This window comes from Parasteatoda tepidariorum, chromosome 4 (genome assembly GCF_982258835.1).
Source record: "Parasteatoda tepidariorum strain Cologne lab strain chromosome 4, Ptep-v5.0, whole genome shotgun sequence".
NCBI lineage: Eukaryota > Metazoa > Arthropoda > Arachnida > Araneae > Theridiidae > Parasteatoda > Parasteatoda tepidariorum.
In genome coordinates this window covers 120573226-120687861 of record NC_141758.1, presented here as the reverse complement: position 1 = coordinate 120687861, position 114636 = coordinate 120573226, and the positions used below count along the sequence as shown (strand labels likewise).

At 28.0% G+C, this 114636-nt stretch overlaps 1 protein-coding gene and 2 long non-coding RNA genes across 14 annotated transcripts; 1 reads left to right on the top strand and 2 right to left on the bottom strand.

The window, feature by feature from the left end:
* Positions 1-17298: 17298 nt before the first annotated feature.
* Positions 17299-52159, bottom strand: LOC122272501 (citron Rho-interacting kinase-like). Of its 7 annotated transcripts, XM_087161990.1 has the most exons (10): positions 52030-52150; positions 51470-51556; positions 49037-49245; positions 40332-40407; positions 38224-38340; positions 31733-32002; positions 29976-30141; positions 29218-29474; positions 26945-27050; positions 25447-25477 (listed from the first exon to the last, which is right to left on the bottom strand). In XM_087161990.1, exons 6-8 carry the CDS (start codon positions 31935-31937, stop codon positions 29225-29227), a joined length of 621 nt encoding a protein of 206 aa, XP_087018116.1. In that variant the 5' UTR covers positions 31938-32002; positions 38224-38340; positions 40332-40407; positions 49037-49245; positions 51470-51556; positions 52030-52150; the 3' UTR covers positions 25447-25477; positions 26945-27050; positions 29218-29224. The 7 variants fall into 7 exon arrangements, with proteins under 7 accessions (XP_087018122.1, XP_087018121.1, XP_087018116.1 ...); XM_087161991.1 differs by lacking the exon at positions 40332-40407; XM_087161992.1 differs by lacking the exons at positions 40332-40407; positions 49037-49245 and having other exon boundaries at positions 52030-52159.
* Positions 52160-57590: 5431 nt separating this feature from the next.
* LOC147812664 (uncharacterized) lies at positions 57591-65033 on the bottom strand. The gene is made up of 4 exons (XR_015433358.1): positions 64950-65033; positions 64275-64396; positions 63586-63771; positions 57591-59824 (listed from the first exon to the last, which is right to left on the bottom strand). It is a non-coding gene; the product is annotated as an uncharacterized LOC147812664 (long non-coding RNA).
* A 2656-nt stretch (positions 65034-67689) lies between these two features.
* LOC147812663 (uncharacterized) lies at positions 67690-90650 on the top strand. 6 transcript variants are annotated; one of them, XR_015433354.1, is made up of 6 exons: positions 67690-68051; positions 75394-75505; positions 80319-80454; positions 82866-82927; positions 84961-85044; positions 85906-88608. It is a non-coding gene; the product is annotated as an uncharacterized LOC147812663 (long non-coding RNA). The 6 variants fall into 6 exon arrangements; XR_015433352.1 differs by lacking the exon at positions 85906-88608 and adding an exon at positions 90483-90650 and having other exon boundaries at positions 67695-68051; XR_015433353.1 differs by lacking the exon at positions 85906-88608 and adding an exon at positions 88615-90476 and having other exon boundaries at positions 67695-68051.
* The last annotated feature ends 23986 nt before the right edge of the window (positions 90651-114636 follow it).

Sequence of the window (114636 nt, the reverse complement as noted above, 5' to 3'; positions counted from 1 at the left end):
AAAAATCCGACATAAGTTCCGTCCCGTTTGTAGTCAAATATAGCTTTGGAAATAAAGGAAAGGAGTGCTAGAAAATATATTAAATAGTTACTGCTAGTTTTTTCCAAGATAAGACGTTCTGAACGTCCACTCGCATTTCTTCAATCATTTTTGTAGCATCTACTGTACCACCTAAGACATTAAATTTCTGAGAGAATGAATATTTAAATAACACAAAAAGGGATGTATTGTAAAATTTAACAATCTTAATAATTAGTTGTTGTTTTAAATAAATTCCCTTTGTCATTCAATGGAAAAGAACAGCACCACAGAAATATTTTTGAATAATTTTGCTTTATTTAACTCTTAGAGGATTTAGTAATTATTAGAGACACTAAATAAGCACAGCCTCCAGTATATACTTTTGGAATCTTAATCAAAAGTAAGTAAATGCATATACATTATGGGTCTCAAGTTTATATTTAAGCAAAGAAAAAAAAAATATTATCAAAATTTGATAAATCACTCATAAGGAAGAACATATAAAACAGTTTGATTACTAGATGAAAACATTTTCTGGTAATTGCTTTAAGTTTCACAGCTTTCTCCTGCAAGCAGGTTTTGATGTTTTTGTTTGGTTTTCCTAAACAGTGATTCATAAAATTATTATATTTTTCTAAGATTAAATATTAACTTATACTTTTTTTAAAACGATTTAAAAAAAAATAGTTAAGACATAGATTACAGAATCCCCTAAATTCATGTCTTCATGATTTAAAATATTCTTGATGTTTAATAAATAGGGTTGAAAATATTTTTTTTCTGGTATAGGTAAATATTTAAGAAAGATTAAAACTTATGCAGAAAATGTCTTGGTTAGCATAAGGCACAACTAATTAAGAATATGTTTTCCAGGTGAAGAGTACAGTTAATATCATTGGAGTCAAACTTTGAATGTCCCAACAGAAAAAATTGTGCAGATTTCATAGAATATATTTTTTTTATAACTTTCAACTATGGAAATTCTTAATCTTAACTATAAAAAATGAATGCATCTTCAAAAATACATCTTATGTCAAATTTATAACTTAGTTAACGTTAATTATTTAGCATTGACGCAAAAATAAAAAATTAGAAGGACCACTAGAACACAGTCTTATAATGTTTTTTTTTTTTTTTTTGATCAGAACATTTTCATAAATGCTCTTAGTATTATCCTTAGTAAGTACCATTACTTTTGCTCATACTATATACTATATCTGAAGCAATTTCAAAGTTTGATCGATCTGAAGCAATTCAAATGAGAACAAATAAAAACAGATTTTTAATGCAAATTTATACAAATGTTTATTTTGAGTAAGTATTGATGATGGAAATTTTCCGGTTGCCTACTTCTGTGCTATTTTAGATTTATTTTATTGTTGGTTTACCAAGTTGCATTCAAAGGTAGCGCTTGGGTAACTACAGAGCCGTCCCGATACTCATTCCACCGGTTCTAGACTGCAACGGTATCACAGTGTACGAATATTCATTCTGAAGTCGAATCAAATCATTAGCAATAATGCCATTATTTAAATAAGTTTGGTTACAAATACTATTAGATAATTCACATTGAGTAGCAGCATTATTTAAGTGGTGGTTATTATTTCCGATCTATTTTTATGTCCAAGCTTATAAAAAAAATGCTTTTTGTATTGTTATTGACTTTTACTGTTTACAATATAAATTGCTCTACTGACTAATCTCAGTAATAAAACTTTCTAGAATATCAATATATATGTAATATGAAATAAAAATGTTTATAACATAATATAAATTTAAAATGTATATAATGTAATACGAAATAAAAAGGAAACGAAAATTTTTTAAGAGGAATTTAAAAAAAAAAAATTTAACAACAACTAATCAATCTTAATTTTCAAATACCAAATTTTTAAATCTTGATAATGAAAAGAAAATAATTAGATTGGACGTAGTAGCAAAATGCTTCAACTGGTTTAAAAAACAGCAAAATTAAATTTAACGAGTGTTGTTGATACAGTAAAAATAAAGAAGAAAAAAAAAGAAAACTTAATAGTGAATAACTTACTTCATAATTGCAAAAAAATTAATGCCAATTTAGAAAATGAGCGAATTTGCCTAATTGAGTTTATCATTTTAATTGGTGTGCAGCATTCGACATTATTTGAAGTAAATGGAAAATATTAGCTGGAGGCAGATTAATAAATTGACATGAAGTGGTTGAAAGTTTTCTTCCTCTTTTTGAAACACATATGTTGGAATTTTTATAGTAAATTTTGTTTATTGGCGGAAGTAACATTAAATCTACAGATTGTATTTAATTGTTCATTTACTAATAATTATAATACTTTTGTATATAATCCTGATTTTTAATTTTCACTGAATTAAATGATTATTCTGTTATGTTTTTAAATAAATTAGTGATGAAAATGATTGATATTTTAAATCCATTTTTATAAGGATTATTATTTAATTGTAAAAAGAAACCCTCAAAGGAAATGGTGGTATTTTGTGGTGCCGAATTCATACATATTGTTAATTTTGGGACCATTTGAATGGTTTTTGGAGTTATTCCAAGAAAAAAAAAGGTTTTTATGCTGCATAAAAGAAAGAGAAATATTGCAATTATTGTAACGTCTTTTTGATAAATTCTTTGTTCCTTAAAATATGTGGAGGGGTAATTGCAGTGTAGCAAATATGACTTCAATAGTTAATACTCAGGACACAGAATTGTTAATTTCACTTTTTGTGTAAATGTCTGGAGTTACACCGATGTTGAGTACTTGTAACTAATCACATGATTATGTCTAATTACGTGGTTGTGCATGGCGTGTTAACGTAGCACCTTGAGGGCATGTTTTTATTATCATGTTGAATCAACGTTTTAGATCAGATTTAGTAGGATATCTGCTAGCGATGTCAGGTGTGTTTCGCACCATGCATGCTGACCCATGGAGCACGTTACTTGCTAGCATCCAATTTTCAAATTTGTTCACATACCATCTTCCAGATAAGTTTTAATAAAATTGGCAGACTAGACCAATTTTAATGAAATTTGGCATGAGCATAGGTTATAATAATACAAAAAAATGATATAACAGTTATAATACACAATCATGATTGTGTGCAACGTTTGTGGCGTAACTACCACTATAAAATCAACCATCGATATTGGCATGTTTTTATCACGTCTGGGTCACCATTGAAGGGATTCAATCTTAAGACTCTGTCAACCTTCATATATCAAAAGGTACCTCTGGTGGAATCAAGTTAACATGTCTTATATACTAGTGAATTGGTATTTAATATTTGTAGTGGTAGTTAAGCTACATTCACTATAAGTCATAAGATATGGAATAATGCTTACATAATTAAACAAGAAATTGATTAATAGGGGGGGTATGGTCCTTATTGTACAGGCTAATGAAGTGATTTCATAGTAGAATTAAAATGGTTGAAGAATCTGTAGCACTTGAGCCCAATAGTTCATCAATACTGTTTTCAAGCTGTGAATGATGGTCGGAGGAAAGTTGCGAATTCCAAGAGCTTTAAGACCTCATTCATATAACCTACATGAATAAAAGTGCCTCGGTTGAATTCAAGTGGGCCATTTACATGATGTCTGCCTAGATCACGAAACCTCCGCTAAGTTGATGATTGATTTCTAAATTTTTTTAAAGCAGCTATCGGATTCCAACATATCTCTTAAAGAATGAAGAATTTAAACCAGGAACTCGCTATCTGCCAAGTAATATCCGAGAAAGTAATAAGGGAAGGCATTACGTTGAACTCCCGCTGATCACGAAATAGTGAACTTTAGAGTTGGGATTAGGTTTTGAATACTTTTGTTTACTTTTGGAGAGTGCAGCAGAGAGTGTTTATTCTAATAGAAGACGATACGAATCCTTACAGAGTTCATCTGGTCTACGATTCTCTTAAAATTAAGCAAGAAACTTTCACTGGATAAATTGTTCAGTCAGATCTCCAGATCTATGGAGCACATGTCTAGGACTTTCCGAAGGAGGAAATTAAACTCACATTTCCTCTCCGACAACCATTTAGGGCCTGAAAATTTCAAAGCTTATAACAATAATTATAATTATATTTACAATTGTGACCAATTTTTATAGAAAGTTCTATACTGCTTATTTACATTTTTGGAGTTGCAATGTTAAACAATTTCTATCTCTAAGAGTGAGTCATATCGTATCTTCACATATTTTTTTCCCTTGTTCGATTCTGCAATAAATAATTCATACCTTCCGATTCAAGCCAGTGTTTTACACAATTATGCTTGTAGATTACAACTATTGAATAGATATTTTATTGCATTACATTAACCTAAGTTCATATCCAATTTTATTAACATCAGTTCAATAATTTGTAAGATAATCGACTAAATATTGAAATTATTTTAATCTATTGTATTTCAGCGAATGAAAATTTAGTTGCATACAATTATAAAACTAGTTGATCTTAAGAAAGTTCTATATAAAACAACATTTTTATAAGAATTTATTATTTAATTTATAATGGTCGAATTTTTGTTAAAAAATAGTATGGTACATGAATGTTTATATTATTTTAAACTACGTATATATAAACAACATTAAGTCTTTTAGTTGAGAATTATAAAGAAAACAATTTTAATATTTATTCATAATTGGAACTAACCCATAAGCGTTAAAAAAAGAAAGAAACGCCGTTGTGGCCGATAACTTAAAAGAAGGTACTATAGTCCGTTCAACGAGAACTGAGAGTGAAAGTAAACAAAAGGGTTGCTGTTTGATCGCCAACGTTTGCCACTTTAACGGTTTCTTCGCTGAATGGGCGATTTCATTTGAATCGACAGAGCTTTCGCTTTTATAGAAAAACGAAAACGATATTTAGTTTTTGATACCTTAAAATTAAATAAGCAAGTGCAAAAGTAAAATATTTTCATGAAAATACGTTTCTAAGTGTTTCAGTAAACACATAATTTTATTTTAAGAATAGTTTTAATATATATTTCTTTAAGTTTTGATTAAATTAGTTTTAATATATTTTGCATAAATATCTATGAAAAACATAACTTTTATAATTCCATCGTAAAAGTCGTATAGAATTGAAAGTTATGTTAAAAAAATACTCTTTTATTTTCATAATTAAAATTTTTTTAAAAATTTATTAGAAGTTAAATAATATTTAAAATAGTTTTATGCTTCACCGATTGATTTAAAAATATATTAGAAGGAACTGCATTTATTTGTATTTTTAAATTGTTAATTATCTTTATTTTTCTAAGGGAAGTATATTACGAAAATAATTACACTAAAAGAAACTTGGAACTTTTTAGTATGTCTCACAAAATCTTTTGTTAAGAAAAATATACCCACTTAACCTATAAAAAAAAGCAGTTTGTAAACCTCGAATTCAATAGGTTTTTGAAAAAATAGAATCAAGTGTCAAAATTATTTAATTTTACGTAACATTTGAATTTCTGTACTTAATTAACAACTGTACCGATAACGAAAATAATTATATTAAACTACTCAGAAAAGAACAAAATTTTAAGAATTACTGTATTAATGATCAATTAATCATGGATAATAAGGAATAATTATATCATTAAAAAGTAAAAATGAATCTTCGTCGTTTAAATTGATATTTATTTTGAATGCACTTCCGTTTTGTAAATGTTCAATATTATTTCTTTCTCAGCTTTACTTATGTAAGATTTCTTCTGTCGTTTTTTAGGAGGACTTAAATCCATCGCTTTATTTTCCATATTACTCATGAAACACTTACAAAAAGACACCACGGCGAAACAAACAACCCTCTAAAAATAAGAGTTTTTGCTTGTCTGATAGGCGCTATTTGTCATTATTCCGGCGCCAAGTAGACAGCTGTATTGCGCCAAATAGCACGCCGCTTTGTTTACTTTCGCTATCAGTTCTTGTTGAACAGACTATAGCCTACACTGGGCTGTGTGACTAGCTATATTGATGATGAAATGAGCATGTCAAATATAGTTGAAATCAGTTTTTATGGAACAAAGTGTTTAGCATGCTTTGCAAATTAGCTATGGTGCATCTTTAAAGGATGTAAGGAAATTCATAGTCGATTTGAAATAATCGTAAAACCTATAGGAAGGCAATTTCGAAATATATTGTACTAAATATAAAAGAAAAATTATAGACCTATTTTATGTACCCTATTTTCTCATAAAAAATATATTTGATCAAAGAATTTCCAGTGCTCTTAAGAAAAATTGATCGAATGTTTTTTGAAAAAATTAGAGAGTCACTGTAAAAAAACTTTAAAAAAAAAAATGATTGAAAAAGAAAAAACTGATTGAAAAATAACTGAGTTCCGAATTTAGAAAAAAATTCTAATAGTGCTTTACGAAGATAACTTTTAAAATTACTGTATAGAAAATAGAAAGGATGAAAAATAATTTTTTTCTCTCACTTATTAAAGAAGGACCACCATCTTCTATCCCAAAATATGTAGAAGTTAATGGATCCAAAGTTATTAATAAACTCAGCTAGAAGTGACTGTGAAGGTTTTATTTTTTTTTATATATATTTTTTGTTTTAAAATTAAGTCCATTAGCGAGCAAAAAGGTAATAGGATTTTAATACCGAAAGAGAGGGATCATTAAATCTGTATCTCATAAAAATTGCTAACGCTTGAACTTTTTTCATTCCTTTTTTTTTAAATTTTTGTTTCAACTCCGGATATTCCTAGGATTTTTTTTTAAAGACACTACCTTCAAACCCATCAAAAATCACTTACAAAATGTGAGTTATAAATGATACAAGGTTGATTGAGCTTACAAAAGCACAACTGCTTTCTGAATTAAAGATTTTTATTGAACGTAGTCTTAATAAATGAATGACATTCAAGACGAAGGAAGATAAAATCATTATTAAAATTCAAATAGTGAAGAATAATGTAATAAAACAGAGTTTAATGGTTTCGCTTATCGATCTAAAAATTTGTGTGAAATCCCGTTAATTCTTATAGCCTGAAAAAAAGCGATATAAAAATTGGCCATTTTAACATTGTTGTACAAACAAGGTGCTCGGTAACCACCACTCTTAATATATAGTTTTCGAATCATTGTCAAAAATGAAGTAATAAAAACCTTCAGGTTTTCAAAGTAATGTTTCTAATGCCAAGTTTTGCATTATGCTGTATACTTACTTTAGGTTTATTTTGCAAACGAAATTATTAAACCTTAAATTAAGTCAGCGAAAGCATTATTGACAGTGATCAGTGAGCGGATGGGTGACCTCTTTAATCAACCTGCGAAGGTACCGAGTGTGCGTAGTATCGATCCTTCATGCGCTGATCATCTGGCTATAGGCAAGTTCATCGGATCATCCCTCAGCTGAGGATTAAAATTGTGATGGCAAGTCTTCGGATAATCCTCAGAGATGCTTCTGAGACCGTCGCCAAAGGTCCACTGGTGCAACTCTAATGCGACGCAAATAAAGTACTACTACTATGTGCTAAATTATGACTTAGTACTCAACAACGGACGATCGTCATACTCGCGCTATTATCAAACATTTGAAGAAATTTTATTTATCAGATACAAAGATAGTGAAGAGTGAGAAAGGAGAGAGTCCAGGAAAAATTGTGTCAGAGATAAAAAAATTAGAACAATTTAGAAACTTGGTTTATTTTTTGTAAATTTCATAAGCAATCAATAAAATTTCTGTTGTCATTCCCTGGGAAGGATAGCTACGAAGTCTTTTTCTTTTTATACCGCCAGATGGCGTTCTTTTTAAATTTGTATGTGTTTGTTTGCTTTTTGTTAATAAACTTTTACTTTCTGTCTGAATCTCGATCCACGGACTACAGTTGGCAGCTGTGGTTTTGAAAATTATGACGCAGTAAAAAGTTTCACTTAGTTTTGCCGTGATTTACATAGTTTGGATTCCAAAATCAAAATGAACAGGGATTTGCCGAGTATCCCACTGCTGAACAGTGAGAACTTTTATCAGTGGAGTGACTTTGTCAAGGCTTTGCTGACACTTAAGAAAATTGCTAATGTGCTAACTGAAGAAGTTGCGGGAACAATGGACATTAAACAATGATGACGCAGTTGCATGCATACAACTATCGCTTTCTGATGACCAAAGTCTTCAGTTCGCAAATGAAACTAATGCAAAAATTCTATGGGAAAAAATTCAAAGCACATTTACTGGTAAAACCGAAGATCGAAAAATCGATGCAAGTAACGAAATAAAAAATCTTGAAATGAAGGAAAATGAAAATGTGTCAGACTATATTGCAAGATCACGAGGACTTAAAACGAAATGTTCATCACTTGGACTGCAAATTTCTGAACGAGAACTTGTTTATTATACTGTTAGAGGATTAAGAGGAAAATTTGCAAAAATAAGAGAGATCTTGAAAACCCAACGCGAAAAACAAATGGAGGAAATTTTAGAAATACTGCGGGAAGAAGAAAACATCTTATCAAAATTAAGAAGTGATATTCCCAGACGAACAGAAGCATTCGGAGTAAAACATAAAAATGAAAATAGAAGCAGGAAGAAATGTTTCATCTGCCATAAAACGAATCACCTAGCTAAAGACTGCTATTTCCGAAACAAGAACGAGGGAAATTAAAACCAAACATCTCAAGAAAAAAGAACATTTTCGAACTATAAATCGGGCATGAACAAAATCAAAAACAATAACGCTCATTGTGCATTTGAAAATCAAGATAAACATTCTGGTGAAAATTTTGCACTTACCGCAGAACAAGAACAACACCAAATAAATTCTAGGGCTACCGGTAAAAACAAAACTGTTTTTATTTTGGATTCTGGTGCTACTTCACACATGGTAAAAGATTTAAACTTTTTTGAAAACTTAAATTATGTTAATGGGATAATACAATTAGCAGGTAAGAAGTCATATTTAATTTCAAAAGGAATCGGTATTGTAAAAGCTACAACAGCGGTTGATAATTGCAGTAAAAATCTAACAATATACGATGTAATATATGTACCAGACTTACGAAACAATTTAATTTCAGTATCTAAATTAATTGATAAAGGTTATAAAATAGAATCTAAAGGTAATAATATTTTGATTTTAACTAATGATAATCGCAGTGTTTTAAAAGCTGTAAAAGTTAACAATCGTTTTGAAATTTTAATGGAACCGTGTAGTAACATTTTCCCCTAAATTTTTTGATTATAATGATGTAAATAATTCTGAGTTAGAATGTAATGAAGTAAGTAATTTGGATACTTATAATATTTGGCATAAAAGACTATGTCATTTAAATCCACAATACATGGTTAAAATGCAAAATGCTCTTGGCATAAATTTTAAAGATTTTGAAAATTTTCATTGTGAATCTTGTGATATAAGTAAAGTAACTCATAAAAGTCATCCAACAATTAATATTGCACAAAGTAATTCTATATTAGAGTTAATTCATGCGGACCTAGCAGGCCCAATAAATTGTGATTCATTAGGAAATTCAAAATATTTTTTAGTACTAGTGGATGATTTTTCTGGGATGTACTTTTCTTATTTTTTGAAGCATAAAAATGATGTATTTGAAATATTTTGTATGTTTAAAGAAAGGTATGAAAATTTAATGAATAAGAAAATCAAAAGATTCAGAACAGATAACGGTCTAGAATTTGTTAACAACGAGATTGATAGTTTTTTAGAAAAATATGGGATCATACATGAAAAATCCTTCGTCAAATGGACGTGCTGAGCGAGCCATAAGAGTATTAGTAGAAAGGGCTAGAACATTATTATATGAAAGTGAATTACCATTAAAATTTTGGGCTGAGGCGATAAATTTCAGCACACACATTTCTAATCTTACACCGCGTATAAATAAACAGAATCTTCCGATTGAAATATGGTCAGGAAAAGAACCTAAACTTAACTACTTTCAAGTATTTGGATGCGTCGTTTATTTTCATATACCTAAACAATTCCGAAATAAATTTGATGTTCCGGGAAAACGTGGGATTTTCGTCGGTTATTCTAGAGAAAGACGCGCGTATAGAATATATGATGTCGATAAAAATATTGTAATTGAAGAGCAATCTGTTAAATTTAACGAATCATTAAGAGGAAGTAAATTTCTAACAAACAAAAATGAATGTAGCATATGGAACATTGAGGATTTGACCCAGTTTAATATATCTCTACCACAGATCGAAACTGAAACCCAAAACTCCCCTCCAACTGAATCAAGTAGTGAACATTCTTTTTCTCCTAAATCTTCTCAAGAAAGTGCTGATTCACAAAATGAAAATAATCAAAATACTCCTGCATTAAGACGTTCTGAAAGAATTAAAAATAAAATATCCGCAAACGCGAACTTAGCCTTGAAAGGATCATCTATTCCTCAAAATTATGACCAGGCGATAAATAGTAATAAATATTCCGAGTGGAAAACCGCAATGGAAAACGAACTTCTTTCGATGGAGAAACATCAGGTTTTTGAATTAATTGAGAGGCCTAAGAAGGAAAAAATAATAAAAAGTAAATGGGTGTATACAATTAAAAATGAGGATAATAACAAAATTTACAAAGCGCGACTGGTTGCAGCTGGGTTTAATCAAATTAAAAATGTTGATTATTCTGAATCATATTCACCTGTGGTAAATATTCAATCATTCAGGTTATTAATTGCTTTAGCAGCAAAATTGGATTTATTTGTTAAACTTTTTGATATTAAAACTGCATATTTATATGGTGATATTGATGAAACTCTGTATATGGAAATACCTCCAGGCTTTGAAGATAAATATGGTAAAAATAAAGTGTGTAAATTAAATAAAAGTATTTATGGTCTACCTTAATCTGGTAGAAATTGGCATATAAAGTTAAAAAATGAACTTAAAAAGATTGGTCTCACTCAACTTGCATCTGACAATTGCGTATTTACTAAAATTAATGATAATGATTTTTTCGCAATTTGTGTATATGTAGATGATTTTGCAATATTTTCTAATAATTCCAAATTATACAAGGAAATTATTTCAAAACTTAATCAAACATTTGAATTAAAAGAAACAACTAATGATTCAAAATTTTTAGGCATTGAGATTTCACAAAAAGAAAACGGAATTGGTCTATCTCAAACTCATTACATTGAAACTTTAATGAAAAAATATGGTTTGGAAAAATGTAAGAAAACAAATATTCTCATAACTAAAGGTGAAGATAGATGTTTTAATCCTACTGATGATTTAGTAGATCAAAGTGATTATCAGGAAATTGTCGGTGAACTTTTATATTTAGCAAATAGAACCCGACCATATATTGCTTTTGTAACTAGTTATTTATCACAATTTAATAAACGTCCTGAAAAAAGGCATTATGTTTTGGCCAAGAGAGTTTTGAAATATTTGAACGGTTCAAAAGATAGAGTCTTGTTTTATAGTAAAGAATTTGGTTTTTTAAGCTGTAGTGCGGATGCAAGTTGGGGCAATGCAGAAGGAGGAAAATCTTTTTCAGGTTGTGTAATTATGATAGGTAATTCTCTTATAACATGGAAAAGTAGAAAACAAAGATGTGTAGGACTATCAACATGTGAAGCTGAATTATTTGCTGCAGCTGACACAGCTCGAGAACTTACTTGGATAATAAATATGTTAAATGAACTGAACTGTAAAAAATTTATTGATGCTCCTGCTACTATGTTTTCTGATAGCCAAGCAGCTATTGACTGGTTGAATAATGGTAAATCTTCTAACAAAACCAGGCATGTAAACCTTAAATTTCATTTTGTGAGAGATATGATTAAAGATAAAATTTTAAAAACTGTTTATAAGAATACTAATGATAATATTTCTGATTTTTTAACTAAAGTTGTAACTTTTGAGAAGTTAATTTTCTCTTTGGAAAAAATAAGTTTACTTTGAAATTTATGTTAAGAGAATTAATATTTTTTATGTGTATATTGTTATAAAGTATTGTTATAAAGTTAAAAAGTAAAATCCTTCTCGCAGGGGGAGATTGTTGTCATTCCCTGGGAAGGATAGCTACGAAGTCTTTTTCTTTTTATACCGCCAGATGGCGTTCTTTTTAAATTTGTATGTGTTTGTTTGCTTTTTGATAATAAACTTTTAATAAACTTTTTTTTTTATAATAAACTCGATCCACGGACTAGAATTTCAAATACCAAATTTAAAACTGTAATTGAATTAATTATTCAAGAATAAAAGTTTCGTATTAAACATGCAATAATGTTTTCACTTACATTAGTAATTTTTTGTAGACATGTTGCTTGTATACTGCCACCTACTATGGACTTTCCAAACCTCAAAGCCCAGTTGTTCACTCTGAAAAATAAATAAAAGCATTCATTATTATTTTTTTTAAATACACACTTATTTATTTATAATTTTTGGAGCTTTATTATTATTGTTAGGAACACAAACTTCAGTTATCGAAAGTCATATTAACATCTGTCCATATTAACCTTAATCCTAAGTCCTATATTAAGTCCATATTATTCAGTCCATATTAACATCTATGAAGAATGTTTTATTCCCGTTTTTCAAAAAAAATGACGACTGGATTACCATCTGTGGAATTTCGAAGATTATTTAAAGTTTTGACAAGTCAACAAAATGGAAAAGCGGTCCTCCCCGAAAATTATTACGCATCGAAAATGGGCCAAGCTGTGGAAAAACAGTTCCAGTCGACGCTTAAAATTCGTTTTTACTTAGAATCAGCTTTTATTGACGTAAACAATTTAGCTTTACATATGTTTCTTTTCAATCGTTTTGTTGTTAAAATATTTCATATATATTCTTTTTCACACCAATATTACAAAGATTCTACCCCATTTTAAAAATTGAAAGTTGAAATTAGATTAATTAAGCATTTTATATTTCTTGCAACCATTTATGAATGTTTGGAAAAGTGCTTAAAATTAGATAATAGTAATTTTTAATGGTAATAAAAAATTTCAATACGCGAATTCATTAGTAAGTATAGTAAGCTTAGAGTTATATTCTTAGTAAATACAGGGTGTTCCGTTATGTCTGCCCTTAATATACATTTTCAGTAGTTTTATAAGAAAATATTTAAAAAAAATGTATGTTAGATGGAGGCATAAATTAATACTGTAAGTGAAGAAAACAAAAACAAGAACGCTTTCAAACTCTGACCAATCATTATTGAGCCAGGAAAGATCACAGGCATGTTCAAAACAATCAAAATCCTGATTATTTGTTTAGTGAGACTTGAAGCCTTCCACTTTTCTCGAAAAACCGTCTTTAAACTTCATCATCAAATAAACTGATTTGAGATGATTTTAATCCCTTCTTTGCTTTTGTTGACGACACATGCAATTGGTCAGTGATTAAAAATGTTTTTGATTTTTCTCTCTTAAATATTATTTTGTGATCTTTTTATGAAATGCACTGTTGTTTTACTTGATATTTTTAAAAGGATTTAAAAAATACACATTACGGGTGCTCATAGCGGAACACCATGTATTGACAATGTTAAAGGTGTAAGATTAAACTGTTGAATATAAAATATTCGAGTTGATAATGATGTTGATGTTATAAGTTTGTGTTCGTTAATTGATGTCCTCTTTTTAATCACCAAAGAACACAAAAAACTGTTCTTACGTAATAAACGTAATAAAATTCGTACTGTATTATACGTAATAAAATTCGTTTAGTGAAGGAACGTTTATGATTTATTCATGTGCAATATCCATAATGGTTTTCGTGTAGTTATGCTTAAATTTCTATAAATCATGTTTAAGTTGAATGACGCTATGTAATTTAATTTAGAAAATCAAAACGATGTTCTAAAATAAATCTAAAAAAAAATAAATAAATAAGAAGTCACTAAAGTACATTTGAGGTCGAGAGACCCATGTTTATTGAAAGAGACCTAAAAGGATTTTTCCAAGCATGACCACTTTTCAACAGCCTGTTTTACTTCTCACGATAAAACATTTTTTGAAAGTCTTGTAATAGGTAAATAATTTGCAAAACATTGATTTAACTTAATAAGAGTTAAGGCACAAATTCAGTAAATTTCATTAAAAAAATGTCAATTTGTTAAAAAAGTTAACATTTATCTGTTTTGTTAAAATTACATTCGTTTTTCCGTCAGGCATTTCGCGCTTAAAAGGACACCAATCTAAGGGAGAAATTTTTCATTGCAAATTCTCTTTCATCTCCATTACAAGTTTAAAAGAAAAAAAAGGGAGTTCAAGCAAACTTAGAGCAAGCCATGAAATGTCAATTGTTGATAAAAGAAGAAAAAAAATTAAAAATATCAAAAAGCAAACAAATTATTGGAACTTCTCCATTGCGTAATTCTAAGTTATCTTCTCATAACTTAATTTCATTTTGATAATTTAAAAACTTCTTTTTCAGTATTAGAAACTTAATGGCTTGCTCTAGGTTTGACTAAACTCACTTTTTCTATGCTTTTCTAAATTCTAAATTAGTTATAGAGATGAAAGAAAACTTGTGACGAAATGTTTCGTTCGTGGTAAGGCGAACTCTGAAGATTGTCAAAAAGAATTATTGTCTCTCAGATTATGATGAATATTCAATAGTAAAGGTTTGTTGTTTTAAAGCGGATAACGTTTCGAAAACAGCGAAATTCAATTTTAATTTTTCGAATAATTTAATTTACTATAAAAGGTGATAGATAAAAAATATGAAATGCGGATGTTGGCCAATTTTACTCGAATGCATTTATTTGTTTATTTTTTTTTAAAGAATTAATCGTTTAAAAAAACTGACCTGCTTCCTACCATAGCTTCTCAGATTAAAACTGCATTAAAATGTGTGGGTAAAACAATTCTCACTAATCAAAAGAAAATATCTATTATTTGGCTATTAATCAAAAATCGTGTCAAGGTGTAAAATGATATACAAATTAAAATGTTTTAGCGAAGGAAAAAAAAATAACGGATAATTTCAAAGTCAAATTCGAAATTCACGCATCGTAATATAGTTTCAAATTTTTTTTAAAAAAAAGCACGTGGAATTTCGTAGCCATTGAAATATAACCATTGAAAAGGCGATCGAGAAACGAAATGGTTTTACAATGGCTATATTTAAGAATATGTCAACAATTTTTTAAAATAATTATTTTTCTAAGAGAAAATCTAACAAAATAATAGGTACACAGAATAATAGGTGATAGTAAAATAAAAATTACAATAATATAAAATGCTTGTTTAAGAATTACTTAGTCTGAAGATAAAACATTTCCTTAAATTCTTCATAAAAAACCTATTTTCTAAAAACTAATTTATATGTATATTATATATATATATATATATATATATATATATATATATATATATATATATATATATATATATATATATATATATATATATATATACGACTAATTTACTGAGTCTATCTACAGCACCATTTGCATAAATCAAAATTTGTCTACAATCCAAATGTAATCAAGTAGAGACTATTATAAAAATAGGACTTATCCAGAATGTACAGCAAAATTTAAATTCACAAATTTAATTGATAATTTAAGGTAAATTAAATTTAAAAACAAGAAATGTAATGTATGTTTAAATTTATTTTAAAGCATGAAATTATACTTAAAAAAGATAGAATAATCTGTATGTCATGAACAGTTGAAAAGAAAGGGAGTAGTTGCTTCAAGTTGCATAGTTAAAACATAAAAAAAGGCTACACCACACAGCTAAAATATGCATGTCATTCCATTAAAGTATAATGCAGAGTATTTTATTACTTCTCAATTTTTATGCAATTCTCATACAAGAATTTCTGCAGAGTTTTTTTGCACACAAATTTATCCAGGGTGCATAGCCAAATCTTTGGATAAAAATAAGCACTTTTTAAAAACTTTTCAAGAACTTTACAAAAATTTTCAAGCACTTAAAAAATTCATATTCAATCAATGATATTATTGAAAAACAAGAACTTTTTATAAACAGTTTTAGCGTTAAAAGAAACCCAAAAAGAAACGGGCTAAAATCGAAACAATCAGTACTTTCCCACATCACGGAGTGAATTCAACTTGACCCTGAACTCAGAACAAAAGTACCTTTACCCCCTAAGTCAAAAAAAGTGTTAGAAGTAAAATGAAATAAACAAGAACAAAATTAAAACAAATTAAAAAGAAAAACATTTCATAAGGATCTGATATTCTCTATCCGAATTGGAGCACTCGGGTTTCGGTTTCAAGTGTGCGCGCATGCGTAAGTCATAACGTGGGTACAACATGAAGTCCGCGTGAATGATTACGTAGCAAACTCCCCATTTTTCGTGAAATGCATGGGATCCACCAGATATCACTGAAGGGGAAAAAAATTATTCGGAAAAATAAGCACTTTTTAAAAACACCAGCTGGAAAAAGCACCTTTAAAAGCTTTTAATAACGAAATCCCCAAAAAAGCACCTTTAAGTACTTTTTACAAACGCTACGCACCCTGTTATCACTTCATAGTTCTTTTGCAGACAAACTGCCACATATCTCTGCAGAATGTTTGGGTGAATATTAAAATGCTTCTGTAAAAAATTTACATTGCAGCAACTAAGTAATCAAAGTGCTGCATCTGCCACCTAACTTTTAGAGAACCACAGAAACATTAACTGAATTGGATGTTTTGGACAGTGTGAAAAATAAAAACAAAACAGCAATAAATTGTGAGGAAGACGAAGAAGATGAAGACAGACATGATGAAGAAATCACTAATCCTTCATATGATGAAATGTTAAAATTATTTTAAACATTTCAATAGTAGATAATAATTTACAAGATAAAGGTGTATCAATTTCTAATTTAATTATGCCTAGTGTTTATGAATTTAAAATTTGTGTTATGTTGTTCAAGTATTTCAAATGGTGATTTTCTATTTAACGAATTTTCCATATAAGGAACTATTTATCATGATTTAGCGACTTTGTTAAATAGAGGTTCGACTGTATTTTTAAAAACAAAACTTGCAAGAAGGTATTCCTCAACACAATTTTATAATACTGATATTAAAGTAATAATTCTAAGGTTTCAAAGTCATATTACAATGTTTGTTTGTTTGTTCTTCAGCGGTAAAAAAATTATGTGTCTTATTTACCAAAACTCCTTTTAGCTAGTAGTACATTGTTTGTGAAAGGTTAAAAACCACCTAAGAAGGATATACTGCAATAGAGAGATTTTACTGTGTTTGAAATAAAATAATTATTTACCTTTTTATTGCAAAATAATTTCATCACCACATCATACTGACAAATAATTACAGTTTGAGATGTAGTACAACAAATGAAGGGTCCATTTGTTACAGCATTTTCTTGAACAGCAAACAAATGGTAGTTCTTTATATTTGCCACAGACTTTAAAGTGGTGGGCTGATAGGAGGAAACAAATACCCGTGATTTCAGGCAATCTAGATCAACTGAACTCAATTCCCAATCCTCACCTATTGAATATATTAATTTACATTTTTCAGAAAATTTCAGGAAGTTATACAAACAGTTTTATAAAATATTGACACTATGAAATATTTAAAATAAAAAATTATGCAAACAAAGAATCCCAAATAATTTCATATCAATAATTTCTTAGGAAGAGGATTCTTACTATCTTTTTCAGTCAGATTTAACATCCCATATATTATTGGACATATTACACATAGTATAGCAAGAACATTTTTATATGTGGTTATTTCAAGCGAAACTTCTTAGGGGGGCATTTATCTAAGAATAAAAATGCAACACCATAGGCCACTTTTTATCCCCACTATTAAAGAGTAAAAAATAAAAACTAAAATAAAAAAATTTAAAAAAAAGAAGAACCCCGTGAAATGATGTGAAGAAGACACAAATCAAATTCAGCAATATATTTGTTTTGTAAGATGTTTTATATTATATGTCTAAGGATATACAAACTTAACATGATAGTATGTACAGTAAGTTACCAGTTTTTCATATTTCACTTGTGATACTTATCCATTGTGTTCAGATGCGTATCTATGGGAAGAAGCGCCTATGGCAAATCTCATACTGGCGCCCTTCCTAAAATATTAATATTCTTTTTTTTTTATCCAATACAAAATAAAAGCATTGTTTGAAGTATTTAACTCTTTTGACAATATCACAAAAAAATTGAATTGAATTTAAAAAAAAACAAAAAAAAAAAAAAACAATTGATAAATGAATAAATATTAAATATAACAATAAAATGATCTCTTTTTAATTGTCATGCATTCACGTGTATTCAAAATCCTCATCGGTAAGAAATTAAAATACCTTTTTTATCATATTTATAGAAGATTCTATTGCGTTTTTTCAATTGTCAATAAAAATTCTAAGAAGTTGTTTAATTAAGCACAATTATATTTTAAAGTTTTACAAATATAATTTGGTAACAAAATTACGTACACACAACAAATGTAGCTCTGAGTTAAAGAAGAACTATAACATAACCGGATGATTACCCAACAATTTTCAAAATTATTTTCAAAATTAAAACTGACGGAAATTGATTTTTTTTTAAATAATCACGCTTTGCTAACATCAAAACAATGAAATCATCGCGATATAATAAATTTATTAAAGATTACAATGTAAATAATTACGATTTGTTATGATAATTAAGAATAAAATAGCTGCAATCAAAAGATATATTTTGATTAGTTTATTTACTGTTCAAAAAAATAAAAAACCGATGCTCTTAATATAATTACGTTTTACAATCATTATATAATAACAGATAATAAGAAAAAATATACACACAATTACATACAAAACAAGACTTAATAGCGACAATTATGCATTTTTTATTGAGAAATAAATTAGGGGAAGTTGACGATTAGTTTTAAAAATATCTAGAAATAATTCTTTTGCTAACAGTAAAAAAAAGGCAAAAAGTAAAGAAATAGAGCAGAATACATTCTAGCATATTTAATTAAAAAAAAAACAAATTATGAAAAATTCTCTTCGCATCACAATGGAGCAAATTAAAAATAAAGCAAAATATTAAATAAATTTGAATTGTACATTTTTAGACGTTCAGTGCGCAAAAAAATAAATAAACGGATCATCCTGATAACTTTTGATCTAATGATCAGATCTTCACTTTCATCTCATCTCAATGGTTCAAGGGGTGACTTAAAATATGATAATTAATAGGTGCAGGTATGATATTTTAAGTTACGAAATCAGATACTAAAACGTACTTTCTCTGAAGTTTCTGTTTATACATGCCATTTTTTCGACGGATTTGGATTTCTGAATTCCAAAATTTAGGGGGTAATCGCAATCTTAGAAGTACCTAGAGATTTTCAAGCAAAGTGAAAAAAAATTTCTGCGCAATTATAAAGGTCGTTCATAATTGTGTAAATTAAGTTGTTTTTAAGGAAAAAGAAAAATATAAATCATTGAAATATTTGAGAAGATGACTTTTTGCATCTTTATGAAAATACATTATAAGAATGCTTAGCCTTCATAACTAAACAGGCTCTAGTTTTTCAATACATTAGATGCTTATTGTTTTTTTTTAAATATATTCTTAAAATAAAGATAATTATTTAATGAAAAAATATTATTGTGATTATCACTCTATTGATAACTTTTTTTTTCAAGTTACTAAACTGTTGTAATGATTGGGCTATAAACTACACATTATAACATTAATATTATTTTGCTACCATTTTACTTTGATTATAAGAAATAAATATAATATATAAATGGACGACACTTTATAAATGCATTTAAAAATAGTATACCAATTTTTTTCAAGCAATGTGGTATGGGGTGATATAAATGTAATGCAAGTGATATATATTGTAAAACACTTAAAAATTAAAATAATAGTATTTATATAAAATTAAAAAAGTAGTATTTATTTAATCTAGTTTCTTTTTTAAAAAAAAGGAAGAAAATGGCAATCTGAAAAAAAAAGAAAAAACATAGGAGAAAGATTTGCAAAATTTTGTGGCCGAGAAATAAGGAAGAAGTTGATTCAATTTCAAAGTGAAAGACAGTTAGATAAATATTAACTGAATATAATTTAAAAATTCAAAACAAACATGTCTTTAAAAATTAGAAGAAAAAATTTCAATTTGTAAGTAGAAGGATTATTGCAATTCACATATAAAGCATTAAAATATAATTAAAATTGTGAGTGAATATACTTCTGTAACTTAAAGTACAAAAAAAATAAAATGCCAACAACTGACGATATGCTTCCTAACCATTCAAAGGAAAAAAACACATGTTTTACACGTGGTTAAATTCAAAATTTATCTATTAATAAATAAAAAGAAAAGCTTGTTACTTTATGAATATTACTTACTTAATAAACACAAAATTATTTACCTATCGCAATAAATTTTCAGGAAATTTAAAAAATTATGTCCCCAATAACATTTGAAATTTTAACATTTATCTTTTTTTTATTACATATTAATTTCAATAATAAAGCATTAACGAATATTTAATTATGCAATATATAATTATTAATACCAAAAAAAAATCCTTGGGCATGTTAAATGTTTTTTCACATAAAACAGCAATAATAAAATCTAAAAAATATTACAAATTCTAATTTATAAAATTAAAAAGGGGGAGAGCCAAATGTCCCTCTCGATCTATATATATAGAGATGCCAACTTGCTCTGTTTAATGGGAAACTTTTTTCTAGTGGTAGCAAAATTTATGTTTTGTTTCTTTTTTATACAGATATACAATTATTTAATTATGAAATTTGATATAAAATTATTTTTTTTACGCCACTACGTATGTATAATTCGAAATTTCGTGTTAAACACAATTTAGTTCCAGTTATCTAGTGGTAAGCCTTTTAAATTTAACCAAAATTATCCAAACGTTTGCAAATTTTGGTCCTTAACTTTCCACCAGTTAATAAAATATTTCTGAAAAATCTTAGCAGTTGGCATCCCTTCACATAGACATCATTTCTAAAAAATATAACGAACGCCTATAACGCAAATTAATAATTTATGCATAATACATTTATTTAAATATTTAGGAAATGATTACTTATTACGATCAAGGAAAAAAATCTTACTACTTAAATAGTTGAATGAATTAAAACCTAACTGAACTGAATTAACCTAGCTGTAACCTATCAAATTAGATTATAAAATTCCAAAATAGACTATAAATATTTATTTTCTTGAATTAAATTTTGAAATAACAACTAGAACGAGCAGAATTTTTCATAGGAGCGTGAACACCTAACAACTTACAATTACGTCTGTCTTTATTTTTCAAAATAGAGGTGTGTATTCATTGTTAAATCCCTTCATTGGTTCAAATAAGTTGATGAGCAAGACAGATGCACCTCCCATTTTTAGTATTTCACACTTTTGTGGAGGTGATTCCCACCATGGATGACAAATATTTCCTGTTTTGGAAGGATTTACGCTAATTTACAGCAGGGGTTCTTTTTGAAATCTATTACAGATTCCGAAAACGTTTTTCAAAGAGATTTTAACCCCTGATGAAACTGGAGATTTACAAGCATGAGACACCCCATGGATTTTGCATTTCTCTGTCATCCTCTGGTCATCACCAAGGATCTATCTCTGCCTGAAGGGGTTCCCTGTTTAATTGCCTTTTTAGAAGGACTACAATCTTGTAATGTGATACGAAGAGGAGGAACAAATTCTTTTCTCTTTGCTTGTGGTAGTGGAAAAATAAAGAGAATAAAAATTTATTCAGGGATCATGGATTCACGGCATTCTGGTCTTTCTTTTAATCTTTTCTTGTTTAAGAATGGGGGACTTCTTCAAAAGAAAGAGTAAAGTTACAGTGGGATGCACTATGGGAGGTCTCACTTTCCTTTAGATAAGGAGAAAAAGTTTCTTTACATTTCTCACCCACTTTTGAACATCCTAAAATTCGTTCCTTCGCCTTTCATTTTCTTTTAGTCTCTTATATTTTTACTTAATTTTTTCATATAGATAAATATTTTAAATTTAAGGATTCAGCTTCTTTATTATAGTTTAGTTTTAACGTATGGTATTTTCAAATATACATGAATAATATCAAATAATCTAAGTCGAAAAGCATTTTTTTTAAGAATATTATTTTAAACTGAAATGAATATCAAAGTAAACTATTCTAAATAAAAATCAATAAATATTTTTAGGACTTCTTTTCTGTTCTTATTATTGAAAAGTACATGGTTTTAAATAAATGCGTTATGCATTGCTGAGGAAGAAGAAATTTGATATATCGATATATTTACTACTCAAAAGCTATAACATCATACATAGCACAGGCTATATAAACCTTTGAAATATGGCAAAACTTGCATTAATACATAATAATAATATACATTCTTAATGCTAGTACATATTCTGTACTTTCGTAATAGAAAATATTTTATTTAGTTAATTATTTTATTTTTATATATAACCATGATTTTTTGAGGCTATTTCAGTGTTTTTTTCCTTATGCAATATTACAGTTTAACTCTGAGTTAGATTTTTCTCGTTAAGCTGTTTCTTAGACTATTTGCGAATTTACCGTAAAATTAGTGTTCAATACAAATCAATATGATAGCATATTGTAAGTTCTAAAATAATGACACTATCCCTTATATACAAAACTCACTTTCTGTTGTTAATTTTCACAAACATGAAATTAAAGTGAAGCAGCATGTAACAGTTTAATTATAAATTAAGTTTATTATTAATTCAGAACTTTAAATTGTTTTACATTAAACACATTAAATGTATAGAATATTTTTGATTGATTATTATGAATAAAATAATAATGTAAAATAAAATAAACACTACGTTTTTCAAAGGAGTGGAAACAAACCGATTTTGACACAAAAAGCGAAATAGTTGGATTAATAATAATAATAAATGCGGTGGATAATAAGAAATCTTTTATTAATTCATGGAGAACTGTCTCAGGTTTCTCAACATTCTAGGAGACAGAAAAAAAGAGTTGTTTGTTATTTTTATTAACTACTATTTTCGTTTATATACTGAATTAACCTTTTTTATTCTCCATAAAAATTGGTTAAAGTTCGATATGTTATTTTTTTTTACGTGAATATTAACTTGACACCCATAGTGAAAATATTTTCAGTAAAAATTTAAAAAGCATATTCGAAAACATTACATAAGACACGGAAAGTTTGAAAATAAAATTAGGTTATATTTTATAGAATTGAAAAGGGGAGAAATAGCTTGTGGGTCAGGAAAATTTAAAAATGAAATACCAGGAATGTCGAAATTATTTTAATTTTCCTCTAAAATCTAAGAATATGTGATTAGTCTTAAAAAACATTCACAGAGTTAATTGAAAAATTTTGATTTCCACCAGATTCTCCGCAAAAAGTGTTAAATTTGGCAGTTATATATATTTATTTATTTTTGTAAACTTCACTTTAGTTTCCTTTAAGAGAAATATTTTTTTTATTTATATTGATCTTCTTAATTATATTTAAGGAGCATCCAAAAATATAAGTACTTAGGGCCTCTGAGGTTCTTAATCCGGCTCTGGTGATTACTTAAATTCTTTCTATTACAGCTTTGACTTGTTGTGAAGCAATTATAAGTTACATTTTCGGAATTTTAAATGCATTTGAAATTATATATTCGGGTAAAAGACTTTTAGTAAAAGGATTTTGATGAAAATTAAATGGGAATTATTTAGGAAATTTTCTAAAATTAAAAATATTTTAATTGGAATGTATCAAAAAGTTAGCAAAGAGAGTAATAATTATTAAAAATTAAGCATTGATTTTATAATTAAAATTTTGTTTTTGCCGAAATCGTCGTAAATATAATAGCAGAAAGGACAAAGATATTTTTTTCAGTTATTTATTTTAGTATTTATAGTGAATGTATTCATGAACATTAACAAATTACATTTAACCTGAATTGTTTGACACTAGTCACCTACTTTGTTTTGCGATATGCAGCTGCCTTTCATACTTCACTCCCCCAGTGACAAAAAGAGTCCCTCAAAAGACGATGTCTTCATTTCGAGCCCACATGAAATGGATAAATGTTGTATACTTTATTTTAATTGCCCCTCTAACTAACTAACTCTCTCTCTCTCTCTCTCTCTCTATATATATATATATATATATATATATATATATATATATATATATATATATATATATATATATATATATATATATATATATATAAATTTAAAAAAAACACTTAATAAAATTTTTCAGTAAAAAAATCGTTGATGCTGATCAATTTTGCGCCTTTTTGAAATAATGCGCCCATGGCATTCGCCATACTTGCCATACCCTAGATACGCCACTGATTGTGTTTCTTTTCAAAAATAGCAGAGTTAATCAGAATGACTTTCCTTTAAAGATAAAATATTTAAATACTTTGATTTCTTGATCCAAGAATAAGACACTAGCATTACTTAAAAAAAATTAAATAGAGTTCAAAAACTAGGAGGAAGAAATGATTATTAATTAAATTATATAAAAGTAAAAATTATACATGAAAGTAAATATAAAAGTGTTATGTAAGAGTAAAAAATTAAAAATTATAAAAAAGGTAATTTTTCTAATTTTTTTTTTTTTTTTTTTTTTGACCTAAAAGACTTGGTTAAGACTGCTTCCTAAACATAAATTAAAATAAAAGTATTTAAACAAAATATTATTTTACATTAACCATTTTCTCTTTTTATACTAAAATAAACTATTTTTGACTCACAGCTACAATTGAAATGGTTTGGAATTTATCCTTAGAGATCCAAAGACAACACTGGCATATGTTCTTACATAGCAGAGCAGATGGGGGTAATAATCACCCAGTCTTCATTTCAAACTTCCTACCTTTAAATACTAAGGAATAGTATATTAGAGTAAATTCTGAACCACAGAGAAATAATAGGAAGAGCAATTTTATCAAATATCTAAATTTTAGCACATACAATCCTTGGCCAAGTCAAGGAAAGTGAAGACTGGAAGCACCATGCACACTGGGTGTGACAAAACTAACTTGCGAAGTTATCGTAAGACTTTTACCATTTGATCTCAGCTTACATTAGAGAGTTAGTATTTTATGAAAATAATTATTCTAACAGAATAACAGCATTTCTAATTCTCATCCTCTTTTCCCTTTCTAATTTATATATTTTCATTTACAAAAATTCATTTTAACTGTGCTGCATAATTTGATTAAAAAATTATATTTACCATTTATAAGGAGTGCAACATTAATAATTTTTAGACTCATAATTTGAAAAACACGCATTATTCCATCAACTTTTTTAATGGATGAAGGAGACTCATCTTGCATATCTTTAAGAGCATATAATCCTTCTGTCGCACCCAACAGCATAACCTAATAAAAACATACTTATAATTATTGCAAAAGAAATTAAAAATGGTTCAAATTAACAACAGGTCTTATACTTACTTGTTCATCAAATATACTTGCACATAAAGGATCAATAGCTTTACAGTCTTTGAGACTTATAATTGTTTTTGTATCCAATCTCTTAAAAAATAAAAAGATAGAATTTGTTTAATGTTAAGCTTAAATATTTACTAATTAAATGAAAAACAATAAAAGTAAATAAATGAATATTAATAAATAAATTAAATAGGTGAGTAAATCAAATAATTAAATAAGTATAGCATTTACATAAAGAACTAGGTATACAGTTTTAGGAAATGGTAACATATTAAAAATTTAACTAATTTTTTACAGAAGCAGTGAAAATACTACAAATCATGAGTTACTCAACATACAGAAGAATCGCACAAGGACATTTCACTAAATGTAGATAAAATAAGTAATACAACAATCTATTAATTAGATAATTAAGCTTCATTGAATACAGCAAATACAAACAAAATAACAAAATATAATAGTCTTAATAAAACCATGAAACATTAAAATATATATATATATATATATACGCAGTCAAACCTCTAGATCTCGAGCTTGAAGGGAGAGGAAAAAAAATTCGAGATATCGAAAATCGCATGCTATCAATGGTAGAATAAAGAAAAATGCTCTTTACATACCTTATTTAATATTCCATATTTATTTTAAAAACACTTTTTACACTTTCATTTAAAAAAAAAAAATTCAATTGTTGTTTGTTTTAGAGATGTGAAAGAAAGTTTGTCTATAACATTTTCTAAGTGGACCATAATATTCGGCTGCCTCTCAATAAATCTCCTCACAGTATCTACTGCAGAAAGTGCTTGTTTGTTACTAACATTGAGCGGTAAATCTTAGATTCCCTCATCCTCTTCTTCTGATACCTCACAAGAAGCTTTTCTTTGTGCGATGATGTCATTGTCTTCCCACTGATCACACACTGTTACAGCATTATCTACGTTTACAAAGTCAGGAAATTCCATGTCATCAAGCTTCATGAGTCCGGTCAATCTGTTCCTATCATTTTCGGTGTGGTTTTCATTAGAATTAACGATATTGATTGTTTGACTGTTTTTGTGATCTTTAATGAGTTCAGACTTCTTGAAGCCATTCATTATCCTAGAGGAAGACACATCATTCCATGCCTTGTCAGCAATTCTTAATTTTTTTTTTTTTTTTTTTTTGGAATATTTTTTTAATTTTAGAAAAAGATCTACACTATTTATGGAAAAAAAATTCAAGTTATCGAGGGATTAGAAAAAAAAAATCATGAAACCAAGTTCTTTTTAACATTGAGTGTATAGGAAATTTGAAGGGAATTTTTTTTTCTCTTCGAGATATCAAAAAATTCGTGAAATCGAGGTTCAGGTTAGCGAGGTTCATCTGTTTATATACATATATATACTGATTTCTATACACTATCAGGATCAGTGAAGATTTAAATACTGGATTCTACAAAAGATTTTAAAACAGGCTTGAAATAGTGATTCCAATTTTAAAACTGTAACACACTTTATATATAGGTTAAACAGCTTAGGTGAAAGGATAAAGTTATGTACTTTTTACTTAACTTACTTTAAGACTACTGTCTACTTTTGAAAGGCTTATTTCAGCTGCTTTTTCCAAAACAGATACCCACATTTGCTTTTCATTGAAGTTATATGTCATGATATACAAGATCCTAAAATGAACAAGCAATAAAAATAAGAACAAGGAAATGATTTTTAAAAAAAGCGAGAAAGAAAGAGATAATACATTAGATTAAATTACTAACATTGGAAACGTTAAAGCAATACATGCTAAATTGAATGCAAAAAATAATTTTAACAAAAAAATTGAGCAGCACATAAAATTTGTATAGAATTTAACAATGAAGTTTAATAGACATAACATTATTAGAAGCATGTTACTTGACTAATCGAAATAACTTTAACTTTTTAAATACCGAGCCCTCCAAACCACAACATGCCCAGAATACCGCAAACACCCGAAGTAGGAAAACAAGTAGCAAAAATTTCCTACCACCAGTTTTACTCTGGAATGACTGATCAACTCTTTATTCACCTGTGGAAATATCCCCAAAATAGGAGTTCAAAGGGAAGAAAGACATAATTTGAAGCAAGAATATCGATAAAGTGAAGAGATTTATAAAATGTTAATAAATGCAACCTTCTTTTTTTTTTTAAATTTTATTATTTATATTAAAACATAAGTATGTAATTCCATGTAATCCAGTTATACAAAATCTAAATTAAGCATTTAAATTGATAATAATATTCTCGCACAAATAAAATCCTTTTTTTTTCGTTGCAAAACAAAAACTAATATAATTCAATAACTTAAATGATTGAAAAATAAATTTTAAATTTCTTAGAAACCAACATTTAAAATTAACATCAGTCATTAAGGAGAAATTAATTTGGTGATAGTACTAAATATTATTCAACCTAAATGTGTGTCTTATTTTATATCAATTTACAATATGAAATAAGAGAAACTTTTCTTATTATTTAACAAGGCTCTGAAACCATTAAAAATATTATCCCCAGAAACTATAATTCCTCCTCAAGGTATAAAAAATATTTTTTGCTCTAGCCAGTATTAAATTCATTTCAATGAAGTTTTCATTTGTAAATTATATTCCTTCAAGTGCTGTACCATAAAAGAGTTTGTAAACTTGTGCATAAAAATTAAAAAAATGTTGAAGAACTATTTTAACAATAATATTTTAAGTACAATATTTCTATATCATTTTAAAAAATCGAAAAGTTCAATTTTTTTTCAAATAAATTATCTTATCTAGAAACTATTTTTTAATGTGAATTTCAGTTCGGTGTATCGGAAAAAATTTTTAAGTTTGAAAATTAAAAAGTATAATAATTAATAAAATTATTTGTTATAAGGTTCATGTAGATAATCTAAATTGCTTAACTAATTTTTAATTATTTGAAAGTAAACGACTCGAAATAGATGCCAAATTTTGTATATGTCTTTCCATAATTCATATAAAAATATTTTGAAGCATCCATTTCTTCGTTTTTGAAACATCCATTATTGCTGTAATTTTTCCACATGTCCTCTTCATATGAGTATTTGATAATTTTTCTCAAGAATTTTTAAAATATTGTCGTTAAAAATAAAAATGCATAAATATGTGTAATTAAGTAAATTGATCTAAAAAAATTATATTCATAATAAAAACAATAAAACTGCTTTTGAATTTCTATAAATAATTGCTATAGTAAAAGTAAGTTTATGTGCAATTTAATAAGAATCTAATAATTGGAAAATTATCATAAATTGAAAAAGTGGATTGAAAGCAAACAAAATAAATGTTCAACTATATAACAATATCTTCAAAGCTTAGCATATATATATATATATATATATATATATATATATACAAGGTCTAAATTTTTATTTCATAACTATTAATTTTTCTTAATTTCATTTTTAAAAATTTTAATGACTATATTTAATAATCTACATTTAACTACTATATTTAATGCATAATTTTTTAACCTCCGACCCCTTCGTTAATCAGCCAGACAGCTATTCTTTACCTAGGCTAGGGAACACAATTACTTCCTATTTCAACAATGCCTTCTAGGCTAAGATTTATCTTTCTGTCACGTTTCACATGATGCTCCTCGAGCTTTGTGACCTTGATCAAATTGCAGTTGATAATTTACATTTCAGACACTATGGAAAACATTCTGATGAGAATTATATATTGCTTTTAATCTAATTATTCAGAAACATTTCAACAAATAATGATAAAGTAAGATTTTATTTATGTTAACTTTTATAAAACTTTCAGAATTTAAAATTCCAGCAAGTGAAAACACCTGAAAATTAACTTTTAGGCAAGCATGTAGTGTGGGGAAATGATTCAACTTTCAGAACAAATGGTAAATCTGAATTGGCTGCATAAGGAGGTTCAGTAGCAGAAACCGAACTTGATACTGTGATTGATGCTTTATCTGATAAAAAGTCTATTTCCAGTAAAGCTTCATCTGGGTCCTTCTCCTCTGCAGTTTCAAATATGTAAAGAACACTATCTTCAAAGCGCATATATCTTCCATCCCAGCCATGTTTGTTAATTCTAAGAAAAAGACAAATAATTGTATTAAATGAATGTAAGTAATTAAATGATAAATTATGCTCAATTTTAGTTTAAATTCGAATGTTTATTCAGGTGTTCTTAGATATTGTTCAAGAACAATTCAGAAGTTCTTTTTATTACTTTTTACTATGAAAAACTAAAATAACAGTTAAAGAAATAAAATTGTAAACTAACAGAAATATAATAGATACAAACTTGAAATATACAATGTTTAACTTATTACAACCTTGTATACTAAACCATAACATTTGATGAAAATTTAAACAAAAATTTAAAGTAAATAACTTAAGGAATTCATTTGGCAGTTGGCCTGGCAGAAATAAAGTAGATTTGTCTTGTAATTACTATGCAAAATTAATACAGTAGTTCACTTTTAGTATAATAGTCCAAGTTTTAACTATTCATTAATTCACAATTGTTTGACAGGAACTACTGCATTGTGATAAAACCAAATGTAAATAGTACTAAGTTTACACTTACTTTGGCACTTTTATCCATCCTTCTGATATGTTTGAAATTGTTTCAACTTTATCGACTGACGGAGAATTTCTTACAGCAGTTTTAAAATGCTGCATGAAACCTGTTGGTAATCCACAGGTTTTTGGCAATGATGAAGCACATTTTGGATGACATTCTAACAGACATTCTACAAAAAATAAAAATAATAAATTAGGAAAAAATTTATATAGTGTAATGAATATGACTTAAAAATTATATTATCTAATCTATAAATTACATTTCAGGTAAAAAAAAAAAGAAAGAAAGAAATTGATCGGGCAAGTATTTTTTATCTTACATGCATCACCAGATATTTAACTCCTTAATTAGAAATAACATTTAATTGCCCCTTCTCATTTTAACAATAATGAACAGATAAGTGGCACCAAAATAGAAAGAAAAAAATTGACCTAATAAGATACTAATAGATTGACCTAATAAATGTTACTGAATTATGTAATTAAATATTTAATAAACAAAGTAAGCTTAATCTTTTTTACTGAAATGTGGACTCAGAAATTTGAAATGTGAAAGAGCTTTGTTATTTTTATAGCCATTACTTAAATACGTAGTGAACATTCAAAAAAGGGTGTTTTAAGACTAAAGGTTTCTTTTAAGACTAACATGCCCAGCATGGCATGTAAAAATTTTAAGATTTTTCAAGCTCTTTTCATATAGCTGTCATTTACCAAAAATTATAACCATCATTATATAATATAGAACAATTTCAGTCACGAAAAAAATTAAAACCTTATGTTTTTCATTATGAATTGAAAAGTGTGATGCATGTCTGGAAATAAAGCTCTATGACGTTCTTTTTTGCAAGAAATAGTGACAAAACATATACATAAGCTTTTCTTATCCATAGCTTTTTCCATTTAAACAATTTGGATTGATTTGCTGATAATGGTTGTGGAACTCGCTGACTGTACCAAACAATCTAATTTGTTTTAATGCTAGGAATGCAAAGAATAATGAAATTCACTGTCCATTTACTGAGATTTATGTTGAAAGTGTTAAGTCAAATTATTGTATGGTCAGAAGGTGTGTTAAAAACATTTGACGAAAAACTAAAGAAGCAAGGAGAGGCCTTCAGTTGTCAGTGATGATTTAATAAGTTACATTGATATGAGAGAATGGAGTTAGAGAGAAAAGATATTTTACACCGCCAACTTTTTCTGATCAATAAGCTGGAATTGCATAAACAGTTTTGCCTGAAATTACTTCCAGGTACTTAAATTACCATAAGTTGTGTACCAATTGCAGGCCAAAAGTGCCTACAGATGTCCACAAAATTAAAAGACTTAGGGTTTTGATATTTTTTACCTGATAGAGATAAGGGAGAGACATAGTTCAGAAATTTGTCTAACCGACACATTCTTTGAGGAAGATATAAGCACGTTTTTCGCAATGATGAAGCACAACGTAGAAAAAAGTTCAAGATATGTCTTTTTATATAAGAATAAAGATTGACTGGGAAAAAAAAAGATATCTTAAGACATAAGGTCATCAGATTTTTTTCATAAAAAAATTATTGGATGAAATAAACAAATTTTTTTCAGAAGTTTTTGATGTTTCAAGCAAGCTAATGAGCTAGGTTTGAGTCTTATCTCTATCCTTGAAGTGATAAATTTTTTCTTTAACAGCACTAACAGCAAATTAAGTAAACTAAAGCTCAGCAGCAAAGTGACGAGACAAAAAAGTCACTCAGAAAGCACAAGAATAAAATAAAAAATTACCTTGACATTTAACAATTGATCTTCCTAAATACATAGAGTCCAAGCAAATGCAACATTTAGAATTTCTCAAGCACATAACCTTACAGAAAGGATGTGGTATTTTATGCTTCATTCCTTGAGGGTGGACAATTCTTTCACTATTTTCATTAGAATCACAGTTAGAGTCAGACTTAGAACTTGGCGAGTAAGTGATTGCAGTGTGCATGGCTCATAAATTTGGTGTAGCAGGGGCATCAACTTTTGTAGCCGTTGATTCTGATAAATTGCTTACTGGAAAAGAATTTGGAAGCAAAACATTTTAACACAAAATTTCACAATGGGGGAAATTATATAATATCTAGAAGAATGTTGTAAACTTAAAATCATGTTTTATGCTAGTCATCACTTATAATTTAATCTGTGCAATCATATAATCTCATTAATCCAACTTGCAATATAGGACCTCCATTATGGTCTTCCATCTCACCCATTACAGATTATCCAAAATATTAAAGTGTGCCTTTAAAATTTAAATTTTTATAATGCATTTTAAAAGAAAATGTCTAAATTAAAAATGACCTTAAAGCCCTTAAAATTTTACAGAAAATCTTAAAATTATCACTTAAAATTAAGAAATTTTGCACTTAAAATTTAAAATGCACTGTTGAAAAAAAAAAAGATAACTTCTTTTTTATGGTTTTTACTTTACTTGGGTGCTCCAAATTAATGATTCAAACATCTTTACATGTGCCATTTGCTATGTTTAACATAAAAACAAAATTTAGAAGTGTGAGCAATAAACAACTAATGTCTAATAACAGAGAAATATATTAATAACTCAGTAAAGAAGATATACTGATTAATAACTGAGTTAACTAATGCCTAATAATTAAGAAATAAACTAAGTTAATTAATAACCATAGAAAGTTTTTAGCTAAAATTCAATTTTAATGAGAAGGATTTCAGGGTGCTTTCGATTTAATTTTTATAAAAGATTATTACAAAATTTATAATATTTAGAAAAGATATTTTTTTCAGTTAAAACATATTTTTATAAAGACAAATACAATTGAGAGTATTTCTACAGACATATGACAATAATAACAATTAAAAAAAAACATCTCTCACTAAGTTAACTAACTAGATTATTTTTTATAAAGAAGGTGATTTTTCAATTTTTACAATATAGGGTAGGAAGGGCTATCACATGATTGTATCTTCACAACATAACCCATTGTATCAATTATAATCATCCTAAAATAAAAAGTCAAATAAAAAAAAAATTTTAATTTAATATACGTTCTTTACTTAAATAAGTAAAAATTTCATCCTAACGCGAGAAAAAACTTATGTTGGGTAACCTCTGTCATGAATTTTACATTCACCATCACTTGCTCAAAACATAAATTATTCTGCAAAAAAACTTTGTACTGTGATGTAAGTAGCAATTTTGAGCACACTTTGTGCTTCATGGATATGTTTGAACACCCTATACATAATCTCGTGCATTATTATGCCTGCAATTCATAAGACATATAGATGCTTCCAATTCATAAGACATAAGATTATAGATGCTAAAAATTTACAAAAGATTGTGGCATTTACAAAACAATTTCTAACTGCAAATTCTTTTGCACAAAAACATGTAGTTAAAGAAAGGAAACTTTATAAAAAAAATTTTACAGGTTAAAATACAAAAAAGCAATAAGTATTTTAACAACAAAAAAATTAGGGAACTGTTTACGTTTACAAATATTGTGATAAATATAAGGAATTTTCAGAGCATATTTTTTTTACTATAAGCATTTCATAAGTGAAATTATACAAAGAATTTCATTTTTTTAATACAATTCCCATTCTAATAAGAAATGTTTGTCATAGTATCATTTTTAAAATAAAATTTATTACTTTTTGGTCAGCCGGGCACAAGGAAATTCGACATTTTTTTTGTAATTTTTTATTTTACATTTTTTATTCTATTTAATTTCTATCTGTTTAAAAAATTAAATAAAATAAAATAAAAACTTGACAGAGGTCTATTTTTTTAGTGACTTTTTACTTGCACCTGGGCAACTTTTCAGTTGTCCAGGTATGCAAACTTTATATCCAGGTATCCAAACTTAAAAGTATCCAAACTTTAAAATAAAAATTGTGAATTAAAATTAAAACAATGTTATCAATACATAATTAATTTTAAAAATTATTATTCAAATACATTTTAAATGGTGAAAAATTTGAAAATAATTAATGGTGAAAAACTATGAAAATAGTTGCCTGAACAGGAACAAAAATTTATAAAAAATAGTAGCCAAATAATTAAAATTGTAGCTTAATTGTCAAATACTATGATAAGGACTGGTTGATGTCAGAAATTTTAAATAGTTATGCATCGTCCGTTAGACATCACGATTTAGCATATGTTCAGAAATTACCTATGGGAAATCTTTAAATCAATCAAAAATAAATAAAAAGGAATAAATCTAGTACAAAAGAAAATATTAATTCTCAACATATTCTACCATGACATCAATATCATTGCTTAATTTTTTCAATTAAATTAATAAAGAAGTCAAAGTAAAAGCAAACCCAAGCTTTATTTCATTCTTCTTAAATTAAAAATGATTTAAGATTTATTGGTTTAAAAATAATAATACTGTAACAAATTATTTTACATACACGCATTAAAAATTAAAAGAAGAAAAAAACGAAAGTGGAAAACAAACCAAAGAAATGTTCACTTTAGAAAAAAAAATTGTTTTTTTTTATTATTTGTTGGAAAAAAAACATGCTTTTGAAACATCATTAGACCCTTTTTTACTTACTTATTTAAAATAATAAAAAGTAGTATTAACTAATGGTCAAATGCTGTACTTAATAAATGCAAAAATATTTTAATTTTTGAAAACAAAATCGACTTAAGATTTATTTGTTTAAAAAGGATACTGACTATCGAACAAATTATAAAACAAACAAGTATTAAAAGAATTTTAATAAAAAATTTTAAAAAAATACTTTAAGTACTAATGTTAAATTATTAAAAACGTCAAAACATTACTAAACTTTTTATTTAATTAAAAAAAATCTTTGTTTTTAAAATCTGCCAAACTAATCAGTTAACCAAATTTTTTCAAAACTTTCTTTTCATTTTCTCAAAAATAAAAGCAATTTAAATAAAGGTAGGCTTTGTTTAATTTTTTTATAATTAAAATTGACTGAGCATTTATTGGTTGAAAAACAATCAAATTATTATGCTTAACCACATTTAATAAATTTAAAAAAACTAACTTTTTATAACAAAATTAAATACAAAATACCCCTATTAAATTGTATCGTTTAAAATAAAATAAAAAATAATTGAAAAAAATCAATGAGTTCAGAAGAATCTATTGAGTTCAGAACGAAAATTTAAGATAACAGCGATTGTGCAACAATCGCAAAGTAACAGTAGGTCTACTAAAAATAATTTATAAGAATCGTTAAACCCAGACAGAAAAAGAATGGTATGAAATAATGCAGAACGAAACGATCGGTGCAAAAGTCTCACTGAAAATAATTTACAAGAAACCCGACAATTATTTCCGACGAAATAAAATGCACAACGATCGCAAAATGACTAAAGTCTCATTATAAATAATCTTCAAAAAACGCAAAATCCCAAAGACAAAAATCGACATAAAGAAACAATGCATTGCATTCTATATTACAACGCTGATCCTCGCACGAAACCGGGAGTTCTGATTCAATTCGTCTTCGTCATTTATCACAAACTAATATCTTAATAGCAAAACGCTATCTACATCTCTGCAGCTAGACGAAATCAAAATCGTCTTCATTAATGCGATAACAGCGTTAGCCTAGTCAAGGATCCTTACATATTAAATCATTAAATCGCGATTGTAATCTAATTCCAGCGGCTTAAATCAGATTTCTGACGCAGCGCCTAAAGCGAAAGTCACTACAACGGCCTACTGACATATGCGTTAAATCGACATTTCGCAATACATCAATTTATCGCCCAGTCCTAACTATGCTCCAATTAAAAAAAATTTTTGTACAAATGTAAAAGGTATACATATTAGAAAATAGGTACTAAATAAAAGTTGAATTACAATAAAATATAAATGTTACTAGAAGGAAAAAAAATTAAAAATAACGAAACTGCACCTCAGAGAGAACATATAACGAGTACTTTATTAAATCCAATGAAAATTTAAATTTTTGGCTCTTTGGACATAAATGATTGTATAAAAGTTAGCTTTCTTATATTAACGTTCTGAAAAGTAACGTTCATTTTGCGAAAAAACTTCGCCAAGAGTAAAAAAAATCTCCTAATAGTCGTCTATTCCTGAAAATAGCTGCTTTTTTTGCCTCTAAAGTTTGCTTTCTTTTATTAACGTTCTGAAAAGTAGCGTTCATTTTTGCGAAAAACTTCGTCAAGAGTAAAAAAAGTCTCCTAATAGTTGCCTATTCCTGAAAATAGTTGCTTTTTCAGCCTTTTCAAGCAAAAAAAGTCGCCATAGTCGCATAAGACCAAAAATAGTATGCATATAGGAAGATATGCACCCTGCATATCTTCCTGTTGCTCATAATGATGAATTACCAAAGCAACAGATTCAACTTTTGCTTCTGGTTCCTATAAAATAAATGTGATTTTACTTAAAATAATTATTTATACACTTGCAGAGGTACACCAACTATTATTTACAGTGGTTGGCATCAGGGATCTCTTCTCCAACAACACACCATTTATTTTTCAGCAGGATTCAGCTCCATGCCACACAGCAAAAGTATGCAAAGCATGGTTTCAAAATAAAGGCATAGATATATTACCATGGCAAGGAAACAGCCCTGATCTCAATCCAATTGAAAATTTGTGGCGACGTTTGAAAGTTCGTGTACGAAAAAAACGTCCATCCAATAAAAGACAACTAAGTGAAGCTATAATTGATTCTTGGCACCATGTGATTACAAAAGATGAACTCTAAACACTCATCCACTTGATGAAAAGACGCTGTGAAGCTGTCTTAAAAATTAAGGGTTATCCTACTAAGTATTGATTGTGTAAGTATCACTTAAAAAAATGCAAATCTAAGATAGATCTTACTATTAGTTGCATAACTTTTCTTGTAATACAGATATTGTAATACTGTATTCATTATTAAATTCTACATTAAATTACCTTCAATTTGATATATAAACTTTTGTATTTAAGTGAAAATTAATATATTCTACAAGCACACAAAGTTGAAAAACATGAAACTTTCAAAAAGTGTCCACACTTTTGGCCACCACTGTATACACTAAAAGCTGATGGAAATTTAAAGTTAGAAAAATTTTAAGATGTATATAACTGCTTGTTTGTATTTTTCACAAGTATTTATGAAAATTTTATGGACTTTCACTAGAAAAGAATAAAACGCTTAATGAACATTTATTTTTAATTTATTAATGTATTTCAGTTAACAAAATTACGTTAATATCTGGTGAAAATAGGAGAAATTTTTAATGGCCACTACTAGCTGACTTTTCAAAAGGAAAATAAAGAAAAATAATATAATTTTAGTTTTTTTATTGACTTTTATATCTTTGAAAAATTGACAGTTAACAGGATTTTTTTTCTTTTTTACAAAAAACATGATTATGAAGATGGTTAATTTCATTTAACCACACGCAACGACAGAAAATTCGAAAAATAGAAGGGTAGTTTAATTAATAACTAACCATCAGGTCAGCTTCTTGTTTTTGACTACCAGTGATACCAACATCAATTCTTTCATATTTGTAATCTTCAGCATCACTGGTTAATAGTGAGTTGTGCAGCAGGTACTGTGTCTGTTTACAAATGTAAGAGAGATATTTTTAATATGAAATGATTAGGAAGCAGCAATGTACTCGGCTGCTGAAGTAGTTTGTTTTCTTTTATTTCTTAATTAAATTTATTGTTTTATTGTTGAAATTATTCTTAACTTGACTCATTGCCACATCGAAGAGCAAACAGCGATAAAAAGTAAAAGAAGACAACAATAGCTAGTCATTGATTTGTAAACTTCAATCTATTATCAACATTAAGTTCATTATGAGATGAATTTCTAATTGTCTGAGAATAACTTTTTCATATAAGGCATTTGGGTGTAATGAGATGTAAAGAGAGAACCCAGCACAAAATTGTGAGCATGTGCTTTAATGAAGAATCCTATACAGTCATTTGTAAAAATTGTTTTGTACCAGAATCTTGTGCATGATATTAAATGGAGCATATACTGGACTGAATAAAGTTCAGCAACAAATGGCACACTACATGGAATATACTATATAAAGCTTTTGTATGCAATCATAAAATATAATTTTACGAAAGTAATTGAATGAATTTTAAAAACATTTATTGAAGCATACTTAATAAGGAGGTTGCTTAAGTTAATCTGCACATCACCTAGGTTATCTGTGGAACAATGCATTTTTAAAGTGTATATGTGATACAGAAATTTACAGATTTCATACTATTTAGAACTTACTGCAGAGGTATTCAAAGCATTTTTCATTCTCTCCCAGGTTGTTTCATGATTACTCAAGTTGATCAAGGTTTTCCAGCAGTTGAATTATTGCAAGAAGCAACACAGTGAAGATGAGTCCTACAAGTAATTAATATTATGATAAAAATATTGATAAGTATAAAAGATTTAAAGAAATCAAAATAAATTAAAATAATGAAAATAATGCACAAGCTTGAAAGCTACAATAAAGCATTCATATTTAAGCAGATTTGAATATTTCACATTATTTCTAACATATGTTTTTTTGTAATGTTTTCTGCATTAAAGATGTTTTAATGCAAATGTATACAATTGTGTACTCCCAATGAAACTTATACAATTTGTAATATGTATATTTGTTCGGTATCATTGTTTTATGTTCGGTATTTTCCTTAGTTATATCATTTAATAGCATGATTCACTGCAAGTTTACAAGGTTAATGAAAAATTTTACAGGGAAATAAAACATGATATTAAATAATTAAATATTCAAACAAATGTAACACAATTAAAAAATATCATTGAGCTTTTTGTTTGCAGTGTTCACACCCCTCTCTTAAAAGTATTAAGAGAAAAAAATACAATTTCAAATGTGTTACATTTAAAATTTAACACAATTACTTTAATTAATCACAGATTTACATTTCTTTCAATAAGAGTTTAAAAATCTACCGGTTAATTAAAATTTAACTAAAATTTATTTCAAATATAGAAAATGAGAAACTTTTGAAAAATGTGTAACTTTAAAGCTGTATAGAAAAAATACATATAAATTTTCAAATATTCGAGTGTTGTCAATAAAAAAAAGAACATTCTTAGTGAATAGAAAAAGGAATAGCAAATCTTAAAACATTATTAGAAATCAATCCAGTAAAGTTCTTATATAAAGAATCTGGTAAAAATTATTTACACCCAAAACTACGGTTCTATAATCATCCAAATACTATGAAATTTTTTAAAAATCATATTAAGAAGAATATATTAACTTTTGAATTACAAAATAGCAAATGAAGAAATATCAAATTAATAACTATTTCAAAACTAAAGGATAAATAAAACTCTTCAAAACACACATCAGCAATTCCATTTTCTAAGTTGACTCTTGTTAAATTATTTTAGAAACAAATTGGAAAAAATATTCCATTTGATTGAAATATTTATTATTAACAAATTATTGCCAAAATAATGGAAGTGAACAAGATTTAAATAAATAAGTTTACTTACAATATAAAATAAAAACTTTCAGCAACATCTAAAGAATAAATTAATTTTCAAAATAAAATTAAAAGCTTTTATCTACTCAAACTGCAAGAAATTTTTAAAAAAAATTCTAAGTAATAAAAGAAAACAAAAAAAAGTAATGCAAACAGCAGTATTGAATTATTAATCCAATGTATTAATATATATACACACACACAAAAAAATACATAAAAAATAAAACAGCCAAATCTAAAAATATTTAAATAATTAGAAAAAAATAATAATAATAACATCTAATAATAAAAACACATCTTGAATTTGCAAAAAACTATGTGATGGTTCTTAGAATATCTTTAGAATATCTTTTTAAGAAAAACAAAAATCATAGTTTGAGTTTGCAAGCAATCTTTTAGACACATAATCAATATATGAAATACTGATTAATCTAATTCTATTCAAAGAGGGTTAAATATTTTAGGGATTGCTTGCAATTTCAATTGGGATTTTTAGTATCACCCTAAAAGAGTAGGCTTACACCAAAATATTATTGTTTAGTAATCAATGCAAGCAAAAAAGTTTGTTTCTAGCAAGGGCAGAACACATCTTGAAAACTCCAATTAAAACAAAGTTAAGCTTAAATTAAAGAACATGTAGCTAAGATAGGGATCAAATTAAGCAAGCGATTAAATTTCAGAATAGCTGGGACACGCTATTGGTCGAAAATGACATCACAATTTGTGAGAAAGGTGATGGTATGTATTGCCTGATGCGATTTTGAAAAAGTGCTGAAATTTTTTCATTAAAACAAGTTATTTCTATAATTTTCTTTATTTTTATTTAATCATTTATAATTGATTTTATTTCAATTTCAAGATATATAACTTCATTACTTTTACACTGTGGTGTGACCGTTAAGTTGTTCACCTTCTACCAGAGAGATTCAGAGTTCAATTCAAATTTCCTCATCTAAAAAGATTAATAACTATTTAATAAGTCTTATTTCATTTATAAATTATAATTTTTTTAATCAAAATTAATTCTTTCAAAAAATTAAATTTTAAAATAAAAAATTAATAGAAGTTTCATATTTATTTTTTAATTGTGGATTATTCTTCATGGGTTATTCTTCATTAATACATGGATTATTCTTCAACTTATTATAAAATTTTAATGTGAATTTTAAAATATTGTGGTTATAAAATAGTTTAAGCATTTTTTTACTGAATTTTGAAAGAAATTTTTTTTTAAAACTTAAATTTTAAATCACAAGTTTCAAGATATCACAACACGTGAATAAGTCATCTGGGGAGAGACCGCTTTCATGCCTTTGGCCCTTCTCTTTTCCCTCTCCTCTTCTTTTCAGTTGTATAGGAATGTACTACGATATTTTCCCATTACTTAATATTTTTTCTTTTTATTTAATAAAAATATTTTTGAAAATTTCCATGATGCCTTTCTTTAGAACTATGTTTAATGTAATTTTCAGTTCCACATAGTTTTCCAACTTAAAAGACTTTAATCTATTTACAAATCAAGAGAGAAACTAACATACTTTCTTACTCTATGACTCTCCACACGCTAATGGGGAAAGCATGCGAAGTGTTGCCATAGGTAGTGAGTTCTGCTCGACGCCACCTGCAACCCATTTCGATCACCAATAGCTACTGATATTTTTTTGTTCTTAAAATAATTTTTAAATTGAATAAAACATTAAATAGCTGCAAACATTTCTAGAAAAAAAAGTTAGAGATAATAAATATTCTATCCAAACCTAAACATTTCAGCAAAAAGGGAAAGTCTAAACAAACCAAAATTTACCCCTCTCAAATTCAATCCCACTCAATTTTCAAAATTAATAAATAAATAAGTTTAAAAAAAATAATAACAATGATTTTAGGATTTTTCAATCACTTTGAAGGACCTACTCAATAACAGTTAGTATGCTAAAATACATGTCCACTAGATTTTATAACATTGGAGCATATATTAATTGTATCAATTTTACATTGTTTAATAGTTCTGGCAATTTTTAAATATGTGTTGCTCATATCTACTAATGCAAATGAATTAACAGTTGCATTGTGGTTTAATTAACAAAATACAACGAATTGACATTAGCATACATGCAAACTTTTAAAGACTAGAACTGGTAAGACTATCCATTAACAATATATGAAGCATATAAGAATTTGAAAACTAATATTTAGCATATCTGTTTCAATTTTAAAAACACAACACCTCAGAATATCAGTAAAGTATTTTGGGCACAATAAAATCCTTTGTAAAACAATATTTTGACAGATAACAAACTTAAGATTTACAAAACTATAGTTTCCTTAAAATAAATCATAAATTGCAATTTTTTTTATTATAATTCACTATGACTAGTTTTTTAAAACGTGTTTATATAAAGTGCAATATGTTGCCCATAGATATAATGACATGAAACATGAAGCAAGTCTTAAAGATGACGTAAATTATGTACAAGATATAACTTGCAAATTGAAATGCAACGTTTGTTCCGTAAATCGAAGCATATATGAATAGCAAACAATAAAGTTTGAAAAATGCACAAAGTAACAAGTCATAAATAGCAATGAGTGATTAATAAATCACCAAAATGCAAACTTTGTCACATGATTCTTTGATTACTTCAATGCAAAACACAACACATTATTTGGTAATGATTTTTATGTAAAAAATGATGCATAATCTAGTAATCATTAAATGCAAAAGGAGATTCATATATCACTTTGATAAAAATTGCAAACAGTAATTTTTAAATCCCATTAATGCTATTTGCAATAGGCAAATTTTAAATCCTTCAAACATGAATCTCAGTGTGTGATTCGTAAAGCACTTGAATAAGAATCGAGATGCTTGATTCGGAAAACACTTAATAGCATGTAATACTCAGCATGATTCAGGAAGCATTTCAATGCAGACTCTGATGAGTTATTTACAAATCACCATAATGAGGCCCATCATTTGTAAATCACTTTCATATTAAACACTATGCTTAATTCTTTATTCACGGAATATTTACCTATGAGGGATAAAAATATAATGTATAAAACTGAATATAAAATGATAAAAAAGTGAAATGAAGCTAACGCAGTGACTACATTTAAACTTCGAAAAAACACCGCATACCGAGCGGCAACTATAAAGCTATGTACAGAAATGAAAATTTCTTGCTAAAAATTCTAGCTTACTAAATATCAAAGTGAAAAATAATCTAGCAAGAAAAAGCCAAAGGGAAAAATTATGTATTCCTTTTTGACCTTCAAGAATTTACTCATTGTAGCTTTTTAAAAATTATGTTGGTGCAAATTTTTTTACCATTTCATATTTGATAGCTATATAGATTAAATACATCACAAATTATCAGATTTTCTGAATTGGAATAAAACTTCAATTTTCACACATTAGCAAATAAAAAAAAGTTTCAAAAACCACACATTTTAAAATTAGTGCATGCTATGCATGGTTAAAACAAGTCTATTATTAGACATGGTTTCGCTAATTATTTCCTTTACACTTTTCCCACACCCCACTTGTATTTTGATATCCAATCACAGGAGAGGGGTAAATAAGGATAAGGGTCTTTTCCAAAATTTAAATTTACATTTACACTTACTCTATTAAATAATAATTTAAATTTACTCTCATTTAACTGACCTAGAACTATTTTTATAGTAAAAAAAAATGGCAAAGGAAAGAGGAGTATTTTTTTAAATTTCATATTAACTTGATATAAAATTTGATTTATATAGTTAATATCTTTTGTTAGAATTTTATCCTTAAATTAAATTAGTACAGTAAAAATCAAAGTGAAAACCAGGGGCTGATGTAACATCTTGACACATGGAAAAAGGTTTGCAATTTACTTAATTATGCTGATAAGGTGTTCAAAATTGTCCAAAATATTCTTATATAATATTTGAAAGGCCTCTAGTTTAAAGCAATCATAATGTGATAATAGTAAGGAAAAGCATTAACTGATTTGACCAAACAATGTAAAAGGACAAATAAAATGGAAATAAACAAGGTTTAGTACTTAGAAACTTCATAATTTGGAAATGAAGACAACATAACTCTATAATATATAATATTACATTATAATAAATAGGTAATTATAAAATTTTTTATTTTAAATTGATACAACAACAGGAAACTTTTAAAAATATTAATGACATAACATAACTAATAATTCAAAGATACAAAAGAGTTGAAAGAGCTTCAGAATTTTCTTTCAGATACAGTAAACTAAAAGTGCAACATTCTTTGTATCATTGATCGGAAAAGGCAAAATCTTATCTTCATTAAATATAATTTTTCAAGGCCATTGAAAAACATTCTAAAATGGCAATGTTTAGTTATAAGAAATTCATTAACAGTATATTTTAATACAGTGTTCTGCTTAACTGTTTTTTGAAAGGCAAACCGCCCTGCCCCCCCCTTGATCCCAATAAATGTACACTCTTTGCTCTTTTTATAAAAATAAGACACCCTTCATTAGAAACTATGTCTTTTTATTCAGATTCTATTTTGAAAAAAATTAATTCATTGTTTAACTAATAATTATATTGGTAAAATTATGTGCTTATAGGTAAAATTCAGATTACTTATACAAACATTTACTTTGCTTGGATTATTCTCAACTAGTCAAATTTCTAATAAGTATCTTCTTTGGGGCAGGTGGAAGGGGATATTAATTTTTATAAGTGATTTAATTTTTTTTTAAATGCACCTTTAAAAGTTTATTTTCTTATAATTTTCAGTTAAAATTATTGAGAAAACCTTTCTAGTTGTTTATCAATTAATCGTTTTTTGTTAGTTCATTTATTGAAAAAAAAAAACATGCACAGAGATTGCTATTTAGCATGCCTTTAATTATTTTTATAAACTACAATTTTTCTCATATTTTGATATCAAAAAAGAATTACTTCTTGAAATATACTCATAAGATAGTATGAGATGGTAATTTAAAAATTGTCTAGGATAAAATTCAGTTATACATAATAATACACATTTTACCATTTTCGATGTGAGAGCCTTTTGAAAGCTGATAAAGCTTTTTTCAGAGAGGAAATACCCTGCCCTTATTTTATTCATAAGAAAAACTCTGTAATACAATATATTTCTTATTTATATAGACATAAGTTTGAAGAGTTTTATTTAAAAAAAAAATAAGGATACGATATATTTCTTATTTCTATAGACATGAGTTTGAAGAGCTTTTTTTAAGATCTCATTTGTTTTAAATTCATATTAATAAACAAAATTCATAGGAATAAGTCACTAAATAAATCAAAGTAAACTAACTAAAATGCGTTTTATTTGTTACCAAATAAAAAATTGATTTCAATTAAGAAAGATTTAGTTGAGAAGAATAAAAAGAAATATATAAAAATATAGAAGACAAAAAGTTTTTATTCAGAAACTTTATAAAATTCTATAATAGCTATATAACATTTTGTACATCATTATAATGATTTTTTCTATTTTGTATTTGTGTATATTGCTAGATTAAAAATAATGAATCAGAATAAGCACAGATATTTCAAGACCCAAACCTGCTTCAATATCATTAAAAAGAATTATTATTAGACCATGCTAGTTTAATAATAATTCTTTTTAAAGAATCATTGAGAATTTTAGAATCATTAAAGTATTTTTAAAATCTATTGGATTTAATCTATATTCTACCAAAACATGTATTCCAAATTTCTATTTCGCAGTATACCTTCATTTGACTAAGCAAAGAGAAAATAACATGGGTGAAGCTAATAAAAAATTTTTACTTTAAAAATTTGACACATAAACCTTGCTTTAATTTCCTATTTTTAAATTTTTAAGATAAATTTGTGATTGTTTTCATTAAACTAAAGAATAATTAGGTGATTGATTGCAAATTGCTTAATTCCTTTTGATGCCCAAGAGCTTAACCTTTGTTTTTGAGTATTTCCTCTAAAAAAATTCCTCTGCTTAGTATGATTTTTTAAAACAAATTTGTTGGATGAAAAATTAAAAAAAAAAAAAAAATTGCAAAATAATAAGGTATAAAACTTGTAAATTTTCAGTGTTTTATGCAAACTTTATTATAACTATTTATTTTTATTAACGAAAAAAAAAATTCAAACTTTAAATAGTTTTTAAAAAAATATGTACCATCATTGATAATGAAGATAAATAAGCAAATTTTATAAGACTACAAAAATATCAGCAGTTAAAGGAAGTTTAGCAAATTTATAGTTATTGTTTTATATTTATTAAGAGTTTTTCTATTCTGATTTAGCCCAACACTGTATGGGCATAGAGGTGAGTCGGATAAATACCCAATGAGTATGGTATTTATAAATAGCTATTTACCCCCGCCTTGGGTTAATACCCTAAATCAGGGTTTTCATAACTTTTTATTATTATCTAACTAACTTTTATCAAACCATCAATTGTCTTGCTTATAGTTTTGGAAATAAAAAAATTTTCAATTTTTAAAAAATGAACATTAATACTTAAACTGTATCGATAATAGGAAAAATATTTTTAAAAAAAACTTCTGACACTCAGTAGAGGAACTACATTGACACAATAGAGAGTATCGTAAAAAGGTTTAGTTGTGTAGCACCACAAAGTAAATTTTATGATAAGTGATTTACACGAAGGTTAAGCCCCTTTCAAGAAAAAATCACTTTTTTCCCAAGACAATGGTATTAACTAGATAAAATAAATTTATAAGAATAAAGGATGAGTTTAAAATTTCCTAAATATGTTCATTTCTATTAATTCTATAAATTTAATATTTATATTAATTGACTAAACTAAAACTGGAAATTTCCCTTGTAAATTTTTATAAAAAATAACTATATAACTAATTTACTTAAAATAAACATAAAAATATATATTTTTTATTTTAAATTTAAAATTATTTGATATTTTGTTTAAAAAGTTTTTTTCTGCATCCTATTAGAAAAAATAAAAATGATTTTTTTAAAAATTCCTTGATATTTTAGTCAAATTAAAAAAAAAATCATTTTCACAGAAAAATATTAAAATATACAATTTAGTTTTTAAATTAACAAATTATTTTGTTAATTATGAGCAAAACACAACTTAACCTTTAGAATACAAAATAATTTAGAGAATTAAACAAGAGATAGCTGTTGTTTAAAAATAATAAAATTTAACTGAGTTAAATTTATTAAGAACTTGTATTTTCCTTTCAGTTTCATATGAAAGATTGATTATTAATATTCTGCTCTGAATTTTTAATTAAATATTAGTTTAAATCAAACTCTTTTGTGATTTGTAATAAAAATACACATTGTAATGGACAATATAAAAAATTTAATGAGTTTTTAAATATAAGTTTTCACTGTTTGTTTATAGAAATATGTAAGCAGGGATACCCTGGAAGATGCACTTTTTAGGGGGTGTCATGTGATATGTATATATTTATATATCAATATGTGAATATATGCAGTGTTTTCCTTAAGTGATTTTAGAAGGGCAACCTGCCCTGTCTACCTTTTGATCCTTATAAATGCACCCTCTTTTCCCTTTCTGTAAAAATAGCCACCATCCCTTAAAAACACTGCCTTTTTATTCATATTCCATTTTTAAGAAAATTCAATGAGAATTATACAATGGTAAAATTATCTGTGTTTATAGATTTAATATTGATAACTATTATAAATATTTACATTAAGATTATTTTCACATGGTAAAATTTGCATAAGTGTCTCTTTTTCTGAAAAGGAATATTAATGAAATTTTAAGGTTATTTTTTAAATAAATACTTTACTTTAAAAAAACGGACTGTTAAATGCTTAGTTTTGAAAAAAATTTCTGTTCAAATTATAGAAAAAAGCTTGCAAGTTGTTTATTCAAAAACAGTCTTTTTATTTAACTTTTTTTAAAAAAAAAAAAAGAAATATGTATGCTATCCGCATACATATTTCTGTATTTTAATTATTTTTCATAAACTACATTTTTTTCTTATTTAGATGAGTAAGAATTACTTTTTGAAATATACACATAAAATAGTATAAGAGAGTAATTTAAAAGGAACAAAAATAAAAAAACATTTTCAGAGAAAAAACAATGTGAAAAGGGTAAACAATAAATTAAATTTTTTTTACAAATCAACATACATTTATAAGTTTTTCCCTTTAAACCAAAGGGAAATTAATACCAATTTTTATATATTTTTTTTATTTATTCCAACAAAAAGTAATCAAGATGGAGGGCACACTAGGATAGGTCCCAGTATCCCACTTCATCCCTGTATGTAAAGAAGATAAACTTTTCGAATTCTTAATCTATCAGATATTATTTAAAAGTTATATCATTCAGGAATAAAATATATTTTCAAGTAAAATTTGGTTCAGATAAATTATATATGGATATGTGTGCTTTTGCTATCAATCTCACTTGCTATATCCTAATCAGATTTAAAATCATGCCTTATTAAATAATTAATCATTTAATGTATTTAAAATATCGATTTCCAAATTAATTACATACATTTAAATAACAAAAGAAAATAACAATAAATTTTCATTGCTAGAAGTATAAATAAATTTCAGTTTTCAAAAACATTAGGTATAGTAAAACCTATATATTTTATTTATTTATAATATTTCATGTAATAAATAATACATGTAAATCTTGGTTTAGAGTTAAGCAGTTAATTAAACATCTTTCAAACGCAGAAAAAAAAGTAGTTCTTAAGAAGAGGTTTTTTTAAAAAAGGGAAGAAGTGTAACAAACTAATTAACTTGACACGCATGCTAGCATTAGCATATATTTTCACTCTATTGAAAATCTATTTAATATTAAGCTCTATACTTTTTAATCAAACACTAATAATTACATAAAAACTAAAAAATTTACTACCAATTTAAATTAACACATTAAGCATTATTGTTCAGATATCATCACAGCACAACTAAATATGGAGCCGAGAAGGAATGAATACTATTCATAAGTAGCAAAAGTTTTGTATGATAAATTTTCTAAAATAAATACTTAATATCTGAAAAATATTTCACATTTTAAAAATATATATCTGAGATCAGAAACCAAAAATAATAGGAATTATGAATCAAAATGTAAACTTCAGAATGATTAAACCATAGCCATACTCAAATAAAAACTTAAGTTCAATGAATACATATATACATATAATGTATAATTACATATGTTGCAATATAAAATTTTCATTTAAATGAGTTATAACATTAAGAACAAAATAATTAAATGCTACAGAAATTTAAAAAAACAAACACTGGCGAATAATTTCAGTATTGACTATTCATTTAAAAAATTGCAATAATTTTGAAATTCCAATTTTCTTTTTTTCAAACTTTTTTATTCTTTGCGCCTTGAGAGTATAGGAAAAAATTAATAGTCACCCCTGATCACAAGGCAACTAAATATGATGAGTGGTGATTAAAATATGGCCTGCAGTAGCCACATGATCATCACTTTTTTTGTAGAAAATATACTCAGTGCATTTTGTTATTGTTTGTTAGCCTTTTTTCATAAGTATGAAATTAATATGAATATTTTATAATATTCTGAAAATTACCAAATTTCCTGATAGTTTCTTCATTTTACAAATGAACCTTGCAGAGCCGTGATGGCTCAGGGGATAGAGCGTTCGCCTTCCAATGTGGTGAACTGGGTTCGAATCCCACCGATGGCTGGTCAATACGAATCCACATCCCGCTTGCACAGTGCTGACATCCTCAGTAGTAGACGGATCATGTGTAGGATTATTAATTATTACAAAATATTCTAAAAAATAATTCAAACAAATAAATATTTTAGAAAATCAACTCAGTAGTTTTTCAAATAAATGATTTCAAACTTGGTCATTTTACACCTGATTTTATTTAGAGATGAGATCAGCTGACATTTCTTATGCAATCATTATACTTTTTCTGAAGGGGTTTTATAGTTATTATAAGCTATTTGGAAATTGAACATTGCTCATGGAAAAAAAATTCACGAAGGAAAATATTTCATTTCAACACCTATGCAATTAGCCACCGAAGCATGCAATGTCTAAAGTTGTCCTATCACATGTTGTTTTTGCTAGCTAAAAATCAGTTTTTGGTTTTGTTATTCAATGAACACGTTTTGTTCATTGTGTGATCATTTTTTGTTCATTCAAGTGAGGAAGATGCTCTACACAAACATAACCAAATGTGAAATGCTCAGACTGTATGCTGCAATAAGGAATGATTACAAAACTATTTGTTTTAAATACTAAATTTTAACATTGCTTTTAGTGAAAAATAATTTAAATCTGCTAAATTTATTCCTACTAGTAAGATATTAATTAATTTATTAAATTAATTACTATCTAGTTAAATCAAGTGGGGAAAATGATATAACACACAAATTATAATAAATTAAAAGTTCAACCAAAACTGCTTTGTTCTTAAATTCTAGATGTTGTTAATTATTTTAATGTAAAATGGCTTTAATATTGCTTAAACCCACAAATTAAAAAATTACCAGCTTGAATATTTTTAGACATAACAACAAAATTGTTCATTGTGGGAGTTAAACAAAAATGTAAAATTTCTGCAAATTAGTCCAATTAACATTATTCTTTACAAGGTTTTTGTTAAACCATTTCACATTCAGATGTTAGAACTACACTTTCAGCAAATTCAAAACCCCTAAGTCAAAATTGAGTCAGAACACAAATGATCAAATATAGAAAATAATAGAAATAGTCATGTATTTTTAACAGAACTCAGAGGAACCAACTACACTCAATATTCATTAATGTGTAAGAAAAAAAGTTTACAGTTTTCTAATAAATATTTCAATGTATCCATTATGAAAGGTTTAAACTAGTGCAATGTCTGTAAGTGTGCAATCCAAATGAATAGTTATGTGGTATAGATCTGAGAAATATAACTTTTTCTAATTGAATGGGAAAGCCTTTATGAGTAAACAAGAATTCTCTATTTCTGGACAAAACCAAAGTATTTGAAAAATATATACTAAAAAAGGGAAAAGTTTTATTATTAAAAGATAAATAAAAAATAATATTAATATATTTTTTTAATACTGTAATAATTACATTAAAAATTCTTAATGCATAAGAATTTCATTAACATAAAATGCTTTTAATTTATTTATGTTTGCAGGATCAAATGTAAAAAATTTAAGGTTTTGGACAAAAAAGTATAAATAGTCTTACATGAATCTCTCTTCATTAATATAGTAATTTAAATTCATATTTCCAATATGAAGCACATAAAAGAGAACTTTACCTTTATAAAATTTCATTTACGAAAATTATTTAACTAGTAATTTACCAAATTCTACAAAGAGCTGCTTCTTCAATAGATTTAATGAAGTATCAACTTGCACAGATACTGGTGTATCAAAGGAAAGCTGGCACAAACATTCTTTACCTTTTTTTTCCCTAGCATACATTGCTGAATTTTAGGAAACTTCATAGAATATACAAAAATCAGGAGAATTTTTAATGAATCAGGATAAATAAACAAGATCTGGCAAAGCTGATAACTACAAATTTATCTCTCGAAATAAAACTACATGCTGTTAAATAGCATTGCTATCAATCTAAGCAATGAAGAAACTACTTTTCTTAAACTTCTTACACATTCTTTTAAATAAAGCATCTGAATGGAGGACAGTTTGCAAAACTATTCAAAAATGCCTCTATATATGCTTCAAAAAAATTTCTAATTATTTTCTTGTATTTTAGAACTTGGATGCAATTTTATACCAAGTTCTTGGGTGATTTTCTTTACCAAAAACTCCCTTTTCGAAGCTTTTCCGTGCAACAGCAAGACTTTAGATGGCTCACAATGCTGAATTAGTTTTAATGATTCCTTTAGCATCAGCATGTGCAGTGAACAACATATACTGCACAAACATTTTAACCTCTATCTATTTAAAATACTCATATCATGAACAGAACTTCAGATCATAAATTTATTGAAAGTAACAACTAAGTTAATAACTAACTTACAATCTGGCTTTCAAATTCAATTTTCTTGGTACCGCTAATGACTTTATGACCAATCGTTTCAGATACACAATAACCTGGCATAATTATCTATAAAAAAATATGATCAAATTTAATTTAAACAAATATTTTTAACATATACATAATTTCTAAAAAGTCACTTAAAATAAAGTAGCCCTTCACTTGGCCACAATTAGGTACAATGAAAACGTTCATTGTATTAAAATGAATTTTTGCCAATTTATGCTCTTTGCAAGATTGATTTTCTTAAATTGTAAGAAATAAGAATTGAAAAATCTCTTACAAACTTAGTTATGGTTACAATTATTCTAAATTAAATTAATTTAGGAATTCAAATGAAATATTGTAGGGGACTACTGCCGAACTAGATTTGCTATCACTCTAAATATAAAAATTATAAAAATATAAAATCTAGCAGAAAATTTGGAGAAATAGGTAGCATTGAAAATGTAGGTTATAATGAGACTTATGAAAGCAATAAAAAATATAAGTATGTTAGTTCCAGCTTGCTAATTATAATTATACTAAACAATTACACTTACTCTTATTGTAAACTATTCTTCAAAAATAGCAACATATGCTCCTTTCAAATGAAAAATTAATCAAAATTGGTTCTCAATCTCTATTGCTACAGATAAAAAAATAATGAACGAGGGTTACAGTTACGTGGGGGTTCTCTAATATTTTAAAATACAATGAGAATTCATAGATAATATATTAATTTCTGGAAAAATTATACACTTTAATAATAAAAATTATTGTAATTGACACTTATAAAAAATAATGATAAAGGAAAAAACTCTAAAAAGTTATTCAAAAAAATTACTAAGGATAAATAAAAAAAAAAACTGAAGGGCAGCTTTTTCTAAACTAACTACTTGTTTATAATTGAGAGATATTGAAGGAGAGGAGGTATTCATTAAGAATCCATCAATATTTTACAGTCTATTTTCAAACCTTCCTTTTTAAAAGAATAAACTATGAATTTCTGAAAGCTCTACTTTCTTTATCTTTCTGGTTAGTCAAATTTTGAGCAGCCAGGCTTTTACTGTATATCCATAGAATGAAATATGTGGAATGGAATTCAAAATTCATAAAAAAAAAACTTTTTTAATTTTGTAATATCACAAGTTAAATTATTTCCATGGCTACAAAATTCAATTTAATTTTTACCATTACTGCCATAAAATAGAAACTTTTTTTTAACTAATATTAAAGTCCCCTGTGAAATTGCAACAGCTTTCACTTTTAACGCATTGTATATTTCATTTTTTATCACTAATTGTTTTAGAATTATTTAAAAGTAAAATCAGATTATCTAATTTAAATACAATTTTTAATTATTTTATCAAACTCAAAAAAAAAATATATATATAAATAAAATATTCTTGCACTATAAAAAAAAATTATAATTTGAAATACAGTACCACCTCGAAAATCCGGACTTCTGAAATCTCTAACCTGGTAACAAGAAGCACAATATGGAAAAATGTTCTAGAGAAGGCCAAAATGGATTGATGTACCAATGATGATGATGAATACAACAAAGTTAACAGTTTACTCAAGTTTACACCCAAAATATAAATATTTGCTTAAATCTTATTGCGCGCCTGGACAGGGATTGAAATTTTCTATGTCACAAATGAACAAGCAAAAATTTTTACTCAATAGAACCAATTTAACCTCTTTCCTGGTTATAACTGATTGATTGACCTGGTTATAAAGATTGAGGCAAATGTTTTTACTGAAAAGAAAACAGTTTATAAGTTCAGCCTAACAGGCATTGTCTAATGTCCTTTTACACTTTGATTCATTTTAGATCCTTGGAAGGCACAATATAACAAAGAGTTATTGTAATTTCATGCTAATTAATATGAGAATAAGAGAAATTTCAATGATGAACATCCACAACACTGAAGATAATTAAGAAAATAGGAAGTTGTAAACTTACTTTACCACCTTTTTCAACTCAGTCATATACTCTGGTCAAAAAATCTCTTTCTCTACAACGTTTTGAGACTCTAATAGTAGTAGCATCTGTAGAACCTGTAATCAACAGGTCTAGCCCGCATTTATCAATCCACGCAGGCCCCAAGTGACGATCTGGAGTGGTGTTAAAATCCCCCTAAAACAGAAATAATTCTGAATACATGAATCTACACACTTAAACCTATGATGTATTTCAGAATATGCACGAACAGAAAACATGCGTAGAAATGTAAAGAAAATGCATTACAGATACACTTCAAGAAGTAAACACTAGAAGTAATTTTTAAAGAAATCAACGGCTAATTTTTTTATAAATTTGTCAACAGTATTTCACTTCAATTTATTGCAGTTTACAGTACTATATAAGCTGACCACTTGCAATGCATAACTATAGTAGCTCATTCAGATAGTAAAAATTTCTATGTTTATCTATTAATTCCTATTTCCAGTAAAGATCTTTTAAGATAAGAGCTTACATCAATTTTAGTTTCATTTTTTTTTTTGGTGTTACAAAATTTATTTATTAAAACAATAATTCCTAATGCCAATTTTCTCTAATTTCCCCCCTTTTTCTATTAAATTTTATTTTATTTATTATCAACTAAAAAGTCAAATAATATAATTCTTTGAACTATTTTAGGTTAATTTTTTTTTCTTCATAAATTCTAAAAACTGAATATTCCAGACTTAAAAATTCATTAAAAAAAGAAGAAGAAAATAGGAAGATGGATGAGTTACAAAATTTTTGTATTCTGTTTCAAAATAGGATGAATTTGGTTCTTGATAAGAGGTCAACTTAGACATAACATAAACTTAGTAGGCTTTACTGTATAAAAAAGAAACTGAAATACATCTAACAAGTATGGGTAAGTATTGTGTTGCAGAAATGCAAATTAATGTGTATAAAATAAATTTATTACAGATCAAATGATTGTAATAATAAAATCAAAATACTTAAAACCTAGCTTTTCTCCTATTTCAAAAACACAAAAGCTCAATCAAAATAAATATAAGAAACAATAATCCAATTAATTATTTATGATGACAATAATTTAGAAAAAAAGACTTACTGTGCAGACTACCCAGTAAGCACACACCTCACGGCAAACGTAAGGCCATAAGCTGGCATTCTAGGTAGGATAACGGCAAAAGGCAAGTACAATAGGGTCCTTTATCGTTTGTTTTGAGGCATTTCAGGAAGAGGCGGAATAACTCTTCACTTAAACAGGCCCGAAAAATAAAACGGTTGTTTGGCCTCTTACACTAAACTAGTTACAGGACCTTTATTGTATACCGTTAATTAATTGTAATGTTACAATAGATTAATAATGAATAGATGCAGAGTTGATAAAAAATGTGCTTTTAACTCAAAATTTTGAAAAAATCAGGATAGAAGGGGAAAAAATCCATAAAATATTAACCGTATTTCTTGAGAGAAAAAAATTTATTATTTTATTTTTCTTTGAAAACTGCTAATTTTTTACATAGAATATTAAAAACTAGAATTTTATTATTTTACTATAATCTAAATATACTTTCTGTAGCATTACCTATTATATTTTTTAAAAAAAATAATTTTATTAAAAAATAATTATTTTAAATTTTATTACAATTTTTAAATAAATATATATATAATAATTTATTTTTTATTTTTGAAATCATTTTCTGAAGTATAATTTTTAACTCGAAATATAATATATTCTTACTTTCTAGAAAAATTTAATACATATTCCCTTAAAAATAAGAATAAATATTAAAACTTATAACTAGAACAATTCCTTTGTTCATTGAGAAAAAGTTTTTATTTTTTCGATTGCTTATTATAAAATTCTGTTAAATTTATTGTATTAAACATGTACTTAAGAAAGACTTATTGAATTGAATACTCATTGAAGACTTTCTTTTATTGAAGACTTATTATTATTATTATTATTGAATAAGGGATACATTTATTTTTAACGTTAAAGGATTCAACAAAAAATCTATCATTTTTATAATTCATGGTAAAAAAAAAAATATTAAGTAGTAATTTTATATGATAGCAAAAAAAGGTTAAAGGTCCATTATTGTTTGTATTTTGGCATTTTAGGAGGAAGCGATATGGAAACTTTTCCCATTGGTTATGTTTTGGTCGCTTAAAAATTATTACTGTAAGCCCCAAATGAAATTAACACAAATTTTTTTCCAGAGATTCCTTTTTGAAACCTTCTTTAAAACAAAAATGAATAGGTAAGTTCAAAATTCATGTAAATAAAAAAATCTATTTATAGAAAGAAAAAAAATAAATATATTGTAAATTGCTTAAATCCTCCTTGAAATTATAAATTTCTTGAATTTAGAGCAAGGATTTTTAATGAAATATCCTTTTTATTACATTAATTTACTAACTTTTATTAAAATTTTAGTATTTTGTAATAATGAATGTATACCATTTTTTAAATGGTATACATTCATTATTACAAAACTTTTAGTAAACTTTTTATTTATATAAACTGTTTTTTATTTTAATGTTCATTTTAAACTTAATATCTTAGTTTAATCACTTACTTCTCAAAAACTGGATTCAAAACAGTTTAAATGGTCTTAAGAATTTTGAATTTTCAAAAAAATGTGTTTGAATTTTCTGATTGTTATAGCAAATGTTTAGTCTAATAAAGTAAATAACTTTTTTTTCCCTAAACTTTTAAGCAATACTTGAAAGTAATAATTGTTTAGGAAATTTTATTCCTAAAATACATTTTTAAATAATAAAAATACACTAGGATATTTTTATTAATTAAACTTCAAAATACTAAGCAAAAAAAAATTTTTTTTTTAAACTTATAATACAGAATATAAATAAAAATAAAAATTATACTTTCAAAATGTTAATTATATTTATTTTTTATTTGCATAACAAAAATATTTCTTCATGCAGCATTATATTTATTTTTAAAATAGTTTATATACATTAAGGAAAAAAAACTGTTTTGAAGGCGCTGTTTTTTAATTTTTTATTTTAGACGTGTTTTCGAGTCCTGCAGATAGATGGCAGAAAATATAAAGAGTAGGGTCTTGTAGGGTATAGTTATTCAAAACCAGAATTGCGTCATTGAGTTTTATTTTAAAACTCAATTCTTTTAATAGAAAATTAGACAAAATTAAACATTAAATTTCTCTGTTTCAATCTTTCTCTACACTTACATTCATCACATACTTCAATTCAAGTGTTAATAAAAATAGCATCGTATTTAAAGCTGGAAAAAATACAAAAGTTACAGCATGATTTAAAAAAAGTTACCGATTTTTTCTTCTACGAAGTCGATATAAGATTTAAATAAAAATACATTCTGTGAAAAATTACTCATTCACCAGTAATATTCCCTAGTTGTAGGAAAATGAAAGAAACATAACAATACAAAATAATAATCACACATTGAATCATTGTCAAATGTCATTTGCAAAATGTTTCCTATACATGAATTAAAAATATTCTTTTTTCTCACAAGGGGTTTTAGGTTAACAAATTTTAAAATTGTGCTTTGTTTTAAATCTTAGGAAATAATAGCAGAAATATGGCTGAAATATGAAAACAACGGTAAGAGTACCGAAATTTTATCTGTTTGCCCAATTAAACTGTTGGTATAGTTTGAAATTTACGGTCAATTTGCAAATCAATATTTTAGAAAAGACATAACTATTTAGACAAAATTGAATGATTATGTAATTAGAACTAAGTGGAGCTCTTTTAACCATAAACTAGTGAAAAATGAAATAGTATTTCATGCTGCTGAATCGACTTGGCAATTTTCATAGTACAAAACGAATCCAATGAATCATTTTCATACCTCCTTTTTAAAGAGTGCAGTTCTTTTCGAATTAATTTATTGAAATCCGGTTAAAGTTTGATGATAATTTTTAAAAAAATCAAAAACAGGTCATAGTTTGTAAACATGCAAATAGTATTTAAATATATTAAATGTTTTTCAGATAGTGACGATAATTTATACCTTGACTGCAGGAGATAAATTTTTATCAATTGAACCGCTTACTGATAATTAGAGCCCGGAAGTTCAGGCAAAATGCCATAAATGCCCTTTTCTGCCTTTTTTAAACGTTTTCTTCTGAAAATGCCTTTTTCTTTCCTTTTGTTCATAAATGCCTATTTCTGTCTAATTTAAAATTTTTCTGCAAAGCTTTTTGTGCTTTTGACCGAGCATAAACGCAAAATGAGGAAATTTTGAAGTACAGAAATGGTTGACTGTCATCCGACGTATTGTAAATGCATTTATAGAGATTAAGACTTTTGGACAACTCCCTCCCTCTGAGGCAGTGGTCACCCCTCGTACAGTACAATGGCTATTCATCTGAGTTGTTCATCATGAATGGCTATTCATCATATTCATCTTTCAATTATCTTCTCGCAAATCGGAATTTGCAATGGATTTATGCAGATCATTTATAGATGCCGGCATTCTGCTGTGGAAACTTGAAAATTAAAAGCATACGAGCTTTTTTGCAAAAATATATGAATCAAAGTGTGCCCTGTGAATCAACTTTAAGGAAAACTTATTTAGATGACTGTTACATCGAAGTTCTTAAAACTATTCAAAATGAAATCGGAACGAAAAACATATGGCTATCTATAGATGAAACGACAGATGTAACTGGACGATATGTTGCGAATGTTATTGTTGGCGTTATGGACCCATTTGAAAAACATGAAATCTTTTTGTTGACATCTGAACAGTTGCAAAAGACTAACAGTACTACAATTGCACAATTGTTCACTAATGCACTGGCTTTACTTTGGCCAAATGGTACTGAGCATGAAAGAGTGCTATTATTTCTTACAGATGCAGCCACCTACATGAAAAAAGCTGGAAATGCCTTAAAAGTTTTATTTCGTAATATGATCCATCTAACGTGCCTTGCTCATGCATTGCACAGGATCGCAGAGGAAGTAAGAGGTCTCTATCCTGAGGTAGACTCGCTTGTTTTTAGAGTGAAAAAGTATTTGTGAAAGCCCCTTCAAGAGTTCAAGTGTTCAAAGAAATTGCACTAGACATTCAATTGCCTCCTAAACCGATCCTTACGAGATGGGGAACATGGATTTCAGCAGTCTCATACTACTGCATAAATTTTGAGGAAGTTACTCGAGTCCTTACCAGCTTTCCGGATGAAGAGGCAATATCCATAAGAAAAAGTCTGCTTAGCAGTTCTAAAATAACAAATGAACTGACTTTTATTTATTTTGGGAAGCTCCCTGGAGCTATTGAACGCATGGAAAAAAGAAATATGTCTTTGTCCGAGTCACTAAAGATTTTCGACAATACTATTGAATAACTAATGTCTGTGCCTGGATCAGCTGGTGACAAAATAAGGAAGAAATGTGAAAACGTCATCTCTATAAATACAGACTTTGAATGCAGCAAGGACATTGCAAAAGTACTTTCTGGTGATACTGTAGTTGAACTTACCATATCTCCTACCATGGCAAGTTGTTTTTGGTATGCGCCCATAACCTCTGTCGAAGTAGAAAGATCCTTCTGTTTCTTTAAAACTATATTGATTGACGGGAGACAAAATTTCTCCTTTGAAAATTTGAAAAAGCATCTAGTTGTGATGTGCAACAACAACCAATCATTAGAATAAATCTGCATGCAATATTATTGTAAGTATGAGTTTTCAATTTATATTTCACACTTACGCAGTTGAGGGTTTTTTTTGTGCAATTATGTCCACTTCTTTTGTACCATTGCTACGACAGTCGAGTAAAATGAATATGTAGGTATACCGGATACTTCTGGCAACTTTTTTTATACCTTGGATACCTATACGGGCTTTTAGGCATTACCAACTACCATTTTGCTCCAATTTTAAGTGCCTTTTTTAAGTGCCTATTTCAAGCTTTTTAAATGCCTTTTTGCCTGCCTATTTTTGCATTTCTTATTGCCTGAAATTCCGGGCTTTACTGATAATAGTTGTTCGGCACAATTTATTTTTATGTATCCTTGTTTTCTACATGGAGGCACCGTCACTTGTTCGCTACGCTCGATAATCCCTGTAGTTGAATCTCATTCATCAAGTTTGAAATAATTGAAGATCAAGTACCAATCGTTTTCTTCCCCTTTTTTTTAATAAAAATTACGATCGGATTGCCAGCAGTTGCATTTTAAGGATTACTAAGTTTTGACAAATGAAAAACAAGGAAAAACGGTTTCGCCGAGAGTTATTACGGATTGAAGATGTTCTCTGGAAAAAGCAGTTTATCATTCTGAAGTTTGTTTGTTATTTTTTTCCTCAGAACTAGTGGCATTGGGCACAAACCGTTCTTCAACATTGTACTTAAAAGTGTTTTTTTTCTTCCTGAAAAATCGATTAAAAACCATTTTGTTTACAAAATATAAAATTATTACACAATTATTTAAGTACATTATATTAAATTGTTAATTGTAACAAAATAAAAAGGATAGCTAGATTTGAATAATAAATAACTGTGCTTAAAAAAATTACATTTAGAAAGGCAGAATGTGCGACACAATAAGAATTAATAAATTAGAAGTAATTTTTTCTTGTTAGCAGATCATATAGGAAACAGTTCTTATTTCTCTTTATTCTACATATATTTTCAAATGTCGGTATGAAATGTCGAAGTTTTATATTTGGCAACACCTAATTTTTTTTCTATATAATATTTTTTCTTTAATTTTGCTATTTTTGATATTAAGTCAAGAGGGATATTATGAAAATCGCGTAAATGATAAATTTTTCTACAACAATCGATAAATATTTATTAGTTAAAGAAAAAATTAAAAAGAACCTTTGAAATTGTAATAATTTTCAAACAAATAAGAGTTTCTAAAAGCAAATAAAGACTCTATGTTACGTTTATAAACAAATTTAACTCTTTCAGCAGACCAAATTTAACTTCTGCAGCTGAATTCTTGCTGCCATAGAGCGGCCCACGTGTTATTTTTCCAACAAGTTTAAGAGTAAAAATAATCTTGACTTAATTTTAGAATTATTTTTTAATTCCATTGTAATCTTCGTTCAATTTCCTACATATCTTCGTAATTTGAAGTTTCTAAATCTAACAGTGTTTGACAAAATGTAACGTTAAGTTGAAAACCCCAAAACAGTGGCGGTGTCAGTGACCTTTTCAGTTTTCTGACGGAGAAGGAAATTTATTAATATCTGCTCGTTTCACATTAATTTAACAATGCAGTTTATTTTTCCAACTTCATATAAAAAGAAATTTTTAGAATTGGTCAGTGGCAATGTTATTTTTCTAGGTTCTCATACGTTCGTACTTTTCGATTAGATCAACTTCAACACTATTATCTTAAGTAAAGAATTCTAAGAGTCATGAAAAAAATCATGATAATATAAGCATTAATAAAAAAGCATCTCGAAATGATATAATAGAAAATAAAGAAGATAATTTTTGAAACTCTTGGAATTCATTGTTTTACAGACTGAGTTTTTTCTTTTTATTTTCACCACAGCATATTTTTAATAGTGTTACATTAAATTACTTTAAAGCAATTTTATATCCTTTTTATAGTTAACTTATACACAACTATTGTTCTCCTTTTTGGCAGCAATTATTATATAAATATTAATACTGAAGAAAGAAAAGAATTTTGTATTGTTCTACGAAACGTATATTGGCTGGAATTAAAAATCAATTTAGCCCATTGGCTGACAAAATGACAAAAATTAATTTAGAGACCTTTTGTAATTTATGACGACCTTATGAAAAATATATCCAAGAAAAAAAATGACCAATGGGTATCCAGTGATCGGAATAGTGCAATCACAATTCTCTCATGTTATTAAACAAATAGTATTCTTTAACTTTCATTAATCTTTTTATTAACGCATAAAATTGTAATTGTATAGTATATTTTTTTCTCTTAATAACACATACTTTTTTTAATTTTTTATTTTAATAATCATTTTTGGATCAATTCTGTTTTTAGAAAACAGTTCAAATCAACCTTTCAATAAAATTTTATATAAATAATATCTGATATCTAGTAACTTAATCTTAGTTTATTTATAGTTAAATATAATAAATTTCGCAATTATAGTAGGAATAAAGAAGTTTAACAAATACGACATAGTTAAGTTAAATTTTAACTCTTTATTTTGTAAAAAAAAAAAAAAATTATTTTGATATTCATATTTTTTGTAGAATATTTATTTTGAAGAACTTGTAATTCAACTTTGAGTAATTTACAATGAGCAATTCTTTTGCCGTATTGACTTATTCATTCTTTATTTGACTTAGCTCAAATAAATTTCCCCATATAATCAATTTAGAACAGTCCAGTAAACATATCTTAATAGAAAATTAAAGGATTTAAGTTTCCGACTCAGAATTTTAACACTTTAATCTTTACACTACTATAACAAACCTTAAATGAAAATATTATTTCGAATTATTTTCGTAAAAACAAAAACAAAGTTTACTCACTGTCCCTTCTTTACACAGGGGGGTTGCTCTCCCAGGAGCGACCCATCATAAAAATTAATTCCTTGAATTAGTGCTGTTTTAAATAGTTTTCAATAAAATTATAATAATTTGAATTATTATTAGTAATGATTGCACTAAAATTAATAGCTCGTAATGCAAGCACTAAACTGGATGAAATGGAAGAAATCTTTAATTATCACAGAGAATAAAATTAAAATTTATGAAATTTGTTGAAACTAAGTTCATAAACAGGTTTTGTTCATTTACATTGAATTTGTAAATTTAATATAAAAGATAAAACTAAAACTATAAATTCCACGTTTAAATTTATTAATAAAATTATTCATAAAACAAAAAATTAAAGAAGATAAACTTTATTAAGTATTTTTCTATACTTATATTTTATTTTATACCAATTAGGAGTAAAAGATATTAATGCAAATAAAATTAATTTAATTAATTATAATTTTTTTTAATGCTTTTGTTGTAAGCAATTTCACCTTTTTATGTCCTAATCAAACTTAAGTTCAGCATTTAATTTATGATAAACATCTTTTTTAAAAAAGAAAATCAATAAATAAAAAATAATAATATGCTTTCTTCATTCTTGTAAGAATTATAAATTAATAACTCTCTAAAAGATTAGGAATTAAATGACAATACTAAATATTAAAAAAAATTATTATGTTATTTACATAATAAAATATATAAATCATTGTTTAGAGTTTTGCAGAGCAGTTTTGTTCTGTTGGAGTACAAACTTCATGATCTCCTTTAAACTTAATATACAGAAATATTAAAACATTAATGTTAGCATATAATTCATAACCCTTTGAAAATCATACTAATATTAAGCTATATTTCTATTAATTTATTAGTATTAGAGACGTAGAAATTAAAAAAAATTTACAGCTAATTTAACACATTGGACATTTATTATTCAGATCATCAATTCACAACAGAATACGGATTAAATAAAGAATTGTGTAGTATTCATATTCCGAAACAGATTTGTATGATCAATTCTTTAAAAAAATTACTTAACACATAAATAAACTTTTGCATTTAAAAAATATATTTCAGGCAAATCTCTTCTCTTTCAGGTGTTACTTTTTAAGTCACAAATATTGGGAATTATAATCAGAAATGTGAATTTAAGGGCTATTAAACCATAACCACTCTCAAATAAAGAAAATTAAAAAATTGTGATTTTAATAATTTATATGTATATTGTAATAATTGAATTTTTCTTCAAAGTTAATAATGAATTAACTATTGATAATGTAAGAAAAACTAAATTGTGCCTTAAATGCATATAATTTTGTAAGACTTTAAAAATAAATATATATACCATTGAATTAGTAATAAAACTGATAACTGATTTTTTTGGAATATTAAAAAACATAAATAAAAAAAATGTGATTGTCAATTAAAATAACTTTGCACAATTTCTTGATTCATAAGAAATTAGGACAATATATATCCTTCTTAATGAAGAAAAAATATTTTTATTTCTTGAAAAAAGAAGTACTTTGAAAAATTCTTATTTATAAATGTTTTCTACTAAAATTAAAATGTTTTAATTATATATAGATTAATACAATAAGTTAAAAATATTACACTTATTTTCAGCAAAAATTTTACTTACCAGATGAAACAGTGAAGACAGAGTTGTAGTCAGGCATGGTAGCTTGCTTGGTTGAATCATCTTGTATGTACACAGGTTGATTTGTTTATGATCTTTCCTGCTTCGTTCCAAAGCTCTGGCCATATCTTCTTGTTGCTCATAATGATGAGTATCCAAAGCAACAGATTCAACTTTTGTTTCAGGTTCCTATCGAATAAATGTGATTTTACTAAAAATAATTATTTATACACTTGCAGAGGTACATTAACTATTATTTATACACTGAAAGCTTGTGGAAATTAAAAAAATTTTAAGATGCATATAAATGTTTGTTCGTATTTTTCACAAGTATTTATTAAAATTTTATGAACTTTCACTAGAAAAGAATAAAACGCTTAATGAACATTTATTTTTAATTTATTAATGTATTTCAGTTAACAAAATTACGTTAATATCTGGTGAAAATGTGAGAAATTTTTAATGGCCACTTTAAAAAACTAGCTGTCCTTTCAAAAGGAAAATAAAATAAAAAATATAAGCTTAATTTTTTTTTATTGACTTTTATACTTTAGAAAAATTGACAGTTAAAAGGATTTTTTTTTTTTTTTTTTTTACAAAAAACATGATTATAAAGAAGCAATGATTTCTTTTAACCACATGCAACAACATAAAATTCGAAAAATAGAAGGGCAGTTTAATTAATAACTAACCATCAGGTCAGCTGATAGCTTTTTGACTACCAGTGATAGGAACATCAATTCTTTCATAGCATCCAAAATACTTCATCTTCAGCATCCAAAAATACTTCAAGGATGTTCAACATTTTCACCCTCTAAGTAAGAAAGCAAAAAATATTTTAAATTAAATACATAAATAAGCTAAGCTACCAACATGAGAGAAAAAAAAAACAATCCAATTCACACCAACTCTCAAACCATTTAGATAACATTCTAGAAAAAGGAAATTTTAGATTTTATAATCAATTAAAAAAAACTGGTATTTTAAATTTGATGCACTGCTTTAAGCTTACAGTTGTCTTTAAATAAACTTGAATTTATTATTTTACAAATAATGACTGGAGACAAAAGAACTGTTGCTCTCACATGGACCCCAGAAGGAAAACGAACTAGAGAGGTTTTAAGGTCGAGATAGAACATTGCAAACTTAATATCCTTGTATACAAGTTACTTAACAAAGAATTAAAGATAACAATTCATTTAAAAAATAGCAATCGGAATTTTGAGAAATAATAATGTTTATAAACATTAGAGCATTTCAGATTAACAAAATTAAGTATTATAAATAAACAGAAGAACAAGGTTCCTGAATGTTGAGCACCTTCTTATTCATTCAGTTTTATAATCTTTTGTAATAACAATTTCTACCTGAGTAAATTTCTTGTTTATTTTGTTAGTGAATAAATTTTTTCAAGATACCTCAAAAGTGGTAAAAACAAATTATTGGTTTAAAATCAGTTACGAAAGATTGCACAAAAATATTTTTACGCTTTTAGCTTACTTGTTTTCTGTGACTTTTCAGTTTTTTTTTGGAATTCAAAGTTTATACGGGGTTAGATAAAAGCGTACAGCGAACTATTAAATGAACATCTCAAAAAGGAGCAGAAACAAGAATAAATAACTTTATTCTAAGCGTGGAGCATGGACACTAGAGTATCGTATGGAAGCCCAGCTTAATGTAAAATTTCCCCTACAATTGAACTTGAACAAAAAAAAAAAAAATACGGAACGTCTTGTATGGATACAGAACCTTACATGGTATACAGTTGTTACATGGTATACAGTATACTTATGGATACAGTTGTTGTTACTAGATTATTCTTATAACAATGAATCAAACATGTATCAAATCATTTTATTTTTTGTGAACTAGTATTAAGTTACGTATGATGGGCAATTGAAAAAGCAGCTTAACAAGGTTAATTCATAATATTTTCCCTGAGAGTAACAAAAATCTGGGCTTCTACTAATTTAGTTTGAGATACATTTTAAATAGGTTCTGAAATAATTTTATGTTTATTCATGAAAATACCTACTGGTTTGTTTATATTTTCTTTTTGTTATGTTTTAGAAGCTGTTTGCAGTGTTTTCACATACACTAAAGTAAATGAAGTTGGAAGCATTATTAGAGGCTGGTTGCGCCATGCTAAAGAAAGAAGAGTTTATTTTGTAAAAAAATTAAGGAAATAATAGTGTAAATAAAATTTTCACTTATGTGATTCTAATATTGTTTATTTTTTTCTATTCTCATATTTATTTGCATACACTAAATTTATGCTGCAAAAAATAGATAAATCCTTAAAACAAGTTATTTTTAATATTTTCAAGATACTGATTTAAGTATGCCTTCAGCTTACAATTCCTCAGCAAAACATGGCAACAGCTGTTTTAGTTTGTATATAAAAACAGATAATTTTCTAATTTTATTTGTTTTTTTAAATTGCATCATTGACACAATAACTAAACAATAAAGTATGTGATCCATAAACATCTATTTTGAGTTTTTGATAAAATAGTCACAACTTCATTTAAACTATTTATAATATAAAATGTTTTTTAGTAAATTTTGCAGAAGAATGTAATGAGAATTATTTTGCCAATTAACTAGTTTCAACTGATCATACGAGAAATTTAAATATTAATGCGAAGTTCTCAGTATTAGAGCAACATTAAAATAAAAATTATTCATTATTTTGTTATAGGATATTTAATATATCTACTACATTAAACAATATGAGCAATAATGAAGCAATCATAAATTACAATGTACATAAAAGATTCAATAAGTCTCATAATTTAATTTAATAAGAAATATTCTTTACAGAGAACTAACGCTAATTAGGAGAATGGTAACCTTCCTTGGTGTTCAAAGGGTACATTCAATTAGACTTTTTAATAATGGCCAAGTTTTTATTCCAAGCAATAGAAATGTGAAATCCAATTATCTTGCATATTTTTGTATTAAAATGATACATTATTCTTTTCTTTAGATACGTTTGTTTATTAACTGTTTTACTCCCTTTTCCTTTACTAATTTTCCTAAAAAAAAATAGTAGAGGAATAGCCCATTTTTCTGGAAAAATAGAGTGGTATACAAATTAAAAACTATCACCTTTTTTTTAATTTGAAAACATTTTTCTGACCTCTAATTCAGTAAATTTAAAAGAAAAACCTTATTTAAGTTGCTAAAATTAATAAAAATTTCAAAGATTAAATTTATTTCCAAAATAAGACACCCTCCTATTACTATCATACCATTTCCAACATGCATCCCACAAGTTACCTCAATCCTTACTAAACAGGTCTTATTACGTCCTAATGCCATCCTAAAGCGTTCTAAAGGTATCCTGAAACTGTCCTAGTTATGACATCATTAAGATATCTGCAGGTGGGACATTCTAACACGCAGATGACATCCGTAGGACATTTAGCGGTAAATATAGGACTTCCTCTGGAAGTCACAGAATCCTAAAGATGACAACTTTAGGATGTCATAACGAAGTCAATGTGCTGTATGGGTAAGTCTTTGACTTATTTTAAATGTAATTCTATTGATAAAAATAAGCTTAAGTAATCAAAGATACTTTTTAAAGATGGGAAATAAATATGTAATGCCAATTGTGGCATCACACTCATCGTCCCCTTACCGCCCAAAACATACCCAACACATCGTACCGCCCAAAACAAGTCCAAAGCTTCTCAGCATGCTCCTGTCCAGCCCCCAGGGGGGCGTTATCGCCCCCCGTGAAAAACAATGTTCTTGACTCTGCGCAGCATAACAAATCAAGAATCCAAAATTAAAGCTGATCCGCTGATCCGTCTTCAGGAAGAAAAAAAAAATTATTTTTGAAAGTAGATAAAGAAACTGCAAACTTTTCAGAATCATTTTATAATAGGAAAGGAAATTTTTTTGAAAAAAAGTATTATTATTACGTATTTCTATAAGAAAGTAGCGCACTTTTATGATTTGTAGCGTTTGAAAAATAATGAGTATCCCAAAAAGTAGCGGGTAGCCCAAATTCGATTTTGTGTAGCGGCGACTTTTAAATTAGCCAAATCCGTTACTTGTAGCCCAATCTGGCAACACTGGATTAGTTGGCACAGACGTCATAGGTCACAAGCGTGGGTATTGGTTCTCATTTTTTTGAAGTGCAAGTTCCTGATTATTAACAGCGGCTCCAGAGACTTACCAACAATAAAATGTATCAATAGAGACTTATATTTTCTTAATTTTGATGTCTGCTTTTTAAAAGAAATAGATAGGCGGAAATGTGACGAATAAGGTTAAATGTAAACAAACAATTAAAGTAAAGAAGTTTATTTGTAGACCCTTAATTGGTTTTTTATCCTCCTAAAACTATTAAGATTAATTCACACTACTAATAAGGTTGTAAAAAATAACTGCAATGCTCGATAAAAAGTATATTTCACATTTTTTTGGATTTTTAAGTCTAGAAAGAGTAACGTTAGGTAAGATGACCAAAAAAAAAATAACTCGAAATAATTAATTTTATTCAATAATATTTATATTTTGTTTATATTTCTTTGAAATATTTACTTGTTTTCAAAAACGAATGCTTAAAGTTCAGACTGCTTTGTTAAGGAGAATAAAATTTCTTGATAAAGTTTTTAAGCGAAAATGAACTTAAGAAGCCGTTTAAGATTAGAAACGTTGTTAAATATTAATTCTGAAATCTTTAAACTTTTTGATAAGCCAATTTTTGTTTGCTTCGCAGTTTTAGATGCATTATTGTAGTGTTTGTTGAAGATGCAGTTAAAGAAAAAACAAATCTTGTGTATATTTCTTATTCTAGTGCCATGAGAATATTTCCGTTCCTGTGTGTATCAACAATCATCGCTTAGGTGACAAAGGGTTTTTTAACTTGCGAAATTTTAGAGACAATCATGAAGTGGTTTTTATATTTACACTTCAATAAGCACTCTTAAAGAATTGTTAAAAAGATAAAAGCAAGTAAAGAAAAACACATTTCAGGAAGGAAGAAAAATATTAATGTTTGTAAAAGAGAAAAAAAGCATTTCTTGACAGGTTTTGTTTTGATTTAAATTATGAATGTTTTCATGAAAAAATTTTCTTTTCCTTATTTAATAATATTTTTTATTATTAATATGGATTGATTTTCTCATGTTTAATGTTTTTTAATGTTATCTTCATCTGAAAATCTGTACTGCTGTTCGTTTTTTCTTACTAAATTTTGTGCAAAATACATTTATCAGCGGCAGCAAATCAAAGCCTGACTTCTTACAAGATTTTGTATTAAATTCTTACAAGACCATTTCTCTATATGACCTTCAATTTACTGTTTAAAATACTCATAAGTACAAAAAAGTTCTGTTAATTCTAATTCTTTCATATACTACAGTCCCTGACTGAATTATTAGACTCACTGTAAGATTCTATGTAAAATCTTAATTATCAGAGGTGATACACTATACACAGCTTTATTGTTTTTACGCGGCTGTTTGCACTTGTTTACGTTCAGGCAGTGTTTTCACTACAGCGCGAGAACGCGAGAATCTCGCATATTTTTTTATATTCTCGCATTAAAAAATGATTACCGCGAGAAATTCGCGCATTCTATAAAAAAATTTCAAAATTCGCGAATTTCTCGCATTTTGAAAAAAATTTCTCTTTTGCGCCATTTAGAATAAAATCCGTTTCACTTTTCTTCCTGAATCTTTTATTATTTTCAACATCTGCCCCATTATCTAGCTTCCCTATTTACCAGTATTGTTCAAAACCTTGAAGAACAACAGAACACCATCCTTCGGAACCACGGAACCTCTTTCAGAACGCATTTCTCTGCAATCACGTGTTTACCGTAGGTAAGGTTTCTTCATGTAAGACGTTAAAAGTTTTTGCTTGTTAATGTAAGATGGACAAATACCTTGTAAAGCCAATATCTTCTACTCTGAAACGGACAAATGAAAATGAAACAAATGTGGGTAGAAGCGATCAAAACGAAACAAATACGCATTTGAGCAACCTAATGAGAATAGCTGATGAAAAAGTAAATGTAGAACATTTTCCATATGATGATGCAGCAAAAATATTTAATGCTTTAAAAATTAGAAGGTGTTAAAAATGCATCATAATTAAAGAAATTATTTTTTTTTCAAGTCTCTTTGCGTTTTTTTTTTTTTTTTTTTTTTTTTTTTTTTTAAATTTTTGAAATCTCACCCTGTTTTTGAGAAAGGGTGAGAAATTCTCACCCACTTTTTTTCTGAGATGAAAACACTGGTTCAGGTATCAATGGGTTAACATTGTAATGCAATATGTAAAAAAAATACAAATAGGAAGTATATAAAAAAACTCATTACATGTTTGTTTAAATATAAAAGTATTGCCTAGAAAATCGTGCGAAACTTGTCACTATTAAAACATTAAAGGGCATCTAATCATTGGGTCTAATTATTTTAATATTCTAATATATTTTAAATATTCAATATTTATGTAATATATCGTCTCATTTATCCAATCGTAGAATTTATGATATATCGTCTCATTTAACCCATTGATACACGATTGTAAACAAGTGCAAACCAATTTCAGTCGAGTAAAAACAATCAAGCTGTATAGTATTACCTGATAATTGAGATTTTACACATAATCTTACAGTGCATCTAATAATTTGGCCACGTACTGTGCATTTGCTACCACTGATAAAATATTTCCTTAAATTCATTGTAAATTCTTATTAAAACTGCACCAAATCACCACAATACCGGTATTCAGTATTTCCAAAATTTATTAAGCTTCCTCTGCGTATGACAATTTTCTACGATTCCCCTAAACGAATTTCCCCTTAACATTTTCGCAATTTTGTTTCTCATCATGTAGCTTATTTTATTTATTTCAATTAATAAAAAATTACCAATATTAATTTAGCATTGGAATCAATGATATCATCAAAACAAACATGTATATCTTTTACACATTAACTTCAGAACCCCTTTGACTCCAAAATGTTATCGAATGTTTTTCACAAGCGATTTCAATTTTAGTCATTTACTTGGTCCACTTGTGTTGGGGTCATTAAAACCAGATCGATTGACAAAATTTAGCTTGATTAAAAACGACTCGTACTGTTTGTACTGTTGTACAATTTTTGTGTAAAAAAAACTTTTCCAATCATGATTAATAGAGCCGCGATGGTTCAGGGGATAGTGCGTTCGCCTCCCAATGAGGTGAATCCCAGCGATGATTGCTCCATATGAATTCTGCATCCGGCTTGCACCGACCACAGTGCTGACGTGAAATATCCTCAGAGGTAGACGAATCTTGGGTTAGAGTCCTTTTGCCGTCAGGTTAGCTTTGGGAGGCTCTAGTGGTCTTCCTCTCCTTGTAAAACAAATGCGATCCAAAAAAGTCCTCCACAAAGGCACATTTCTCCCAAAACTTGATCCAGTAGTTCCCTTGTCTTCTGTATTGGGTTCAAAATGAGAAGGCAACGGAGTTGAACATCAGTAATTGTAATCTCAAAAATTGGGTCAGCTGTTCAACAACTGTTATAAAGTATAAATTTAAAATTATTCACTTTACATATATGCAATAAAAGGATATTTCTCATCAGCTTTTGCCTCCACTTCCTATATCTTTATCTTTTTAGTATTACATATAAATATATAAAACTATTGGTGAACAGTAATTTTTTTTAAGTAAATATTTTTTTAAATAGCATTAATATTGTTAACTAATTTGATGAGTTCACAACCGAAATTTAATATATCTGCCCCTACTAAAAGGGGGGATATATTAAATACTATTTTTGCTTGCATCTCATTGTGCATGAAGCTGATAGTTAAGACTTTTAGCAGATCTCTTTAACTGTTATTTGTAATAGTATATTAATGTTATTTGCTCAAAAGTGGTAATTGTAAAATGGTTTTATAAGATTAGACCACCTTTCTAAATAACTTTATCTTAAAGTGTAGCACAGAATTTGCCTTATAATAATATTAAAAAAACAATTCTCATAGTTTTAAACTATTGAATTAAAAGCGCAATAATAGCAGTACAGAAAAAACAGAACAAAACAGAATTAATTAAAATCAATGTCATTTACTTAAGTAATACAAAAAAAACTTGTTTAAAAAAATTATGATCAAATTATTCTAAATAGTGATATCACACTTTAATTTTGTATCAAAACTTATGTGAACACTTTCTTAAAATATTAATCAGAGTCATCTGAATTATTGCATTTAATTATAAAGCAGATAAGAACATAAATTTCAAAATAGAAATTATCAAAAACGATCTGATTTTTGATTAATTTAGATTTTGATCAAAAATAATCTGATTTGAACTGACTGATTTTTTCTGCTTAGAAAATAAAAACAATCAAACATTCAAAAGGGCAATGAATTCTATCACAATTGAGTTGATTAAATATAGTGACCTCATTCAATAAAATATAAATTATTAAACATTCAGCACAATAAATTCTTTCCAGATAATCTCATGTACCTAACTTTTTGGTGTATAAACAATATACATGAAGTGTGTTGATATTTACAAATATTTTTTAATAAAATAGATGAAATGTTAAGAGATAGTACAATTAGATTCTATAGTACAATTAGAAACTATAACAATAAATTTTACCATAACATAAGGAGAATCCAAAACCTATTACCATAATTAATACTATCACAGTATGTTTGTCTGATTCAGTTCATTTATTATTAAGTGAAAGCCATACAAATCCAAATAAATGAATGTTCCTTACAATTCAAATTAATGTGTAAAATTATTCTATTTTTAACAATGTGTTTCATAAATTTCAATCTGTTAACTAGATATTCTAATAAGAATCTGCAAGCATTTAGAATTACTTTTTATAATCTCTAATTGTTTGGAAATTACCAATCACTTTAACGATTAAGTAATAAGTTTATTAAAACAATTGATAAACAAATTAAATAGACAAGAAGGAAAGAATGCACTTGTGGATCAAACTGGAAGATTTAAAACAAAATTTATTTACATTGATGTTTAAAAAACAATTCTAGAAGAGAATATCCTTAGGATGTTATTGAAAGCATAAAATAAGTTAAAGTTTAATAGCAAAATAGTCAAACAAACGAAATCATAATTAAAAACTTACATTTAGAGCTTTAAACAAGCTGATACTAGGAAGCTGCTAAAAAACAATATTAATATTAGCGATTAAACAATAAATTTATAATTAACACGTGCAGTAATAACATGCACGTGTATTAATAACAAGTGAAAAATTCCAACGTCTACTGATTGAGATGCCACCTAGCGGCAATTTTGCATCCATTATCCATTAAAGTCTGACGAATCACATTGTGGGGGAAATTTTACATTAAGCTGGGTCTCCATAAGATACTCTAGACTCCATGGTCTCTAGTTTCAAAATATTGGTACTACATTACCAATATTTTGAACCAATATTGGTTATTAGCATAGCTTCCTCATTGGATCTTACAGATACTCTAAACTCCATACATTTGAATTGTTGATATAATTACGAAAAGAGAATTTTTAAATTGAAAAAATTCGACTAAAATAAAAAAAAGTTCTTTGAAACTACAAATTTCGGGGTGCACAACCTTTTTTAATACTTGCTCTGCATGTTGACTAGTGATAGGTTGCATGTTATAGTATTTTGTTATAGTAATTTTTATATAAATATTACGTTCAGAACTGAAATTATCTCCAGAAAATAGTATTTCAATTTTTGCTTTATTTAGGTCGATAGTTCACTTGTTATTATTGAGCTAGTTTTAGTTTGAAACTTATTATGAAAGCTCTCTTTTATTTTGAAGTTTTATTTGGAGAAAAATTATTGAATTGTGTAGGATATTGTAAATGGCGTAAACCTATTTGGTGTAGTAAATATATCTTATATAGTTCTGTAACGAAGTAAACAAGAAATTTACTCATTAGTAAGAGTTGACAAAACTGAAATAATTCATTTCCTAGTCTAAAGCAGTGCTTAACAATCAAGAAACCAGTTTATTTATTTTCTTGGTAAATTTCTGTGTATTGTGTAATACTTAGCTTTGTTTATCTGAAATATTCTAATGTTTTTAAACATTACTTCTCAGAATTCCAATTGCTATTTTTAATTGGAATATTATCTTCATTTCATTGTTTTGTAACTTTTTTATTAAGATACAAAGTCTGTGGTGCTCATGCTAGACCTTAAAAAGGGCAGGGCATCAGAAACTGGATAGAGCCCCTAAAGAAAGGGCACCCATCATAAAAAAGAGCGTTATTTACAAATATTTGCTTGTCTTTTAAGACACCCGAATTATACAAAGTTTTTAATTTTATCACTAAAATTTTTTTTTCTCAAGATAATTAGTTTAAGTTAGATAATTAGTTGAAGGGCAGTTCTACAACTGACCAAATATTTTACATAAGACAGATTCTGGAAAAGACCAGGGAATTTGGAATTGGTACCCACCACCTATTTGTGGATTTCGAAACTGCTTACGACAGTGTAAACTGGAAGCAACTCATTGAAGCTATGCGAGAATTCAATATCCCGGACAAGCTTGTACGACTCACCACACTTACACTGTGTAAGAGCATGCAGAAAGTTAAAATCCAAAATAACTTCTCAGAACCAATGGAGGTAAAAAATGGTGTAAGGCAAGGCGATGCATTGGCATGCCTACTCTTCAATTTGGCATTAGAAAAAATTATCAGAGATTCAGGAATCAATTCCAGAGGACATATCTTTCATAAGTCTGTAAAAATTTTCGCATTTGCCGATGACATTGACATCATAGCGCAAACACAATCTGACTTAAAGCAAGCTTTTCTATCCATGGAAAAAGAGGCAGAAAAAATGCATCTCACTATTAACCAGGAGGAAACCAAGTATATGCAATGCACCAAAATAACTGATTCTACAACTCACTTGCAAATTGGTGAATACAATTTTGAAAAAGTAAACAGTTTTTTTTATCTTGGTTCTGAAGTCAACGTTAATGGCAATATCACACTCGAAATACAAAGAAGAATCAATAGTGCAAGTAAATGTTTTTATGGATTAAAAAAATATTTAAAATCAAACTTACTAAAAAGAGATACTAAACTGTTAATTTATAAATGCTTAATCAGATCTATCCTAACATATGCCTCAGAAACTTGGACAACAACACAGAAAGATGAGAATTCCTTGGGAATCTTCGAATGTCGGATCCTAAGATCCATTTTTGGGGGCAAACAAGTTGATGGTACTTGGTACAGACGTTCAAACTCAGAACTCTATCGGGCTTTTAGAGAGCCTGATGTTGTCAAGTATGTAAAAATCCAAAGAATTAAATGGGCTGGTCACATCATTCGAATGAACAGAGAGCGTTCAACAAACATAATCTTTTTGGCTCAGCCCATCGGATCAAGGCCCAGAGGTCGACCAAAGCTGAGATGGGCCGACTGCGTGGAAAGAGACTTTTCAGTCTTAAAAGTCTCAAACTGGAAGACAACTGCCAGGCGGAGGCAGGCCTGTAGGAAGTTGATTGAGAAGGCCAGGGCCCACCCGGGGCTGTCGTGCCATTGAGGAAGGAAGGAATTAGTTTAAATTTTAAAAAATTATTCCCTAGTTAAATTGGTACATTCTATAAATTGGTTTTAAATTGAACTTAATTATCAAAGTTTGAAACTCATGAAAAAATATCTATATGGTTTGAGAGTTGGTGTGAAATTTACATTTTAGTAAAATCCTCAGATTGTTTTTTGTTTTTTTTTTTCATGTTGATAACTATGCTTATTCGTGCACTTAATTTAAAATATTTTTTCTTTCTTATCTAGAAGATGAAAATGTTAGACATCCTTGAAATTTTTTATAAGCTGAAGATTGTAAACATAAAAGAATTGATGGACATTGGTAGTTAAAAATAAGAAGCTATCAGCTGATCTAATGGTAATTAAAAAATAACCTAAGCCAATAATTCTCTTTCTTGTGTGTTTCAAAATTTATAATAACTACTAAAACCAAACTTTAAATTGATAAATCATGTCAATTGATCATGTACTTACAATATGAATTTTTAACATGTGGTGTCAGCACTGTAAAATGCATATTTATCAACTAGGTTAATTTAATAGAATATTAAGTCATATCTGTTAAATATGCTACAGCAGATACGATGCTGTAAAATTTGTATTTCACCATTTGTATTGTAAACTAATGTTATCAAATTTGTATTGTAACATAAATATTTAATATGCATAAAATGAATATTTTTTAACTAGCTTAAATAATTAAGTAATTTCAGGCCAGATCTGTGTACTGTAAAATTTCTATTCAAAATTAGTTACTTATAAGTTGTATTTTCCTACATTTAGATATTATATTACATTTAGATATTATATTATATAATACCCTGGATATTTACCCGGGTAATAAATACCTGGGTATTTCTGAATTTTATTGAAAATTCTATGATCATGTTCTTTTGGGTGTTTAAAAATTATTTATATTTAAGGTACAATTAAGTTTTACTTACATGGTCAGAAGTTAATTAGTTCTTAACTAAGAAGAAAAATTCCTTCATAAATTATTGAAATCATTGTATTTTAGTTTTTATTTGAAAGTGGCTATGGTTTAATCATCCTGAAGTTCGCAGTTTGATTCATAATTACCAATATTATTGGTTTCTCATCTTAGAAATATATTTTTAAAATGTAAAATATTTTTCAGATTTTAAGTAATTTATTTTAGAAAATTTATCATACAAAAATTTCTCTGCATATGAATACTATGCAATCTAACTCCAATCTATATTTAGTTGTAAGAAAAAAAAAAAAAAAACTGTTTCTTAAAAAACGGCTTGAAAGCTTTTTTCTATAACTCGAACAGAAAATTATTAGAAAATAAGCATTTAATGGTGCATTTTTTTAAAATAAAGTGTATTTAATTGAAAAATAACTTTAAAATCGCGTAAAAAAAAAAGTCATTAATATTCCCCTTTCGGAAAAAGAGATACTTATACAAATTTTACCATTGTGTAATTGTCATTTATTTTTCTTTAAAATGGAATATGAATAAATAGGCAGTGCTTTTAAGGGATGGTGGCTATTTTTACAGAACAGGTAAAGAGGGTGCATTTATAGAGATCAAAGGGTAGACAGGGCTTCTAAAATCGTTTAAGGAAAACACTGCATAAATTCTACATACTGATATAAATACATACTAACATGAGATATGTCCCGCAGTGGACTGATCGTTAAGACACGGTTCTCATCAGATCACCGAAGTCAAGCATCACTGGCTGCGGTCAGTGTGCGGGTGGGTGACCCACTTGGATCAGTCTGCGTAGGGACCGAGGGTGTGCGGTATTGGTCCTCGTTAAACTGTGCTACCGTAAAGTGCTCGACTTCGCGAGCAGGTCGTCGGGCTACCGAAGCGGGGGTGCCATCCCCTCCGCAGAGGATCAAAATTGTGATGGCATGTCTTCGGATCATCCTCCGGGATGTTTCCCAGACCGTCGCCAATAGCCCATTGTGCAGCTCTAGTGCGACGTAAATTAACAACAACAACTAACATGAGATATAAATATATACGGATCACATGACACCCCCTAAAAAGTGCATCCCTAAAAAAGGCATTAGGCTTCCATAATTCTATAAACAAACATTGAAGAAAAACTTATCTTTAAAAACTAATTAAATTTTTTATATTGTCCATTGCACTGTATTTTTATTACAAATCACCAAAGAGTTTAATTTAAAGAAATATTTAATTAAAACTTAATGCTGTAAATTTAATTAAAAATTCATAACAATGTTAATAATCAATATTTCACATAAAACTGAAAATTAAATGAAATTTATGAAACATTACCTCATTTGCCCAGACAGCAGTGTCAGATGCTTAAATATTTATTAGTCTAAATTTGTATTTTTTTTTCTTCATAAATCTCATTAAGTTTTAAACTTTTAGTTCTATTGACCTGTACAAATTAGAACAACACCTCCCCGTCTAGAGAGCAAAGTTTTAAGTTTTGCACCACTCTGTAAATTTAAGATAGCTGCAAAAGCTCACTTTGAAATTAAAATATCGACATTTTGCTTTAAACTATAACTTCTGAAACAATTAACAGCTTTCCTCTAAATATTTTCCTGCTCACTAATTTTGATAGACTCTTTCTATAATTTTTTTCTTCAAATTCTAAGTAATAAAGGCTCATAGTTTTACTAGTTCCTTAGTTTTGTGATTAAAGGAGTAAATAAGATGTAAGTACTCATTTTTCCAAACATAAAAGTTATTTTAAATTTGTTATTATATTTATATAAATGAATGTCTTTGGGCTAAGTCTGTGTGCCAAATACGTTGAAATTTGGCATAATAATTCAAAGCACTGAGACGATCATTGTCAGTGTTATAGCATTCTGTGATGAATTGTTCAAGCAGGATAGGCAAACAACGAAATGGAATTTTCTGACTAGTTAAGCATTACCCATTATTTTGAATTTAACTTTTGACAGTTCGATTTTTCAACTATTTTAAATATGACATCTGTTGTAATATTTGTACTCAAGGCATATCAAAGATAATTTCCTTGATTTGTAGCTTACAGATCTATTTGTAAGAAAGAATAAGGAGTTTACTGCTAGTACATTGAATTATTTTTTAATTGCTATAGAATTATCATTCAGAATAAATTTAATCATGACTAAAATTTTTGAGAATGATGCCTATCACTCAAACCTTATATGCTATTATTTTATATAAAAGTGAATATTAAATTTAGTTTATGATTTTTATTCTTCATAACATGAACTACTCATTCCATCGGGGTATGTAAATGTTAAAATACTTGTCTGGATTTTAGTGATTTGATTGAAAACTATAAGTATAAAATCTGTCTTCATGCTGAACAGTTTACAATAAAATCTGTTATGTACTTGCAACAAACATCAACCCTATTTAGGAAATACAAAGCTTATTAAACATGAACTATTCCTTGTTATGTTAAATTTGAAAAGTAAAATTTCAATGCAAAAATTGAACATTTAAAAGTTTATTTACAAATACCTTACTATACAATAATGGAAGATAAACAAGGCAATGAAATTGATCTTGTTTATCTTCCATTAACTGTTCATATTTCTTCATTTTCATATTTCTTAGTTTACATGAATGAAGTACATTCCATTTACCTCTATTTCATTTGGTGTTTCTCCTATTGCAGGTTTTATTAAAAAAAAGAATTTTTAAAAAAAGCATTTTATTTTTTATTTTTATGAAATTTTAAATTAGATAACATCTGGTACTTGTATCAGAAACATTACCAACCATATCATCTATTTAGTTACACTTGAAATTCATGTTTAAGAAAGTATTTTTAAAAATACTTGACACATCTCTATTGGAATCACCCTACACTTTCTGAAGTAAGTTTTGAAACAAATGTTTTTATTTTATTCACAAAATTTACATTATAGTTAATTTTTTAAGTATTTTTTCCTATGCTTCAGTTAACAGAATAAAAATTTTACTATTGTATGTTTCAGTTATTGTTTCCATGTGAAGAAGATGAAATAATATCCCGTGCAATACAGCGGACAATATATTATTTTGACATAATTGCCTTTATAAATGAATGTTGTAAATGATTATTATTGATTTTGCCACTATATACATGTATTCTTATAGAAGGATATACATTCATATAGAAATATTGTAATATACTTATTGAAAATAGTGATACTTTACTTTTATCATTATAGCTTGATTTGCAAAGGATTCAAAATTTTGCACTTCTTAATCGTTAGAAATAAACGAACGAAAAAGCTTGGAACTATTAATAAATTCAAGAACTAAAAAGAATTTTGCTTTGCTAATTTGGCATTTCTTAAATATTAGAAATAAGCTAAACAAAACTTTCAAAACTGGTAACAAACTCTAAGTCAAGAATGACTTGACATTCTTCAGTAATGTAATATGCCAAACAAAATGATGCTTGGAAATGTTTGAAATTTTGTTTAGTATCCTAATATTTTACTTCAAACAGTATGTTTTGATATAATCATGTTGGGAAAATGCAAGAATCTGTTCTTAAATATCTTTTAACAACTTTTTTTTCTAATTTTATTACCCAAAAATGAATTAATTTAAATTATAAGCAGTTAAACTCAAATAAAAATACAGTTTTACCAAAACTATGGGTTTTTGACAGTTTTTGACATGACGGTAAAAACCATGGTATAAACCGATAAAAACCGTCATGTGTCAAAAACTTGCCAACCCTGGTTAGGAGAAAAGAAGATTGTAATTAAAACCTGACAAATTATTAACAAAGAATGCAAGATTAAAGACGTAACTTGTTGAGTTAACAGAGAATTTATAAGAAGAATGGAATTTGAAAAAGAACTTTTCAAATTTTATCAAACAATGAAACTACTTGTTTTTTTTTTTTTATCCTGCCTTCATCAACTGTTATTCATCAGATTTTTTTATAGCATTTATCAACAATTCCAAAAATATAAATTATGAAGGGTCATTAGATAATACTGTTATCAACAACCGTTTAATTGTTCAAACTTTCATTACTTTTTTTCTTTCAATATATTCACTATTGTAATATTCTTTTATAATCTCATAATATAGGTAATACAATCTGATAATAATGCTAATATAATCTGATAATGATTTATGTTTATAAAATTGCTTAGAAAAACTAATTTTTTTCTAAATTATCATTTAGTTTTAAAGATAACTTTATTTGCAGCTTTGTGATGAGGTTTTTAGAACAAAATGGATTGTCTGGATTATGGAACTTCTTACTCAGTATGGATTACAATACAGCAGAAAGTCTTATTCACACCTCACTAATAGGGTGAGTGAAAGCACACATGAATAATTCTGTAAGTATATTGTGTATTTTAACATTTCAAGAAAGTTGAATAAAAAGTTCAACTGCTAAAGAGACTCTAGCATATTTTTTAATACCAATCAAAAGTATAAATAAATCTATAATATTTTACAAACAGATCATCTTTTCATGAAATGTTTTACGGAGCTTTTTGAGTGGGCGTGTAGAAAAATCTTTTAACTTATTGACTAGAGTTTAGTCCTCTAAGGTGTTAATTATTTTGGAAATAGTCATTGTTAATAAAGATACATAAATATTAAGGCAGAAATACTTTTTTTCCACAAAAAATATATAATTTTGAAAGTATTGGATTAGTACAGATAAATAAATTTTCTTCTATTGCAATGAAAGCAAAAAAAAAAAAAAAAAAACTTTTATGTTTGCAAGTGATTGTATTACTTGATAATTTTAATAAGCTCTTAGTAATTAAAACATGTTAAAAATTAAAATGGTTTTTAATATATAATAATTGAATCTATATGTAATTTATAGAAAAATTCAGAAATTGAATTAAAAAAATTTTTTTTTTTAATTTTGACAGGGTTGCTACAGGCGACTAAAATGCAACTATTTTCAGCATGAGGCGACTATGGAAACATTTTTTGCCTGAAAAGACTAAAAAAAGCAACTATTTTCAGGAAAAGGAGACTATTAGGAGACTTTTCTGTACTCCTAGCAATGTTTTTGAGCATAATTGGGTTGAAAACCTGCAGCCCGCAAAATCTTTTGAAGACACTGAATTTCTTTTCTTAGGAAATGTAAAATAAAAATAATAAAATTAAAAAAAATTAAATAAATAATTAAAACATTAAAAAATAAAAAGTTTTGGATTGCAAATTTGAGTCATCACTTTTTAATGCGTTCAATTTGCATAGATTCTAAGTCTATTTCATTTCTCGATTGCCTGTTGAACGGTTATTGCTAAGAAATTCTGCATGATATGAAAGATCCCAATGTTTAATACGATGCATGAATTTTGAATTTGAGTACTCACTTTTCACAATATATATATATATATATATATATATATATATATATATATATATATATATATTTGCTAAATCATTTATTGATAAAAGGGGAAATTTCTTAGAAAAAGTGTGTGTGTGTTTTTTTTAATGAAAAAGTATTTTTTGAATGAATTCTAGTAATTAAAAATATTTAATTTTCTGCAAATATACAAATTTTTTTATATAAAATTTTGTGCTAGAACACTAACGTTGACATAAAAATTATCGTATCTGCCACCAACTTGACTAAATGTATCATGGTATATGACAATTAAGTCATATAATAAAATTTTGGTCTTACTTTTGCTGAATTTTTGTTCTTATTTAGGCAACTATTTTCATGCTTTAGGCTACTAAAAGCAACTATTTTGTTCATTTTTTTCTGTAGCAACCCTGTTTTAATCATTTAGGAATAAAAATACTAAGTATTACAGTTTCCATTTAATAATTTTGATGCATATTTCTGTTGGCACCTTGAAGCCCACCCAGCTTAAAATTGAAGGGTTCCAGATTGTCTAGGAGGTGAATGCATGCACAATGCTGACCAAATTGCCACCATCATGCTATTGATCACAAAATTTTTGATTCTTAACAAACATCATCTCTTGCTCACGACCAATGTCAGTGGAAAATGTTTTTTAATTTCTTATCTTAAATGTATTAAGTTGCTATTGTGTGTAATTTAAGTTACCAAAAAATCTAATTTTTAAAATGGAATTTACCTCCTCCCCCGAATTTCATGGTGTTCCGAATGTCTGAATTTGTAACAAAATCCCCGCTCACATATTTGATTAAAATATAAAATGTTTTTATCCGTGTTCTTTAAAAATTATGGTGTTCTTTCAGGAAATGAAGGAAAAAAACTTTTCTAGAGGGAATTATCTTTTAAACTTCTGATTGCAGAATTTTTGTTATTATTTTTATTTTATCAATTTAAAATTCTAGCTAAAGCAAGCCAAGCAAATTTTTTTATTCCGAAACGAGAGCAGAAAAATCAGGAGTATTTCTTTCCTTTCCAATGAACAAGAAAAGTATCTGCAGAAAAAAAGAAAAAAAATATTTGCTTTTGGATTTTTTTCAGTTAATTTATTGCTTCAACTCTTTCTTTACTCTGTTTTTTAATTTTAAAATCTATAAATATTAAGATGCAGAGTGTAACAGTTTTGGTTATACCTATCATTTCAATGAATGTTATTATAATACTTTTTTTAATTTATTGTTGTGTTTTTGTCGGAGAAAATAGTAACTTCGTTAAGTCATGAAAAATTCTTGGAATTAATCATGGAAAGTCATGAATTTGAAAATCTAAAATGAAGCAGATGCACTGAAATACTTTATTAAATAAGTAGAAATAATAAAAAGAAGAGTTATAACTATCTTATTTCTTTATTAGAACCAAAATAGTGTCTTCATCATCCTTCATCTGCTACTAGCATAAAATGAAGCAAATCTATTGTAAGTAATACTGTATTTCTGTGCAAATCAAACAATTCAAAGAATTTTTCCTATTTAAGTTTCTGTGCACGGTTTATTAGAGTGGGCAAAAATGCCCCCTGGGGTTATGTTAAAAATATCATAATTGCATTTTTAGTTTTGAATATGTATTTTATATTTAACATCTGATTACTGTTTTACTAATTAATTATTGTGTAACATAGTATTCATGTTTGTTAGTTGGTATAATACATCATATGTTAATACTAATTTATCTTGTATCGTAGCACGTTTTCTAACAAATATAGCTTGTTATCACTACTACATACTACTTATTTCTTGGTTATAACACAAATATTTAACTCCCCCCTTTCGAATAACATAATTTATTTTCGTACTATAATTTTAAATTTTTGAAAAAATATCTTTGTGGTTTTGTTTTTAAAAGAAACAGCACATGCCTGCTACTAATAGCTATGTAACTATGTCGAATATTTTCACTGTACACTTTAACTATTATTTTTACATGATACTTTGAAGTAATTTAAGTCAAACATGTAGTTTTTTTTAGTTATAAAAATGTTTACCATATGTTGAAAAATGTTTAGTTATAAAAATGTTGAATATTTATTTAGAAAATTTTTAAAAAAATTTTCAGTTATGGTTAAATAATGTAATGAACAGTTAGTTGTTTTTATTTTGATTTAATATTGATTTTAAAGTATTAAGAGTACCATGTTTTTAGAAAAAGCAATTATTTCAATAATTTCGGCTATTTTTTTTTATAACTGATATATATATATTGTAAATCAGAGGTTCCCAAACTTTTTTTTCTCGTGGACCACTCTCAAAGTTTTACTATTTTCGGTAGACCCCCTGCTGCTACATTTCTACTGTATTCCCAAAACTCTTAAAAAATATCACCCTAAATTGGGGGTGTGAAGAAGAAGAAAAAAGTAGCACATTTTCTTTTTTTGCAGATATTTCTTTTTCCGGCACTGCAAACACTAACAGTGATTCACTCACAGTCACACTTTTATGTTCAAAGTCCCGGAAACAAATGAATAACGCTTTGTTCTTGGCATTCGTATTTATACTAATGTAAGCACAGCGCATGTCGCATTTCATCCCTTTGCAGATCTAGCATCGCGGACGAGTGGACGGTACTTTGCAAGTCTCGACATGTGGTGTACACTATTATCTATTGTTCTATTCAATTCTGTGTTTGAACTGAGTCTCGAATATTTTTGAGTACCTACCTAGTGAATGATGCTACCTACCTGCCTACGTTGATAGGTAAATCCAAACCAAAATTTTTGTTCTTTATTATGAAAACCAGAAAATTTTTCGGGGACCCCCACTTACAACTTGTGATCCCCTGTTTTCTTTCCACGTCTACGTGGACCCCCGTGTGGTCTCCTATGAACCCCTGGGGGTCCACCTGGACCACTTTGGGAACCTATGTTGTAAATCATCATGTATATAATAAAAGTATTGTGCATGATTTAATATCCAATAAAATTTACCCAATGACAAAAAAGAAACTTTCCACAGGTTTTTGACAGTTTATAATGCTTTTTGACCTCAAAAATCAAACCCTGTTGCATTTGTTAATATTTCCCAGATTAGAATGTTACTTTTACATCTTATGTTACCTTTACATTTTTATTCATTACGCATTAATTATGATAATGCTTTATATCACAACGGGAAATAAATATATCTTATATATCTTAACTAAAATATTTATTGAAAGTAAATTAGTTTGAAATTTACTGTTTTCCTCTTAAATAATTTTTCTCTTTTATATAACCATAGCTTGACACTTTTCAATAGGCCTTCATAAATGTGCTCTTCAAATTACTTTCACTGACTAGTGTAGTTATTGTTAATGCTATTATCTTTAATTACTGTGAATTAAATTTTTATTAGTTCTTTTATTATCCTAGTAATCTAATTCTAAGGACCTTTTGTTTTAAATAAGTTGCTTAATAATACAGTCAAAGTTTAATTAGGCCTTAGTTTTGCTGAAACATTCGTTTATTTTGTTTTAGCTGATGCAACAGAAGAAAAAGATATGAAACTCCTAAGAATGAGTTTGTGAAAGTATCTGAAGAAGATGCTCTATATTCAAAAAAGTAATATTGATTAAAATTGCATTGCTTGCATAATGAACGTATTTTATCATTATTCATTTAAATGAGAAAATTTATGAATCATATTTTTATTCATGAATTGATCCTTTTAGTTTGTGGTTTCATTGCTATGTTAATTTTTTCAGTCAAAATTTTCAGTCTTGAATTAGATGGATACTTATTATTTTGAAACTAAGATTTTTCCTTTTCTAATTGTTACAATTGTTGTAAATATTTTGGGTTCTTCTTTATTTATTAATAAGCATGTTATAGTTGAATAATAAAAAGTTTACTTGCGTAAGGAAGAGTTGAGCCAGTCCCACTTTTACTTGAAGAAACTGTTGATGTCAGAATTATCTAAGGCCTGATGAGGTGCTAGCAATTGAAATGAACCCTTTTATTTCACTTTCTATTTTTTTCAGTCTTTGCTTGAAAAAGCCACCACTACAATGAAGTGAAATGGTGGTATTTTTTAGTAAACTTGTTTTGTTCTGAAATTTATTCCCCTGTGCCATTTTTACTTTCAACTTTCTTTTTTCCTGTTTGGAAATTGAACATAGAAAAAAAAATTAATTGTTGTGGAATTGTATTGATTATGTGATTGAATTTTTAATTCTTACATTTCTAATAGGATTATTGGGAAGGATTTAAAGTTATTTGAAAATTTTCCTTAAAGAAATGTGCATTTATCTTAAGGCCTGACTTTCAAATAAAGTCCTAGATTGGTGCTTGAGGTTTTTGTTTCTTTCTTGTTTTTGGTTTCTTTTATTTCTTTTAAAAGTAAATTATCATTTTGTAATATTGCTGTTTTTGTGGTTGTGTGTTTAATTTTTTTAAATAAATATTTAATGCCTTTTGTTCAAGGTTAAGAGGATGAGATATACCGCAGAACGATTAAAGAAATTGTATCAACAGGCTTGTAGGGGGAATACACCAATCGAGAGTTTAGGAAAAGTTTAATCTGATACAATGTATTTAAAATATAAGGTTTCAGTATTACACTTAAATTATTCCGCAGGAAGGCAAAAAGCCGTTAAATTTTACACATATTGCTATGGAATAAAAAATAAAATATGTAAATTGATGCTCTTGAGTTATTTGCAATTAACAGAATTTCTATTTTAAATGGGTAATAATTTTTAAATCCTCCAATCAATTTTAAAATCACTTAATTTAAGGTTTTGTAAAACAATTTATCTATGAAAGTAACTAGTTAAATTGACTTCTCTCTAATTGTTAATGGAATTATGTAAAAAAAAATTATAAATTTTTTTTTTCCTACCAAAAATGTTATTTACAAGCATAATTCAAACTTCTGTATTTTAGGAAGGTTGTTTGTAATTTCTTTATATTTTGTAAGTCTTTTATTGTTTCTGAATGAAGATAGTTGTTTTGAAACTATAAAATAAATAGTTTATGATGATAGATATGTTTATGAGAATGAAGTGTTTGCATCTTTAAACTTATTAATAAAGTAAAACAAGTTTCTTAAGAATGATGTTTGCTAACAAAAAGCAGTATTGCCATTTTGTTTAACTAACATATTCAGCTTTTAGTACCTACCACAGGTATTATATACAGTCGTTTAAGTTATGAGTTTCAGTTCTGTTGCTCTTATTTTATATCCATTTCTTTTACTTAGAATGAAGTTGGTATCATTTCCTTAGTACTAAATTTACATTTATTTTTACCAATTCTTATAGGATAAACATGAAAATATACCAAGCAAAAGCTCTGATTTTTTTTTTAAAATAAAGAGGGGGGTAAAAACACTTTGTTTCTTTTATTTTTTTTTTAAAAAATAACTATTAATTTATATCATAATTTACAAACAGAATTGTGAGTAACATGGTTTTACCACAATTTAAATTGTTAATTGCATTTGATTCACTATCTTTTCTTAACCATTAGTGTTGAATTATTGTTTTAGGATTTTATAATATAATCTTATTTGTGGTTCATGAGCATCGGAAAGTAGATGAAAAAGTTTTTTTGTCCAAAGTAATTACAAACTCTTTTGACTATTTCTGTTAAAAGAAGGACTTTGAATGTTTGAGAAACATATTGATACTAGCTAAATTAGAATAAAACATTTAAAAACACACCAAAGGCTTAAAGCATTGATTTATTTTTACAATCTAAAAGTATGAATATAATAAATATATTACATTGCACCCATGTTCATAAATTACTAATTAAAAAGAGGGATACTGTTTTACTGGTATGCAAATATTTTGCTTCTTCTACAGTCATATATTTTGTAAGTAGATATGACATAGCATGACTGCTATTATGAATTTGTTCAGCTTTTTTTCTTAATGGATAAAATTATTTTTCAAACGGTATTTTTGTAGTTCTTAAAACTTAATGAGAACAATATTTGATTATCACTATATTGATACAAGAATTATTTGTTCAGAACAATAAGTAAATATTTATATTTCATTTCTGTATTTTATTTTCAGAAATTTTTTCTTTCATTTTAACTTTTAATTTTTTAAAGAGATATTTAAGTCATATGTTCCGAAAAGTCAAAAGTTCATCAATCAAAGTTTTTTTTTTTTGTTTCTTCTAAATATTCTTTCATATTTTCTGTTTATGGTTATATTTTGATTTGTTTAGGTAATGTTCTCTGGCATCATTCTAGAACCTCTAACTCAAAACTTTTAATAATAATAAAACATTCCTTATTTTATTAAAAAAATATGCATCACAAAAAAGTTTTTGTTTTATTATAAACATAAATTTATGTCAAGGTCTTAGTTGTAAAATTTGCAAATCTGTGTTATTGATTTGCAGTTCACAAAATATTTTAAGAGTAGAAGAAAGCATTCTACTTTTAGTAGGATATTAGTATATCTTCAAACCTTTATACATTTGCTTTAGAATCTGTTTTTTCAAATCAAGTCTACAATTTGTTGACATTTCTTTCTTTTAAAGAATGAAGGTACTGACAGTAACTTATTAAGAATATGATGTTCTGACTTAGGGATGCACAACCTGTGGCCTCTAACTGTTGATATGTGGTCCGTTCCCCTCCCCCAAATTTCATGGTGTTCTGAATATCTGAATTTGTAAAAGAATTCCCACTCACAGTCATGTTTTATTAAAATATAAAATGTTTTAATCATGTTCTTTAAAAATTATGGTGTTCTTTCAAAAAATGAAAGAAAAAGCATCATTTCTAGAGTGAATTATCTTTTAAACTTCTGTGATTTCAGAATTTTTATTATTATTTATTTTTTTTATTTTGTCAATTTAAAATTCTTGCTGAATCAAGCCAGTCATTGGCGAATTTTTTTTAATTCCAAAATTGGAATGGAAAAATCAGGAGTATTTCTTTCCTTTCCGATGAACAAGAAAAGTATCTTTAGATTATAATTCTGTAGAAAAAAAAATTATTTGCTTTTGCATTTTTTTCAGCCATTTTATTGTTTCAACTATTATTTTTATGTTTTTTAAATTTAAAATCTATAAATATGAAGATGCAGAGTATAACTGTTTTGGTTATACCTATCATTTAAATTAATGTTATTATAATGCTTTTTAAATTTATTGTTCTGTTTTTTTCAGGAGAAAATAGTAACTTCGTTAAGTCATGAAAAGTTCTTGGAATTAGTCATGAAAAGTCATGAATTTGAAAATCTAAAATGTAGCAGATACCTTGCAGTTACTATTTTCAGAAAATAATCACAACATTTATTTTTGTTTAAAGCAAACCTATACCATTGCTTGTATTTTGCTCATTTGAGATTGTGCATTACAAGCATTGTAAAAAGGTGTAATATGTAAACATTTTAATGGGGCATTTTAAAAGAAGAAAATACAAAAATTGAAGAGATGCTAAAGTTAAATTTCGGATATTGATAAATAAGCGATAGAAAAAGCTATATTAAGCATTTACAAATCTTGTTTTTACAAAGACTATACAGGACCTTTCAGATGAAACTTTATACAAGATTCTTTTCTACAGTGATGTAATTTTTTTTTTGTTTACCATAATGTAGATGTTTTTCAGCTAAAATTTAAACATTAAGTCAATCAAATAATTTTTTTGCTATTATCATTATTTTACTGTTATATTATTTTAAACATAATGCGAATAAAAAATTTAGGTACTTGTCTCAAATTTCAGCCAAATAATTCAAATTTAAAGTAATCAACACAATTCTAATAATATAAATATTGTTAAAATATTGTTTATTGTCAGTGCTAAAAGGAAATTGCTTCTAATATCATATCCTTTCATTTTGATGCAATTAAACGAATACAAAACATTTTGTAACAAATCTATTATTGCAATGAATACTGACCTTTATCATCATATGTAAGAGAAGAAAACAAATGCCAGGAGCAAATTTATTAAAGGAGGAAAATATCAAAACGAAATTTTGAGAAAAATGAATCTTAGAGCACATTATTATTAATACAAAAGTCTTGTCATTTATTAAATATAAAAGAAAATTCTTGTTTTGCATCACACTAAAGATAAAAATCCATAAATTCTTGAAAAATTAAAAGAAACCAAATTTTAAATACATTCAACAGTTTCATAAGGAGAAACCTAAGTACTATGAAATTTTTTCAACATAATATGTTTCATCAATGCTCATGTATCTACCAACCCACTTTTTCTATTATTCTAAAGATTTATTGCAAAGTTGCAGAATAAATACTTGACCTTATTTCTTTCTGAATTTTTAAATTCTTATTTGAGTTAATAATAAATAAGAATTAAAAAAAATCCTGATTAACTTTACAACTATTTCGCTAAATAACTATTTAATTTTAAAACTAATCATACTAAGAAATAAACCTCATCTAATTATAAAAGCAATATGTTCTTACCATTATCTTTTAACATAAACATCTCTAAAATCTTTTGGTAAAACACAATTAAAAAAAATATTTGTTATTAAATATGTTTTTAAATGCTTAAAATTTTTTTATTACTTTTGTTGTTAAGAAATTTTTCTTTTAATTAAAAAAATTCTTGTCTCTTTAATTCCATGAATTTACCACCATTTAGAGTTTATTCTTTCAATTGGAATTCTTTGTTTATATTTTTAGCTTTCTATTTGTTAGATTCTAAAATCTTAAACAATTAGGATGATTAAATTTAATTTAGAAACCTTAGATATTCTTATTTTGAAATCTGGAATTACTTGTGGGGTTAGTTCTTCTCTTTGCATGAATGTCTTTGAAACATTCATTTTAAATTCATGTAGTGCTCACATTATAATTTGTTTTTCTAATTTTTTTGTACCATTTCATTAGTTTTTAAAGCAAAGGAAAGAACACAAAAGTTGCAAAAAGGATCACAGATTTGCTTGAAAATATAGATTTACTATGATTTGAGGCATTGAATAATTTCTTTTTAACTAGATATTATTTTTATTATTATATGTAAATCGTGAAATACAGTTTCTTTTTCATTTCAGGCTCGTAATCAAGCTTCATCTTCCATGGATCTTAAGAAAACAAAAAATAAGAAGAGTTTTAAATTTTGAAATAAAATGTTTTGCTTCAACATTTGTAATTAAAATATTTATTTATCACTTTTACTTTAATGATGATTCCTATTAAATATTTATTTTGTTTATTGTGAATTTCTGGTTTTCATTGTATATTCTTTAAAAGTTACCATTCCCTTGTCGATGTTGCCGTTCTTTCCAAGTAATAGCTAGGAGACTGAACCATTGTGAAATCCTAGAAACAAAGAGTGATTGATGTCTTGTTTGTATAAAAAGAACAATACCTTTTTATTATTCAATAATATTAGATACCTTTTTACAGATTTTTTGTTTCTTGTGCTTATGACTGTGCACTTGCTTGGTATTTCAGTTAACAGTTAGTTGTTGTCAAGGCAAAAAAGAAATTTTATTATTTTTTTTTAATAATATATATGCACATTAGTGTTCAATAGATTGGTGATAATAAATGAGGAACTGTTGTTTATATTTTAATTCGATATGTATGAACATTTATTTCATGATTTTGTAGATTGAATATAAAGATTTCTGAAAAACACTTTATATTTTAACTGTCTAAAAAACAGACGTCGAAGTATATTTTGGTGGTATCCTTTTAATATCTGTATTTTATTTATTATTATAAGCAGTAATTTTTAAATGTTTTCTTAATAAATATTATCTTCTGAAGTGGTTGATTTTTTTTAAAGTGATTTAAATACCAAGCAATATGAAGTAAAATAATTGAATGAAATAAAATTAAATGAAATAAAATAATTTTTAATAATATTTGTAAATAGTAGAGTTCATTAAAAAAAATATGTCCATTTCTTTAACAAAAAAAAAAAAAAAAAAAAAAAAAAAAGGGAAAATATTTAAAGAAAAAAAAGGAAATAATAGGTCTCAAACGTGAATCAATATTCGATCGTCTAGTCTAGGGGTGCATTACCTTTTTGAGTGAAGGCTCACTTGCACAGCAGGTTGGCTAACGAAGGGCCGCACATGTATTTAGACATGTTAATGATAAATGTAATAATGTTTATTAAAACATTAGCGTTCCATTTTTTTTTATCAATAAACTTAGTAATGTCAATAACTTAGTAGTGTTCCATTATTAGAATTCATTCAATTTTTTTTTTTTTACAAAAAAAAAATAAAAAAACTTGCTATTTTTATCATATGAACAATAGATTTATCAAAATAAATAAACATTGAAGAAAAGAAATATTTTTTTTTTATCATATGCAATATGAAAACTCATTTTAGAATTAAATTCTAATAAATTAAAAAAACTGCAATGCCCACAGAATGAAAGTAGGAAAAAGTTTAGTCGTAATTAAGTAATATAAATTCAAATTAAATATTTTAATTGAAGAAAATTTATAGGTTTTAAACAAAACTGTGATAGTTCAAAATAAAATTCAATGCTTATTTTGTGATGTACTTTATTTTATTTTATTAATTATTAGATTTTTATATCGTAAACATTTTCCTTTTTTTTATCGAAAAAGATCACTTAAGCAACAAAAAATTGAAATCTAAACTACAAACAGTGAGCAGATTAAAAATTCACGTTTTCTGCCATTTTATGAATTTCTCAAGTTGCAATAATATTGCATTTAAATTAGGGAGGGATGTTACGAGTATTTGGCCCTTCTGTGAAAGATTCAGTTGGTTGAATGATCAGTCAAATATTTGGCAGAATATTTTTTAGAAATGTATTTTTCTAAGTTTTTCTTATTTTTTAATTTTTATAGATATTACTTTTTTTTAAAAAATTATAATCAGACAAGTCAATTTTGTCACTTTTTCGATACTTTGAGAATTGAAAAGGATCCATTTTTTGCAGTTTTTTATTATAACCCAGCATTTTAACCGAACGTCTCATACTATTAATTTATTATCACTCTTTCCCTGTTCTGTAATATAAATGACCAGTAACATAGAAAAGTGTGATTTTCAGTATTAAATTTTGTTTCAGGAACTAAGAAAAATTTGTTTTTTCTGTTTTTCTTTTTTTAAGCATTTTTATTATGACTCAGCATTTTTTTTAAAAATAAAGTTACAAATAAAATTTATCTTATAGCAATTTTTTTTCTTCTAAAATTATGGCAATGAGAAAAATTTAAATTGAGATTTTCGGCATAAGATTTTCACTTAAAAAACCAAGAACATTTTTTCTATCTTTTTATTTACTTTAAATAAAAAAAAAACTTTTTTTAGACGTTTTCATTATAACACAGTAATTTTTAATAGCATTTCTGTTGACTTAATTCTTTTTTCTTGGCTTTTTCTGGTAATTGAAAAACTGAGATATTCAGCTTTAAAAAAAAATTTCAAAAATTAAGATTGATTTTTATGTTCTCTGTTTCGCTTTTCGACATTTTCAAAAACGTTCTTGATTGGCCTTATTTTTTAGAATTAATTTATGAATACATTTTTTCAGGAAATATTATTCTGAGCATTGAAATTTTAGTTTCAGTCTTGCTATACTGCTAAAAGATTTTGCTATTTTGCCCCAAGTGTACGGCGTTCAATAGATTTTTTCTTCTTTTTTTTTGATGAATATTTGGTTTTTGATCAAATCACAATTCATTACCACATTCGACCAAATCATATTCGTTGCGGAAATAAAAACGAAGGAAAAATAACTAGGATTTACGATAAAACTGTACCGTAATACCGTATCAAAAAGTGATTATTTAATTGCGTGATTAACAATCACGTGTCGTAATAACATAATTAAATAACGGGATCGTCAAAATCACGAGCAAAAGTATAGAAATAATTAGGAAAAAATATATTTATACTGAACTCAGCACGAATAAAGCGCGTTAAATGCATGATTTAAAATTCGCATGTCGTAACAGAATAATTGGAATTTTTTATAATATGTGGGAACGCATAGCAATAACTGCCGAGAAAAATTTTTGAAAAAAAAGAAACAATTGCAAAAAAAAAAGATAAAAAATCACTTAGATTTAAGATGAAATCGTCACAAATAAAGTGCACAAAAAGTGATTATTTAAATTTGCGATCTGAAACTCGCGTTGTAATAAAAATTCGGAATTTTCAAAATCGCGTAGAAAAGCGGAAATTTCTGTTTAAAAAAAATCATTTATATTTACGATAAATTCGGCTTCAAGAAAGCGCGTTAAACGTACATTTACTAAAGAATCTGTTAAAATTGATTGTGTCAAAACGTGATGACTTAAAAGTGCGATTAAAAATTGCCATTTTTAAAATTTTTTTTTATTGTGTTTAGAAGCTCTCGCGGGCCGCAGGTTGTGCACCCTAGTCTAGTCATTAAGTGTGTTTTAATACAAGTGAAGTTTATGTCCGCAATAAAAAGATATTTCACTTAAATTAAAGAGCATGGTTGAAAACCTTGGAGAGGTTAAAAATTTGCAAATACCGCTGAGGCTTTTCAGCAATGAGCTTACAAAAAAACACATTACGTACTGATCTTAAACAAGAAGCGTTAAACGCAATTATGAACATCCACCTAAATGGAAAACCCCTTTCAGATTTCAGTGCAGAAACCTCTGTAAATTATTGGCTTGATTGTGGAACTGGCAAACGTCATATTTGTTTCATTTAAAAAGCGAAGTATCCTCGGATAAATTGACATTCATGATAACTTGACCTTTGTCATTTAAATTATTTCATAAAAGAAAGAAATTATTTCATAAAATAAATACTAGGTTTTACTATTAGTAACCTAGTATTTGTAATCCTAGTAACTACTAATTCATTGTGCAATTTATATAAATGGTTGTAATAAATAAGCGAAAAATATATTTTTATTTAATTAGAAGCTACAGGTTAGTTTCAAAGGAGGACGGATACATTGTTGGATAAGCCGTCCTCTGGGACGGGTAAAATTTCTGACTATCTTCGAGCCCTGCATTAAACTCTAATTTCGGGTCGAATTTAAAATTTATAGGTTATATTTATAGTAAAATAAATAAATAAGTAAAAATTATCTGAAATTTATCCGCTTATTCGCTATTTTCCAACTAAAAAAAAGATATTTTTATATACAGAACACTTAATTCACGTTAAAATATCGAAAAATATATTAAAACAAAATATTAAAAAAATTTGAAAGTCGACCCTCGCAGGGCTTAGAACCCAGGGTTTCCGAGACTACAAATCTACCTTACCACACAGCTTTACCAACTGCGCCACGCTTCACATGCCAGGCCTGCGAATATAAAGCTTAAAATACCTCCTCCCGGTTAGTCAACAAAACTTATTTTGGCCCATTGTGTTCCCACTAATAGGTCCATAAAAAATTCCTTCAATACAATTGTTCCTTACATTAAACTCTAATTTCGGGCCGAATTTAAAATTTATAGGTTAATATTATAGAGTGCGGGGTGCGACGTGTGCGTGCCTCCTGATACGACATTTGTCTCTTTTTCAGCCATTATTCGCTCTCTAACAAAGAAAAAACAATTCTTTTTACGTGTAGCACACTTTATTCACTTTAAAATATTGAAAAAGAAGTTTAAAAAATAACATAAAGTAAAATAAATAAAAAAGTAAAAATTATCCGAAATTTATCCGCTTATTAGCTATTATTCGCTGTTTCCCAACAAAAAAATATATATTTTTATATACAGAACACTTAATTCACGTTAAAATATCGAAAAATATATTAAAACAAAATGTAAAAAAAATTAATAACATTTGAAAGTCGACCTTCGCAGGGCTTCGAACCCAGGGTTTCCGAGACTACAAATCTACCTTGACACACAGCTTTACCAACTGCACCACGCTTCACACGAAAGGTCTTCGAAATTAAGCTTAAAACACCTCCTCCCGGTTAGTTAACAAAACTTATTTTGGCCCATTGTGTTCCCACTAATAGGTCCATAAAAAATTCCTTCAATACAATTGTTCCTTACATTAAACTCTAATTTCGGGCCGAATTTAAAATTTATAGGTTAATATTATAAGGAGTTACGGGGTGCGACGTGTGCGTGCCTCCTGATACGACTTTTGTCTCTTTTTCAGCCATTATTCGCTCTTTGACAAAGAAAAAACAATTCTTTTTACGTGTAGCACACTTTATTCACTTTAAAATATTGAAAAAGAAGTTTAAAAAATAACATAAAGAAAAATAAATAAAAAAGTAAAAATTATCCGAAATTTATCCGCTTATTAGCTATTATTCGCTGTTTCCCAACAAAAAAAAAATATATTTTTATATACAGAACACTTAATTCAAGTTAAAATATCGAAAAATATATTAAAACAAAATATAAAAAAAATTAAATATATCTGAAAGTCGACCTTCGCAGCGCTTCGAACCCAGGGTTTCCGAGACTACAAATCTACCTTGCCACACAGCTTTACCAACTGCACCACGCTTCACATGTTAGTTCTTCGAATATTAAGCTTAAAACACCTCCTCCCGGTTAGTCAACAAAACTTATTTTGGCCCATTGTGTTCCCACTAATAGGTCCATAAAAAATTCCTTCAATACAATTGTTCCTTACATTAAACTCTAATTTCGAGCCGAATTTAAAATTTATAGATTAATATTATAGGGAGTTACGGGGTGTGATGTGTGCGTGCCCCTGATACGACTTTTGTCTCTTTTCCAGCCATTATTCGCTCTATAACAAAGAAAAAACAATTCTTTTTACGTGTAGCACACTTTATTCGCTTTTAAATATTGAAAAAGAAGTTTAAAAAATAACATAAAGTAAAATAAATAAAAAAGTAAAAATTATCCGAAATTTATACGCTTATTAGCTATTATTCGCTATTTCCCACCAAAAAAGAATATATTTTTATATACAAAACACTTAATTTACGTTAAAATATCGAAAAATATATTAAAACAAAATATAAAAAAAATTAAAAATGTTTGAAAGTCGACCTTCGCAGGGGTTCGAACCCGGGGTTTCCAAGACTACAATTCTACCTTGCCACACAGCTTTACCAACTGCGCCACGCTTCACATGTTAGTTCTGCGAATATTAAGCTTAAAACACCTCCTCCCGGTTAGTCAACAAAACTTATTTTGGCCCATTATGTTCCCACTAATAGGTCCATAAAAAATTCCTTCAATACAATTGTTCCTTACATTAAACTCTAATTTCGGGCCGAATTTAAAATTTATAGATTAATATTATAGGGAGTTACGGGGTGTGATGTGTGCGTGCCACCTAATACGACTTCTGTCTCTTTTCCAGCCATTATTCGCTCTATAAGAAAGAAAAAAAAATTCCTTTTACGTGTAGCACACTTTATTCACTTTAAAATATTGAAAAAGAAGTTTAAAAAATAACATAAAGTAAAATAAATAAAAAAGTAAAAATTATCCGAAATTTATCCGCTTATTAGCTATTATTCGCTATTTCCCAACAAAAAAAAATATATATTTTTATATACAGAACACTTAATTCACGTTAAAATATCGAAAAATATATTAAAACAAAATATAAAAAAAATTAAAAATATTTGAAAGTCGACCTTCGCAGTGGTTCGAACCCGGGGTTTCCAAGACTACAAATCTACCTTGCCACACAGCTTCACCAGCTGCGCCACGCTTCACATGTTAGTTCTGCCAATATTAAGCTTAAAACACCTCCTCCCGGTTAGTCAACAAAACTTATTTTGGCCCATTGTGTTCCCACTAATAGGTCCATAAAAAATTCCTTCAATACAATTGTTCCTTACGTTTAATTCTAATTTCGGGCCGAATTTGAAATTTATAGATTAATATTATAGGGAGTTACGGGGTGTGATGTGTGCGTGCCACCTGATACGACTTCTGTCTCTTTTCCAGCCATTATTCGCTCTATAACAAAGAAAAAACAATTCTTTTTACGTGTAGCACACTTTATTCGCTTTTAAATATTGAAAAAGAAGTTTGAAAAATAACATAAAGTAAAATAAATAAAGAAGTAAAAATTATCCGAAATTTATCCGCTTATTAGCTATTATTCGCTGTTTCCCAACAAAAAAAAAATATTTTTATATACAGAACACTTAATTCACGTTAAAATATCGAAAAATATATTAAAACAAAATATAAAAAAAAATTAAAAATATTTGAAAGTCGACCTTCGCAGGGGTTCGAACCCGGGGTTTCCAAGACTACAAATCTACCTTGCCACACAGCTTTACCAACCGCGCCACGCTTCACTTGTTAGTTCTGCGAATATTAAGCTTAAAACACTTCCTCCCGGTTAGTCAACAAAACTTATTTTGGCCCATTGTGTTCCCACTAATAGGTCCATAAAAAATTCCTTCAATACAATTGTTCCTTACATTTAATTCTAATTTCGGGCCGAATTTAAAATTTATATGTTAATATAATAGGGAGTTGAGGGGTGCGACCTCTGCGTGCCGCCTGATACGACTTTTGTCTCTTTTTCAGTCATTATTCGCTCTTTAACAAAGAAAAAACAACTCTTTTTACGTGTAGCACACTTTATTCACTTTAAAATATTGAAAAAGAAGTTTAAAAAATAACATGAATTAAAATAAATAAAAATGTAAAAATTATCCGAAATTTATCCGCTTATTAGCTATTATTCGCTGTTTCCCAACAAAAAAAATATATATTTTTATATACAGAACACTTAATTCACGTTAAAATATCGAAAAATATATTAAACAAAATGTAAAAAAAATTAATAACATTTGAAAGTCGACCTTCGCAGGGCTTCGAACCCAGGGATTCCGAGACTACAAATCTACCTTGACACACAGCTTTACCAACTGCGCCACGCTTCACACGCGAAGTGTGCGAATATTAAGCTTAAAACACCTCCTCCCGGTTAGTCAACAATACTTATTTTGGCCCATTATGTTCCCACTAATAGGTCCATAAAAAATTCCTTCAATACAATTGTTCCTTACATTAAACTCTAATTTCGGGCCGAATTTAAAATTTATAGATTAATATTATAGGGAGTTACGGGGTGTGATGTGTGCGTGCCACCTGAAACGACTTCTGTCTCTTTTCCAGCCATTATTCGCTCTATAAGAAAGAAAAAAAAATTCCTTTTACGTGTAGCACACTTTATTCACTTTAAAATATTGAAAAAGAAGTTTAAAAAATAACATAAAGTAAAATAAATAAAAAAGTAAAAATTACCCGAAATTTATCCGCTTATTAGCTATAATTCGCTATTTCCCAACAAAAAAAAAGATATTTTTATATACAGAACACTTAATTCACGTTAAAATATCGAAAAATATATTAAAACAAAATATAAAAAAAATTAAATATATTTGAAAGTCGACCTTCGCAGGGCTTCGAACCCAGGGTTTCCGAGACTACAAATCTACCTTGCCACACAGCTTTACCAACTGAGCCACGCTTCACACGCCAGGTCTGCGAATTTTAAGCTTAAAACACCTCCTCCCGGTTAGTCAACAAAACTTATTTTGGCCCATTGTGTTCCCACTAATAGGTCCATAAAAAATTCCTTCAATACAATTGTTCCTTACATTAAACTCTAATTTCGGGCCGAATTTAAAATTTATAGATTAATATTATAGGGAGTTACGGGGTGTGATGTGTGCGTGCCCCTGATACGACTTTTGTCTCTTTTCCAGCCATTATTCGCTCTATAACAAAGAAAAAACAATTCTTTTTACGTGTAGCACACTTTATTCGCTTTTAAATATTGAAAAAGAAGTTTAAAAAATAACATAAAGTAAAATAAATAAAAAAGTAAAAATTATCCGAAATTTATACGCTTATTAGCTATTATTCGCTATTTCCCACCAAAAAAGAATATATTTTTATATACAAAACACTTAATTTACGTTAAAATATCGAAAAATATATTAAAACAAAATATAAAAAAAATTAAAAATGTTTGAAAGTCGACCTTCGCAGGGGTTCGAACCCGGGGTTTCCAAGACTACAATTCTACCTTGCCACACAGCTTTACCAACTGCGCCACGCTTCACATGTTAGTTCTGCGAATATTAAGCTTAAAACACCTCCTCCCGGTTAGTCAACAAAACTTATTTTGGCCCATTATGTTCCCACTAATAGGTCCATAAAAAATTCCTTCAATACAATTGTTCCTTACATTAAACTCTAATTTCGGGCCGAATTTAAAATTTATAGATTAATATTATAGGGAGTTACGGGGTGTGATGTGTGCGTGCCACCTAATACGACTTCTGTCTCTTTTCCAGCCATTATTCGCTCTATAAGAAAGAAAAAAAAATTCCTTTTACGTGTAGCACACTTTATTCACTTTAAAATATTGAAAAAGAAGTTTAAAAAATAACATAAAGTAAAATAAATAAAAAAGTAAAAATTATCCGAAATTTATCCGCTTATTAGCTATTATTCGCTATTTCCCAACAAAAAAAAATATATATTTTTATATACAGAACACTTAATTCACGTTAAAATATCGAAAAATATATTAAAACAAAATATAAAAAAAATTAAAAATATTTGAAAGTCGACCTTCGCAGTGGTTCGAACCCGGGGTTTCCAAGACTACAAATCTACCTTGCCACACAGCTTCACCAGCTGCGCCACGCTTCACATGTTAGTTCTGCCAATATTAAGCTTAAAACACCTCCTCCCGGTTAGTCAACAAAACTTATTTTGGCCCATTGTGTTCCCACTAATAGGTCCATAAAAAATTCCTTCAATACAATTGTTCCTTACGTTTAATTCTAATTTCGGGCCGAATTTGAAATTTATAGATTAATATTATAGGGAGTTACGGGGTGTGATGTGTGCGTGCCACCTGATACGACTTCTGTCTCTTTTCCAGCCATTATTCGCTCTATAACAAAGAAAAAACAATTCTTTTTACGTGTAGCACACTTTATTCGCTTTTAAATATTGAAAAAGAAGTTTGAAAAATAACATAAAGTAAAATAAATAAAGAAGTAAAAATTATCCGAAATTTATCCGCTTATTAGCTATTATTCGCTGTTTCCCAACAAAAAAAAATATATTTTTATATACAAAACACTTAATTCACGTTAAAATAACGAAAAATATATTAAAACAAAATATAAAAAAAAATTAAAAATATTTGAAAGTCGACCTTCGCAGGGCTTCGAACCCAGGGTTTCCGAGACTACAAATCTACCTTGCCACACAGCTTTACCAACTGAGCCACGCTTCACACGCCAGGTCTGCGAATTTTAAGCTTAAAACACCTCCTCCCGGTTAGTCAACAAAACTTATTTTGGCCCATTGTGTTCCCACTAATAGGTCCATAAAAAATTCCTTCAATACAATTGTTCCTTACATTAAACTCTAATTTCGGGCCGAATTTAAAATTTATAGATTAATATTATAGGGAGTTACGGGGTGTGATGTGTGCGTGCCCCTGATACGACTTTTGTCTCTTTTCCAGCCATTATTCGCTCTATAACAAAGAAAAAACAATTCTTTTTACGTGTAGCACACTTTATTCGCTTTTAAATATTGAAAAGGAAGTTTAAAAAATAACATAAAGTAAAATAAATAAAAAAGTAAAAATTATCCGAAATTTATACGCTTATTAGCTATTATTCGCTATTTCCCACCAAAAAAGAATATATTTTTATATACAAAACACTTAATTTACGTTAAAATATCGAAAAATATATTAAAACAAAATATAAAAAAAATTAAAAATGTTTGAAAGTCGACCTTCGCAGGGGTTCGAACCCGGGGTTTCCAAGCCAACAATTCTACCTTGCCACACAGCTTTACCAACTGCGCCACGCTTCACATGTTAGTTCTGCGAATATTAAGCTTAAAACACCTCCTCCCGGTTAGTCAACAAAACTTATTTTGGCCCATTATGTTCCCACTAATAGGTCCATAAAAAATTCCTTCAATACAATTGTTCCTTACATTAAACTCTAATTTCGGGCCGAATTTAAAATTTATAGATTAATATTATAGGGAGTTACGGGGTGTGATGTGTGCGTGCCACCTAATACGACTTCTGTCTCTTTTCCAGCCATTATTCGCTCTATAAGAAAGAAAAAAAAATTCCTTTTACGTGTAGCACACTTTATTCACTTTAAAATATTGAAAAAGAAGTTTAAAAAATAACATAAAGTAAAATAAATAAAAAAGTAAAAATTATCCGAAATTTATCCGCTTATTAGCTATTATTCGCTATTTCCCAACAAAAAAAAATATATATTTTTATATACAGAACACTTAATTCACGTTAAAATATCGAAAAATATATTAAACAAAATGTAAAAAAAATTAATAACATTTGAAAGTCGACCTTCGCAGGGCTTCGAACCCAGGGATTCCGAGACTACAAATCTACCTTGACACACAGCTTTACCAACTGCGCCACGCTTCACACGCGAAGTGTGCGAATATTAAGCTTAAAACACCTCCTCCCGGTTAGTCAACAATACTTATTTTGGCCCATTATGTTCCCACTAATAGGTCCATAAAAAATTCCTTCAATACAATTGTTCCTTACATTAAACTCTAATTTCGGGCCGAATTTAAAATTTATAGATTAATATTATAGGGAGTTACGGGGTGTGATGTGTGCGTGCCACCTGAAACGACTTCTGTCTCTTTTCCAGCCATTATTCGCTCTATAAGAAAGAAAAAAAAATTCCTTTTACGTGTAGCACACTTTATTCACTTTAAAATATTGAAAGAGAAGTTTAAAAAATAACATAAAGTAAAATAAATAAAAAAGTAAAAATTACCCGAAATTTATCCGCTTATTAGCTATAATTCGCTATTTCCCAACAAAAAAAAAGATATTTTTATATACAGAACACTTAATTCACGTTAAAATATCGAAAAATAAATTAAAACAAAATATAAAAAAAATTAAATATATTTGAAAGTCGACCTTCGCAGGGCTTCGAACCCAGGGTTTCCGAGACTACAAATCTACCTTGCCACACAGCTTTACCAACTGAGCCACGCTTCACACGCCAGGTCTGCGAATTTTAAGCTTAAAACACCTCCTCCCGGTTAGTCAACAAAACTTATTTTGGCCCATTATGTTCCCACTAATAGGTCCATAAAAAATTCCTTCAATACAATTGTTTCTTACATTAAACTCTAATTTCGGGCCGAATTTAAAATTTAAAGGGTAATATTATAAGGAGTTACGGGGTGCGACGTGTGCGTGCCTCCTGATACAACTTTTGTCTCTTTTTCAGCCATTATTCGCTCTTTGACAAAGAAAAAACAATTCTTTTTACGTGTAGCACACTTTATTCACTTTAAAATATTGAAAAAGAAGTTTAAAAAATAACATAAAGTAAAATAAATAAAAAAGTAAAAATTATCCGAAATTTATCCGCTTATTAGCTATTATTCGCTGTTTCCCAACAAAAAAAAATATATTTTTATATACAGAACACTTAATTCAAGTTAAAATATCGAAAAATATATTAAAACAAAATATAAAAAAAATTAAATATATTTGAAAGTCGACCTTCGCAGCGCTTCGAACCCAGGGTTTCCGAGACTACAAATCTACCTTGCCACACAGCTTTACCAACTGCGCCACGCTTCACATGTTAGTTCTACGAACATTAAGCTTAAAACACCTCCCGGTTAGTCAACAAAACTTATTTTGGCCCATTATGTTCCCACTAATAGGTCCATAAAAAATTCCTTCAATACAATTGTTCCTTACATTAAACTCTAATTTCGGGCCGAAATTAAAATTTATAGGTTAATATTATAAGGAGTTACGGGGTGCGACGTGTGCGTGCCTCCTGATACGAATTTTGTCTCTTTTTCAGCCATTATTCGCTCCTTGACAAAGAAAAAACAATTCTTTTTACTTGTAGCACACTTTATTCACTTTAAAATATTGAAAAAGAAGTTTAAAAAATAACTTAAAGTAAAATAAATAAAAAAGTAAAAATTACCCGAAATTTATCCGCGTATTAGCTATTATTCGCTATTTCCCAACAAAAAAAAAAGATATTTTTTCATACAGAACACTTAATTCACGTTAAAATATCGAAAAATATATTAAAACAAAATATAAAAAAAATTAGAATTATTTAAAAGTCGACCTTCGCAGGGGTTCGAAGCCGGGGTTTCCAAGACTACAAATCTACCTTGCCACACAGCTTCACCAACTGCGCCACGCTTCACATGTTAGTTCTGCGAATATTAAGCTTAAAACACCTCCTCCCGGTTAGTCAACAAAACTTATTTTGGCCCATTGTGTTCCCACTAATAGGTCCATAAAAAATTCCTTCAATACAATTGTTCCTTACATTAATCTCTAATTTCGGGCCGAATTAAAAATTTAAAGGGTAATATTATAAGGAGTTACGGGGTGCGACGTGTGCGTGCCTCCTGATACAACTTTTGTCTCTTTTTCAGCCATTATTCGCTCTTTGACAAAGAAAAAACAATTCTTTTTACGTGTAGCACACTTTATTCACTTTAAAATATTGAAAAAGAAGTTTAAAAAATAACATAAAGTAAAATAAATAAAAAAGTAAAAATTATCCGAAATTTATCCGCTTATTAGCTATTATTCGCTGTTTCCCAACAAAAAAAAATATATTTTTATATACAGAACACTTAATTCAAGTTAAAATATCGAAAAATATATTAAAACAAAATATAAAAAAAATTAAATATATTTGAAAGTCGACCTTCGCAGCGCTTCGAACCCAGGGTTTCCGAGACTACAAATCTACCTTGCCACACAGCTTTACCAACTGCGCCACGCTTCACATGTTAGTTCTACGAATATTAAGCTTAAAACACCTCCCGGTTAGTCAACAAAACTTATTTTGGCCCATTATGTTCCCACTAATAGGTCCATAAAAAATTCCTTCAATACAATTGTTCCTTACATTAAACTCTAATTTCGGGCCGAATTTAAAATTTATAGGTTAATATTATAAGGAGTTACGGGGTGCGACGTGTGCGTGCCTCCTGATACGACTTTTGTCTCTTTTTCAGCCATTATTCGCTCTTTGACAAAGAAAAAACAATTCTTTTTACGTGTAGCACACTTTATTCACTTTAAAATATTGAAAAAGAAGTTTAAAAAATAACATAAAGTAAAATAAATAAAAAAGTAAAAATTATCCGAAATTTATTTGCTTATTAGCTATTATTCGCTGTTTCCCAACAAAAAAGAAATATATTTTTATATACAGAACACTTAATTCACGTTAAAATATCGAAAAATATATTAAAACAAAATATAAAAAAAATTAAATATATTTGAAAGTCGACCTTCGCAGCGCTTCGAACCCAGGGTTTCCGAGACTACAAATCTACCTTGCCACACAGCTTTACCAACTGAGCCACGCTTCACACGCCAGGTCTTCGAATATTAAGCTTAAAACTCCTCCTCCCGGTTAGTCAACAAAACTTATTTTGGCCCATTGTGTTCCCACTATTAGGTCCATAAAAAATTCCTTCAATACAATTGTTACATTAAACTCTAATTTCGGGCCGAATTTAAAATTTATAGGTTAATATTATAAGGAGTTACGGGGTGTGACGTGTGCGTGCCTCCTGATACGACTTTTGTCTCTTTTTCAGCCATTATTCGCTCTTTGACAAAGAAAAAACAATTCTTTTTACGTGTAGCACACTTTATTCACTTTAAAATATTGAAAAAGAAGTTTACAAAATAACATAAAGCAAAATAAATAAAAAAGTAAAAATTACCCGAAATTTATCCGCTTATTAGCTATAATTCGCTATTTCCCAACAAAAAAAAAAGATATTTTTATATACAGAACACTTAATTCACGTTAAAATATCGAAAAATATATTAAAACAAAATATAAAAAAAATTAAATATATTTGAAAGTCGACCTTCGCAGGGCTTCGAACCCAGGGTTTCCGAGACTACAAATCTACCTTGCCTCACAGCTTTACCAACTGAGCCACGCTTCACACGCCAGGTCTGCGAATATTAAGCTTAAAACACCTCCTCCCGGTTAGTCAACAAAACTTATTTTGGCCCATTATGTTCCCACTAATAGGTCCATAAAAAATTCCTTCAATAAAATTGTTTCATACATTAAACTCTAATTTCGTGCCGAATTTAAAATTTATAGATTAATATTATAGGGAGTTACGGGGTGTGATGTGTGCGTGCCACCTGATACGACTTCTGTCTCTTTTCCAGCCATTATTCGCTCTATAACAAAGAAAAAACAATTCCTTTTACGTGTAGCACACTTTATTCGCTTTTAAATATTGAAAAAGAAGTTTAAAAAATAACATAAAGTAAAATAAATAAAAAAATAAAAATTATCCGAAATTTATCCGCTTATTAGCTATTATTCGCTATTTCCCAACAAAAAAAATATATATTTTTATATACAGAACACTTAATTCACGTTAAAATATCGAAAAATATATTAAAACAAAATATAAAAAAAATTAAAAATATTTGAAAGTCGACCTTCGCAGTGGTTCGAACCCGGGGTTTCCAAGACTACAAATCTACCTTGCCACACAGCTTCACCAACTGCGCCACGCTTCACATGTTAGTTCTGCGAATATTAAGCTTAAAACACCTCCTCCCGGTTAGTCAACAAAACTTATTTTGGCCCATTGTGTTCCCACTAATAGGTCCATAAAAAATTCCTTCAATACAATTGTTCCTTACATTTAATTCTAATTTCGGGCCGAATTTGAAATTTATAGATTAATATTATAGGGAGTTACGGGGTGTGATGTGTGCGTGCTACCTGATACGACTTCTGTCTCTTTTCCAGCCATTATTCGCTCTATAACAAAGAAAAAACAATTCTTTTTACGTGTAGCACACTTTATTCGCTTTTAAATATTGAAAAAGAAGTTTAAAAAATAACATAAAGTAAAATAAATAAAGAAGTAAAAATTATCCGAAATTTATCCGCTTATTAGCTATTATTCGCTGTTTCCCAACAAAAAAAAAATATATTTTTATATACAGAACACTTAATTCACGTTAAAATATCGAAAAATATATTAAAACAAAATATAAAAAAAATTAAATATATTTGAAAGTCGACCTTCGCAGGGCTTCGAACCCAGGGTTTCCGAGACTACAAATCTACCTTGACACACAGCTTTACCAACTGCGCCACGCTTCACACGCGAAGTGTGCGAATATTAAGCTTAAAACACCTCCTCCCGGTTAGTCAACAATACTTATTTTGGCCCATTATGTTCCCACTAACAGGTCCATAAAAAATTCCTTCAATACAATTGTTCCTTACATTAAACTCTAATTTCGGGCCGAATTTAAAATTTATAGATTAATATTATAGGGAGTTACGGGGTGTGATGTGTGCGTGCCACCTGATACGACTTCCGTCTCTTTTCCAGCCATTATTCGCTCTATAAGAAAGAAAAAAAAATTCCTTTTACGTGTAGCACACTTTATTCGCTTTTAAATATTGAAAAAGAAGTTTAAAAAATAACATAAAGTAAAATAAATAAAAAAATAAAAATTATCCGAAATTTATCCGCTTATTAGCTATTATTCGCTATTTCCCAACAAAAAAAAAATATATTTTTATATACAGAACACTTAATTCACGTTAAAATATCGAAAAATATATTAAAACAAAATATAAAAAAAATTAAAAATATTTGAAAGTCGACCTTCGCAGGGGTTCGAACCCGGGGCTTCCAAGACTACAAATCTACCTTGCCACACAGTTTTAGCAACTGAGCCACGCTTCACACGCCAGGTCTGCGAATATTAAGCTTAAAACACCTCCTCCCGGTTAGTCAACAAAACTTATTTTGGCCCATTGTGTTCCCACTAATAGGTCCATAAAAAATTCCTTCAATACAATTGTTCCTTACATTAAACTCTAATTTCGGGCCGAATTTAAAATTTATAGGTTAATATTATAAGGAGTTACGGGGTGCGACGTGTGCGTGCCTCCTGATACGAATTTTGTCTCTTATTCAGCCATTATTCTCTCCTTGACAAAGAAAAAACAATTCTTTTTACTTGTAGCACACTTTATTCACTTTAAAATATTGAAAAAGAAGTTTAAAAAATAACTTAAAGTAAAATAAATAAAAAAGTAAAAATTACCCGAAATTTATCTGCGTATTAGCTATTATTCGCTATTTCCCAACAAAAAAAAAAGATATTTTTATATACAGAACACTTAATTCACGTTAAAATATCGAAAAATATATTAAAACAAAATATAAAAAAAATTAGAAATATTTAAAAGTCGACCTTCGCAGGGGTTCGAAGCCGGGGTTTCCAAGACTACAAATCTACCTTGCCACACAGCTTCACCAACTGCGCCACGCTTCACATGTTAGTTCTGCGAATATTAAGCTTAAAACACCTCCTCCCGATTAGTCAACAAAACTTATTTTGGCCCATTGTGTTCCCACAAATAGGTCCATAAAAAATTCCTTCAATACAATTGTTTCTTACATTAAACTCTAATTTCGGGCCGAATTTAAAATTTATAGATTAATCTTATAGGGAGTTACGGGGTGTGATGTGTGCGTGCCACCTGATACGACTTCTGTCTCTTTTCCAGCCATTATTCGCTCTATAACAAAGAAAAAACAATTCTTTTTACGTGTAGCACACTTTATTCGCTTTTAAATATTGAAAAAGAAGTTTAAAAAATAACATAAAGTAAAATAAATAAAAAAATAAAAATTATCCGAAATTTATCCGCTTATTAGCAATTATTCGCTATTTCCCAACAAAAAAAAATATTTTTATATACAGAACACTTAATTCACGTTAAACGAAAAATATATTAAAACAAAATATAAAAAAAATTAAAAATATTTGAAAGTCGACCTTCGCAGGGCTTCGAACCCAGGGTTTTCGAGACTACAAATCTACCTTGCCACACAGCTTTACCAACTGCGCCACGCTTCACACGCCAGGTGTGCGAATATTAAGCTTAAAACACCTCCTCCCGGTTAGTCAACAATACTTATTTTGGCCCATTATGTTCCCACTAATAGGTCCATAAAAAATTCCTTCAATACAATTGTTCCTTACATTAAACTCTAATTTCGGGCCGAATTTAAAATTTATAGATTAATATTATAGGGAGTTACGGGGTGTGATGTGTGCGTGCCACCTGATACGACTTCTGTCTCTTTTCCAGCCATTATTCGCTCTATAACAAAGAAAAAACAATTCTTTTTACGTGTAGCACACTTTATTCGCTTTTAAATATTGAAAAAGAAGTTTAAAAAATAACATAAAGTAAAATAAATAAAAAAGTAAAAAATTATCCGAAATTTATCCGCTTATTAGCTATTATTCGCTATTTCCCAACAAAAAAAAATATATTTTTATGTACAGAACACTTAATTCACGTTAAAATATCGAAAAATATATTAAAACAAAATATAAAAAAAATTAAAATAATTCGAAAGTTGACCCTCGCAGGGTTTCGAACCCAGGGTATCCGGAACAACAAATCTACCTTGCCACACAGCTTTACCAACTGCGCCACACTTCACAAGCCAGGCCCGCGAATATTTAGTTTAAAACACCTCCTCCCGGTTAGTCCTTTTTTTTTTACATTATATTATTTATCTAATGGGTTTTTCGATATATTAAAGAGTCCTATACAAAAAATAATTTTTTTTATTCGGCAAATTTCAAATAATGCTAACAAACTCGAAAAATCCCGGAAAATTAGTTTATTTTTATTATATTATTTTTTTAAACTTCTTTTACAATATTTTCACTATAGTTCAGCATGCGAAATGTGTTCTGTGTTAGAAATCAAGTGTCTTTCTTGGTGTAAGAACGTATATAATGGATTAAAAAATAAAGTAAAATGACGGGGAAAAGGTTCTAATTTCAAGTTTGTCTAACTCCCTTTAATATGAAGCTATAATTTTCAAATTCAGACGAAAAGTTGGCCTCTATGAGCCGAACCCCCCTTCCAAGGAAAATATTTGTAGACCATATAGGGGGGCAGCAAACGCCCCTTAAGTCTTTTGTTTTGCTATCCGGGAGAGGATACTTGAAGCTATGTAGTAGCCCGACCCCCGAATAAACGTGGTTCAACGGCTAAGACCGCGTGCTAGAGGCTTACGCCATAAGCGATAGGGTGTGGGCTCGATTCTCGGCTGAGGTGAATTTTTAAAATTTTTTATATTTTTTTCTTCTGCTTATTTTACATTATATTATTTATTTAATGTGTTTTTCGATATATTAAAGAATCCTATACATAAAAATAATTTTTTTTATTTGAGAAATTTCAAATAATGCTTAAAAACTCGGAAAATGCCGGAAAATTAGTTTATTTTTAATATATTACTTTTTTAAACTTCTTTTACAATATTTTCACGATAGTTCAGCATGCAAAATGTGTTCAGTGTTAGAAATCAAGTGTCTTTCTTTATGAAAGAACGTATATAATGGATTAAAAAAAAAAAAAAATGGCGGGAAAAAGGTTCAAATTTCAAGTCCGTCTAACTCCCTTTAATATCAAGGTATAATTTTCAAACTCGGACCCTAAGTAGGGGTTTATGATCAAAACATGGCTACTGAAGATAATTTTTAGAGTCCAATTAGGGGAGTCTCAGTTTGCCCCTAAATGTATATTGCGAAGATGAGATTAGAGAACTTTTGAAGCGAAACTGTGGTAGGATTCAAGTATCACCGTCGACTGGATGGTAGGCTACCAGACAAGCAAGTGCGCTGCTGGAGGGAGGGATCCTGAGTTCGAATCCCAGATACGGACACTTTTGCAAAAAAATTTCTTTTTTTTTGTTTTTGTTTATTTTAAATTATATTATTTTTTTAATGTGCTTTTCGATATTCTGGAGGGTCCCGCATGTAGGAAATAATTTATTTTTATTCGGAAAATTGGAAAAAACAGGAGAAATCCAGGAAAATCAGTTTATTTGTTCTTTTTCGACTTCTTTTGTAACATTTTGGACATTCTATCATGTATGGGGTGTCTTCTGTGTGTGAAATTCAGCAACGAAAGCGTAATGGAATATTAAAAAAAAAGAATAAAAAAGCAAAATGGCGCGAGTAAATGTCGAGACCCCCTAGCTCCCTTTAATATCAAGGAATAATTTTCAAACTCGGACCCTAAGTAGGGGACTATAGTCCAAACATGGCTGTCGAGAAAAAAGTTTTTTGGGCCAATTAGGGGGGTCTCAATGGGCCCCTAAAGGTATATTGCGAAGATGAGAGGAGAGAGGTTTTGAAGCGAAACTGTGGTAGGCTTCCCGTATCACCGTGAACTGGGTGGTAGGCCACCAGACAAGTACGATCGCTGCTGGAAGTAGGGGACCTGGGTTCGAATCCCAGGGACGGACACTTTTTCAAAAAAAATTTTTTTTTTGTTTATTTTAAATTATATTATTTTTTAATGAGTTTTTCGATATTCTGGAGGGTCCCGCATGTAGGAAATAATTTATTTTTATTGGAAAAAACTGAAAAAATCCAGGAAAATCAGTTTATTTGCTCTTTTTCGATTTCTTTTGTAACATTTTGGATATTCTAGCATGCATGGGATATTTTCTGTGCGTGAAATCCAGCAAAGAAATCGTAATGGAATAATAAAAAAAAAGAATAAAAAAATAAAATGCGCGAGTAAATTTCGAGACCCCCTAGCTCCCTTCAATATCAAGGTATAATTTTTAAACTCGGACCCTAAGTAGGGGTCTATGGTCCAAACATGGTAGCCGAAGAGAATTTTTATAGGCCAATTAGGGGGGTCAGAGAGGGCCCCTAAAGGTATATTGCGAAGATGAGAGGAGAGAGCTTTTGAAGCGAAACTGTGGTAGGCTTCACGTATCACCGCGGACTGGATGGTAGGCCACCAGACAAGCACGTTCGTTGCTGGAGGGAGGGGTCCTGGGTTCAAACCCCAGGAACGGACACTTTCACAAAAAAAAAATTTTTTTTCCGTTTATTTTAAATTATATTATTTTTTTAATGTGTTTTTCGATATTCTGTTCAATGACGGTTATAAAATAAAACATAGAAATAATAATGAAATAAAATATAAGCTTGTGGGATATATTGTTTTTACAATGGGAAACCTGTACGGAGCAGAACAAAACAAAAAGTTTCATTTTACTTCTTGCAAATAATCATATGTGAATAAGATTTTTTAATATTCTATGTTTATTCATGATTTAAGATGTCTCCCATACATTTCTTAGCCCTTTATGGTAAAAGGAAAAATAGTTTCCGAAATATCATCTTTGGAACGACAGCAACATTTACACAATTCTAATTTTGAAGTAAATATTTACCAACAAAACAGTAAAATTAAATGCTAATGACTGCTTAAAAGAACCTTTGTTAATTAAAATATGCGACAGGGTTGCCACTCAAATCCCCGTGCATATTATGCACACTATATTAAGAGGAAACAACAATGACTGTGCTCTCGTGTGAGCCAACTATGTTGATTAGTTTGAATTGCTGGAAAAACAGCTGAACATACTTAAATCATGCTATAGTAAATAGTTTAGTATAGCTGAAATATCATGGTTAAATATCCCATAGATGACGCTTTGGGTGGTCACTATTTTTGAAAAGACAAAAATACGAAACAAAACTCCCTGCAATTTCCAAGTTTCTAAAGAAAAAAAAAAATCAAAATTCCCTGCTCTCTCCCTTTTATTTTAGGTGATTTTTAAATATCCTGTGCTTTCCAGGTTTTTCCTGTGATGAAAATCACTTATAATGATTGTTGCCCCCTCAAGGACCTTTCTCCAAATAATATAACTGCTCTTCTATAGTGTACAGAATGCATTTACATAATCCTTTCACCATAATGAGACCATTTTTCTAGAATGAAGTCATAAAATTAGAACTAGTGTATTTATAAAATATGACAAAATTCTTCACAAAATCATTATTTTATTTCAATTCACGAACACATTTTGAGAAAACGACACACAATTCAAGTGTAAAATACAATTCTGAAGCCTTCTTTAGATGAACATTCTTTGGCAATGATATGATGAGGATACTCAAGAACTGGACAGTGCTATAAATTATGAATAAATATGTTACTGACATCAAAATTATTTATGCATTGTTAGGCTCAACAAATAGATTACTTGAAAGTGCAATAATAACATTTCGTACAATGAATGGAGTGTGTGAGGGAAGATGTCAAAAGCCCTCCCACTAAGAGAAGCAGTTCTTCTCTTTTATAAGACAAGGGGGTGATTGTGTGAGTCAAAAATCCTGAAAAGTTCTTTAGTAAAATCATTTATGACCCATTCCAAAAAAAAATTATGTCTTTCTGAATTTAAATCATTGATATTTTCAAAACATGAAATTCTAAATAAATTAAATGCAGCGTAATTTTATCCGTCGTCGAACGGCCGACCCGATTTTGGGTTCACGACGACTCGGGTTCAACTCCGTCGCCTCGTCGTTTCGGACCCGTCCGGAAGACGAGGAAACTCCTGGACCCCCAGAGGTATTGATTTGTTACGGGAACACGGAGGACTTTGTGACTCGACAGATTTAACGTCACCATTAACTACGCGGTGATCGAACCCACGCAGCATGATTTAAGTGAATAATTATGTATAAGTTTACTTTCATCTCCAATCACATTTATTATTCTACCAGAAAATATATTTACAAATGAAAGAGGTGCCATGTATAAATTCTAATATTTTTAAATAAAATATACAAGAATATTTATATATAAATGGGATCGACGATTTCTCGAACTGTCTGGACCTCGGATTTCCAGGAACTTCCGGATTCCGGAGCACGATCGTCTCTGTGAGACAGCATCTACTTTCACTTGGCTGAAAGGTATTTGTTACTTTGATCATCAAGCAATTTATGTGGCTATTCCAGGTGAGTGACCACCTTGATTTTATAAATGTTTTGAGGAAATTTTTGTGAAGGTGATATTATTTCATTGCCTATTTTCATTTGAGATTTATATTTTAAATAAGGTAAACATTTGGAACATGCATCTGAATAACGAATTCCAAAAAATAAAAACAATTATATTTTTTAACTCTTCTGGGTTTTAAAATACACAAAAATAGAAAAATAACTATAAAGACACTATAATTGAATAATTTTGTGTTTATAAATCAGCGTAACATCTCAGGGTGCATAACCAAATTTTTCAACAAAATATAAGCACCTTTTAAGCAATCAAAAATATTTTTAAGCACTATATGCATTTACAAAATAATTTGCAAAGACTTTACGCGATAAAATAACTAGTTTCTGACAAAATGGTGCGCCGAAATAGAACAACGTGAAAACCACGCTTTTGCACAATACGTGGGGAAAATCGACATGGTGAAGAAAAAAAATCTCGTTTTCGAAAAGGGAAAATGGTGCACTTTTTAAAAATCGAAAATAAGCACATTTTAAAATCGCTACGAAAACCACGCCGAATGTATCGAGAAAAAAATACCTCTACACATGAATACAATTTTTCATTCATTTAACTGCCCACTTTTTTTGAAATGGATTTTAAGATTTTTGACGGTAAAAATTTAATCCCAAAAAAGTGTTGACTTCCAATGCAGATAAACACTCCATGAGTAGAGGGTTTGAGACAGTCTGCTTCCCCCTCCTGTACTGTAAATGGATGAATTATCTTTAGCTCCTAAATTATGCACACATTTTAATTCTACAACTATTCAGACATTTTTACACTTTTGAAATTTCTGCATAATCAGAGTTGCCACTGAAATCTGGAGAAAAAAAAATTCCCCGTGTTTACCCATTACATATTATACGCAATACTTTAAGAGGAAACAACAATGACTGTGAGCTATATTGGGATAACTTTATTGATTAGTTTTAATGGCTAGAAAAATAGCTGAACATACTTAAATAATGCAAATGAAATAGATTAGTATAGCTGAAATATCATCCATAGATGATGCTTTGAGTGGTCACCATTTTTAAAGGACAAAAATAAGAAACAAAATTCCCTGTATTTTCCCAGTTTGTAAAGAAAAAAATCAATATTCCCAGCATTTCACTGTTATTTTTAAATTTCCTGTATTTCCGAGTGGACTGAACTGAATGAAATCAAGAAAATGAGCAATAGCTGTAACGATGTGTTGACAAACATTTGCTGTTAAGAGAATGTGCGATGGCTTTGCTGAGAAAAAATAATTCATCGATTTCATTAGATGAGAGCACAAAAGCTTCCAGGAGGAAA

Coding starts and splice junctions, on each gene's coding strand:
- LOC122272501 (XM_087161992.1), bottom strand. CDS start 31,937: ATGCACACTGCAATCACTTACTCGCCAAGTTCTAAGTCTGACTCTAAC. Junction 30,142..31,732: donor ATCAATTGTTAAATGTCAAG/GTAATTTTTTAT, acceptor TATTTTTTGTAG/AATGTCTGTTAGAATGTCAT. Junction 29,475..29,975: donor GGATGGATAAAAGTGCCAAA/GTAAGTGTAAAC, acceptor TCTTTTTCTTAG/AATTAACAAACATGGCTGGG.